Here is a 144,179-nt window from a genome sequence, read left to right as displayed (position 1 = left end):
AAAAGTACCAATTTTATTAAGAATTCTTATTACATTTTAACATCCATTCTATGTATCGTTAATTTCCAAAATTTATCATCTAACAGTGCGCCAGCTTTACGCTAGCTTCGCGTGCATGGATATGCGGGCCCGGTACCATATCTCACTGTTCGATGGCTCAATCAGTCCCATCGTGGTCCCAAAAGAGATTCGCATCCTTGAAACTAAGAAGAGCTATTAATGACATGCAGTAGATCTTACTCTGCAGAGAAAGTGACATGCAGTACATCGAGGAGAAAAGTTAAAATTTACCCAAAAATAAGGAAAAAAAAGGGGGGACGCCAACACTGCTTCTACCGGTGTACAGCGAAGTAACTAATGGATACGTACCTATGTCCATGAGGCCATGACCCAGTCTAGTCTAAGAACATGTGTATGTCAGATCCAGCATTAATATCTGAAATTAAAAACCGAAGACCTATGCTCGTGGAGTGCACCCCTTGCATAGAACCCCGATGCAGCGAACCAGCTATCATCAACGAAACTCTACTATCCCTGTCACCTCCACTCACGGCATGATACGTGTACCACTTCTGATAATGGTGGTCCCACACCAAGCCGATAAATCAACAGAATAATAAATTATTTATCTATTTTGATAGGTCCAACGGCAGCTTATTCAAACGTTTAAAACCAATCAACAAAGAGTGAGAATTGTAGGGGAAAAAAAAGAAAAAAAAAGAAAGAAATGACAAAAGTAAAAACACAGACCATACCACGCATGAACACATCTGTGTCTATTCATTTCCCAAAAACATGAAAGAAAGAAAACGGGAAATGAACTACAGACGGAGAGGTTAGTCCTCATTGATCCATCCGTACCTCTCCATGAAGGGGTTCGCTAGGGTTTGAGGAGGGTAGCTCTGGATGCAGTCCTCCCACACGCCCCCACCCTCCAGGTCTCTCAGCACCTCCCACAAGCAACTGTTGCACTTGAACCCCGCCCCGAAGCTTATCATCAGCACCCTGTCCCTCCTCCGCAACCTCTTCTTGGCTTCCATGTAACCCAGCACGTACCACACGCTGCTCGCCGACGTGTTCCCCCACCGGTGCAGCGTCATCCTCGCTGGCTCCAGGTCATACTTGCTGAGCCCCAGACTCCTCCCCACGCCCTCGATCACCGCCGACCCCCCGGTGTGGAGGCAGAAGTGCTCCACCCCGGCCTTGAAGTTCACTCGCGCCGCCGCCGTCGGATCTTTGCTGCCGCCGTTCAGCATCCGGCGCCGGACACCCCGAGCGATGTAAAGGAGGAGCTCCCTAACGGGGAGCACCTGCGGAGCTAGCGTTTGGAGGTTCTCCGAGAAGGCGCGCACCGCGGCCTTGGGGAGGCTCTTGCTGAGGTAGAAGCCGATGCGTCCGACGTCGTCCTCCTTCTGCATGGCGCAGCTGTGGGCGTCGTCGCTGGCACCGATGTGGGTGCGGAGGAGGCACCTGAGGCTCATCTTGGCGCGGTGCTTCAGCGCGGGATCGTTGGTGAGGAGCATGGAACAGCCGCCGGAGCGGAAGAGGCAGTTCCCCAGCATCATGGACTTGTCGTTCCCCGAGTACCAGTTTGGACTGATGGACTCGGATGTCACCACGACGGCCAACATCTTGTTGCGCGTCTTGAAGACGTCCCTGACGAGGTGGACTGCGATGAGGCTCGCGCTGCACCCCATCCCGGAGAGGTTGAAGACCTTGATGTCTTCCCGCATCCCGTAGCGGTGCACGATCCGCGACGAGAGGGAAGGGGCGGGGGAGAACATGGAGACGTTGACGACGAGCATGTCGATGTCCGAGGGGGCGAAGCCGGACTTGCGGAAGAGCTCGTCGAGCGTGGCGTTGAAGCAGTCATCCATCTCGGAGATGGCGTCTTCGTAGGTCGGGGAATTCTCACGCCCGTCGATTATATTCTTTGGGCCATATGTCTGCTCGCCGATGCCCGAGTTGACGATGACCTTGAGGAGGAACTTGTATTCGGGGAAGCCCAAGTTCTCGTTGCGTCGGATGATGTCGCCGCTCAGCTCCGTGGAGATCATGCGCTCGTTGGATGCCTTGAAGCAGATGTAGTCGAGAAGGTAGCAGTTCTGGTTCCTCCTCCTCTCGAAGAACCTCCATGCAAGGAAGAAAGAGTAGAGAAGAAGGATGGCACATGTGATCGCTGACAAAAGCTCCATGAGAGTAATGAGAGGGGATTAGATCGAGCGCCCTCTCTTTTTTCTTTTTCTTTTTCTTTTTTTTTTTTTTAAATTTTATGGTTGTTAGTTCAATGGAGTGGCTCGTATGAGAGCAAGGGGAGTGTTTTTGTAGGCATCGGGCTGGCTCCGCGGGCATTTTAATGCACTCGTATCGCTGCCAACTTTCCAACTAAATCCGTTGGTCGTGCGAGATTGCGGTGCGGCATCAAGTGATCTCACGAGAATTTATATGACCGACCGCTCGGTCATGTTGAAGTGATGCGGTCCGTCCAAAATAAAAGGAAAATATTACGTGTCACACAAGCGACTCGAACAGGCCAGTTGTCTGGATAGGAGTCCGAAACGAGCTGTAGGGTCGTCCCATTGGCCCAACAACCAACTACTAACCGCAAAATTAGGGCCATCTCGCTGTCCCAAGTTGGCTTCCATCTCTACTGAAGTATCATGGGATGGGACCATACCGATATTAAAGCAGCCAAGTTGACGCCCAATCTTCTTTTTTCATTAAGGAAGAGAGAAAATAATAACGGAAAACACACGTCTAGAGCACGAGGTTAAACGGTTCCGCCCACAAGCTTGGTAGGGTATGCATGATCCATGCCGTGTGGGCCCCGGAGCAGATTCACTGATCTCCACTAAAAACATTACCTCGTCTTACAAGCAATAGCTAAGACGAATGGTCTGACCATTAGATCCCAATGGAAGGCCTACGCGCGATTCATTGTGAGGGTGTTTCGCAAGTAACTGCAATGTAAATTATTTTTGGACATCTATCAGCTTAGATCGACCCATTTTTGGAATTAGACCCAGTGTCGGTCCTAGAAAATTCGTTTCGCTGATCAATCAAAGAAAAACTGACACTGACGTGCACGCATCTAACTGACACCTAACTGGACTAGCTACGCTTTCAAGTGTGTCGGCTTCCTTTCTATGGTCCGGTAATTTGGAGACATTTATTAGTGTGTGTGAAATTTAGGTGCAACTGCAATGGTCGTGCGATGCTTTTAGCCCCACTCCTAGCTGTGCAAAAGTCAAATACGATCACTGATGTGCCCCGAATTTTAAATGAAAATTTATAATAGACTTGGCTGCTTGAAATGTTGAAGGATGCATGTCCATCGTAATTAGAATCGGTGTAGCGGTAGATATAATGTAGTCTATTTTTATCAATCAGATGAGTTCCCTGATGCAATTCTCTTCACGGTTACATCAATTCTTCTTATCCATTGGTCGTAATTGTAGATTCTAGCTGGATGGCCTCCAGAGCGGGTTGATGTCTCCAAACGCTCATCAGATTATGTGATGGTCTGATGCAGTGTTGGCCGTGTACGATCTAGAGATGCATGCTTGTGCGGATACCATGTGCCGCATCTCACATGCACTTTCACAAACTTCTCTATGCATGATTCAGCGGCCGATGCTGCATCAGACCATAGAATTGTCCGACAAGCCTCAGACCTACTTTAATTTCCTAGGGTCTGTAGGCCACCTGATCTCCGAGAACAGTCCTTTCCAGCTTTATCTGTGGCCCCAGAACACCGGATGGAGGCGTGCTCAGTCTCGTCGGGCAGCACATGGCTACCCCGGCAGATGCATGCACCCTCAGGGGTTAGATTCATGGTCGATCAACCCCCATCGCCCCCTCAAGGGTTAGAATTGTGGCCCGTCAGCCTCCACTGCCATCGTCAAGGGTTGGTCAGGATGGGAAGATTGGCATCGGAAAGCTTATGTTCTTGTAGAGTCAAAATACAAAAATGATGAGCCAAATGGACCGCTAATCACCAAAACTTTCAAAATACATTCACAAACTGGTTTCGTTCCCATAAAGAGCTGTAGCCAGTCGCAAAGCAAAAGCAGATGAGTGAGAAGACCGAGTTGGTAGATACCATGGCTTCATCCCTCGAGTTCTATGAAGCTGGATCCCCCGGCATGAATTCCACAACAGCCCCGATGGTGTTCTATTACCAAACAGAACAACAATCCTTCTAGCCTTGTCGAACACCATTAAGAGAAGAAATGCTGTTCCAACTAATATTGAAACCATACATCAAGATTCAACACTCACATGAAGTCATGGCATGAACAGGTGCGTCCTCGTGTGTGCGTGTTCGCAAATCGCAACTAATTTTTTTAATGAAGCTGTAGATTAATCCTGCAACTTTGTAATGCATGACCTTAAACTTCTTGACAAATATATCTCAAAATGAAACTGGCAGGATCAGCAAAAATGGGGTCTAAAAAACAGACCGCAGGTAAAGTTGTTTTTGTATGACAAGTAAAATAGAAGGTGTAACTCTTCTGGAGGTGAAAATTCACCCTTACAAGTTCGCCTTTGGTTTACCTCCAGCAGCAACACGCCTTGTCAGAGACCTCATTGTTACAAGTTCTTCAGCAGCTGAGGGGTGGATTCCCACCTGCCATGGATAGCAGAGTTCAGAATGTAACAGCAAATGAAATCATACAACAATCCATGTACAAAATAATTGGACCTTGAGTACACTGGTAAGAAAGTCTTAATTCCCATCCATTTATATAACTCACTCAAGAATCAGGGAAAAGAGCATGGCTGAATTCTAAACAAACTGAACATGCAAGTCAAGTGTTATCATATAGAAATCATTGTCTACCAGAGGCAAAACTTGGTGTTAGGCAGGCCTATATTAGAATATGAACCAGCCCCGAAGTTTTAATTTTAAGATGAATTCAACTATCAGAATGGCCACCTGGAGCAATATACCAGGTGAAAAGCTCCATGGTAGGTCGAAGGAAGGATGTTATGGCATGACTCTTTTAAATGGCTCGTCCTTTTCCTTAGATGTCTAATGTAGGAAATTTGAGTAGAAGAAATTGGCTTACTGTGCTGTCGAATTGTGATTTAGTGGCTCCACACTTGGGTGCAACAGCAATACCCTGAGTATAACAAATAAAACAATGTCGCACAGTTAATGAAATCAGTGATCATGATGACAAACGGAAAGGAGACCACTTATTATGTGTTACCACATACTACTATAGGAAGAAACTAAAGCCATGATGTTTGGAAGAAGATCCATCTTTAGAAGAAAAGTTGATTTGGAAAATATCAAAATGCTGAAAGTCTGGAACCAACGAAGACATACGTTATAGTCATGAAAAGTTACCTGCATAATCTCAGGTGCATCTGGACCACACATGGATGCACCCAGTACTTTATCGGTCTCCGAATCAACAACCAGCTTCATAACTGTTTGCTCTTGCCTTCTGAGAACATGACAAATCAGACCAAAACAATGAGATGCTCTGTTAATATCAATAGACATCGGATAGAGAAATAACTGACAATGGTTAAAACTTCAGGTACTTTTTGTAGAAGACTGCAAGAAAATGGATGCGTGATGCCTTAACATATGCTGTGCCAAGATGCCATAACCACAAACATAGGTAGGAGTGGAGGCCATGCATGTACAATGCGCTAAATTCACAACAAATTGAGATCAGTGCATTCCTTTACATATGCTACACTGTTAAACATGGTTATACCACATGTTCATGCAATTCATTATTATTTATGATAGACTTCAATTCCTTAGGTAATTTCAGGAGTGAACATCTGATATTCAATAAGAAAAGCTAAAAAGACCAGAAACTAAAACATAATGTAAAATATTTTAAAAATGTATGTCTTTCTTCTCTTTTTTCTTCATAAGCAGTAGTCTTTTGATCCATGATACTTACCCAGAGATCGTGTTCTTCATTGGATTGAACATTGATGTATAAACCAGAACATCACTCTTGGTTTGCTCTATAGCCTGCTGTTCGCTGAGGCCTACCGCAGAGAGTGGAGGTATGCTAACAAACAAATAGAACATTTCATGTCACAACCACATCGACAAACATTGAGAAAAGAAATCATATGCAACTACATGACCTTGAAAGTGTAATATGGTTTCAAGGATAAGGCATCTCCGGAACATAGGTTCAACAATCTGACATGAAGTTTTATTCTGAAGTGAAATACAACCTGAAAGGCATTCTAATGTATTCAGCAATGCATCTTGTTTAGACTGAATCTGACGGTAGTCAGATAAAAATGCATTGCTAACACCACATAAATAAGGCTTGATGGCTGTTGGCTGTAGGTGAAAATGCAAGCTCATGTTGCACAACTAACTTGCACGCTCAAGGAATTCATTTTGTCCATTCTTGATAAAAGAGTTGTGTGACACTTTGCGAACAAAAAGAAAATGAGAAAATCAGAGAATAATTGGTAAACAATACAAGTCCACCGAACATCTGTCCTCCAAAAGTTACATATATTAACTACACTGCTAAAAAGGGATTTACACCAAACATCCCCCACAATCCACATTGATATGAATCAAAAGGATTTAGATCATGTCTATAATTCAGAATGCACATAGCCCCGCATTTTTTTCTTTTTTTTGTTTGAGGGGTTGGGGTGGGGGTGGGGGTTGGGGGGGAGGGCTGTTCAAACATAGTCCCACTGGTTAACCAAAACATAATGCATCTTATAGTGGGAATTATCCATAGAGAGGGAAATAGATGCAAGAAATTGCAGGAGACAAAAGCTTAAAATGAATCATCTGAGAACATATGCTTTCAGTAGTGTTACTATTAATTTCCATGACTTTGGACATGGAAAGTTCCAACTATTAAATGAAAATCCAAGCAAGGTCGACTGATTTGGCAAACTATGCTGAATCCATAGGATTGGGATGTACTGAACCAGACCAGTAAATAAATAGCACAGTTCGTTACCTCGGTTTGAAATGGAGCGAAAGGGAGAAGGAGAGCAAGGGAGGGAGGGAGGGAGGGAGGCAGGGAGAAAGAGAGGGCTCGAAAGAGGAGGTCTTTTTTTTTATTTTTCTAATTTCAAAACTGAAGTGAAGTTGGCAAACCATTTGCTGATTTTAGTTTGAAATTAGTAAAATCAAAAAGAGATCCCCTATCTGAAATGAAATAGGGGATCTTTGTTTCAATGAGGGCTTTCGAGCCCCCTCTCTCTCCCTCGGACCCCCCCCCCCCCGCCCTACCCTCTCTTTCCCTCATTTCCTCCCTCCTCCCTCTCTCTTCCTGCCTCTCTCCCTCCCTCTCGATTCCATACCGTGCCAGACTGGTCGTGGCCAATACAGCCTCCAATTCCAGTTCAGCAACCTTGAATCCAAGTCTTCATGCGAGCATGATACAAAAGAGGAATCCATGCAACATAGAAGACATTAAAAGAAAAGATGGAATATGGTAACAATGAAGTGGATATATTTGGGACAAGCATTTAAAATCCACTCATGATTAAGAAGGAACAAGCATTGCTTATGATAATGGACGTTTGAAAATAAAAGAAAATCTGATTCAAATGACTACCCTAATATCCCATGGTACTACAATTTAAACTGAAAAAAAAAAAAAAAAATCTGTAGTACGTATGAAAAAGGTGATAATTATCTTTTAAGCAATACCCAAGATTTGAACACTCGACCTCCTCCTAGGGAAAGCCCTTAGGGGAGAGATGCCAACCAAGCTAACAGGAGTTAACAACTATCGCAAGATATACAAATAGGTAAAATTATATTTGGGAAACCATTCCTCTGCTATGAAGGAAATGAAAATGTCCCTTTAAACAAATCAACGCACTGTCTCCCATCCCAATCTCCATTTAGTCCTGGCATGTTTGGCTACTTTTGAAAAAGAGTGGCACATGTTTACCCTATTTTTCCTAAGTTATCTAGCTACAGTATGCAACGGTTACATGGTGAAGGTATTAGCCACAGCAGTAGCGAAGCTGATAAAGGCATAGAATTATAACCAAGTAAAATAAAATAAAAAGGATGGATTTTCATGTGAAAGAGTGAGAATAGGAAGAGAACAGTTACCAGAACACAGCACAAGGTACAAAATTGTAATCAGGTTTGGTCGGCTGTCCACCAAATGCAGTTTTCTGCAACTCAAAGAACACAATTCAATTATTTTAAGGTTAATATCATGAAGAAGCAAATCCCCTTCAAGTTCAATTATGGTAATTTATAAAGCCTCAGACAGTCCACATACAGCAAAGCAAGTTCCTTCCATTAATGCTACAGAAGTGAGGTTCATACGGTTTGTAACATCACCAACAGCCCATATGCTGGGAACAGGAGCGAGAATACTCATCAACCTACAAATGCAAGAAAAGACTACAATTAGTTCAAAAGGTTTATCATCTTGTTAAGAACTCATGAACCTTAACAACACAATCTGATAACATCCATTATCATATTATTGGTGTATTAAAAATAAAAAAATAAAAACTCATGTTAACTACTCTGTTTGAATCCAATACTTTTCGTTATAGACTAACAGAACAGATATACAAATATTGAAGTATTATGGAGAAGCAACTAACCTTTATAGCTCCAGTTTTATCAACCTCAACACCAACAGCCTCCAAGTTCAACCTCTTTGCGTTTGGACTCCTACCTGCAATTCCTAAACATGAGTATGGCATAGGCAAAATGTTGCATGAATTATTATAGTCTTTGATCTTTGATAACACCAGAGCAAAGGGAACACCCAGAATTAATAAGATTCCCAATATTTATAGTAAATACATAAGCAGGCTTACATTTCACAATTCAACATTGTCAGAACTTAGAAAATACAAGTGGGATGAGCACAAAGGAAACGTCATGAAAGGAGCATAAACATTCAGTTCAGCACACTTCAAAGTGGCATGAGAAATAAGAGTGAAAGTGCAAGCTGGCAACAAGTTGTATACCATACTTATCGAACCCTGATTCTGAGTATCAAAAATCATCAACAATTCTCAAGGAGCCACAGCTAGTACAGTTGTTATAATTTTGGACATATCATTGATTCCTATATTTCTTAGTTCAGATATTGCTGCCTGACAGAGTGTGTTTGATATCCATCACAGGGATTTAGTTAAACAAAAGCCAGATTGATGGGGAAGGTGAAAGGGTGAAGTTTGAAAAAGATCGGGTTTGCTAAGTGATGGGTACCCGACCCATAAAACCAAACCTGCTAAATACCCTACCCAAGTGCCCACTCAAAGAGCGTGCTTTTTGAGTGCACTTTAAGCATGGACACACCCAGGCACCCGCCTTCTGGCAGGATATTTCTTGGGGTAACTAGGCCCAGTAGGAGTGCTAGAGGGCCCTACGTGCTTAAAGCGGCCACCTAAGTGGCCGCCTGGCCCGTTTTCTAAAAGCAATGCACAGAAGAGACAGCCCATTGATATTCAAGTATTTTTATGCTTGGAAGAGGCATATTCGATATTGTCTTAATCTCTTATCAGCGCTTAACAACACAGCAAATGACTCTTAACACTATTTATTCCTTAAATGACAGCCTTTGGTAGTTATCCTCTTGTCAATGTTCAACTGACCTCGCATGAAAAATTCTACTCTCCTCTATATCTCATAAATTTGAAAAACAGATGCACAGAAATTTAATTGAACTGCCTAAGGATTACTGTAAATGTTAAACCTTATTAGTTACAGGACATGCATAAAGTTTTAAGGAAGTAGCACTCAGAATTGCAATTGGTCACAATTGCGTGATCAACCTTATTTTGAATGTCGTAGTATTATTGCATCAGATCACATCACCTGAACATGGAGACTGTTGCCGCTGAAATCTGGACCATAGTCGGAAACTGCTGGAGCGGTGGCACATCCTCCTGAAAGGAAAACCTGCAAGCAAATCCTAACCGGAGTGGGCTCCGACAGAGACCCTCTGACGCTCAAGTCAGATCACAGGAAAACAGAAAAGGAGTGAAGTAGATTATGGTCGCGTACCTTGGGAGGTCCCCTATAAGTTTTTTTATAGGTCAAAGTTGTGTAACCGTCTAGAGAGATCATGGGGCGATTCAGACGCGACGTGGCTAAACTCGCGATCGAGATTGATGGGATGGTTACTGCACCTATCCTTTTCGTTTCAGGATCAACTAAAAGTCGTAAGTGCTTTTGAATTTTGAAATAGGACGCAGGTGGGATCGGTCCTGTCTCTTTAATTGAGAGTTCGGTCTAATTTGATGGAAGCGGATGTTGAGGAGGAGAAACGGCTAAGTTGGAACTTATCCGATGAGATGAAATCTAATGGGGGCTGATATATGCTTATGGTCGAAGTCAGAACTCGACATACTCAGGTACTCCACCATCTACCGTCTATGTTAAAGGCCAGTCATCATGGGGATAGGAGTAAATAGTTTGATACCGAAGTCATAAATGGTCGATCCTAAGAATTCTGCTCGGGATGGTGGTTAGGATCTCAGGATCATCACAGGCCGAAGCTAAGATTGGATTACATCACCATGCTTAACAGCCCATATCTAACCATTGGCTCATATCTTCAGCTCAAGGAGAAAATATCCCCTCAACACATGCCCCCTACTCCCGAGTTCAATTTGAACGAAGGGAGTACCAGAATTCTGATTGGCTGAAGACGCATTGTCCTTTCCGCGAGAGTGGTGCATATGCTTCTTGAGTGGACCGAAGAGCCATTTCAAACTGCAATCATAATTAAAGGGCAATTGGCAGAATCAAGGGAATGGTGCACGTTGTTTCCCGCACAATCATTAATTGATCGACTAACTCCTCTTTGCCATCCATAGATTACGCTACGTGTCAATTATCGGACGGCTGAACAAAATTCAGTATCCGGATAGTTTCAATTTTTTGTGTTTAAAAAAGAGATGATCTCTGACCTTTCCCGTACATTCTCAAACTTTCTTTCCTCCAAGTTTTCTTCACATATCGAGGGTTTTCGGTCGTCGGCGGTTTGCTTTCAGGTAGTCATTTTCTTCTCCTGAAGAATCGCCATCTTTTTTTTATTATGCCACAGCAGGTTGGTTTTTCTTCTCTCCTCTTTTTATCTCTTTTTTATCTTTCTAGTTCGGTTGTTTCCTGTGTTTCCAATGGCAGATTCTAAAAGCCATAGCGAAAATTGCTCTTTCGAATCACTCCCTTCCTCTTCTGGAGATATTCCTATTAGTGGGGATGAGGAACATAGCGCCACATCTTTTGCTCCAGATCAGATTGAATCTAAATTGGGAGTTAGGGATTTGAATCGTATTCGTGGTTGATACAAGATCCCAATTGTCTTTGAATTAGAGTATCCTGATCCCAGTGGTAAAGTAAGCACTCCTCTTGATAGGATAAGTTTGTATGAAGAGGCCTTTAAGACCGGACATAGGCTTCCTATTCACCCTTTTGTTGTCGAGATTTTTCACTTTTTTGACCTTTTTTTGTGTTCTATCATTTCGATCTCTTTCCATTTTATCATCGATTTTTTGGTTCTCCATTCTAGAACCAAGGTCCAACCCTCTTTATCCCTTTTTTGCTTTTTTGCACCGTGAAGAGATGCACCAGAGATTGGTACTGCAATCATGATTAAAGGGTGATCGGTAGAATCAGGGGAATGGCGCGCCTCTCTCGCAAAAAGGACAATGCATCTTTGGCCAATCAAAATTCTGGTACTCCCTTCGCTCCAATTGAACTCGGGAGTAGGGGATCTGTGTTGGAAGGATATTTCCTCTTTGGGCTGAAGACATGAGCTAGTGGCTAGATATGGACTATTAGGCGTGGTGATGTAATCTAATCTTAGCTTCGACCTATGATGATTCTGGGATTCGGACCACTGTCCTGAGCAAAATTCTTAGGATCAGCCATTTATGACTTTGGCATCACATGATTTACTCCTGTCTCCATGACGACTGGCCTCTAACACAGACGGCAGATGGTGAAGTACCTGAGCATGCCAAGTTCTGACTTCGGCCATAAGCATACACCAACCCCCATCAGACCTCATCTCATCGGGTAAGATCTAACTTAGCTGTTTCTTCTCCTCAACATCTGCTTTCATTAAATAAGACCGAACTCTCAATTAAAGAGACAGGGTCGATCTCACCTGCGTCCTATTTCAAAATTCAAAAGCACCCACGACTTTCAGTTGATCTCGAAACGAAAAGGGTAGGTGCAATAACTACCCCATTAATCTCGATCGGAAGTTTAGCCACGTCGCGCCTGAATCGCACCATGATCTCTCTAGACGGTTACACAATTTTGACTTATAAAAGAACCTACAAAGAATCTCCCAAGGTACGCGACCATAATCTAGTTCACTCCTTCTCTTTTGTTTTTCTGTGATCTGATTTGAGCGTCGGAGGGTCCCCACTGAAGTCCACTCCGATCAAGACTTGCTTGCCGGTTTTTCTTTAAGGAGGACGCGCCACCGCTCAGCAGTTTCCGATCGTGGTCCAGATTTCAGCGGTAACAGAGACTATTTGAACTTTTAGGTTCACATACTGCAGCCTTTAAGTGATTGTACAAAATGTATATGCAAATGGTAATACAATCCAGGTATGCAGGATGCAAGAATTCCATGTCAAATGAGAAAACAACAAAACCAATAACTTCCTAAACCAGGACACTCTAGGTAACTGTTAACAGGAAACTAGTTGCATGGTAACTTGAAGAGCAAAAACTGAAAAGATGGACACAGCTCGTTACATGTTTAATTAATATGACTGAAGCCATTTATGATCACCAGCTGTACACATGAACTAAATGAACTAACATCACCGAGGATGGGCTCATTTATGACCACATATAGCTCAAAAATGACTAGAAAGTTGATATTAATGCAAAATGCCAGGACTTCGTAGTCAAACAAAAAATATCAAAAAATGAAGAAAGAAATTCTTAGCATCAAGATGATACAACAATTGTCAACAAGTCAGCAGCAAGAGGAGTAAGAAGGTGGAGCTTAGTTGTTCAAAAAAATAGGAATTTAATTGTATCTCATGATTTGGTATTTTCTCTGGGCATAGATTTAAGAACCTAAAGCATGGCTTTACTCTGCATATTCCACCTATATTCTTCCATTGATATCAATTCATTTACAAAGTCCACTAGAAAAGATGTGATATATAAAGTTCAAAATAACTGTCCTCAGAACAAGTTGGCTAATGATATACAAATCATGAGCCCTGTTATGTGAAGTACGGGCAGATAGGATATACATTTTTATAGACCAACATTTGAGTTGAAAGACTCTATGACTTCTTTTAGAGATTTAAGGAAAAGTTTTGAAAATCTGTGAATTGCTAACAACAAATATGTGCAAGCATGTCAAAAAGAGGACTTGGAGAAATGGCATGTTCGAGTAAAATATACAAATTAGAAGTTGCAAATCGTATTTCCTCCATGTATAGATACTACAGGGTTTCGATAAAACAATACTAAAGAATTTTTGCTGAATACGAAAAAGAATTCTAGATATTGTGCATGCCATTAAGAATGAAAAAGAAATGATGTAAGATCAGTTTGCCCAGTCAGTTCCAGCCCATACTATTCAGATACATGCCATAATACATCTTTCAGAAGAAAATCTAGTTTATACAAAATAATACAATTTAAAAGCATAGATCATTAGCTTCTGATGCTAGCATACTAATTCTTAAAAAGTAAATAACAGTTTTAGGTATTTTTTTTATTTAAATTTTAGTAATATAGTATTGGCACTAGTTTATGCCTTTATGTGCTTGTGTGCGCTTAACTTCTGGGTTTTAAAATGGACTTCTTGATGAGAATAACAATTGAAAAAGTTCGAATTGTTATTCTGAAAACCTCCAAGGATGATTACCATGTCTAAATTTCATATTTAACCGTTTAAAATTTTCCAGGAGAAAAATTGGGGGAGGGGGAGGGGTTGTTACTTTACATATTACACATTCTGCACTCTAGCTGTAAGGATCCTTTTTAATTTTGGACATAGTCAATGTCTGTTTTCTTGTTGTGTCCCTCCAAAATAATCTTCAGAACATTTATATAACAAGAGTGGAACAGAAGAATACCTGTTGCAAATAAAACAACATCAGCCATAATTCCATCTCCATGGTCAGTCAGAACTCTTATGCCATCTTCTGTTTTACTCAACTAACATTATTAAAAAAAAAAAGGGAGGGTTTCATTTTAGATTGGTAAAAACAAAAATAGAAGATGCAAAAAAAGGGGGAAATTGGTGAGCTAACTCAATCCTCTTGGGGGCAAATGTACCTCAGACAAATTTGTCCCAGGGTGTAATTTAATTCCCCTGCCTTCAAGGTTTCTTGCAACAACAGCCCTCATTTCATCATCAAAACCTCTGTATCCAGAAATTCACATATTGAATGTTACAGCTAGTAATACAACAAAGTCTTTTGACCAACTCAATCTAGGTAAACTGAATGAAAAATAATATGCTCAATCAAATATTGCATTATAAAGTGACTACAATCATGGTAGGGTTAATAATCCTGTTTTCTTCAGGTTTATCCATCCATTTGAAGGGGTAACAGGGTAGTTAGGCCTAGTATGTAACACATTTAACACATAAATTGGCACCCTATGTGAGACTCAAATATCATGGACAGATAATGGGCTAGTTGATTGATTTCATGATTAGAAGGGACCTCTATATTTGGTCATTAGCAGATGGATATTTCTACCAAGGGTATTCTACCTGCTTCTGAAACTCATCCCCTCACCTGCTTTCTTAGCACTTTCATATTCAATTTTTTTCTGATAGAGTGCTTCTCTGTACCCACATCCAAATCCACCCTAGCATTTGTTCCCACCTCTGGCAACTTTGATTTGTTGTAATAGGTCTATGAGGAGCCTTTGTTGTTGTCCTTTTTCAGAATCGCTGTATTGTCTAGTTCTGGCCCTTCTATTATTCAACTTTCGACAAGACATCTTCCCCTATGATAAAGCTTGTGGTATAAAATTGATAAAGAAATGCAAGTTCTTTTTTTTACCCATCAGCTCAATAAAATTCCCCTAGATCAATTCAATACTTGGGTACCTATGGTTCTCTACCCTTGGATAAGCAACTTGCATTCAAACTGATATACAATGCAATATGATTAAAAAGTCAGAAGAATCTTTATTTTTCATTAATTAATACCTGGTCCAAAAGTTTAATGAGAAAAAGGGACGGGCCTACAGCTGACAGTTCATAATCAAATAACCGCAAATTTCACAAGTGAAATCCCAAGTTTAAGCATATAGCTGCTACTTACTACATAATGAAAAAAAAAAGTTCATATAAACTAGAATGACCCTCACTGCTCTCAGCCCAAAGGGTTTCATAAAAAGACTAAGACCAAGGATGCACCAATACTTAGCTTAGGGTCTTCACCCTTTTTACAAGCTTTGAACAAGCTTAGAGCCTTAAGGAGCTATTACATGGGCCAATTATTACTTCAGTTATAACATTGTCTGGCAAAATGCACTCAACAATTAATATCAGATGCTTCTATGATAATGCACACATGGAAATCTGAACCAAGCACATATGGAAATTACACGCTAAGGTACAAACCTTAATGGAGGTTCCTTTCGGTAAAATAAATCCACTATAACACCCATCCCTCGCCATATTGATGCAAATTCAACAGCAATGTATCTGTATGCATAAGGTTGCATAGACAATAATATCACAACAACAAAAACCAAGGGGGAAGAATTATTTTAATGTCCAAAACAAAAGTATTGAATAAAACATGACAATACCCTCCACCAAGTATCACTGCTCGCTTGGGTAGTTCATCCAAGCTCAAGGCCTCATCAGAAGTGATTGCCAACTCCTGATACATCAAATTAAAATTAATGTTTTGTGGCAAATTACAATATCAACAAATGAATAAAGTCAAACTAATCATACGCTTGTTTTTAGACAACAACCTTGATCTCAAAGACAAATTCTGAGGTCTAAGAAGCTTTGATAATGTTAGCATTGATTTTTGTATGCCATAGAAATAACTTCACATAACAAGCAGGGATTACGGCATTTCAAACTCAGATATTGAGCTAGATAGCTTTGTAAGAAGTATTTGCGGGAGAAGATTCAGAAGCAACAGCAGGAAAAGTTAAATTCATGACACAGTAGGAGGACCTGATTATCATACAAGATGAGTATAAAGAGAACAAGTTTGAATGGAAGGGCAGAACAAAGGCTTCAAGAAGCAAGTGAAGGTCCAGAAACATGAAGCAGGCAATATACAACAAATTGATATCTACAATAATCTATTTTAGTAATTCAATCGAGAAATTAGCTTCCTATTATTGTTAACCACGGTTGCTAAATGAAACTTAGAACATATTACCTATCATAATCTATTTTATTAATTCAATTGAGAGAGTTAGCTTCTTATCATTGATAAATACAGTTTCTAGATGACACTTAGCACAGACTCAATCATGCAAAAAAAAAAAAAACCTCAAGTGTACACACACACAAGCACATGTGTCTTCACGCATAAAAATTTTGTTAACTACTGCAAATCAAAAGAATCACCATTAGCATTCTTGATACAACAAAGCTATAGGTTGTCATTTATGGTAAGAATTTGTTGTCCCATATTGAATAAAAGTCTGACAATTTTAGCATAATTTGTAGATCTTATTTAAGCTAGATTTTGCACCAGTAACTAGCACCATATTGATACATAAGTCAATCAATATCTTAGTGACCACCTACCATTGAACGAACAAAGTGATATGCTGATTTCAAACCAATGAAGACCAACATGTCAGCTACTAACGAGGATATTATCCAAGTAACTTTCTTGGTTCAACCATCTAATTGAGCAAGAATAACACAAACCTTTCCTGGAATATTTACACGCTGAGCCGGACCACCAGTTGCAATCAAGATATGTCTTGCCAAATACTGCTGCTTTGAACCATCAGGTTTTGTCACTTCTACTGCATGAGCACCAATTATCTTGCCCTCCCCTTCAAGCATTGTGACACCAGCACTGGACAATAATCTCTTGTATACACCATTTAACCTAATTATTTCCTGAGTCTGCACATTAGTGAACATAAGCTCAATGAGTCCCCATTTTAGAAAAAAACATTCAAAATGTTGTTACCTACATCCACAAGATTTCTTCAATAGAATATTGTCACAATGCAATCATAAAGCAAGCCATTGGCATTAAAAATATTACTTGGTAAACTAGTTAGATGTGCAGCTGAACACCGTGGGATGTAGAGTGAATCATCAATTTCAGCCCCATACCGACCTAATGAACAACAACCTGAAGTCACCTAGTCTATGTAACTCTCACGGTGAATAGTTAGTAAAGCATATTGTGTACATTTGGATATGACCCGTGAGCTAAAGCATCTCAAAGCAAGTCTATGTACCAGCAATAGATTGCCTAATCACAACTTGATTACCATCTTTTTTCTTAGATGAGGATCATGCTAGACTCATGTAAAAAGTCCCCTCATGAACATTAGGGAACTTGAACATTCCTCTATATCATAATTAAGTAAAAGTGATATTTATTTCTAATATGAGTTCTGGTGATAGATAGAAGAAATCATGCCCTTTGAGATGAGAAGAATATAGCATAAATAAAAAAAAATAAATAGTTTTTAGCCTTACCTTGTTGTGCAAAAGCTTTTTCCAGTTGAAGTCAATTTGCTCATTAAGTTCCCATCCAAAATTTCTTGCATCCTGTTAAGCAAAGAAAACCTTATATTGTCTAACTGTATATCCCAAATCATACACCAGATATAAAAACGTAAAATTGACTTAGATGGATCTCAAAAAGAAAAGAAAGCATTCTCATAGTCTTCCTCTCAAAAACCTCACAGAGCTTTTCTGATAATAATTATTTTCAATATGGACAATCGGTTCCATATGCCAGCTAAAATCTTACCTCAAATTCACCTCGAAATGAGGCCGCATAGACCAATATCTTTTTAGGAACACAGCCACGTATAACACACCTACAGCATCATATGTTCTAAAAATGTTCAGCAAATGCTAGGTGAATATCAATAACCCTATTTATCAGGAGAAGATTTGGACATCAGAAGATCTTGTTTTATTCATAGGACTTTATGATAGTACCAACCAAACATGGATAAGGAAAAATTACTAGTTCCTAAACATGTAATTATCTTCAAAACAACAAATTTATACAGAAGATTCTGGCCATGGAAAGCATAAGATTCCTTCTCACCATTATTGCGACATAACATCAAATACAATACAAACTAAATCATGGATAATAAATAGAAGCTTCTTCCATCAGCAAACTTACGTTCCACCTACTCCTCCAATGACTTCCGAGCTGATTGGATGGAATGGAAGCCCACAAATTGCCACCTGCATCACATATTATAGTTGATCAGTCCCAAAGTTCATTGCTGAGAACTCAGATTTTATTTAGAAAAAGAATAAGAAATATTGTAAGAAAGAAGAAAAACATTGAAATCTATGAAGATGTCAGAATTGCAAAGCACCATGAATTCTAGACAAGCCATGCAACACAAGATCTAGAAGCTAGTGGATGTGCATACAAAATTAATTATCTAACTGGTAAAGTCAAAGATTCCACCAATGCCAGAGAACATTTACCAGGCAAGTCCTAAAATGAGAAACAGTAATGTGCTTACCGAAGCATTAAACCCAATCAGCTTCACATATCAGGGTAAACCAACCAAGGTTTTCTTCTTAGACGAGACATCAATTTGTATCAATATCATGCACTCGATGTTACGGTATCTATAAAACATCCTTTACAAACTTATATGCCCCAGAATGTCGGTTGATAAGATATCAAAATATTTTATATTAGCCAAGATTTTTCTCCCTCTATTACCGTCTTAGATGGGCTTTTAAATTATTAAAAATATAATTAATATCTGAAAATGATAGTTATCCCCGTTTTTACTATCTTGGCTCATGTTTTGATTCGTGGAACAACTCAGTTCTTTTACATCTTTCTGGCCTCCATCTCAGATATGACAAGCCAAGATCTCGTGGTTCCTCGATGGCTGATACCTGTCAGCTCGTGGCAACCTTGCCGTTAGTTTGGTATACTACCCACCCCTTGCAACCATCCAAACATTTCGCATGCAGATACTAAACACCCCAAAAAACGATCATTAAAAATAGTAATCCATTTCACATAGAGAATTCTTTTCGGTGGCACCGTCAAAAACAAAACCAACTTGCTCCAGGGGAAACAAAAAGTAAACGATATCTTAAAAACACCGTTTCATTCGTCATCATCTAAACCCTATCCTTAGCTCCGAAGCCAGCAGAACTGCGGGACGCACGAACACCACCACTGCCGGCTCCGATAACAAAAAGGTCGAAATCGTAGTTTTGCTCCCCTTCGACAGCGGCGGAGCTGCTCAGCTCTCCATCGATGAGCATCTTGTTAGGATTTGATGTCTCGAGATTCAGTCCACATTGAGCCTACAGTAAGGTCGCAACGAAAAATGAAGTCCAACAAGCCCAAAATCACCTCAAATGGAATCCGGATGATGGAGATACGTCTGATTGAAATCAATACGAAACTCAAAACGGCGGAGGACTCCCGACGGCCGGCGGCGGGCCGATGGAGCGGCGGCCGCGCGTGGCGGGGCGCAGGGCACGGCCCAGCATGACGGATGTGGCCCAGGCGCGGCAGCACGCGGCCTAGGCATGCAGAGCCTGTCCTGGCATGCAGGGCGCAGCCAAGGCCCAGGCATCCGCGACCTAGGCCCACACGCACACAGGAGCAGCCCATGGGTATCCCAATCCACTGTAGATCAGGTGGTCCACGGACTGGCTTGTGGATCGAGGGAGCATTTCTCCTCGATTTCTCACGATCCATCGTAGACCGCATGACGTTTCGGGATCATTTTTCACAGTCCACAGATTATTCCGTGAATCGATGCGTGATCTAACGACGTGGGGAGCTCCTGGTGTTGATCCGACGATCCGGAGAAACTCTTTAAGTGCTCTTAAAAGTTCTAATCCTATTGTTATTGGGTTTTAAGACTATAAAAACCCTGTTTTTGTTAACATAACGTGGTGTGGCATGGTTTGTGTCACGTGGCTTCGTCAGTCGTGGAAAACCAGAATCCAACAAAAAAGTAGATGCCGTACCGAGAGGAGAAAGAGTAGGGAGGCTCTTGGATAGCGGACAGTGATCGCTAAGAGGTTCAAGGGGGTCTTTCTAAAAAGAGCTTTTGTGAGAGAAAACTTCCTGTGAGGGAGAGATTAGGTGTACGAAGGTTGAGAATGAGATCTCCTCTTGTAATATTTCTTTTTCTCATAGTGAAGTTTGCATGCCCCATGGAGACGAGCTCTTTTTTGACTGATCCATGTATTTCATTGTTTTCTGCTTTATTTCTTCTTTCTTCCTGCTGTATCGCACGGTATCGAAAAAGTCTTGGGAGGTGGTATCTTGGCCAAACATCCACCCAACAAGTGGTATCAGAACAAGACGGTATAAGAACACAGATTGCAGCGGTGATGAGTAAAATTGAAGATGGAAAAGACATGATCAATCAAGATGGAGATCAACAAATTTGATAAAAAGAATAATTTCTCCTTGTGGCAGGCAAGGGTAAAGAATGTACTCATCCAGCAAGGGTTGATCGATGCTCTCTTGTGCGAGGAGAAACCGACCACTATAGAGGTACAGGATTAGAGGCGGCTCCAGATGCAGGAAATGAGTACCATCCGCTTGCACCTAACAGATTAGGTGATGATTCATGTGCTTAGCGAGACTTCTCCGACGGTGCTGTGATCGAAGTTCGAGAAGTTGTACATGATGAAATTTCTCACCAACACTCTCTTTCTCTGAAGATAGTTCTACCAACTGCAGATGACTGAGGGACAGAGCATGCAAAAGCATCTAAACCACTTTCAGAAAATCCTCACCGACCTCCTAAGCATTGGCGAGAATGTTGAAGAGAAGACCAAGGTGCTAGTTTTGCTAGCATCGCTTCCTTCTTCGTATGAGTCCTTAGTGGCTGCTCTTCTACTCTTCTAGTGGGGAAGAGCACAATCAAGATGGACGAGGTCACCACGACGATTCTTCAAAACGAAGTTCTCAGGAGGGAGAACCCAGCTTCGAGCTCAGGTGGCGGTAGCTCAGTTTTGATGATTTCTGGAGGAGCGAGAGGTGGTAGACAGGGCGATAGGAGATCGCAACGAGAGCGGTCCAAGTCTAGGATGAGGGACTTGAGCAAGACCATGTATTACCGATGTAACAAGTTAGAACATCTAGCAAGAGATTGCTCTCAACTTAGGGATCGGATAATGGCTGCTGTAGCGATGATCAGTAGTGATTCAAAAAGAAATATCCTTGAGATATCTGACGATGTATCTATTTCTTTCCAGCAGTGGCTTTTAGATTCTGTATGTATCTATCATATATGTTATAGAAAAGAGCAGTTTGACTCTCTAGAGAACAGTGAGGATATTGTTTATCTGTCGGATGGATTGAGCTGTGCGATCAGAGACATCGGGACGGTTAGTTGGAGGATACATGATGGTGCAGTGAGGAGATTGGGGGAGGTCCGATACATATCCGATTTCAAGCAGAATCTTATCTCACTGAGTAGACTAGATTCGAGAGGCTATAGGACGGTAGCTGGTGGAGGAATCCTGAAGGTGTTATGCGATGATAGGATTGTTTTAGAAGGGAAGAAGAAGAAGAGAGAATATTATTACCTAACAGGGAGCCCAGTGCGAGGTGAAGCTTCAGGAGCCAGGAGGAATTCAAAGCAAGGTAGAGCTCCAGGTGGAGGTGGATCAGACAGAAAGGATGAAAGGCAATATCGCAAGGTAAGATTTCTATTACCGCAGGATGATACCCCGAGCAAATCTCAGGTCAGGAAGAGCACAGCATACAATGAAGATGGGATCGAGCGGCTTGGCTCAACTCCCATGTTTGTCCATCCATGATCAACAGGTGATTGCCCTAGGGAATGAGAGCGAGGGATCCAGAAGCTCTCAGAGTCAGGAGAAGGTTAAATATCGAGTCGAGATGGAGATAGTTAAGATTTGATACATCAAGATTCGATTCATATTAAGCCCACAATAAGATCCACGATGAAAAATGGAGTCCAACGAGCGCAAGATCACCTCAAATAGAGTCCGGATGGTGGAGATACATCCGATTGAAGTCGGCACAAAACTCAGAGCGGTGGAGGACCGCCGGTGGAGCGACGGCGGCGGGGCCGCGTGCGGCGGTGCACGGCAGCGTGTGGCTCGAGCGTGCAGGGCGCGGCCTGGCACAACGGGCGCAGCCCAAGCGCGGCAGCGCGTGGCCTGGATGCGCAGAGCTCGGCCCAACGCAAAAGGCCCGGCCCAAGCCCAGCCGCGCGTGCGCGGGGGTGCGGCCCAGGCCCAGGCGCGTGGGCGCGGACCGGCCCCGGCCTGTCGGCTTGTGCAGGAGCAATCCGTGGGTATCCCGATCCATCGTGGATCGGGCGGTCCACGGACGGGCCTGTAAACCGAGGAGGCGTTTCCCCTCGGTTTCTCGTGGTCCACCGTGGATTGCGTGATGTCTCTGGATCGTTTCTCATGGTCTACGGACTATTTCATGAATCAGTGCACGATCTGATGGCGTGGAGAGCTTCTGGTGTTGATCCGACGGTTCAAGAGAGATTTTTGGATGTTGTTAGGAGTTTTAATCATGTTCTAATTTGTTTTTAAGCCTTTAAAAGGCCTGATCAAGCAACAGAATGTAGTGTGGCTTGGTTTGTGTCACGTGGCTTCATCAGCCATGGAAAACTCGAACCCAGTGAGAAAGCAAATGCCATATCAAGAGAAAAAAAAGCAGAGAGGCTCCTGGATAGTGGACAGCGGACAGCGGTCGCTTCAGAGATTCAGGAGGGTTTTTTTTGAGAAAGAGCTTTTGTGAGGAAGAACTTCTTATAAAGGAAAAATTGGTTGTACGAGGGTTGAGGATGAGATCTTCTCTTGTAATTTTTTTTTTTCTCATAGTGAAGTTTGCATGTTCTGTGGAGACATCTTTTTTTGACTGATCCACGTATTTGATTATTTTTTATTTTATTTCTTTTTTTATCCTACCGTATCGTGCGGTATCAAAAAATTTATGTCCCAACCAAACATCCACCTAACACATCTTTGTCGCCAAGATTGTCCCTGCAACCACCCTCAAAATTCAATGAAGACAGAGAAGGAAGCAATCCAAGAATCGCTCCCGTCTCGTTGCTTTTTTTCTCTTCGTTTGATGAACTTACGAGACTTAATAAAAATTGAGTTAAAAAAATATTAAAAAAAAAAGAAGAAGAAGAAGAAAAAGAAGTAAACCTTCTCACCTCTTCGGCTCTTCCGAGCGAACCACTGCAGAGTGAGAGAGGAGACAAAGCGGTCGCCTACTCGCCTACAGCGAACTGGCGTATTCCAAGTCAACGCATATAATATCATTCGTCCAGGCCGCCGGTGGAACACGTGTCATTCGTGTCCGCAATGGTGCTACCAATAGATGGGTTTGGCTTTCCGTCTAGATTCGTCGTTGAGACGTTCGCGAGAGAGTGCTCCGTCACGTCCGTCTGATATAAGACCGTTCGATTAATCTATATTGATAATTACAGTAATCACCATCTTGGACGGGTCACACGAAGGGCTGTGATGATCGATAAATACGTGATCCGATGTAGCTGAGGTAGCTTTAATTGCACGGCCAAGAGACGGGCTAGCAAGTTTGGCATGCAACGAGGTTTGCTCCTACCCTTGTCCTACAGTCAATATAGCAGTTTTTATATTTATATATAGGCCACATATCAAGAGGCATTCGTTGGCACTGATCTCATCATTAGAATTTCCAAAGGTCCTCTCTTCCCTGGGAGGTCCAACAATAAGCTGCTTCCTCATTTTGCTATTTTATCAAGTCAATTATTTTTTTTCTCTTAAAAAAGAACAGCACTAAGCTAGACTGTTGTCCTTTCAACTCATGGTGTGTACATATATATTATGCATGCCCGCATACACGCATGCATAATAACAAAATACATCAATTTGTCTGTTTTACGTATATCTGAGTTAGCTCGGCAACATCTACCGCTTCGGACAAGTCTTTGCAGAGCACAGACTAGAAGCTAATTTTTGTATGGCAAAAGATCTGATTGAAACAGAAGTCCTGGAGGTCCAAAGAAATTTCTCCAAAAAAGGGTAACCACATGGAATGCTTGGCAAGAGTTTACGAGCATTCTTGCTGAAAAGGACAAGCACATTGCTTCCTCCATATTGGATAAACATACAGAGTCCACCTTCGATTATTTTTCCCCCTCCCATTCAAAATGGATATAAGCATAAGAAATGTGTCGGAAATTTAGTTGGTGGTTTTTGTTTTTTTATTTTTTTCTCCTTTGTTTCTTTTTTGTTCTTCTTTTTTTTTTTTTTGTGAGTTATTTAAACAAAAGACTGTTCATATCTATCCCATGAATCAAAACCAAAATTTATAGAGAATGGTCGACTGGTTTAGATACTGCCATGTATCATGAAAAATTACACCCATGCTACTGCATCAACACAGTAAATAATGTTATAATTTATATCAAAAGACGATCTAATTATTCTGGACAAACTAAACATTCTGTAAGATAAATTACAATATTTCCCAGAGGACTCTTGATCACCCTTAACTAATTACAGGTTTTACTTTGATGAAAATCTTCCAGCCTAGTACTAAATTATGGGCTGCCTATTCTGATTCTCATGGAAGCAAAAGCTAGAATCCAATTAGGGCTCTAAGAAGTCAAGTTACCATCCTGGAGCTGTGGAGCAGCAATACCATGTAACTGTCTCACATTTAAAATATCTTGGCTACGATGAATAGGTCCTGAATGCACTGCCTAAATGCTACCAAGAATAATGGCAGCAATTCCTCTAAATCATTGGCTAGCAGATCTCCACAACCAATGTTCTTAATTGGCACAGTGAAAAACAGTTCTAGGAAAACACCTGCTTTTAGATGTCCTCTTCCTCAAACCGTCATCATCTAGCGTTCTTGCATAAAGCGGGGATGTGTAGATTCTGTCTGTACTAAATTTAGGAGACTCAAGAATTGCTTTCGGTGGTGACAAGGCCCATTGCATGGCCCAAATAGCCAGTGGACGCATGTACACAAGGGATCGGTAGTGTCCATCAACTGTCCATGCTTCTGGGGTCTGGAACCCGTACCTACATGTACCCAAAAAAAACAAAAAGGCAAAAAAACCTCCATGAATGCACTTAGAAAATGGGAGAACAAAATATGGGGCATCGATCTGTTGACTATCTCGTTAACACAATCTTGGAGTTAAACAGAGTTAATACAAAAGAGGAAACAAGAAAGCCACCTAAAGGAAGACAGAAACCTATGGGAAGGCTTGGCAGCTGGACTGCAAGTGTTCCTTTTTTTTAACCCCTTCCTTTGGGCTTGGTTGTGAACTTCAGTCTGGACTCCTTGTAATTGATTAGAGTCCAGATGAAAGGAAGAAGAGTGATCTGTCTCTATAATTTTCACAAATACAAACAAAATCTCCATGCCATGGATGGCCTACTTTACACCTGTTTACATTATCCATAGATTAATCAATATTCCCATCATTGCAAAATATGACCTCAGTTGAGTTTTCGCTCTCTTAAAGCTAGAGAAACAAGAGAAGTGCACGGGCCAAAATTCAAAGCATGGGTTAACATGATTAACAGAAAGTTTTCATCAGGATCATAGACATCATGCTTCCTCTCGCATGCATCTGACATAAACAACACCGGTCATATAAAATGGCAAAAAATATGATGGGTGGACAAGCCAACATCATTGCTGGCATGCAGAACAAGTGCCACATGACTAAATGGTTCCTTATATCTGATCATGATAAGCTAAAGCCTAACTAAGACAGTTATTTTACCCAAAAAATTGATAATATATGTTAGCTTTTCTTTTTTTATATATAACTTAAAGAAAAACCCCGATGCAAATGCCATAGCAACTTTTTGAGATTAACCTGAATAGACTGTAATAAAACCTAATGAATGAAAGAAAACTAATTTTAATCAAACAAATTAAAGATGACTAATGACTCGAGAATGGGCCATAAGGGCAAAGGATGCAAAGGAATTAGATGATAACAACGTACCCGAATCCTTCTTCTGACCAACCTGCCGTAAAAATGCCTTGTGCAGTAGTAAATGCCTGATGCTCCATTCCAGCAAGAAGCATGGTGGCTGCAACACTGTATGTTACCCCAGTCCATATTTCACGTGATTGCATGCAATAGTCATTGACCCTTCCATTAGGATACATTCCATTGACTGCTCCTATACGCCCTCCTCTGACCTTCATCACATTGAAATCATATATCTTCTGAAGAGTGCTTCTAATTTTTGTGTCATCAAACAGCGAGGGCAATCCCGAGGAAGCAGTGTACCATTGGCCTGCCAGTTGATCTGCCTGTATGGATCGGCTGTTTCTGCTCATCCCACTGTCATAATTAAAATATGATCCATTCCACAGTTTTGCTTCAAACACAGGTTTAGCTTTCAAAAATTTAATATGGAATTTTTCAGCAGAGGTAGTGTCTCCAAGATGATAAGCCATTGCTGCTGTGGCTTGGAGAGATGCTAGCCAGAGGCACCCACAGTAAGCACTGACACCATGAGTTGTCCAAGTATCATATGTTTGATCTGGGAACCCATCGTTCTCAATAAGACCATCACCATCACGATCAAACTGCTCCATGTACTCCATCGCAGCACAAACTGCTGGCCAGACATCCCTCCCAAAGGACATGTCACCAGTTGCTGCGAAATCCCTGTAAACTTGAAGGACAAATTTAGAATTAAGGTCCTTCCATCTACTAGTGTCATGAATATTATAAGCATTCATTTCATGCCAAGGATCATGCATTCCTAGATCATGAGGAACAGCTCCCTTGACTTTACGGATTCCCCATGTACCGCTTGCTAGGAACTTCACTTTTCTTCTGTCCTCAAACAAGACAGCCCTGGCGAAATCTCGCTGAATGCTCAATTCAATTTTGGGAAAGAGACACAGAAGTGCATAAGAGGCATAGAAGTGGACATCATATGTACACCACATGACATATTCTACTCCCTCAAGATACAAAAATTTCCCAACATCATAAGAGTTGTCCTGCGAAATTAAAGATCTTGGAACCCCATTAGCATCAGCATTTTCCATCCCAGTACATGCAGCACTATCCTCAGCTACCAGGTCCATGCTGCTATTTTCTGTGGACATAATTCTTGCATCCTTGTTCATTATCATTGTGGAATTGTTCTGATTGGTATTCTCTTCGGCAATGGAACCACCATCTGCAATAAAGAAAGTGACCAGGCTACTCGGCTACTTGAAGAAACTACTCAGACAGTTATCTGAGGAAGATAAATGGTGATGAAAGTGTGGAACAAAGGCCAATTAAGATGACATCAAGATTTTAAAGACTTGACATGTTCTTGCTTCAGAAGTGACAAATAATTAAACCTCAAGGCTTACATTAACTGGGATGGTCCAAAAAGCAAATAACAAGCATGAATGCCAAAAATGCCAGGTATCACATCAGAGAACACTATAAAAGAAAGAAAAACACAAACAGGATTCAGTAAAATGCCAAAAAGTAAACAATCATGCTAAAAAAATTACCTATCCAAACTGTTCCCCCAGCAACCAGAAAGTACAGTTCATTAAATAGAGTGAATTTGTACCTGCAATCGTTGGAGGAATATATTCAGGTATCACATCAGGGAAAAATATTGAAGACCAAAGTGCAAATTTTAAACTGTAAAAGAAAAGCGGTCACTCAAACAATGCACGTTTCTGTGAATCACAATAATTTGTGGAGAAGTTTTCTCACAAAAAAAAAAAAAAAAGATTTGCTAAGAAGAATTTGTGAAGATCCGAGTTGAGTCGTGGAGGCCCATTATTAGGTCATGGAAACCTCCTTTTATGCATACTAGTACATCTACACTTTTTTGGGAGCATATATTATCAGGTCTAGAAGAGTCAAAATTACCATTCTGGAAGCCTTTCATCCTTCAGGATGGGACTCTGCCATTTCTCAATCTCCTCCTCCCACCACTTATACTCTATGTAGTTAATGAAAATTGTATCAGATTTGTGTTATCAAATGGTTTAGTGTAGTTCAACAAACTGCATTCAAAAGACTGCAAAAAATCTTATAATTTACCAAAAGCAAAAGAGAAGATCTGATTACAGCATGTCAGCATATGAGTGATTTTGAATTTTCACCATGATAAGGAAGTTGCAAGGCATTGATATAAGAAAACTATGACCATGGATATACGTACTTGTCAATGCATCATGCACCAAATTGACAGCTGATCTTTCAGAAGTTCCATAAAACTTTGTGCATCTCCTGCAGTACAAAAAAGCAAGAACATAATAAAGCCTTCAAAATTGAATATTTATTAGCATGTCAGATGGATTGAAATTCAATAATCATTTCCACGTTTGAATTTTTCTATTGTGCTTTGAGATTACCGCTGCGGCTAGTCTTCCCTTGATCGCCAGCGATCTAGCCGGCCGGAGCGTTCGTGGTCGCCGGAGGTAAATGGCCGACTCCCCTGCGAATCATTGGGGGGCCTCGAGGATGGGTGTTATGCGAGATTTGAGCTGGAGAAGGGCGGTGGATGGTTACTCGGTATGAATCTCGTCAGAGCTGTCACCGGAGGAGGTGGAGGACCTCATCAAATGGTTCCCAAAGATGGTCCAGTTCCCAGAGGAGGAGCTGAGGGAGGAAGCGTCGAGCTGGGCAGCTTCGGCTATGGTGGCTAGGTGTTTTGGCCGGAGGGTGGCGACGGAGGCAATAGCGAGGGAGTTCCGACTGCATGCAGGGCTGAAAGGAGAGGTCATAAGGCATAGGCTTCGGAGGGGTTTCTATCTCTTTAAGTTCAAGGAGACCGTGGAGCGTGATCGGGTCCTTAACCGGCCATGGACGGTGGCCAAGAAGGTGGTGGCGGTGGAGCCCTGGCGTCCTGGTTTCTTCCCATCGGAGGGGGCGATCAATGCGACGTTTGAGTGGATCCGACTGTTGAAACTCCCAATGGAGTTTTGGGGCGAGGCAACGTTGCGGAGACTCTTGTATCTGGCCAGTGAGTTCTCCTCAATGGACGAATGTACAGCGGAAAGGAGAGTCAGGTTCGCCCAGGCTTGCATCAAGATTGATCTCTTCCGGCTGCTGCGATCGGGAGCTCTAATCATGGGACTGAAGGGGCCCTTCTAGCAACGATTTGTATATGAAAGCCTTGATGGCCTCTGCCTCCACTGCGACCAGCTGCACGGGCCGATGGAGGTGTGCCAGGCTAGTGGGGAAGGGGTCACTTTGACAGAGTCGGGCCCGAAGATGGGTGCATCGATCGAAGTGGAGCTGAGTGCAGCATCGATTGGCCCACGCTTGGGGCCATGGATAGTGGTGGTTCATCGATGGCAACCCGGGCCAAAGAAGTCGGATGACCCAAGGAAGAAGAAAGCTGAGTCATCCCGGCCATCTGAGCCCGATCCATAGGCGACTCAAATGGAATCGGGCTGGGTGGACTCGGAGAAGGAAATGGAGGGTTGGATCAAACCCTCTAAGATCGCACGGCGGCGATTGTCCATCCATTCCAAGCTTGATCCAACAACTGATGTGGACGGGACTGCAGCCTTCCCAGGCCTTAGCCTGTGCACGACTAGGCCCACGAACCATTTTGGCATGCTGGGCCATGATGTGGATGAGGGCCAATCGGGGCCCATTGGAGGTGCACGGGTGGGAAGCCTTGGAGCGGGCCCTTCCTAGCCTAAGAGAGCTCGGCCCTCTAATTTTGATGCTGGCTGGGTCTCTACAAAACCTAGTGGGCGGAATTTCGAGCCTATGAGGCTTAAGAAAGGCCCTATCACGTCTGGCAAGGCGAAAGGCAAGGCTCTGGTCTTTCTAGGCACTAGAGGCTCTAGGAGCTTTGTTTTCTCAACCACTATCTTGGGAAAGGAGGACAGAGCCTTGGTCCAGCCGGAGGTGGTGGTGTATGACCTGAGGGCTCCAGTTGAGGGGCATTCAGATCAGGGGCCTGGGCCCTTGATGGAGCATGACCCGACACTCTCCACATGGAGCATGACCCGACACTCTCCATGGAAGACATTCCAGTGCACATGGATCTGGCAAGGGGAAGCCTGGTCTATGACCACAAGGAGGCTGTTGTCTGATTGAGACAGGCCATTCAGGGGGAAAGAACGAGCTGGCCTGCAATGGACTTAGCGGTCTCTGGATCGGAGACTTCTCAGACTGAGGGGGGTCCTGGTGCAAACACTCTTCCCCACTAGATTTTGATGTAGATGCTGATATGGAACACTCAAAAGATGGAAAAATCCTCCTTCTGATCGACCTTCGATAGATTAATTCAACGGTATGGTCCGAATGTGTGTTCTGCTCGAGACCCAGCTCTCAGGGGCAAGTCTTGTTTGGACCAAACAGCGGATTTCGAGAACGTGGAGTACTTACGCTGTGGAGTCTAGAGGCCTATCTGGAGGGATCCTGATGATGTGGAGGCATGCTTCGGTTAGGATGGATGCCTTACGCTGTGGAGTCCAGAGGCCTATCTGGAGGGATCCTGATGATGTGGAGGCATGCTTCGGTTAAGATGGATGCCTTCCATAGTTGAGAGCAGTAGGTGGCCATGGTCATCTTTGAGCCGATCGGAGGGTCGTGGCTTCTATCTGGGGTGTATGTGAGCACCGAGTACAGTAAGCAGAGGAAGCTATGGTCCAAAATTTCTAAAATGATGTGGCAGGATCTGCCTCTCCTTATCGCTAGAAACTTTAACTGCATTGTGGGGCACCACGAGAAGATGGATGGCAGGCGGTATGCGGACAGTATTGATTCTAGAGAATTCAGGAAGTTCATCGATAATTTGGGCTTGATTGATGTTGGCTTCTCTGGACCCAGATTTACCTAGTGCAACAACCGGGAGGGGACTGCTAGGGTTTGGGAGAGGATTAATCGAACTCTTGCCACTGCTGACTAGCTCCAGTGCTTTTCGAATCATCAGGTATAGTACCTTCTGAGGATTACTTCAGATCACTGTCTAATTCTCATCACCACTGATGATCCACTCTTGCCTAGGGCCCATTCAAGTTTGAGAAGTTCTGGACCCTCTATTCGAGGTTGTGGGATCTGATTAGAGAGGTTTGAAAGATGCCAATCCATGGGGATGCTCGATATCGGATGTTTCAAAGGTTAGAGCTTGCCAAATGCAAACTCCTCCGATGGAACAGACTTGAGGTGGGTGACATCTTCAGATGGATTGAGAGGGTGGAAGTGGACATTGCATAATTACAAAAAAGAGAGAATCAGGAGGGGAGTCTCCAGAAGCCTTGAGGGAGCTTCGTCATAAGCTCTCAGAGCATCATTCTTTGCTAAGACAATAAGAGACTTTGTAGAGGCAAAAATTCAGGGTGCAGTGGATCAGGAAGGATGACAAAAATACCAGATTTTTTCATCAGTCCATCTTGATTCAGAGGTCTGCCAACCACATCAAGCAGCTGAGGGAGAGCGATGGAAGATGAGTGGATGATAGGGAGGAGGTCAGGGAGCATATCTTTCAGTTCTTTAGATCATGGTGGATAGCGCCTTTGGACGAGGATTCACCCTTCTACAAGTCCCAGCCTATGATCCGTATCTCCGATCAAGAGAATGAGACCTTGGCTCACCCTGTGTCTGTCGAGGAGGTTCGAGCCATCCTTTGGTCTCTTAGAGAGGATAAGGCCCCTGAACCGGATGGCTTCCCCCCCTTTTTTCTTCCATCGGTACTGGTCCATCATCCGTGGTGAGGTGGTGGAGATTGTGCAGATGGTCTTCGATTCCAGAGACATTCCGATGGAGTAGAAGAAGACATTGATTACTTTCATCCTAAAATGCCCCAATGCTTCCACTCCAACAAACTTCAGACCGATCAGCCTTTGCACCCTCTCTACAAAGTGTGTGCTAGAGTTTTAGTCGGGAGGCTGAAGCCGATTATCCCCCATCTGATTAATCCTGAGCAGAGAGCCTTTGTCAGTGGCCGGTGCATCTCTAACAATATCTTGCTGGCCCACGAGTTCATACATAATCTGCAGTATGCCCCTGGCCATCGGGGTCATATGACGATCAAGCTGGACATGGAGCGGACGTATGATCAGATGAGCTGACGTTTCGTACGGCAGACCCTTCAGGAGCTTAGTTTCCACGATAAGTGGATTCGCTGGATCATGGATTGTGTGGAGCATATGAGTTTTGCCATTCTGATCAATGGTGCTCCGACGAAGTTCTTTCATTCCATAGTTGGGCTATGCCAAGATTGCCCTCTTTTCTCTTATCTATTCATATTATGTGCTGATGTTTTGTCCCGAGCATTGAGGACGATGATTCAGGGGTCGAAGCTGGAGCCCTACTGGCCCATCCTTAGGGCTTAGCCTCTATCGCACCTTCTCTTTGCAAATGACTGTTTTTTGATTGGTCGCGCCTCAGTCCGAAATGGAAGGTATTTTGCTTCTATCGTCAAGACCTACTGTCGAACTTCGAGACAGCTTATGAATCTACAAAAGTCCACAGTCATCTTTAGTCCCAAGATGAAAGTCCATTGAAACAAGCGATTCAGGAGACTTTACAGATCCAGGAGTAGGTCGGGGCCTTGACCTACCTAGGGATTCCTCTTACTAATGAGCATCTTTGGAGGGCTGATTGCAGGCCTATGGAGCAGCAGATCCAGGATCGTCTTAAGGGCTGGCACACCAACACTCTCTCCATGATGGGTAGACTAACGCTTGTGAGATCGGTGCTATGTTCCATGCCTGTGTACCTCTTGACGAACACGTTTGTGCCAAGCTCTTGTCTCATGTGGCAAGAGCGACTCTTTCGACAGTTCTTATGGAGCTCCAGGCATGATGGTCGTGGTCTCCACTTGCTATCCTCGAAGGTGGTCTGCCAGTCGGTGGAGAAGGATGGTCTTGGGATTCAATCTCTGATAGTCAGGAGGATATGTAGAGCAAGATGATGAAGGCTCAATATGAAAAATGGAGTCAAAGCTCTGAGGTCCGGCCTGCTCATGACTGCTCTTTTATCTGGAAGGAGATTTATGCCACGCCCCAGAAGTCTTGGCCCAGATCAAATAGCTAATTGGAAATGAGAGGTCGATGGATGTGAGTCAAGATGCATGGATATCCAGTTTGCCCCTTATCCGAAGGCCGACTTTCGTCAACACAGAAATAGATGACCAGCTTCGTGTCTGTGATCTGATCACTACTAATGGTATGGGGTGGAGAGTATTTGATATCACCCATTTGTTCGGTGGCCCGCTCGTCGATCGGATCTTTAGCATCCCGATTCCTATCCACGACAGCCATGATCTGAGAGTGTGTGGCCACTCTTGCTGCCCAAGAGCCCCCATGAGAGACTTATCTAAGACTTGCAGGCCTGCGGTGAGAACCAGGATTGAGGCGGTCTAGATTTGGAGGTTTGCTGCCCACCTCAAGATGAGGCTCTTTCTCTTGAAGGTTGCTTGAGACCTACTTCCAATCCACACTTTACTCAGAGACAAGGGCATGGAACTTGCAGTGGCCTGCCGAATTTGCGGGTTGGAGGATGAGTTAATGAAGCATGCCCTCCTACGGTGCCCGAGAGCGAGGATCATTTGGAGGGTAGGTGGTCAATCGTGGGAGGTGAGCAGTGGTCCTTGGCTGGGCCACTTCCTCGATATGATCCGTCGGAGTAGTGTTGAGAGATCTACCTATGCTTAGGAGGGCAGGATGGCATATCTCGCCTACCAAATCTGGCTCTCCAAGAACAGTCTGATCTTTGATACTAAGGTGGTTCCTATCCACCACATGTTGAAGAGGGCCTCCTGCTTGGTCGATGAGTACAACTGTTTCGACGCTGCCAGCCCACACCTTGATGCTTCCAATTTCTGGAGCCCCCATGCTGCTCTCACAGCGACTGGAAGAGTTATCTTCAATTCTTGAGGCCCCCTCCTTTGGAGCATATCAAGGTAAACTTTGATGGCAGTGTGAGAGATGGAAGGGGTGTTGCTAGCTTCGTCATCCGAGGACCTGATGCTAGATTGCTAGCGGCAGGGGGATCACATCTTTTTTAGCCGTCTATCCCTGATACTAAGCTCCATGCTGCCTGGACTGGCATTGTTTGTGCCCGACAAGAGCTGCGAGCGAAGAGAATCATTATCGAGGGAGACTCCGCTACCGTGATAAGCTGGATTCGGAGTGACACGACATAGTCGGAGGCGCACCCGCTCATCCAAGACATTCGGATCTGCCTTCGTGACTTCACTGCGGTCTCTATTCAGCATGTCTTTCAAGAGACGAACAGCACCGCTGACTGGATTGCCTCCTATATGGCTCAGCACACTTATGATTAGACCTAGCGTCAGGGTTAGACTTGCCCACGTCCACTATAGGATATTTTATTTTTGGATCTTTTGGAGTGTACTCACATTAAATCGGTGTGAGCACCCGCTTGTATCAAAAAAAAGAAAAAAAGAAGGCAATGTTAAAGACTAGTGCATCCCTCACTTTCATCCATGCGTGAATGTGTGCACATATAAAGCGACTTCAAGGACATGGAAGTTAGAATGTAAATCATTGCAGCCATAGCAACGAAATAAAACTAATACAAGTTTGAACTATAATAATCACTTGTATATTTAATTATAGTCAGACATCGAACAAGGATGACAGCAAAGTACCTGAGATAAGTACGTCCCTTCTGAAACTTCACTTTAGGAGATGACCATGCCAAAGCAAATGCAACAGTGCATTTTCCATGAGGTTCGACCCAGGTGGAAGCTGAAACTGCTGCACAAAGAGTCTCTCCAGGCAAAGATGGCATACAAGGACCAGCATTGAAATTCTCCCAATCAAAACATCCATCCTTGAGATATTAAAAGCACATCAGTTCAAATAATCATAAAGCAAATGACATCATGCCTACATATGCAGGAAATATGTCAAATTCTATAATATGCACCAACAATTGTTTGTGACCTGTATGCAACAAATCTCAGCAAATGAAAAGGAAAAAGGACAACAGAATACAAGCCAAGAAATAAGATAAACAAAATCTAGAAGATTTTGATATTTTTGTTGGTCCTCGAAAATCTAATAGAAAAACACTGACATGCGCGCGCGCGCGCACATGCATGCACACAACATACTGATAACAAATTAGAAAATTAATTAGAGCATACAGCAAACTTCATTCTTCCAGAATATATGAGATCTTCAAGTAGCCAGAAAAGACATTCTAGAGCAACCACATGAGTCAGTTTTCAAAAAAATTATCAAACACCACAGGAGCATTTACCTGAACCATAGTACCCCACATGCGCCTAGCTGTAACACAACTTTCTCCAGAAAGCCCAAAACTTGGAAGAACAGTCACACTGACATTTTGAGTTTCACATGCAGCAATAGCAAAAGTAACATGCGGGTTATCATTTGCAGTCCTGCAATTTTTCCAATCACATTAAGAAATCTTTCTACTATGCCAGATTCAGTTAGGATTAAAACAGATCTCAGCAATATGACACAAGAAAGGGTGTAACTGAAGGAATCTATCCATATGATATACAACCATCTAGCATACAAATGAGAACATGAAATGGTGAAAAGTGAAGATCTCCGTAAAGGGGGAAAATAACTGTTGTGGACAAGATGAAGCAAGGTCTGAAGTCACAAGGGCTACAAGCAATGCAATAAGATAAAACAAAGGAATCAAAGATTGACAACTTGCTTGTGATGTAAAAGCACACCAGAGACTCCATCTCTTCCTCTGCATAGGAAAATGAAGTAAAGACATAATTAGTGCAAAAGACACTTGGTGAAGAGAAGTAACTAAGAAAGCCATTAGGCATCACTCACATAAAGGGCTCATTGATGTGGCCTCCAGATTGATGAGAAATTCCACCAATAGAATTCTGTGAAAATTAGAAGTACATATAAATTAAAAATAATATATTTAAAAAATAACAATGATGTATGTAACATGATGTGGGAATAGATGGAAAGGGAAAAATCACCAACCCCCCAGGTCATGAGCAAGCTGACTTTTGCTCTTTCTCTCCCAGAATTCACTAGCTACAAAGAGAAGCAGTAAATCGATACAGACATGACTTAGGAAAAAAGAAAGTATGCTCGATTATTCACATAAGATGACATAAACATACACTTAGTAATTCACTTCATGATTACCCCGAATCACCAAATCAACACACAATGGTAATTTCATGGTCGAGAACTTCTCAGCAAACCCCATATTATGATATCATTTACAACATGAGTGGAAATTTATCTAAAATGATATATCATTTAGAAAGACTCTCCACCAATGTCGGCCATAAGAATGTGAAATGAATTCTTTTAAGTATACAAAATGATGAATTTTCTGTTCAAATGTACTGAATGGCCATGTTGAGAATACATAGCCACAGTATCAAGTCAATAATACATACAGTGTAAACAAACACTGATGCAGGAAGGCTGCTTTCCCGATAATTATGAGGTATGAATGGTGATATTTGACGGCATGAAATTTTGAGATCTGGATCAGGTTCACCTAGTAAAAGAAAACTAGAAAAATTACTATAGATTAGATATGACGATAACATGTCCATGAAACTATATGCGAACGCTACGGTAAAGGTAAAATCAAGCAACTAGAAAACAGATAAGTTAACAGTACCATCATAGATAGTCCATGCTCTAGGAAATAAAGCATGGTATGTGGAATGCTGACCACTCAAGTTCCAATCCCATGATGATATACCCTGATCACCAGATTTCCTAAAAGTGAAAGGACAAACATGAAAATGTATACCATGCAATAAAACAAAAATTGTACATAAGAAGTTAAATCTGACAGTCGGTTGAGTGTTCAATGCACCTCTCTTGCTATTCCAATGGAAATAAATCCATATGTCGGCCCTATCAAATGTGATGGTTCAGAGATACCATATTGTTATTATTGTGTTGCTTAAGTCTAGTAAAGATAGGATGAAGAGGAAGGGACACACAGACTGATATGACAGAGGACAACATTTTCTAAATGTTAATAATGGGGTTCTCTGCTCAAACCAGTCAGCACATGCCTCTGCTTTTAAAAGGGTCCTCCCAACTGACACTTCAATGCAGGAAATGGAACTTTAGTACATGAACATTTTGAATGCTAGACCATATTAACCTCAAGTTTATGTGCACTCCTAGTCTATGGTCAAAAGGTCAGACATTCTTTTTGCATTCTCATTTATATTATCTGGCACTAGTTATGAACTTTTAACAGAAAGTATCAATCGTCAACTGGGTCTACTAGTTGACATGTTTCGACATGTGTATTTATTTCTTTATTTTTATATTTAATGTCATAGCGTTTGGACCTTTAGATGGTGAAGCTTGTCAAACACTTTGTGATACTCAATACATGCCACTAGTGCAAGAAGTCTATGTAACACTAGAAAATGTCCACAAAGTTGTATGTTTCAGGATAGTGGACAATCAACCAAAAAAGAAAAGAAAAAGAAAAAGAGAAAAGGAAGGAAAAGAAATCCAAGCATACAATGTAAGAGTGACAAACATATAGATGCTAAGGTGGACATTAATATACTTTAGGAATGAGAAAATTAGGCTTCAGTACCTCAAAGTAAGCAGAGGAAGAGCATTAACTGAATACAAATAGCATGGTTTGAGCATGTAGTGACAATAAGACTAATCTTCCACAACATTAAATTAATTCAAGTCTAATTCTAATACATTTTTTTAAAAAATGTAGTCACAAAATAAACAAACGGCAGCTGATTAAAAGAAAGTACAAGGATGATATTCTTACTTAATCCCCTCATGTTGACCAGGGGCTAAGACAGATGAGTACTTTTTGTTTCCTCCATTTCGAGATATAAAAATCTGCAGCACAGAAGAGCAATAAATTGCCGAATTGGGAGAAAAGCATCGGAGAAGTTATGATCTACAAACCTAAATATATATGTCATGTCAGTCACAATTGTATCATGGCTAGAAGTAGCTCCACCAAAAAAAGCAAGAGTCTAAAACCAGATTCCTCCACGGAGAACTCTAGGTGGGAGAAAAAAGAGTTGTGCAAGTAGTTTCCAATTCAATAGTTTTCTTTGATAGTAACTACAGGTATATTGTATATATCAAATACAGAAGGTTTTGGTAGTAGATTTTTCAAGAGTTGGCAAAAGTTAAATATGAAATTCAAGTATCAAAAACAACCATTACAAGCAAATTTCCTTTCATGAACTTCACTATCCATACTTTATATAATCGGTGGATCAAGTGGACTTCTCCATATAAAAGCTAGATATTAAGACCTCTGTCCCTAATCATCCTCTTAACTTTGTTTCCTACATTTATGAATGTTAGAGAGAAAGCCAGCACATCACCATTTTTAAATAGAGCAAGCAGCTAGACCATGGAATGCTTATGTTGATAAATTTTGCCTACTGCTGGAGTATTCGGTGTTCTAATAGAAACGAACAACAGAGAAGATATCAGAAAACCAACTCAAATAATAAGACATAAGTTTTTCCGGTTATGATCATAGTTATCATTGTTAAATTAATCCGATTATTAAAATGCCCATTGAACATACAGAACATCGAAACATGTAATGAGATGACCCGCAACAAAATATTAGTACTGGAAATCAAACCAAAGATCAACATTACAGAGAACTGATTTGCCATGACAGGTGACCATTCACATGAACCAGGAATAATTTGCCAATTCTTAAACTCCCCTCTGAAACCCCTTGATATGCTACCACTTCTGCAAAATAGAGATCAACTTTTAAAATGGAGTCTTGTCAATACTGTGCTCTTGTCACCTTTAATCCAAAATTGAACATACCCCATTCCTCCAAGGGGAACTCCCAGAGAAGCTGAGGGCTTATATCTTTCTCGTGTGAATGGATCAATAGGTGCTTTCTGCATATATAAAAATTGAAAAGAAAGGGTTCATCAGTTCAGCTATGGAAGTCTGAAAAAAAATAAATAAATGAAATTAGAAACATGATCAATCACTGTAGTCAAATGTTGGGGAAAATGATTAGCTGATAGCTACCCTTCCTTGAGAAGCTTCTTTGCGAACATAAGACCACAAACGAATGCCAAGATGCATCTGAAATTTAATACCTCAAACATATGTCAAAAAGTTCAAAATTATCATCAAAGCGCACCGATATTTCTGTAAAAAATTGTAGCATCAATTAGATATTTAAGAGAGATTGTTATACCATCTTGATTGCCTCCATAAATGTCACACTAAATTCTTTTAGTATATTAGCATGACTATTGAGTCTCCTCCTCCATGCCTGTTCTGGTGGAGCACCACCATCAAAGTCCAACTACAAGAATGTACCAACATAAAAAATCAGCGTTATTGCAGCAGTCATTGGAACAAATTCAACCAGTGCATCCATGCTACCACCTTGCCCTTTACAAGGAATAACAGAATTCTGAAAGCCGATTCAAACTGTAAATACGTTTAACCATGTCTCAGAATGCAAGCTTAAACACAGAATTACATAAGGTTCATGTTGATGAAGCTATCAAACTGGTGAACCCAGGGGATTATGATGTCTACATGAGAAAATCTCGATCCCCCAATTAAATTTAAATGAACAAATACTATCAATAGCAAAATGCAACATTTAGATTCACTGGTGAAGAAAAGGTCGTATGAATTATTAAAGTGATGTGGTACCCTAGAAAGAAGGAAAACAACAAAATATAAAATCCTGCTGATTTTATAAAATCATGCGCACCATAGGTCCAATTCTTGATCTACTCATACTCTAATCATCTCATTCATAGAATCAATCAAGCATACAATAATGAAACAGAATGACATACTGCTGGTGAAAATTAAAACTTCAAAACGACCAGAGAACAAAGCTCACCAGCTGCAACGTAGCCCTGTTGACATACTCATCTGGAGGCCAGGAGTGCTTTCTAAAATTAAAAAGTTGTGTGCTCATCATATCTGCTATTATCCCAAAAGCGACCTTTGCTAACAGACAAAACCCGAGCTTCCCTTTTTCCCAGTTCAAAGTTGACTATATCACAAACCATCCAATCCCCCAAAAACCGCATCCTTTCCTTCGAACTCTTCTCATCATCCCTTTTTCTTAGGCAACTATCAAATCACTGAGTCAGGAAATGTTCTAAACTCTATAACATCAAACCATGCAATCTAGAAATCAAGCAAAGCTGCTTCTCTAGTTACCATGCATCTCCAGAGAGAGATGATTATAAATATGCAAAGAAAGCACGAGAAATTCAGATGTGGAAGCGTCTCCAGATATGCAAACCGTCGGATAACTGCAAAACCCCTAATAATTCATTCAATTTTTCAAGAAGGATAGCAAGGTTTTCCCGGAAACTCACGGGCTTTGGATTTCCATTAGCAAAACTTACAAATTAGCAGTTGAAGCGCCTCAATTATAGCTTATAAAATATCAGAGAGTCGCCGAAGTTTCAAGAACTGGGGGATCTCGAAACTGCTCCAAGAAATTGGAATCGCGTTCAGAGCGAAGACCCTAAAAGTCTGGCGCTCGTCCCAGTTGTTCCACGAGGAGGCGTGGAAAGGCTTCGATTTCTGCCACGTCGTCTCTTGACGAGAGACACAAGCCCACCGCCCTTTCCATGACTCACTATTCTTTTGCTATCAGGGCGCCTGAAGAAATCGGCGCTCAGTCTCTGGCGTCAGACACGTGATATGCACGCAGTTCGGAGGGAGAGATGCCCGTGCATGGGATTTCACGCAATCCTTCCTCGTGCCATGCACGTGTCCTAATTGTTTGGTAGCCAGGGAAGATTGGAGATGGACTCAGATCGGCCATCTTTGGATTGGGCTACGGGTTAAACTCAAATAAAATCAGATCAAATTTGGACTCAAATATATAGTTCATTCTTCTTTCAAGCCAGCTTCGGATATATTATTGGCCCAACCTGAGATCGAGCTTGGTTCCTCAGCCTGCTCGGATTCAGCCCATGGAAATCGCACTTTGTTTGGGAGGTTGGGGGTGGGGGGAATAGGGAGGGCTAGAGTTCGGTTCTTCTCTTCCTCATCTTCCTCCTCTTCCTCTCTCACCTCTTCGATGTTGCCTTCTTCGCCTCCTTCACCCAGCTCGACTGAAATAGAAAGAGATTGAGATGGATTGGGTAAACCAAAAGAGAGTGGTCACGGCATAGATTCTGAGGGGCCGACGAATATCTGGAGAGCCCGACGAGGCAACGATGGTGGCTGCAGGGACAGAAGAGATTGAGGGTTATGGGCTGGCCCGAACGAGTTCAACTTCACCATATGCTCAAGGTCTTCTCCTAGGTGGCGGTAGGCAGCAATTTCAGTGACCTGATGGCGCCATTGTCGCCACTTCACCGATGGCCTTAGGGTTCGACTTCTACAATCTCCAACCGATCCGTATCGGATCTTAGCAATCATTACCCAAGGCGGTAGCGACATTAGAGGAGGAGATTAGGATGCCAAGAATCATGAATCAGATGGCCCTCGTAGATTTGCTACCCTTTCATGGGTCGAAAGGGAGGGCAAGGAGGCTGCCAATGGAGAGGGCATGGAGAAGGGGGTCGGCGTGGTGGTGATCATAGAGAGGGACTTGAGGAGGTGGAGGAGGGCCAAGTATTTATGGACGGAGCTGAGGCCGACACGAGTAGCATGTTTAGAGTGGAGGTCAATAAAGATGAGGTCGTCGAAAGATAGTCCAAAGATGGTGAGTTGGCACTTGATTATTTTAGGAGTTAATTTTTATTTCATGGATTATCTATATAATATATGAAAGGAGTTTTCAGAGCTCCCCAAGTATGTGACATGTCGGAACTTTCCTTTTTTTCCTCTCTTACCTCATGCTGGTCTCCACCATCAGCATCCTCTCCCTCAGGTGTTTTCTTTCCCATATATCTCCAAAAAAAGAGAGATGCCGACCTTCTCTCTGCTCTCCATGCTGCCACCTCCCATCGATCTCCGCTGTCGCCTTCCTCTCCATCGTCACGGGCGTCGGCTTTCTCTTCCGATCTCCCTCAGGTACTTTCTTTCTCTCCCTCAGGTATCGAGGTATGAATTCTCCAATGGGTCCTTTTTTTTATTATCATGAGAATAGAACTTGACAAATTGAAAATTTTGTAGCCAAAGAAGAATCCTTTAGATCAAAAATCCCACAAAAAACCCACAAAATATCATGCTTCTACCAAGATTAAGCTCTTAAAAGCTCAAGGGACTAATTAACTCGCACAAAATCCCATATGCTTAAGGAAAAAACCCCAATCATAACCTAATAAACCTTTCTGATCTCCCTCAGGTTGTCTCCTTCCCCATGGATCTTGGAAAAAAAAAGACAAAAAGATCAATGTATGTGGGAAGAGGTCTTGCCTTTCAATTTTTTTTATTTTTCCTTTTGCTTTCCTTGATTTTTCCTTGGTTTTCTCCGATTTTTCCTCTATTCTTTTCCTTCCCCAGGAGTCTCAATCGGGTGGAGACTGGGAGAGGCTGAATAGGAAGAACAAAAATCATATAGGGTGGGCCCTATAAAAAATCATATGGGGCGGGCTTTACAATATGCCTTGTGTCCCTTAATTCTAATCTTAAAATATGAGTCTAAAAGTTAAAGATTTTTTCTACTGATGGAGTTATTAGTCCCATAATTAAAGCATTCTCTTTTTTTCTCATTTTCAGCACATAGGAATGCATACTACATGATCATATGACACACACTAAATATATAACCAGATGATACATACTGTAAGCTTTTTTGATACACATCTAGCAATGATTTAATATACACTTACAGCTAAATTGATGCATGATTTACCGACTTAGTATTCATCAATACGCAATATATAACTAGTTGATACACATCTAATAAAATATTTATTCAATATCCCAACACACACCTTTAGATAAAGCAATATATAATTTTTAAAATATAGCATTTATCAGTATGTGGTATCTGAACAAATGATACACGCTAGATAGCTTATTGATACATATCGTAAGCTTTTTTGATACAAATCTAGTAATGACTTAATACACATCTCGAGGCCCTTTTTTTCTTTTTCAATTTTTTTTTCTTTTCTAAGATCTTTGCATCTAAAAATTTATGAAAACTATATATTATTTCATCTACAGATATGTATTGAGACGTCAGATGAATATTTTACTAAGTATATATCCATTGATCATATATTATGTATTGATAAATACTAAGTTCGGTAAACTACGTATCAATTTATCTGTAGGTATATATTAGATTGTTATTGGGTATGTATCAAAAAAGCTTCCAATATATATCAATAAGCCATCTAGTGTATATCATTTACTGATATACTGTATATTGATAAATACTGTATTTTAAAAATTATGTATTACTTTATCTAGAGGTGTATATTAGGATGTTGGATGAATATTTTATTAGATGTATATTAATTAGTTATATACTCTATATTGATGAAACTAAATTTGATTAACTATGTATCAATTTAGCTATAACTGTATATTAGATTGTTACTAGATGTATATCAAAAAAATTAATAGTATGTATCATCTGATTATATATTTATTGTATATTATATGATCATATAGTATGTATCGCTATATGCTGAAAATGAGGAAGAAAGAGAATTTTTTAATCATAGAACTAATGACTCCATTAATAGCAAAAGTCTTTAACTTTTAGACTCATGCTTTGAGATTAGTATTAAGGAACACATGACACATTATGAAGCCCACCCCATATGATCTTTTATAGTGCCCGCTCCATATGATGTTTGTTCGAATAGGAAAGCTTAGATAGTTGCCTGGGTTTTGTGTTGGCTATTTAGATATAAGATTTTAAAGGATGTAAATATATTATCAAGCAATTTAAATATATATGTGAATTATAGCTTATGGGTTAAGGTAGTAGTTAGTTCTAGAGATATTAATACATATTATATAGATGATCAGATTTGGTACCGTGGGAGATGAACCCAAATATGGGGCCACATCACCATTCATCTCCTCCTATATCCATCCCGAATCCTAGCCAGTTTCTTTCTCTTAGATGTAAAAAATCTCAAGATTTGGATGTTCCATGATTTTTTTTTTCTAATTTCCTCAATTTTGTCAGCTATACAACGAATTATAGAATATAATGGGTGCCCAATATCACTACCATTTTTTTTATTGAAAGACCCCTAAAAATTTATTATGGAAATAAATCACTTTCTAAAACTACAACAAGCCTTACAAAGGGTCAAAACATCTTTACAATACATTAAAGTTGAATTTGTAGCTCTCCTAGACTGCCAAATGTTAAATATTGATCGCCACATGTCAGTAACCTCCCCAGTCCCAACTTGGTTGAATTTCCTTCTTCCCTTCATTTTTTTTAGGTTACGTCTATTGCATGGCGAGAGGACATATCTCTGATTCTTTCCGTAGCTTCCCCATCTCCCCCCTCGATGGGGAGCATATCGGGTCCATGGGTGGTGGAAAGTGAAGATCATGAACATGTGGACAAATGAGGCATCAATGCCCTTGACCATATTGAGCATGGCAAGAACCGAATAGCTATCGAGTAGCCCCCCTCATCGTTATCACCCCATAAATTAGAAATTTTGTAGCCAAAGAAGAATCCTTTCCTTTACCCAAAAAAAAGAAGAATTCTTCCATCAAAAATCCCCAACCCATCAAAATATCATGCTTCTACCAAGATTAAGCTCTCAAAACCTCAAGGAACTAATTCACATCGCCACAACTTGCACAAAATCCCATATATTTGAAAAAAAAATCCAATTAAAACTTGAGAAACCCCTATAATCTCTCTCAAATGCTCTCCTTTCTCATGGATCTCTAAAAAAGACAATAGAATAAAAAGAAAAAGAAGCGAAAAGAAAACAAATAATCATCTAACTGGGAAAAGGTCTTATCCTTAATTTTTTCCGTCTTTCCTTTGTTTTTATTGATTTTTCCTATGTTTTCCCCTATTTTTTCTATCCTCGAGAGTCCCGACCAGGTGGGAGGCTTGGAGCGGCTGAATAGGGAAGCTTAGATAATGGCTGGGGTTTTGCGTTGGGTATTTCCTTTCCTTTTTTCATTCTCGGGTGTCTCAATTGGTGGAAGGCTTGGAGCAATCGGATATTATTCAAAGATTTAAGGGTCAAATCCTCTCATCCTCTTAATAATCAAGTACTAATTTGAGAGATAAATTTTAAATCTAAATAAATTTTAATTTTAAATTTTAAATAAATCTCAAATCTTATAGGATATCGTTTAATGGATTTTATTAGGATTTGAAATAGATAGAATATTTAGAAAAAAATGTTGCTAGCACTGGCCCATTGTAGTATTAGATGTAAGATTGGCCAATTATATTTTTAGATCTATGTGTTGTATTTTAATATAATTTTAGATAAAATTTAAAAATTTATGTGCAAATATGTAAAATATCTTGATTTATTATATATGAATAAAAAATATTAAAAAATTAATAAAATAAAATAGTTGTATTAATTAGATGACCCTAATTCATTAAAAAAAAAATTAGTTTTTAAGATTAAATTTAGGATTCTATATTGAAATGTATAGAAATGTTTAAATTTATTATCTGTGGTCCAAAAAATATCCAAAGATCAATATAAATAAGATTGGTCATTTTGGTTGCATAAAATTAAAACACACACACACACACATATTTGGTTTAAAAAATTAATAATTAAAAAAATAAATTTAAAATTATGGATTATATTTGCTGATTGATTTTAATATTTAATAATAAATAATCTGTTTAAGAGCTTGGATCTAGTCAAGACATATTAAGCTAGGATCAGTTTAATGTTATCCTACAAATTGGGCTTGAAAAATCCATAACCAGGATTGGATTAAAATATTGAGTTCATTTATTTTTTTTTCAAATCTAGTTTGGATATATTATTGGTTTAACTAGGGATTGGTTAAGGATTAGATTGATATTGAAAAAATTAAACTAAAATGATTTTGTATATCATATTCATATAAAAAAAGATTATTGCAAGTATTTCATTTTATTTTTATCCTTATTGAATGCTTTTTTATAGCATTGATGCATTTATGTTGTTCTTATATTTGTATACTACAATGGAGACTATTATATATTTTATGCTCAGGATTTTTGTTTTAACTTTGATTCGAAAAGAATGTCATTGGATTTTATTTAAAACATGGATTCAAAATAATGGAATAAGAATAAAAAGATTACATTGGAGATAATTTAATTTTAAATATTATCACTTATTTTTTCCATCATTTTTTAGGATATCTTCTTAATTCAATAATACTCTATGAAATTTTTTGATGATCATATTTTCAGTTTAAATAAAGAGATTATTGAAGATAAAGATTAGTATGGTTTTAAATTCATTAGTTAATGAAAATACTATATATTATATTATATAAAAAATCTATATATTGATAAAATATTTTAATTTTTTGATTCAGTTAAATTCCGCCGCGAAGCATGGGTCACATACTAGTTTTATCAAGAAAGGAGGGAAAAAAAGAAGAATGAGAGATGGCGCAACAAACTATGAGGAGACAGGGAGATTCCCTTTTAAGTTTCTGATCTCCTTTTACTTTAGTTAGATCTAGAGGTTAATAGTTATTTTTTTAGTTTTAATAATTTTTTATCATAATTTGATTAAGAAGCACTAGTAAAAGAATTGATTAATCTTATAAAAAGTTCTAAACTTTTTTTTTCTTTTGAATGAATGGAGGTTTAATTTTTTTAAAATTTTAATTTAATACAATTGAATCATGTAACTTTCAAATTTATTTAATTTGAATGTCAGCTATAAATTCTATTTAGATAATACAATAGAATTATAAAATAATATCATACGAGTTATGTATATGGTAGAAGAGAATGATGCAAAAAATAATATCACGTGATAATTTTATCAAAGCAAATAGGTTAGGTTGGATCAATTTGGATGAATTTAGAAATTGGATAATTTTATCGTACTAAATTAAACGTCACAGTGGAATCGGAAACTGCCAAATAAATTTAATTTTTTACGTAATTGATTATAAAAAATTTAATAAAATATAATAAAAGCAAATTGCAAGCTATGGTTATTTCAATGGATCCCTGATTTACGGTACAGCAGTCCCTCGCAACATATTTCCCGGGAAAATTATCCCCTTTTGTCTGTTATAAAGGCTTGCCAGTCTTCTCCGAAATTTTTTATGGCCTCCAACATATTTAGACAAACTAATCGGCCGGTGGACGGATTGGCTAGTTTTCTTGTCTCCGGCGATTTCTCATTTGCGGATCGGGCGTCGTTATCCTCCCCTAGGTTATCGAGCCTCAAGTCCCTCTCGCCTCGCCCCACCTACCCCTTGTGGGAAAGAGAGTCAATTACCCTTTTTTTCTTCTCTAAAACTCGCGTAATCCATTCGCTTCATAGGATGCCCGTCGATGAATCGGTCGCCGGGCCGGCGGAGTTCAGATCCGCCTCTCCTGGATCCTATGGGTCGGTCGTGCTCGGTGGGACCTTCGACCGCCTCCACGATGGCCACCGCCGCCTTCTCAAGGTCGCCCCTTTTTAATTTTCCTACAATTTCAAAATTATTCTTGGTAATGAGAATTTTCCCGTTCGATTTCGACAAATTTCTCTCCAGGCTTCGGCAGAGTTGGCGAGAGATCGCATCGTGGTCGGGGTCTGTGCAGGTCCGATGTTGGCCAAGAAAGAGGTGACTTGCTCTCCAATCCGTCGTCTTTTCTCCTTTCTTTTCTTCCTCGTCGAGTCCTGTTGAAGTGGAATTTATGTTCTTGGTGCAGCTAGCTCATCTGATCGAACCAGTTGACACGAGGATGAAGGCTGTCGAGGATTACATCAAGGTGAATTCGTCAGACCTTTTACAACTTGTAGCGTTATCGGTGCATCTTCTGGAAATAGATAGTCAATTTTTCAAACATAGAGATTATTTTCTCACTAAATCTCCTGAAAATAACTAGACTGGACTGGTTAGAAACGATAGATTTCAAGGAACATATGGTTTTCCGCTGTTTTCAGATGGTAATCTTGTGAACCAAAGATACACCACTTCAATTTATGGCATGGTGAATGCTTGCCTAGAGAAACATGGAAAAGATCCTTGATCATTGTAGTAGTTATATTTACTTTATGAGGCAGCAAAATAGTTTACAACCCAACTACAGTCCTCCGCTCTATCAAAATAGTTTACAGCAAAACAGTTCAAGCTGTTGTAATACTTCAAATAAGTGTTGTTTTAATTAGTTTTAACATAATAATTATCTGCTTCTGAGGGAAAAAAAGGAAAATTCCATGAGAGGCTGCATGCTATTCCTCTGAATGAGTTTTTACAGATGAAAACTTAAACCAATGGTTACTATAATGGGGTCGTGTTGAACTGGGAGTTCTTTGCCATCAAGAGCGTCCTCGAGTTATTCTTTTGCAGCTTGCATCATGGTTTTCTGGTATCCCTCGCTTTATATTGCAAATTCATCAGCACAAATTTGTTCTGTCCTTTTTGGCAAGCAATTTTTGCACTCCCCACCTCAAAAAAAAAAAAAAAGAAAAAGAAAATTCCCATGATGACCCCGAAATAGCAGCAACCATGATCTGGGACCTTAGTAATCAACCGATAATCTTTTCCATGGGCCTAGTTAATTAATTTTATATATGCCATGCATTTTGAGTGTTCTGCTCATTATTACTATCTATCTGCCAGTATGCTGAGTCTTTGTGAAGGTTTTGAAGAAGATCTCTATTCCCATGCAATCCACTGCTGACTGTCATGATAGTGCAGATTCTCACTATGGATTGGCTAAGACCGCAAGATAAGATGGTTTAATAATGTTTAATAGTTCAACTACTTTCTTCAGGATGGTTCTTTGGCCTTTTTCTTACCTGTTCAACGATCTAACAAATATGCCATCTTTTATCAAGTACACTGGTGGATTTAAATAACCATATCCATTCTATCTAAGTGCTATTTATAGAGCCTTTCTTGGCATCAGATTGTGTATGCTCACTTCCCTCAAAGGATTCTCCAGTTTCTGTTTTACTGGCATGTATCAGCATAACAAGGCATCTTTGGCAAGTAATACAACTTGTTCTGGATCATGGATATTGATTGTCAGTTAGCGTTCAACTTATAATCTGTTCTTGGAAACACAGAGACAAAACTACAGTATTGTCTCAAAGTCAATATGTAATAATCAAGTGTCATTAGTTACTTGCCATAGAAATGTTGGAAGTTTTTGTAGAAGTAGGACCTGTAATCCAAGTTTAGTACTTGTCATGCTGCGCATCATGTTTTGCATTTGTGGAATGTGTTATTCCTACTGCAGTTTCCACTAAATAAAAGTAGATCCTGGAAGCAATCTGTCCTGTGGAGTGGGAATTATTAGCTAGGAAGAGTTCCAAAAAGTAGGAAATAGGGAATGGCTATCTTAAGCATGGTGGAATTTTGTGAGAAATACTTTAGAAAACATTGAGAAACTATTCTGTAATGATTTTGCATTAGTTTTTCTATATTTTACCTAATATTTGAGTAGTTTTCTTATATGTTTGAAGTACATTCCTTTTTTAAGGGAAAAAGCACATTACTTTTAGTTTGCTCATTTAGGGGAAACCAAAACAATCTGTTTCCCAAATACATTTTCTGGGAGTTGTATGGGACAATTTGTTTCCTAGGTCATATATTCTATATCTTCAGATAGTAAGTTTTCTTCCATTTGATTAATTGGCTATTTGCTTATGGGCTTTGTTGGATGGTTGTGAATTTGAACATAGGAACAAATCATGTTATTGATGTATTCTCCTGGGTATGATCCAACACTTTGTTACTTGAATGAGTTAATTTGTCAGTGCCAACAACAAAAAGTATGACCAATCTTTATTTATGCCCATAATAACTATGTTTCTTATCAGTGTTTTATCTCTCTCTCTCTCTCTCTCTCTCTCTTCTATTCAAATAAATGCAGACTATTAAACCAGAATTGGTAGTGCAAGTGGAACCTATTGTGGATCCATATGGCCCATCTATTGTGGATGACAAGTTGGATGCTATTATTGTCAGGTATAACTTGAATGCACATTCGACACTGATCACAGCGATCTCTTTTACTAGCAATTCATTGTTGTATTTAAACATTCATCATTTGTCAATACTAAATGAGAATGCATATGGTCTATCTAGTTGTAGAATCAGTGTGATTATATCGTATACGTTCTTTTTTGTTGGGAACTTAATAGTAAACTGAGCTTAAATTTTTTGTTTGGTATATTGCTATATCATCATCGTGATGTTGATGTCTAGCAAGGAGACTTTGGGTGGTGGGCTCTCTGTGAACAGGAAGAGAGCTGAGAAAGGTCTACCACAGTTAAAGGTGTGTAATTCCTGGCTTTAAAGCCCTTATTTTTCTCATGTTTCCCTTTGATGAAGTTCATCTCTGAGCCCCCATGATCCTGATAATAGTGATGCTTCTCTGGCTTTTGTTCTATTTCTTTTTATTATGAAGCTGAATAGCTTGATTGCTGATCAACTAATGCACAGCTGGATCTTTTATAGGTTGAAGTTGTTGATCTCGTATCTGGAGGAACAGGTGGGGAGAAGCTAAGTTCATCCGCACTAAGGAGGCTTGAGGCCAATAGATTAAAGCAACAGGAAGTGCCAGCAGCGAGGCATGAATGCAGTCAGGAAGGAAAAGATTGGAAGCCAGCTTCATTCACGTGATGGTCCGACAAGCTTTCCACATTTAAGGTGGCTAACAAAACCCAGTTGTGGCACCAGCACCAATTTAATTTTTTGTGTATCTTGTCAACCTATGAGCCAGAATTGTCCTTTCCTGATACAGGCTAGAGCTGTTTGTACTTGGACTTTCTGTGTGTCAATTGAGTCTCTGCTTTGATTTTGTCTTCTTCGAATAATGCAATCGACACTCCTACTTGCTAGGGACATGGCAGATGTTTCTTGGGTTGGAAATGTGAAGTATGAGAGGGAGGTAATTGAATGTGTCTTAGCTTCTGGGGTCACCGATCGGATGAATGTATCTCCACTAAAATTTATTTGCTGATTTCTTTTCTTGAATTAGATCATTTTTGTTTCTCTTCTGATTGGAGCTAATTAAGGATGTTTTATATCTTGTGAAATATGTTTATCAGTTAAATAATACATCGGATGCTACTTTCTCTAAAAAGATGCCTTGGGGTGATAATAGGTTACCGCATACGCTGGTAGAGTAATGATCCAGACCAGCATTGCGGAGCATGTCCGGGTTTTCATCAAGTCCATGATTTTGCTGCCCCATGTTTTCTTCTACTGACTTCGTAAGGCGCGTTTCAAGTTTGCGTTGCTTACATAACATCACAAATCAGATCTGATGTACAATGAAGGAACATTGATTCAATGCCACCCAAAGAAAAAAAAAAAAAAAGGTGACCGTAATATATGAGGCTTTATAATGGGTGTTTATGTTGTCTTTTTTTTTGGTTGAGAGAGAGAGAGAGGTATTTGTGTTGTCTTCAGTGCTGCTAGGATGTGCTTAGCTAGCCATCTCTGGAAACATGGTACTCATGAGCGGTAGATTTTACTAAAAAAAAAAAAAGAGATAACAAATATTATGGACACATTTAGTTGGTGGAAATTTTTTTTTAAAAAAAATAATTTTTAAAAATAAAATTGTGGCATGTTTGGTTAACTATGAGAAAATGAGTTATTGTAGAGCAGTTTATATTTGGTTGAACATCTATTTTTTTAAAAAAATTATGTAAAATATCTATTATATCCTCAATAAATATGAGGTCATATCTTTTTTTTTTACTCATAAATTTTATATAAATATAAATATTATATTTATATTAATATAAATATAATATAAATATATTATAATATAATATTAGACTATAATGATTTATTTGTGTTAATATAATACTAATATATATTAATATAATAAATTTATTAATATAGATATAAATATAATATTAAATAGAATATTATATTGATATAAATATTATGTTAATATTAATAAAAATATTATATTAGTACAAATATTGAAATATAATATATATTATAATATTAATATTATATTTATATAAATATTAAGATAATGTTTATATAATATTATATCATTATTCAGTATTTTATCTTAACCATTTATTGATATTTTGTAAAATCGTCGTGGATCTAAAAAGATATTTGAAAAAAAAATAGTACTACTTCTCATCCCATGGGAAGTGTCCAAACCCATCTCTCCTATAAGTTTTCATTTTTCATGAAATATGGGAAGTGACTTCTTATAAATTTTTTTTTTCATTCTTTCTTCTCTTAAAACTCCCACCAAACAAGATATTCTTCATTTTTCAAGAAGTATCTCTTTCCTTCTTTACTTCTTGTCAACCAAATAAGTCCCACAGATAGCCAAACCATCTCCATATATACACAGGCCAACGGGCTACTTCCCGTAGGAGGGGAAGACATGATTTCGCTGCACTAAAAAATATCGAGTAAATCGTTGGTTGAGTCGAATTTTTTCATATATATATAGAGAAATTCTTTGTGCATCACGGGCGGTGCAGAAAATCTGACATGGAGCACACCGTCTTGTCACGCCCCCGACCCGAGATTTGAATCGAGGGTCATGGCAACCGCCGCATACTTATAGAATACTTTTTCCATAAGCATGCAAGGCATTTCATCATGATATCTTCACAAATAGTTAAATAAATTTTTCAATATTTAATAATCAAACCTTAATTCAAATAACAAATCAAAACTTAGTGTTCAAAAGAAAGTAACTGTCTGACAAAGTCAATACTAAAAACAAAACTAAAGGTCTTGAATCAATTCTGAGAAAAAATCCTAAATCAATGAGTTAACTCCATCTCTAATCGCTCTCCCAACCGAAATCCCGCATCATGCTAATTTTCTGGATCTGTAAGAAAAAACATAAAACTTATCATGAGCTAAATAGCCCAGTAAGCAGTGTATACCTTTAACTGAATAATCAGGCAAATAATACTATGCATAACAAATCAATATGTAATTTCATGAAATCATATTCATACTGTCAATCATATATAAAAGTCAATTCATCATAAATTCCAATTATGCTTTTCTTCTTAAATTCATCAATTTCTTAAATTTTTCTTACCAACCATGACTATGACCACATTATCTCTGTGGCAGGGTCATAATACCACATATCTGCTTGCGGTGGGCTGCGAATCATCTGGCAGCCAAGTCCTTTGGAACCGCTGGTCTAGCTGGCGGTTTTGTCGCTGGTCTATCTGGCGACATGTCGCTGGTCTCACTGGCGACATAAATCCTTATGACAGTCAATTGCCAACGTATATGCCCCCATTGGTGGGGTCCTCAACACAGTCAGGTTGTCAATTTCATATTGTCTTCCAATTCATATATTAATTTCAAAAATAATAAAATTAATTGATATTCGAGTCAAATCAATTATAACATTCTTTGAAATCATATATCATCATAATAATTGCTCCACAAATAACTTCAATCATAAATAATTTTCTACAATTAACTTTCATCATAAATAATTTTCAACAATTATTTCAATAAACAATTACAATCACAAGTATGCATAAATTTATTTAATTCATAATTTATCAGATAAATTCAGTAAAAGTAAACACTACTTACCTCAAAAGAAAATCCAAACTAGAAATTTTAAGGGTCTCGAAAATCCTTCTCTGAACCTGATATGTCAAATATCATATTTTAAATCAAAATTTCATCGGATTAAAAATAACTAAATTATTAAAATCTAATATCCCCACGATGATCAATTCGTCGACAACATCCAGAGTTTTCGAACTAATCCATGGATACCCTAATTATATTTATTTATATTATTATTTATATTATTATTATTTTTATTAATTAATTTCATAAATCCTAAAATCTAAAGAGAGAGAGAGATAGTTTCTCTCTCTCTGCCCCTTCTCTTTCTTTTTCTTTCTTTTCTTTTTTTTTTTTCTTTTCTTCTTTTTTCTTTTCCTTTTCTTCTTTTTCTTCTTTTTTTTTTTTTCTTCTTTTTCTTTTCCTTTCTTTTCCTTTTCTTCTTTTTCTTCTTCTTCTTCTTCTCAGCCCTTCCCGCGCCGGAACAGAGGACGGGGTCCTCCGGCCTTGATCGACCGTTCGGGCTGCGGCCGCCACGGCGAAGGCCGGCGTTCGACGGGGGCCACTCCCCCGGTCACGAAGGAAACATGGCCGGCGGTCAATTTTGATCGCCGGCATCGGAAATTCACGAAAAAGGGGCCCAAAACAAAGTCTTTTTCTCCGACCAAAAATCGGCGACGCTCATCGCCGGCCACCGCGCACAAACGCACGGGGGAAGGAGGAAGGAAGGGAGGAAAAGGAGGGAAGCTTACCTTGACCTTTGGTGACTTCGTCGGAGAGCAATCACGGCGAAGACAAGGTGGTGTCCGCGGCTCTATTTCGAGAAAAACGGAGAGAAGGAGAGAGGGAAGAGGCCGATGGATCGATTCTAAGGAGAGGGGAGACCTTCTTATAGAGGGTCCTAGGATTTCGAGGGGTCCTAGGACTCCTAATAGGCTTGGGTCTCGCCGGAGAAGAAGACTCCTACCGGGAGTCTTCTTCCCGGTTTTACTCTGTTTTTTTTTTTTTTTCGTTTTGGGCTTTTGTGGGCTGAAATAGGTTTTGGGCTATAACACGTCTTGTCCGATTGATCCACGTAGTTACCACTTTTCAATACATATTTAATATCTACACATCGATTTTTTTTTGTTTAAAAATTTTGTATGATGAAAATATCTTTATTCTTTGAAAAAATTATGACATCCTGCGTCCAATAAGTCATAATTTTTATCCACGGAATGTCATAATATAATGCAAGATGTCATAATATACACGGGATGTCATAATTTTTTATAAGAAATATAGGTATTTTCGTTATTCAAAATTTTTAAATAAAAAAATAAAACTGCAGATATTAGATGTGTATTAAAAAATGATTGGACAAAAATATTCGTTCTATATTATGATATATTAAGCCATATTATGATATCCTAGATCATAATATGCTACGGGATATCATAATTTTTTCTAAAAAATAAAAATATATTTTTTATATAAAATTTTTAAATAAAAAAATTGATTTATTAAAAAATAATAATTATATAGATCAACTAGGTAAGATGATGCATTTCATATCAGATTATTTACATCACCAATGGTGCAAAGAATTTCTCGAGACATGCTTGTGGGCCAAAACGTAAATAAAAAGAATGAGGGTCCACACTCTAATGCAAGCATCGTGAATCACAATAAGTTTAAGCTTCTTTATATTTATTCTTGTGGCAAGGGCGAGGATGAACGTACCACATACGAATGGCGGCCAATCAGAGAGAAACTCCTACATTTCTGGTAACCATTCTTTACTATTGGTTAAGTTGATTTCATTTTCTCAAGGAAAGTGGATTGGACCATGCCCAACTCTTTTGTGGACTTGTTGAAATAGAGTTTATAAGAACTGCCTTCCTGTCAGCCGGTGGTATTAGATGTCAAGGTTGTTGCGGTCCTTTTGACAACATCATCCTTGCTGCCCTATTTTTCAAGTGGAGACATTGGGGATCTATTTAGTTGGGATATATCAGATTAGATGATGATCTAATAATTTTTAAAAATTATTTATTTAAAATAATAATTTTTAAATTTTTTTTTATTATATTTGATTGATAAAAAAATTATTTCAAAAAATGATATTGAAAAAAGATTACTACGTTTAGTGAGAGATCTATATAGAAATATGATAAAATTTATAAATATATTTTTTAATATAAAATAATTTTTTAATATTATGATAGTATTATCATCTCCATCAATTTTAATATAATGACTATAGTAATATAGCCTTTTGCATAATGCTATATTCATCTTAATTTTTTTTACAAAAATTTTTTATTGAATGAATTTAGAAAGATATCAGAATAAATTTAATGATTATATATGTAGCTTTACTGAAGATATTTTTGTCACGTATGAATTATCACCATTCGAAAATTTATCAAATATCAATTCTCTATAGTATTTGTTTTATCTTTTCTTTTCGAAAAATAAACATGGATCCATCAATTTTTTTACCATCCCTCTTTTCTATTTTTCATACCTAATATGATAATCTGATATGGAATTTATTTTTTCATACCAGATTATCTCTAACCAAATGATGCTGAAGTTAATCTCAATGAACATTTAGGTATAAAATTTATCATCAATTATTTCAAAGTGCACCACGAACTTTTTAGATGTTAGCATGGCCAGCAAAGCTTACTGAGGCAGTTGGCAAATTACTCGCACAAAATAATTTCTACAAATAGATTCCATCAAGATAAGTTTGAACTAAGGTTGCTATACGAACTCGATCCAAGAATAAGACGATCAATTCCAAACTCAGATGATATGAATCGGCCTTACGCGTAGAAATCAAAGGTCTTTCTTTGAAATTAGAAAATTGCATGCCTCTATATATATATACACGATAACGATAGTAAATCAAAATAATCTGATTCGAATAGCTAATGCTGGAAACAAGAATGGAATGAAAACTTGATAGATGGGAGTCCTACAATGCAACCATCAGGCTTCCCAAACATGATAAATTCATACACGGTTCACCATCTTATATCTCACCGAGCATAGTTAATCACACAATTATTACAACAATATTCTATATTAACTAATCAGATCATCATTGGCCGAGATGGCCCCGTCTTATCGATTTGAATCATCATCAGGCGTCCGGTTGAAATGTTGTTGCCTGATGGTACTCCGAATTTTTTTCGGATCACAACCCGGTGAATCAACCACTCTGAATCCCAGAGATCTCGAAGCGACCATTGCGCGATCCAACGGTTGAATCGCTCCAAGGAAGGGGAATCCTTCTTTCGCGCGAAGAATGCAACCCCGTGGGGCCTGGTCGGATGCACTCTGAATAGCCTGGAGATTCGCGCTAGTCCTTGGATGCAGCGATTGCGAGCAGAATTCCTATTAACGGGTTGGGAGTCGGGATGGAGCAAGAACCCTAGCAATCTTCTGGTCTTATCGAAGGCCGGCTTGATCGAGATAGAGCTCGAGTAGGGTGGTCATGGCGAGCAAGGCCGCGGCGGCGGCGAAGGCCGTGGCCAAAGGGGCGGCGGAGGGGTACCAGTACCCGTGGAGGGAGAAGCTGGCCAAGTACAAGAACGAGCTCGCCAAGGGGGTCTGGGGCTATTGGGAGCTCGGCGCCTGGAAGCCCCTCGCCCTCAGCGCCCGCAAACGTGCGCGCCTCCGCAAGGAGGTCCTCCTCGCTGGAGAGTAATCCCTCCAACCTCCCTTCTTTCCTCTTCTCCTTCTCTTTTCCCCTTATTTGATTTTTTTTTTTTTTAAATTGTTGATTTTTTTAAATAGTTTTTTAGTTTCTTGCGATCCTCAAAGAAGGATCTTTCAAAAAGATTCAATTTTATGGTTTTTTTTATTTTCTATTTTTTAACGAGTTGGGGCTTCAGGGATTGGCCCTACGATCCGCCGAAGAAGGAGATGAGGAACAAGAGGAAAGGCCACAAGTGCGACCGCGTGGCTGCGGAGAAGTGCGATTCCATCTCCTTATATCTTCTTTTTCTTTTTTAGGGTTTTTTTTCCTTTTTTTCTTCTTACTTTTCTTCGGGGGTTTTAGCTTTAAATTTTGATTTATTCTCGATGCCTCGTAATTTTCAGGCGGGCAAATACTGCGGAGTTGATGAAGAAGATGCCAGAAATGCTGTTGGATTATAAGGTTGGTACTCGAACATTCTCTCCATCTTCATTTCCCAATCAACTTTTTATCTCTATCCCTCTCTCTCATCATGTTGTCCACTATTGTTATAATCTTCTTGTCTCTAACTTAATTTGAGAGTAACCCAGGGATGTTTTAGAGAAAGATTGTTCCATATGCAATTCTATTACCATGCAATCGCAAAACCTTTATTAGGGTGTAATGGAACATTTAGGAATGCGGTTGCAGCCTCTTCAAAATGTCATGCCCGCAAACTATTCGAGAAAAGGTTTTCAGAAATAGCAAAGACCTAAGTAAAATTCTAAAAGGAGAATGCTGTTGTGGTGGTTCAGTGACCAAGAAACTACCTGTTACTTGCTCTGGTCACACCCTTTACTTGGAACGACGTCAACCTTTTTTATTTTCACGAATTTATCAGTTTGATTGTGGGTTCACACGCCAAAAAGTAGGAGGTTCCTAAGGATATCTATGACAAAGTTAGATCAAAATCAATCTTTTTGCTCAAAGGAGAAAACAACATGGAGAAAAATAAATAACTACTGATATGAAGCTCAAAATGCACTAATATATCATATTATTTAGGTATATTAGTAGGTAACTATGCGTTTTATCTCTTTGAAATAATTTGATAATAAGAAAAGATGGTTGTTGTTGCTGCTCTTAGGGAAAAGTAGTTGAGAAAATTATGAATGCAGAGACGTAAAAAGAACATGTTCATTCATAAATATACATGCTGGTGTAAGTAGGATGAATTTTTTTATACAGTGTTGGGGGAATGATCATGTACCTTAAGCTCCAGTAAAAAGCTTTATTATGATTGATGTATTGTGGTGGATCATTTACTCAAGTTTAAGTTTGCAAATTTGGGGGTTTGCTAGTATCTTCAGTATTTGATGCATATAACATGTTGGCATGAATAAATACTTCATAAGTAGCTTCTAGGACACAAGTGAGATAGCTGCACAATCTGAATCCTTTGCTGAAGCTAGTAACATGACCTCTTAAATCTTGTTGTGTTCAGATTGCCTTGATCTCTCTCTCTCTCTTTTTTTTTTTTTGCTTAAATTTTTTTTTATGGAAAAAAAATAACATGGTCACAAAGTTTCCTTGTGGCTGCATGGTAGATTTTGAGTTATCAAAAAAAAAAAAAAAAGGCATAATATGTTTAGGTGGATACTGTAAGACATCGATTGCAGACATACATGTAACTCAAACTTGAGTTCTGATATGTATGGAGGGGGTTATGCCCACCCAGGTCATTCGGTACCCCAGCCCAATGGCTTTACCAGCTAGTCTAGTTGCCGCCCGCAAACTGAGACATCATTGTCAGCCACATTGTTGTGTGGTAAAATGTCTGTCATCTTTGCGGAAGTATGGAGGCAACAGAACGGGTAACACACCCTTTGGGTGAGCATAAAGGGAAATAGAGCCTACCCACAAAATTTTGTATTCGGACATATTGAATCTATTATGGCAAGCAAAGGAAAATGGTTGACAACCATTCCATTGTATCTAGGCGTGGTTCTTAGTGTGTTCTTGAAGCTGCTGCTTTCGATGCTAGATGATGCATTATAATACAAGTTAAGATAATGATGGCACTGCTATCTGGAACTAGATAAATAAGACGGTTCAAGTGTGCAAAACGAGAGTGCTATAGATGAGAACAAGGAGTTGGACTTGTAAATCGAGGGAAGACTGTGATAAGAATGCATCAGGGTGAAGGGGCGGGATAGTTCTTGTCCCAGCCAAATGCTTTCCCGCTAAAAATGGGTTCTGGGATTTTTTTTTTTTTCAATTTTAATTTTTTTCTTAAAGCTTGTAGCAGTGCAACTTTGTGATTTAAAGTTGTCTCCCATTTCTCTTTTTCAGCTGGTTGCGTTATGGTTAGGGGTGGCAACGGATCGGGTATGGATCGGGTCGATCAATATCCGTATTTATCTTGCTATTAAAAAATTCATATCAGTACCCACTCCATATCTGTCTCGGATCGGATCGGATAAAATGAACGGCTTGGATTAGGTCGGGTTGAGTTGGGTATACATGCTTTTTTCGGATCAGATCGGATTGGGTCGAATGGGATCGGGATCGGCTGGGCTGGTTGGGTTGGGCTAGATTTATATTTGTTGAGTTTAAAGGAATGATCTTTCTATTAAATAAAAAAAATATACAATTATTTCAATTATTTCTCAAATAGTATCATATATTTGACTATCTATAATTATTACAGATATTAAAAAAAATAGAAGATAAGTTCAAGTTGACATTAAAACACTGACATCCAAAAAGCACTAAAACAAGCATCTAGCATCCAAAAAGCATCCAAACAAGCATCTAGTATGGAACAATTAAAGACAATCTACTATTTTACTTAAAAAGCAAGTCCCATAATAAAACATAAAAAACACATAATAGGAACAATAATAGAAATAAAAAAATAAATATATTATTTTCTAAGAAGTCATCTCCCTCTTAAAATAAGAAAGACAATTAACTAAAAAGAGAACAACCAAGTGCTTGCACAAAACTTTCTCCACTTCATCAATCTTTCTCATATCAAATTTTCTTCTTTGTTATCATCATAATCATCAAGGATTGTCTGAATTATGCTACCTCGTGGTGGTACAGATGAATCTAAAAAAAATAGAAAAAACAAACTCCATTATTCAATAATGTATAGAGTATAATATATAACTTAATGAATAAAAAATATATTTTACTTATCTTTAAGTTCAATCCATAATCAATTTTGAGCATACATCAATACCTCTAATGTTTTAGAATGAAGTATGCTATGGTGTGGGTTCAGCAATCTATCACTTATGCTAAAAGCCGACTCTGAAGCAACTGTTGATATAGGAATGGCAGGAATATCCCTAGCAATCAACTGCAGAGTAGGATACTTGAGTTCTTGATTTTTTCACCATGCTAAAATATCAAAATCTACAGTTCTTGGAAGCACACCATTCTCAATGTAGTGATCCAACTCTACTTTCACATTCTTGATCTTATTCTCACTACTAACAAATAAATCAAAATCAGAAAGAAAATCATTTTCTATTGATTGAGTAGCTTTTACTATAGTAGATGAAGTATCAGAAGAACGAGTATTAGGAGCCATCCCATTATACTCATTAAGTAGCTCATAGCAAATATTTTTGATCTTTGCAATTTCATCGAAAGCTTTATTCCCATAGATTTGGGTAAACATCCACTCCAATAATTTTATTTTGAATCTTGGATCTAAGATAGCTGCCACTCCCATAATACCATAAATTACATACCAATAACTATTAAACTTGTCTAACATACTTAATGCCATATTTCTAATTAGCTCATTTGAAGACTTAAGCCATCAAGATAATGTTATTTTTACCTCACATATCTTTGTAAAAGAAGTATTAACTGTCGGATAAATAGTCTCAGAAAATATCTCTATTACATTATAAAATAATTCCAACTTCTCACAAATCTCCGGTGCTACCTCCCACTCTTCTTGACTTGACATGCAAGTATAACATGAATTACGTTGTTTCAAATGAAAAAAATATATTTTTATACAATAATGCAGTAGAAAGCATCAAATATGTAGAGTTTCACCATGTTTTGCAAACAAGAACCAACTCTTTGCTACATGAAATACACAATTGCCTTATTGTTTCTACAAATTTCTATCTTTTTTCATTGATCCAGTCCAAAACACTACACTATCACATATCTTCTCAATACATTCTTCAATAATTCTCAAACCATCTTGAATAATCAAATTTAAAATGTGTACGGTATAACACATATGTATAAGTGAACCATGCAATATAAGTGAATTATTTTGAAGTTTTTTCAAGAGAATTTTGATCATGGTATCATTGATACTACAATTATCAATGGTCAAAGTAGACAACTTCCTATCAATATTTCATTCTAACAAGCAATCTAGAAGAACATCAGAAAGAACTTTTGTGTGTGGGGAAGGAACATAGATAAACTTATAAGAAAAAAATAAACAAAATGTAAACATATCGCTTAAATGAAATTGCATATATAAAAATGCAAATTGCATTTTGAAAGGAGAATGTATCTTAAAATTTGATTTTGTAATATTCAACAATCATGAATGAAGTGTGCCGTGACAACTATGAAATCTCTCTTTCTGTTGCTTGAAGTCCATATATCAGTTGTGATGGCAATTTTACTTTGAATCTTCTCTAATGATGCTAATATCTTTGATTTTTCCTAATTATAAATTTTAAAAATATCCCTCATTGTGTTTCTAGAAACCATTTTAAATAATGGTTGAAGAGAATATGAATATTTTCTAAACTCAATATAATCAACTACATTGGGAGGGGGGGGGGACTCATGCAAGATAATCATGTTTGCAAGCTCCTTTCTAGTTGCATCTTGGTCAAAATGACTACTGCTTAAGGCTTATTTACTATCTATCTTATTTTGCTCATTCACCAAAAGTTTTTGCCTGGTATCCTTAAAATTCTTATATTTTAGCCTTGAACATCTTTTTAAGTGTTCATGCATATGAGATGTTCCATTTCTGCTCTCTTCTAGAAAATATTTTTTACAATGACTGCATTATGCTTTGTCTTTCCCATCAATTTTCATCTTCTTAAAATGATTCCATACATCATATGCCAACTTTCTTTTTTCGCTTTCATCAATATCAATAATCTCACAAACAGGTTCGTTATTAGTCGGCATAGAACTGCTATTTGCTTATGATGTTGATATCAGAGCTATCTTTTTTGGAGATTGTTTACTCCCAAATGGTGATGGGATGGAGCAACTGGTTTTTTGTGAAGACATTTTGAATCTAAAAAGTATGAAAGAAATATAGATAAAAAATTTAGATTATCATAGAAATTGTCAAGCAAATAAAATTAATAAATAAAAAAATTATGTTGGCATGATCACTAACTCATACCAAATTGATAGAAGATTAAAATGACTAAAGAATAAATAAATAAATATACAAAACAAGCAAATGAAACTAATGGACTATTTTTAGAGCTGTCAATTTGGGTTAGACCTGTCGGGTTAGCCCATCCCACCATGTAAATAGGGTGGGTTAGATTCATGTTTTAACAATCTATTTAAAAGCGGATCAAATGACTCATCCTATTTGGGTTGGCAGATCGGGGTGGGTTGGTCTACCTCTTTTTTCATTAAAAAAAAAAATCAAATTCCCTTATCTAGTTATCCCCTTTCAAGTTTCAACAGTGTGAGAACTGAGAAAGAGAGGAGAGATCGAGAGAGCTCCTCGACCTCAACGCCCGCATCGCGGCCCCCAGCCCTCTCCTCTGGCGACCTCCCGACCCCATCCCTGTCCACCTCCCCATTGCTGCCCTCAACGCCGTCGCTGTCAAGATCCAATCGGCCTTTCGCGGCCAGTTGGTCCGATCCTTGATTAGTAAGATCTGGGCCGTCGATGTGGAGGTCGGGCGGATGGAGTGGTTAATCCAGTGGCAGGAGATAGTGGACACCATCTGGCTGGACAAGCGGGAGCGGCTCTGGGTGAGCGAGGGCCTCTTGGCGCTCCTCCTCCAGCTGGACTTAGTGCCCGGCTACTATCCGACCGTGAGGGAGCTGCGGAGATCCGTCAGTCGCAAGATCGTGGGACTCCAGAAGGTCTTGGACCTGATCCTAGGGGCGTCGGCCATCGGCAGGGAAGGGTTTCCAGCGAGCTTGGAAGAGATCGTGGAGGGGATGTGGAGAGGAGAGAGAAGGGTTTCTTCCCCGACGCCGCACTCCCATCTGACCATCCCCTTGCACTCCCCCCTTCCCTTGCTCCCTGGCGAGCTCCTCCGCCCCGACGCCCGCACTTTGGTCCCCGTGACTTCTCCTGCGGTCGTACACACCCCTTCCCCCACCTTGGCGCTCGCACCCCAACCCACCCTCTGCGGCATCCTCATTCCTTCCCCATGACACTCAGTTTTTTTTTTCTTTTTTTTTTGAAAATTTTGACGGGTTGGTCCATTTAACTTGTAGCCTCTGATGGGTCGGGTTGGGTTGAGGTTTTCCTAATCCGCTAGTTAAACGAGCTAGTCTGCCCCACCTAATCTCATTTAGAGGCGGTCGGGGTAGGCCGGCCCGTCTTGTTAGTTCTAACTATTCTTAATCACTATTCTCATTGTAAGTAATCAGTTTGATTTCATAGTTTAAAATATTTCATCAAATAAAGATATATGGACTATTATTATAACTTAAAATATGATTGAACAAAATATTCTAACAGAATAGATAATAAAATAGAAAAAAAAAATAACTTTTAATAGCCGATGCATAAAAAGAATTCATTATAATTTTTTTTTTTTTTAAAGTGACATGTTTTTAGAAAAGCTAATAATATATCAATTGCATGGTGACATATCTATCTAATTATACCAAAATTATTTTATGGATTGCCTATAGACTATTATAATGAAATTTCCCACTGACTTTTCACACATTTTATTTTTTGATTCATGTAGATGTATTTTTCTCTAGATTGATATAAATAAAATCTGATTTTATCCAAAAAAAAGAAGGAAAAAAAAAAAAAAAGAAGATAACTAGTACTACCTACAGATTTATCATCCCTTGTTCAAGGTGAAGCTCCATGGAATAATACGTGATAATCATATGAATAGTGAAGGGCAGTACCAGCGGTCCCTTTTTGTAGCTTTGGAGAGAGAAGAATATATATTATAAAATTCTATAAAGTTGAGCCTCTTTAGCAGGGCTTTTGTTTCCCTGATAAACTTTGTATGGCCTTCACTGTCGTTCTTTTTCTGTTTGTAGGAGTTAAAAAAAAAAAACTGAACTTTGATCTCCATATGGAATATTTTTTGATTAAACATCCTGAGGGATGCCGTGCAGCACAAGAAAGACAATTACTCCGCATTCATGAACGATCATTTAGATTCCACAAGCAAAGCTTAGTTTTGGATTGATGACACAACACAAAGCAAAACAATAAAGGCTGTTGATCCGCTGGGCTCACGCCATAGGAAAGCCAACAAAGACCAAAAAAATATAAACCTTACCCTAACCTTAACTCTAGAAAACATAAATCTTAATCCTAGATTGAGGAAGGAAGAATCATTAGGATGAGAAGTGGCTAGCGATGAGCAGATGAAAGAGTGCGGCTTAGGCTTAGGAAGGGATGATTAGATGGAGGAGTAGAAGCTTGCACATGAAGGGATCGATTAGTGCATTGTCAAACAGAAGCATGGCGTTGGTCGAAGTGATGATCCTTTTTCCTCAAGGCATCACTATGTCGGATGGATGGGAGATGGGGAGGAATGAAGAGGGAGGGAGGTGAAGAGGCATGGGGGTGGCTGGGATGGTGTGGTTGGCCGGGTGGGTTGGGAAATAATTGAAATTGAAAAATGGCCTATGGCCGTGGGGATTATTGGGTTAGGGCCTTAGGGGGCAGTGGGCTTCAGCCTTTTATATCGGGTTGGGTTCGAGGCGGATATATCATTATCTGTATTCGATCTGAATTCATTTCAGATATTTTTTTAAAAATTCATATCTGTCTCGTCTTTTAATCGGGTCGGGTAAAACTCGTCCCATTGGAAGGTATCCATCGGATCGAAAAAAATTGCTATCCTAATTATAGTCTATCTGTTGGGCTGGGTTTCGTGGTGGGCCTGATCTTGTTGGGCTGGGTTTCATGGTGGGCCTGATCTTGCTGGGCTGATTGGGTTCTGTTACCTCTTTCCCTTTCTCTTTCTGTACTCATTCATCACTTTAATGAAATGCGCTGTTTGTCTTTTCCACTGTTTCGCTCAAAAAAAAAAAAAAAAAGAATAATCTTAATTGCTTAAACATCGTGCTGTTTGTGTCTGGTTGCTCACGTGATATCATAGTTTTAAAACTTGTTCTTTTTTAGCTGCAGCATCTTTTTGTTAAATCTCAAATTTGATTGAGTCAACTTTTTTTTTTTTTGAGTGAATATCTTAAATTTGATTAAGTCTTCGTGAATATCTATTAAACTCTTCTTCATGTATCTTATGCAGAAGCGGAGGTGGGAGAAAAAGATGAAAGAGGAAGAAGGAAAGAGCTGATCATCATGTAATAGAATGTCTTTTTGTATTTCTTGTTTGTGCTGAATAATTGGTGCAACATTTTCGGTTATAGAAGCTCATCGTAGTTTCAGTTTTGAGAGGAGCATTCGTGTGGATTCAATTTTATCGAGGAGCGCTTGTAAACATTGTCATTTTCTCGGTCTACAAAATCTGAGCACTTCTATAATCTTAATGATGGCTCGCATTTGTATTGGTTTGCACAGGATTGTGGATTTTGGAGATTGAATCATGTAGATATGATGCCTACGTTGTGTGTAGCCCTGCAGGTCTAGCGGATGATCCCTGGGCAACTGCCGTATTGAAATTGAAATTGAAACTGCTTGAAGTCGAACATCGCTGTATTGAAACGCCGTATATGAAGAGAAAATATAACAAGAAAAATGCTTTAGTAAATCAAAAATATCACTGAAAAAGTCACCGAGCTCATCAGCTGGCGTCGGTCCCCTGCAATTGTCCTAAAATAGGCTACGAAATGAAGAGCGATCGGTGAAAGACATCCTAGAGACCTTTTTGAGTGATCTTTCTAACTTAGCATCGCGTTGATGCAATAAGAATCATTCACTTTAACTCTCATGTAAAGAGGTTCATGTCAAGTGTCAACCTTCCAAGCCACTTATTTTCTATTTGAAGAAAATGCGAACTACAATTACCAAAAAAAAAAAAAAACAAAAAAGGGAAACCAAAAACTATGATTTTGCAATGTTAACCAAGCAAATACAACAGTAAAATCCACAATTCCTAACTATTAAGGCCGAACGAGGTGTCCAAATTTGATTGGTGGAACTCCAGTTCACATGCAAAAATAAAAACAGAATATCTCTGACGTTTAAAATATCATTATTTATCTTCCTACATTTAGCATAAAAAGAAGCTCAAAACCCTGAAAATAATTCACATTAATTGAAATAAGATAACATCTTGAACAGTAAATATTTAAATTATGCAAAACTGTTTGCAATATTTGGTATTCAGCATTAGCCTCCTGTATCAAGCGCTCATGACCTGGGCAAGTAACATTAGGGATGCAAGCCCTGTATCTCTCATTTATCTGTGATTTTACCAGACATATCTGGAAGAGCATGGAAGCAGTTCAAGTGGAACGAGAATTCTCAAAGAGCTTTCTGCATGCTTTTTTTTCCCCCTTCCGAAGTGGGGAGAAAGATGCCAATCTTGTCCGCATAGCAGGATGGCCTTACAACCTTTTGACATTTATTATACATATAATTCTTCATACCACTCCAATCTGGCCAATTTCCTGCTCTTATTCCAGAACTTGTGATCAGTCCATTTTTTGCGGTTGGTTGCCATTTTACCGCTTTTGCTCATTAGCCAAACAAACGAAAAGGAAATTTAACTTTTTCGCTCCACAACCACATGGATTCAAACCACTTTAATTTGATTGGCTACCAAAATTGACAACCCAGTTACATCCAACTAGCAGCTTCTGAGGAGCCCAAAGACGAGAGTTTTTGGGAAATAGAGATGATTCCCAAGCATATCTGTAGTGATAACCAAATGATTGAAAGAGTAAGGGGAACAAATAACTCGTGAAACCACAAACCAGGTGAACAAATAACTAGTGAAACTATATAGGGGGAGCACAAAGCAAAGCACAGAGCACCCGGAACAGCTATACCAAAAGAAGAAATCAAACCAGCAGGGCTAGGTATGAACCGCACTACCTTGCACTCACACCACATCCTCCACAAAATTCTAGGTTCTTCACCATCGTGGTCCCTGTCTGAAGAGAATGACGAAATAAATAGCCAGGACTTCCAAGGAGGTTATTTCATGCACAAAGAAGAGATCAAACACATGTCCACACACACATTCATGTCTAGGATGTACAATAAGAAAAATCAACAGAATCCATCATAAAATCAACAAATTTCAGCAATTAAAGCATAAAATATATTTAGTTTCTAGCACTAGACGGTAAATCCTAATGCTATGTCTATAATACTTACAATCAAGAAAAACTGTAAGTTATCTTAATCAACAAAATCAAATGAAACAATCTTAACCATTAAAATCTGCTTTAAATCATGCTAATACATTTTCTTGCACTATCTACTTTGTTTACATTTACCCCATCCATATAAGACAGTAAGGTTATGGAATCCCAAGTTTTCTACAGTAAATTCTTCCATGGATGCTAGAGCAGCATAAAGATATTACCTCTTTAACGATATCAGGTGGGTTCTTAAGCAGGTTGAAGGCAGTTGAGAGGGAAGAAGAGAACCTCTCGAAGGAGAGACTAACCCTCCCCCTATATCATTATTGTCTATATCATCCTGAAAAAACTATTTGGAACTTATATTTATCCTTACCGTTTCAATTAAGTTGTTCATCAAAATCATGACAAACTCTTGCTTCCTGGTTTTATCTCACTCCCAAGTTGGGGGGAGCCTTTTTGCTTTGATGCTAGACTGACATGTTGCACCAATCTTCTTGCACCACCATAATTACTTCAAATGAACTAAGTTCACAAGAAGGATGATGAAAAAAAAAATTCATTCTATATATTTTAACACCAAGGGTAGTACTAAGTCCATCTCTTTTATTATATTGACCATGGAAGAAGCAATTTATAGTATCAGGATGGTGCACCACAGTGCATGCTATTTGCAAACAACGTCATTTTTTATTAATGAGAAGAGGATTAGGTCAATGCTGGATCAGATTTATGAAGAAAAGATTTATAAGATAAAGTTTAAAATCAGGGTACATAGAATGCAGTTTAATAAAAACAGAGATGAAAATGGGTTCCCAACCAAGATTGGTGGACGAGAAATGTAGAGAGATCAGCTTTGTCATCTATGATCTATTTACCCAAGAATAGAGAGAGAGAGAGAGAGAGAGAGAGAGAGAGAGAGAGGTGTACAAAGATCAGAGCTAGATGATTTAAGAGGTTCTTTTCAGGTGTCACTGGAATGACATACACCTTGGCATTTGAAGGGAAAATACTGCAAAATGACAATACAACCTGCAAGAGATAGACAAGGTCCAAGAAACAAGATAAATTAAGTGGAATGAGAATGCTTGGTAAGACAATGAATCATAAAGCAAAAATTGATTGTACAGGAGGAATTGCAAAAATTATACTAATTAAGGATGAAGTAGTGAAAAATTGATTGAAATGGCATAGGCTTTTAAATAAAGATTCAAGAAGGATCCAATGAAGAGAGCTACTTGAATATTTGTAAAAGAATTTTGGACAAGAAAGGAGGATGCACAGTAAATGGATAGAAGTTATGAGAATGATTTAGAAAGCTCTAGATAAAGCCTCCTCCATAGGAATAATTGATGAATGAGAATTCATGGAGAGAATCCCAACAAAGAGGATAAGGATCGATACTTTTGGTTATAGAAATTCTGTCAGTGCCATGAGATTCATCAAGATAGATAAGGTAGATGAGGAGGGAGAAGGGGAAAAAAAAGTACGCAATATATAATTACTTATTTGAATTAAATCACAAAATATTAGTTTCTTAATACTTTCAAATTAGGGCAATGGTGTTATCATGCATTGTGTGTCTCAGTTTGACTCTGCGGACACATTTTGTGCCCTATTTAAGAACAGAGTTGCTTTCATGAAACATTATCATTAGTTCATCACCCCTCTTTGTCGTGAGTGAATGTTTCTAACAAATTTTGGAGGACTACGATGTCGTTACATGAGCCTAAACTGCATTGCATGAGATGGCTCCCTTTATGACCATGTTGCTTTCAAGATTACACGTCATGCCCTTTATTGCCTTAACATTGCATCAATCAGGATCTCAACAATGATTAAAAGGTACATATTAAGGAAATAATGTTGCAAGAATAAAAATTGGATCTACATGAGAAAATTAATACCTTATGGGAAGAGATGGCTAATTAAGAAAGTGGCTATAGAAGTATTAGGAAAATCAAAAGGAAAAGGACAATCTGATAAGAAAATTTGGTGGTGGAATGAGAAAGTACAATTGATGGTTGTGGCCAAAAGATAGTACTATAGAAGACTACTTAAATGTAGGGATTAAGAAGCGTATGAAAGCTATAGGCTACCTAAGAAGTAAAAAGACGATACGAAAGACTAGATTCAAAACATATGAAGAGTTATATTGCAAGTTAGAAACTAAGGATAGGGAGAAGAATATTTATAAGACTGCAAGACTAAGAGAGGAAAATTAGAGATTTGACTTCGAATAAATGCTTCAAAAATGAAAATCAAAAGTTTTGGTTAAGGAGATCAAAGAAAGAGGGAAAAGTTATTTAATAAACTATTTAATGAAAGTCATGTAAACGACCTTGGGTGCCTTATTACCATTGAGGATAGAAATGTTAGTACATATGTAGAATTAGAAATAAAGAATGCTATGAAAAAGACGAAAATAGGAAAAATTGGTGAGACCTGATGGAATCTCTATTGAGGTTTAGAAGTATTTAGATGATGTAGGAGTAATTTGGTGGACTACTTTGTTTAATAAGATTTTAAAAACAAAGAAGATGCCTGATGAATGGAGGAAGAGCATTAGAGTACCGATTTATATGAATAAAACTGATATTCAAAATCATTCTAGTTATCATGGTATCAAACTCATCAGTGTTGAAAAGGATGATGGAGCACAGATTAAAATGTGACATAAACATATTAGAGAACCAAGTTGCATTTATGCCAAGACGGTCAACTATGGAAACTATTTTTCTCCTAAGGTTAATAAAGAAATATATAGGAAAGAGACAAGATCTTTATATGGTTTTTATTAATTTAGAGAAATTAGAGTTCTTGGAGAAGTTTTATGGTGGGTGTTAGAAAGGAAAAAACTTTCCATTAGGTATATTAATATGATTAAGGATATATACAATGGAGTGGTTACTAGTGTAAGAACTATTGATAATAATACTAGTGAATTCCCAATTACAATAGATTTTCACCAAGTGTCTAAAATAGATCCTTATCTTTTAGTGCTAGTTATGGATGAGCTTACTAGGCACGTTCAGAAAGATATTTATGGTGCATACGATTTGTGAATGTTATAGTCTTGGTTGATGAAACTAAGATTAGAATAAACTACATGTTGGAATTATGAAGGAGCATATTAGAATCTAATAATTTTAAATTAAATAGGACCAAGACATAATACATGAAACATTAGTTTTAGTAACAATAAGATATATAGATGAAGGTGGAGTGAAAATTGAGGATCACAGATCTAATAGTGATCATTCGATGTATCTAGGATTGATTATTCATAAAGAAAGAAAAATTGAAGAGAATGCGATCCATAGGATTTAAGCAAGTTGGATAAAATGGAGAAGTGGAATTGGAATATTTTATGATCGTAGAACACCTGCCAAGTTGTTTAAAAAATTTTTATAAGACAGTCATATGACCAACTATACTTTACGATATAAAATGTTGGATAGTTAGAAAACAACATGTGCATAAGATGAGCATCGTTTTAATAAGACCATCGAGATGGATGTGTGGTAATACAAGAAAAAATAGAATAAGAAATAAAGCGTTCCTAAAAACAGAGGTAGCATCGTGTCAATTAAGGATAAAGTGAGAGAAAGATGACTTAAATGGTTTAGACATGTACAACATAAGCTGAGAGATCCACCAAATGGAGTAAGTTGCTATATATAGATTGAAAGAGGGATTGAGGTGGATCAGAAATCATATAAGATGAAGTAGTAAGGAAGGACTTGATAGGGCTACATCATTCAAAAAGTGTGACCCTAAACAGAGCTGAATGGAAGAAAAGGATTCACATAGCCGATCCTAACTAGTTTGGGATTGGGGCTTAGCAGAGTTAAATATTATGTTTGACAATTGGTTGGAATTAAATCAATCTGTTTAAAAAAACTTTTCAATTGAGAGTTTCTGCTCCATAATCAACCATATATTAATGAGAAAATAATACTTGGATGATGAAGATATAACAACAACAACAATAACTACTACTACTACTACTAAACCATACTATAGAAGCACAAACCCTCTTTTTCAATACCCATACATAATTTGCTTATATTGCTTTATGTTAGATGCTTATATAGTGAAATTAATACTCACAGGCCCATCTAAATGACATGTCAGTGTGACCCAACCTACACGTGTCAAACGTTATTAGCCAAATATAGTTACTCCCCTCCACGAGTTCTCCAAATAAAGCCACTTTGGTTATTTTTGATAGCTAATACATGTCTTCCTTCTATCTGAAGGAATCGCTTCCCGACAAAGGGGTTAAAAAACATTAAATGCACCCCATCCCCCTCTTTTCCCAAGCTATCCATTTAAAGGGCAAAGAGAAGGTTACTCTCATTCCCATCAAGTTTGCTTCCAGGTCTCTTGGTATAGCCTATAGACCTTGCACCTCTCATTGCCAGGGTCAGGTACGATATCCATCTCCATATCCACATATATTTCTTTTCCTTATGAGAATCGCCGTTCTTTTTGTTGTATTACTTGATATCTATCTCCATATATAGCTACATTTCTTTTCCTTATTTGAGTATCACCATTCTCTTTGTTATATCATGATCGTTAAATCAAATTAGTTTTAGATTTCCATGTCATTATGGATTGTGTTAATTTTTTTGAAACTATTTATGCCTATCTAATAACTATTGCCTTTTTATTACCTTATTTCTTTTGAATGAAAAATAATAATAATAATATCATGGATTAACAAGCTGATCACTTCCAATCTATGATGGCATCTTAGATTGTACCGATGATCGACCAAGTCAGGGAAGAGATCTAGGATCCCCATCCTTTTTAAACTAATAGGCCTCAACTAGTATTGCTAGGTACAGGTACCAAGCAAGACAAGGACTAGAACATATTCTCATGATGAGACCATGCCAAAAGGCCCCCAAATGCCCTCTTTTGTTGCATTCAAAAGTGGAGAGGGAAAGGGAAAAACATAGGAAGAAGAGGATGAGAGCAAAGGTCCAGTTGGGAGAGCTTAGATCCAACCTCATTCAAGCCCTAAATAAACATAAAAAATGCTAAATAAATATATAAAAAAATCTTAACTAAAAAATAAGAGACTCAAAAAGTAAAAAAAGTATGAAAACAAATAACAAAAAAAAAAAAAAGGCTCTAGTATTTATTGGGACACCAACATATTCCAAGTATTGGTGCAAGGGCATCTTGATACCATATTGACTTGCAACCCGACCGATACTGGCACCAAGATTAGGACTTTAAACTTGGTATTTTGAAATTCTACAACATTGGCCTAGATTAACTTCCACATGTTTTAGATAAGAAATATTGTGATTTGCATCAGGTGAATATACTACAGATATCAAGGTTTTAGTTACCAATGCAACAAGTCTCTATTGGGAGTAGCATTCTGTTAAGGAATTGGTACGTGGCATAGGCGCAGGATACTGGCATTTTTATGAGACAAGATGTCCCATCTGTCCTGATCAAAATTGGTTGGGGCTGGCCGATACTAGCGCCAATTCGGCTAGTACCAAGGTGAAACCCCACTAGGTCACCAAGTTTTCAAGAAAAGAGAAAGAAAGAAGTGGGCATGAGGGTCATGCTCGCTTATCTTGTTGGTTTAGTCATGGAGGTGGGCATGTGCAATAGAAATAGAGGGAGGGAGAGAGAAAGAGAGAGCTGGGAAGGGAGATAAGGGGAGGAGAAAGTAGAAAAAATAGAGCAACTCTCTGCCTTCAAAATGTTCTAGCTTCCTTGATGCCAAAAATTTTATCTAAGGATATTAAAACATATCAATACTCATTACAATTTCATTAAAAATTAAAAAAATTGAAAATTAACAATTATGTTCCGATATGGTATCAATATGCAGTCTTAAGAGTTGTGTACCACAACATTCCAAGACAAAACAAACATTGGGCTTGGTATTGCTATTTAAACCCTTGGTGGATACCAAAGTGATAATTACAACTTATATTGGGTTACAATATCCATTCTAGATTACATGATTCCATGAAGCTTCAGACTTGTTGATGATCATGTAATCAATTTGTAATCTTTTCAAATGTTCAACTTTACGAGTCTCAAAATTAATTACAAATAATTGCTATAATTATAATGTCTAATTCTTCTTTATTATCTTGTAACCCACCATTTTAACCAAAAATGTTCTTTGTCATGCATAAGTAGCACATGCTAGACTTCTACCTTTCCCAATTTTGATTTGGTAAATACTTTTCTTTTCATATTGTTAAATCAAATGGTTATTATAATTTTTTCTCTTCATTTATGGTATAACCCTACAATCAACTAATTAACATTTTGAACTGCAATAATCACATGATACTATAAATATCATTGCATGTGTCATATACAAGACCAGGGCACCAAAATGGACCTGAAAGGGAAAGGTCTCTTTTATGGAGATGACAAATTCCCTACTGAGTATGACGATGGGACTGTCAATTGTGCATTGAGGTTGGGATCTACTCCCACCTTGAAATTGCAATCAGCAGGGGAAGCAACACTTCGCCAACCACAGGTAATTAATATTTTTTATCCTTTGTTGTATATGGATATTTTTAAGTCATCAATTAAATGCATGTTCTTACATTCTGATTTCTTTTTGATATAGTCAAGAAATTAATACATGCCTAAAAAGGTAGAATTATTGGTATGATAGTAATCAGTGGGAGCAATAAAAGGAGAAAGAGAAAGGGCAATGACTTAAATGCTACAGAATGGATTTTATGGACAGACCATCATGCGCAACCTTTTGGTTTTTGGCTTAATTAGTGCAATTACATGATAAGTATGAACATGTTGCTATGTTTCGTATAACATGACAGGTCCTGCATCGGGCAACAAAATATCCAGAAGAGTCTTCTGACATAGATTGTACACTGAGGTTGGGCTATAAAGTTGAGACACCACTGCAGCCATCAAAAACTGAACAACATCGAGAGCCCAGAATGAAGGGACCACCAGCCACTTACCAGGTCCCCAGGGTAATGTAATTTTTTTTTTCTTGGCTTCATGTGAAACAATTTATTGGTCATTCCATCTATCTATGGGTCTTTCTAAGGGGCGGTAGAGATTCCCAACTATTCGAACCATATAATATCTTCAAAATCAGAGGTAATTGCGAAAGAAGAGAAGACATGAGAAGCCATCAGCTACATCCCCAATCTCTCCTATTTCCTTCCCTAGCCTCCTCTCTTTAGTCAATTCCCACCACTATATGAGATAACACACAGATTCAGCAGGTGGGAATTCATACGGTCCCTTAAGAATCAGCATATAGACTCAAGAATATGACATATTGCTTATTACTTTTTTAGTGAAATAACAGAAAAAGGGACGGTTAGAAAAGGAATGACCTTAATTGATCATAAGAAGTAAGTCTTTTAATAAAAAACATAAAAATAACGATTCGTATGATCTAAGTATAACAATAATGACTACCTGTTCTCTTGAGAAAGAAAGTAGCTATTATCAAATCTCCGAGTTGCCATGGATAATCTTTTTTTATAGTTTTGCCATATAGGTTTAGTAAAATATGCATTAGTTTTTAAGAAACAATTTTTTTGTTTTTTATATGTCTTATTAATTAAAGTTCTATTTAAAGGTGCTTTGTTCTTTTATGTCAGATATTATGCAATGATTGTCGGATTCTCTTAAGAAAGGAGCTGGAGAAACGTGCTGAGGCTTACAATCTCCTTGCCCAGAGGAAGAATAATGAAGAGGCTGGAAATAGGTCCATGACTTAGTTTCTTCTGCAGTATATTTGGGATGAAAACAATTTGAAATAAATAAAGACCTGTATGGATGTAATAAGTATGCTTACTTTAAAAAAATCTAGTTTTGTTTTCGATCTATTGTTAAGATGCATATCACTAAATTGATCTGATGGACCAAACCAAGTTAATAGCACATCTTAGTACTTATCATGCAAATCACTCATCTAGTGAACTAGCTCCTCCAATCAAAACACTCCCATTAATTGGTTGGGGAGGGGGTAGAGAGTATACAACAAGTGGCCCATTGTTGACCTTTGATATCAATATCATATCAACAAGTGATAGGAGGATATAGTTTAATGTTTGCAGTCATTTCTTGTTGATAAAGGATTAGTGTTCCCCAAAATTTTAGATGCATAAAACTCAATTGCAGCCTTTAGATATCGTGACCTGCTAAAACATGTATAACAATGTCATTCTTCGAGCAGCTGTTGACATATACATACAGATTTCTTGCTTTAAAATAGCTTAGTTTGATGAATGACATTACTTAGACTGTATATGTACAACAGAACAATATAGAATTTGATCAAAAGAATAATGCATTGACTTTTTGTGAGCTGAATATGTTGTATGTAAGCATATAATTTTGGCTAATATAAGAGAGCCTAGAGTCATATTCTTGGTCTTTCACATGTGAGACAACAACATGTGTATATAAACTAAGAAATTATAGGGTACTTCCTAATCCTCGAGAACTATAAAACCACTTCAAGGTTCCAAAATATTATGCTACATCCTGAATAAACATTTTGGTTCTAGTAAAAATACAAAAGTTTCATTATCTTGAACTCCTTATAATGCATATGAGAAAGATGTACTTCTCCACTTTCTGCAACATGATAACAATCAGTATAAATTGCAAATCTTATGCACCAGTTCAAATATAAAATCCTAGACAGAATTAAGATTTTAAAAAATAATTAATTTTACAACATATCATTGGCAAGTGATATATATGGATTTGCTGCTCACCTAGTTCATCTTTAACTTTCAAGTAGAGCTGGCAAAGATACTACCTTCAGCTCCAATCTTAGTGTGTGCACAAGGTATCACAAATTGCATCCTCCTGTAACATAAGTCATTATACATGCTAGTTAAAGGAAGAAAAATTCTTTAACAAAGAAAGAAAAAAATCCCACCAAATCTATGCACTTAAGTTGAATAAAAAAAAATATAGGAAAAGAAATGCCATCAGAAGAATAGAGACATCAATAAATGCAAAAATAAAAAGAACTCAAATACAGGTCAGCCTTACAATTCCATTGTTATAGAGGAGGAAACAAAAAGTTCAGTTGATTGGACAAGATACAGACCCAATAAATCAAAGACAACCCAGGAATACAACAATACTTCATCTTTTTTGACACAAATGAAAAGAACTTATTGATGAAAAAAAACAATTGACAACTCAATCCCTGTAGAGCTCTCTCTCTCTCTCTCTCTCTCTGTGTGTGTGTATGTGTGTGTGTGTAACTCAGATTTGTCCTGGTCATATTTGAAGTTGGCAAATTAATCCCGACCAATCTTATAGTGGCATTTACATAGTTTAAGTGAATGACAATCATGACCTTATCTCCAGTAACTCTCTCACTTCTTTTCTCCATAATGCTACCACCCAATTAGCTGCTTGTGTCAGCTAACCAGATACCCTGATTGCCCACAATCCAGCAGAGTGGGTACCATTAAAACAAGGACGGGAGAATATCTACTTAGCTTGCATAAGTGTCCCAGTGTGTGTAGGTTGGGTCGAGTTTTGCCATAGGAGGGGAATAGAAAGTAAGACGATAAGGACATTGATGATAGTATCATGGTCATTAGATTTGCCATATGGATCACTCGGCTATGAATTGGCAATAGTGTCTCTCTGCAAGTTTCAAACATCCAAGATCTCTTGCTTGATCACTAAAAAATGATCTGACGTGACTATATTATCATCCTGACCAGCTAAATGGTGGCCAAACACGAAACCAGTATAAGGGACGGCCAGGACTGGTGTTTTGTTACATCCAAATTATAAAACAAAAACAGACATATAAATACCACTACGAAAATTAAACTATAGCAGCAACTTCGTGAAAGAAGACTCGATCTCCAATCAGCAGAACTAAATCCAACGAAGCTTCCAAATTCCTTTTAGCTGAAACCATCTCGTCCATGGTTCTCTCATCCGTGAGCGCATAATGAAACAAGAGAACAAAAGTGATCAAATAGACATGCCAAAAAAATAAACACCAAGAATTAGGGTTCACTAGGTGGGGGAAAAAGAAAAAAAAAAAGAAATTCTAACTTTATCTAGCTTGAGATCACAGTTTCCATCTTGCTGCCAAGAAACATATCTAATCCAACTTAAACATCGAGTCGGAAATTTCAAAAGACAATTCATATACCCTAAGCAAGAACCAGCATCAGCACCCACAAACAAGAAATCGAAATCCTATAGCATTTCCAAGAAAAACGGATCAAAGAATTCGGAGCAAACGCTAACAACGAGAAGGGGAAACGGAAAGAGACATACTGATCGATCGTAGAAGGGCACCCGAGAGAAGAACGAGCAAGAACTGATCGGTGAACCCAAAGAAACGAAACCCTAGAAACAACCGAATTTTTCCCCGAAAATCTTCCAACGCCCGCGTCCTTGTTCCTCGGATCACAAAGTTGGGAGACCAAGAATTTGCGGAAAACATTTGCCGAAACAAAGACGCCACGGCCGTTATTTCGGCGTTTGTCCCTCAAGTGGTAGAGTCGGCAGTTAAGCCCGGTGGAACATATTTCTAACAAAGTCCCTAGGTTCATCTTAACTTTTAATAAGCCTCAAAATCACCAGCTTCGTATGAAACATTTCCTTGAAAGCTTATATGTAGGTTCTTAATTGAGCTCAAATTTATAATTAAGAGTTTTTTCACAACCTTCACGTGGGATTTCTTTTACACCCTTCAAGAAATATGAAAATTTATATACAAGTCATTTCGGATTGTTGATCGAACCTAAAATTACTCATAAGTGCTTTAGTAAAGTAGGTCCGGCTTCATCTTTACATATGAACCGCATCAACAAAAAATCACCTTCCTAACTAAATCTTGAATTATTTATATGTTTTTAATTAGAAACATTTTATTGGGATGTATATTGAGAAAAACTGTTTTTAAGACATTGGATAAATATTAAATAACTTACAAATCGATGGGCCACCCTGTTTTTAGATGAATATTAAATAACTAATAAATCCCTAATTTCTTAGCATTATATAATCTAAATTGGCTTCATATGAATCTGTTGAGAAACTATCAGGTATTAAGTTCATAATAGGTCGTGTGGTTGCTAAGTTTGATAAAACATTCTAGTAAAAGAAATTCTTAAACAAACAATCAACAATTTAACAATGTTTCTATTGCTAATATCATACAAAGCATAGGAGATTAGTTAATGTTAAAATCCTATCCTAATGGGGTACCATGCATCAACGCCATCTTTTATATCCAGAGTTCGAGGGTGCCATGTGCTCCGTGGATTAATAAGGAGCGTGGAGATATTGATAGGTGGGAAGGATCATGGACTCCAATATCATATTTAAATTCAACCTAAAAATATAAGCTAGCAGGTGGACGGGCCATGAATATATAAGCACCAACCACCAGAGTCCTTAACCTATCTAATGTGGGACTATTTCTCAACAGTTGAGACCCACACCTTTGAGAGTATTGCTTGGCTCATAGCATATGCTAAATGCATACACATCCAGGACACCTCTCAGAACTATCCTAACAATTTCTAATTTAATTTGGGCTCTTGCTAACCAGAAAAAAAAGAAGGAAAGAGCCAGAGACATGGGAGAGGAAAGAAGGAAACTACCTCCTCTTGTATATATAAAGAAGAAGGGTGATAATTAAATCATTTCAAGCTTGATCAAGTTGCAAGCAAGCCTAGCTCCAGCACATGCTAATTGTATGATATTTGAGTTAAATTTTGAGCCAAAAGTAAGTTAGGCGCAAGGACACATTTCACATACACTTGCTCGGAAAGAATATGAAAATTTATTTTACATTATAAATAATATTCCAAGATAATAATATAATTTAAAAGCATTATCTAGAACAAGAGGTCACTAGCTCTTCGTGCTTGTGCTCACACTATCTAGATGGTGGCGGCCTCAAATGCACTTGGGGAGTGGCAAGAACAAGATCCCAACACTAATGCAACAAACGATAACCGACTAATGCATTGATTGAGACAGAAGCGGATTATGGCTGTGGGACGGTGTGTTTCTTGGGTAGTCGGGTATGCATTTGCCAATCGGCACATTGGAGGAGGCAAGGAGAGAAGGATTGAGAAAGAGATGAAGAGGTGATGGTAGGGCATTAATTCAAATGGATCATGGACTGTGAGCTATAATTATAATGAGAGATAAAGTGGAATTAGAGAGGGAATGGAGTCCGATCTGGAAATTTTATGAAAAGACCATATCAATTGAAAAATAATGGAGAAAATATGTATAAAGTAGTTACGGCAAGCGAGAAAGTTAGTGGAGTAACTAATGTATTTTTTTAAGATAAACAAGAGGATATTTTCTGCATAAAAAGTGACAAAGAAAGTCAAGAAAGAATATTTCTTAATTTCAAAACTGTAGTTTTGTACCTATGTCACATGTTAATGTGGTGTATTTTTTTATTTTTATCTATTTTATTTATTTATTTATTTGTGTGTGTCTTTACCACCAACCATGCATGTGCAATATATTTAGAGAGAATAGAGTAGTGATCTGGTAAATGAGTAAGTTATTCATGAGCTAGCTAATATTCAGCTCAAAATTTGGTTCGAGCCATTCAAATAGTAAGCTAATCAAATTAGAGCCACATTCAGGTTGCTCGTATTTTACTCGACTTAGCTTGAAATATATGAGTTACTTTTATGTATACTTATTATAAATTAATATAATTTATTCGGAGTGAAATATCTTTAAGTATAGGGTTAAATATAATAAAAAATCATTTCAATTATATAAATGAAAGCTTTGGAAATATCGGGCACTCATCAAATATTTCAAATAAATTATTCCCGGGCAGCCCAAATTTAGCTTAAACTATGATCCCAACAAATATTATAAAACAAACCCAATTGGAGTTAGGCTTAACTCACTAATGTTCAGCTTGTTTACGCCCATAAAGTTAGCAAAACAGCTAATATATATTGTACGGATAATAGGAAGATATTATCCCGTATAAAATATGACAAATGAAATCTAGAATAAAACATTTTCGGATTTCAAACCTCTCATTTTAATATACTATAATAGTGTATTTGATTGGCGATCAAAATAGAAATCGAAATTTAAATCAGAATAGGTTAGAATGGAAATTGGAATGCTTATGTCCTCCAAAATATTTAGTTCATGACCAAAATAGAAATCGAAATTAAAATAGAGATTTCAATACTTAGAGAAAAGTTGGGACTGAATTTTGGAGGGATTGAACCAATTCTTATTCCGTGCTGAAATCGAAATCCGAATGGAAACACACCCTCCCCCGTCCCCCCTCCCCCAATCAAATTGTTGGAATGAAAATTATCTATTGCCATTCTCATTTTAGACCTCAATTCTCTCCGACCAAACATCCCCTAATTTATTTGAGAGAATGATTCTTAAAGTTTCATCAATCGTACCGAAAGAAATGATGTTAAGATCATCTCTATGTCAAAACACTCAAGAAGTACCTCACAAGACTTGAACACAGAACACAACCCCTTTGGATGGAGAATAGTTGTGCATCTAAAGCTTGATGTCACAATTGCTTGAATATCTAGATGCATACATCAATGATAAACAGCATGGATCCTAGCAGTTTAACATACGTTCAATTAGAATCTTTCAAGTTCTCCGACCCGCTGAAATCCGAATTTCAACCAACTTGTAATTGGCCTTACTATGCATTTTCTTGGTAATAAACAGACTAAAATAGAAATATTAGACCTTGCTGGACAGGGTTCAGGTGGTAGCTTTCATGCAAAAGAATGATTGATCACGTTGGATTGCACTCCTCACAAATATCAAAGCACTCAAAATACCTTCATGCATCCATCTGCACAGAACTCAAAGTGGCCATCGTGCGGTCCAATGATGATTCACAAAAGAGAAGGTCAATCTTTCTTTCCGATGGAAGATACAACTCCTGTCCTGCTAGACAAAGGTTAATATAGTGATGTCTTCATATAAAGAGAAATTTAAGAAAGAAAACAGAAACCATGACTTCTATGCTGCAAGGAACAAAAGAAAGCTAATGAGACACAGAGGAACTTAAAGTTTCCATTAGTTGTTTGAGAACGTACAAAGCTGCAAAGCATGCAACGTTTCTTGTTCATTTATAATTACTAATCTACTTACAGCTGCCAAGACAATCCAAACGCCCATACATAAAAAGCTCTTATCTTATGCCTACTTCTTAGGCCTTATCTCAATGCCCTGGATGATGAGCCCAGACTTCCAATGCCCTCCTTGCATCCCCATGAAACTCATTTCCACTTCCCCATCCTCACCCTCATCATTATAGAATTCCCCCATCTCCATCTCCATCCAACCATCAGCCCTCATCACATTCCGGAAATGATGACGACCGCTCCCTCTGGGTTGTACATTCACGGCACGTCTGGACACGTGGGCTCCCAGTCTCACTATTGTTTCCTGATTCGGCGAGCCAAGACCTCGTGAATTCTGATCTAATTTGAATATGAGATAGGCGGCATAGGTTGTTTTAGGCGTAAGCGCCTTGCTTCGAATCGTGCCTCGAAACTCCAACCAGCAAACATCTATGAGCCGAGCAACCTCTGAAAACCTTTTGGTGGAGAAGGTTGCTTTCTTGTTAGGAATGCAACATGATAACAACCATAACAGTAAAAGATAATTTGAACATTTTCAACAGCAAAAAGAAATAGTTCATTTATTCTTAGTACCACTAAGCTAGAGCGGGAAAATCTACATGTCGTCAAAAAAAAAAAAAAAAAAAGAAACAACGTTGACAGTTCGGCCACAAAAAACAACTCCGAAATTAAGTACTGATTCTTTTGAGTCAAAACAAGAGAGACAGAATCAAATTACATGATTTACCAGCATGTTGTGATTTTTTTGAATAAAAATCAGTTGTAAATCTGTTCCACAATCCATACTCTATTTGCTCCAATCTCTAATCAATTGACAAATTGCTTAATTCCTGATGCTCAGAAGGTGACTGTTGCAGCACTTACATGTTAAGTTTTGAAGAAAGACCATGTTATTCCATGAAAATAATAAAAATTGATTATATGGCTAATAGAACAACATATAAATTAGCTTACCATGTTGCACATTACGTTCTAAGAAAAATAAAATACGGAAAGTAGAGCAACGATAACTTGTTTTAACATCTGAAAGAGTTCTGATGCTGAATTTGTTTGAAGCGGCAGCACATGTGCCAACTGTACAGATTTTAGGGGATTTCAATTGCATCTATGTAATTGGAATAAGATGCAAGCTCAAGTTGAATTGGGAGAGCGAGTGGTTTAAAATGACTGGTAGTAAAGGCCTAAATAGGTCAAGGGCAATTATAAATTACCAACCAAGCCAAATTGCTTGCATGTGAACTAACCAGTTGTGATTTTTAAGGCAGAAAGCCTTGCTAAGACAGTGGTTGTATGGCAAAACGTGTTCCTTTGCTGGCCTGATAATTCCTTTCACATGGAAAAAAATCTACGAGCTTTGCTGGTATACTGGCCCAGCGAACCTTTAACGTAAGCCAATTTACTTGGATATCCTCTAGCTGTTCTATCCAGCTCGTACAACTGGACTTGAGATTCATCCCCATCCTCAGTCGTACATAGTAAAATTATCTCCCCCCATACGCCAGTTTTTGCATAATTATGAGATGGATTTGGATTATAATTACCTGAATGACCCCAGCATATTGAGTTACTGGACATCATGAACATTAGTCCATATCAAGTTGAGTCAGATCTAGGACTCCAATAAAAAAGAGGACTGTCCTACCAATCACACCGCGTTAACATGGACACACTGCTGGTAATTCTATAACAAAAGAGAAAGGTGGTTTATAATTTCTTCTTTGTCGCATATTATATACATCACAAAAATAATTCCAACCGATCTTCGATTCTCACTAGATTTTATTTATCAACATAAGATATGTAACAAAAAAGGGGAATCAAGCTACTAACTGTTTATGTGTAAAGGTTCAAAATAAAACTGAGAGGGTGAGTCGTTATTATTAACATCTCACACTTGTTAGTTTGGCTTCATGCTCTACCAACTTATAATTCTCTATATGTGATTGAGCAAATATGGTGACAACAAGGGAAAAATTCAACTATCACATCAAGTAAACGAGCAACTAGGAGAAAGAAAAAGGAAAAAAATCCAATAAATACAACAAGTAGCTACAAGTGGCAGGAATAATCAATCAACTAAGCAACCAATCAAGAGGATTAAGGAAAGAAAGCAAAAACCTGGAATCAGGTAGAGGATGCCACCTCCAATACTTGGGGGTATCCCCCCATACAATACCCATCTGTCTGGCAGACAGCATGTAGCACTTTGCACCGCTCGATTTCTCCAGTGAGAAACTCTGCAAATCATAAAACAATTTTAGCGTCCGGCATACCACCGAAGTCATCGCCCGGGACAGAAACCAAATAAATTTTTTTTCGAAAAAAAAGAAATAAAAATCCTTCGATATAACGATTCACAACCGCTGAAGCCCATCAAATCCATGGCGTAGATCCAAGGACATCTAGGCTAAACCAAATCCGCGAGAAACCAACCCCAAACATACGTCCGGAATATCGACCACAGATTTCATTAATGTTAAAGAATAGCTCTTTTATGCATGTTTGCTTCGACTCGCGACGGAATCGGAATACAAAAGATTGGAATGGGAACCGGAATGGCCATATTTCTATTCCCTGAATCGGAATGGGATTTGAATGCTAGAGGAAAATAGGAATTGGGTTTTAGGAGGTCCAGGCATTCCTAAGTCTCCCCCCAACCAAATGAAGGAAATAGGACTCACTTATTCCCCTTCATATTTCAGAGCCCAACTCCGCCCAACCAAACATGCCCCAGGAGAAAAAACCAACTAAAAAAAAAAAAAATCCAGATTTGGGTATAAATTACGATTAAAATTAGAAAATGCGGAAAGAGGAAGAGGGAAGAGCAGCAATAATGGTGAAGTACCATCTTGCCGTCGTCGATGAGGATGGGTTCGCAGAGGCGGAAGAAGAGCTCCTTCTTGGACGAGTACTCCACCGGACGGACGGCCCGCTCCAGGATCGACCGGTAATCGGGCGGCAGGAAGCGTTCCCACACGGTGTCGGACACGGCGGCGGAGCGGAAGGTGGTGCAGACCGCCGCCGACCGGCAAGAATCGACCGGCGACGTCAGAGAGATCACGTGGGAGATGCAACCCTCCGGCAGAGTGCAGATATCACCGCAGCCCGTTCCCATCACGATCGATCGCTCCCTCTCTCTCCGATGTAAACAAAGGCTGGCTCCGTTTTATATGCTATCTTTTGATTTTCGCTTTGGATGCAGAGAAAAGGGGAATCTATATAGGAGACGGTTTGGCAGGACTTCCTTTTCCTCGAAGCATTCCGTTTTTGATGGCAACAAAGTCTGGCTCCACCTGCTCCGGCTTCCCACAGAAGGAAAATAAAAGAAAAAGGACTGTTTGTTTCGCAGGAAGCGGAGGGGAAGCGGCAGTTTCTGAGATGCAGAAAAGGGCCCCCTTGGTCGAAGTTTCGAGAGGAGATAGCATAAAAAATAAGGTGAATTATGTCCGTATTTTTTAAACTAAATTAATTTTTTAAAATAAATTTTAAATTATAACATTTTAATTTTTAATTTTTCAACTATCTGAATTTTTTTAATATTATTTTCATGTACGATTCCAACCGTTCTGTCTTATCAAAAGTTTGATCTGGCAAAATCCAATGCTTATGTGGAGTAAATTTTATTTGTATGGTTCAAATCAGAATTAGTGTGGCTTATATTGTTTAAAAATATTTGATGATATGATAAAAAAAAAAAAATTATATCCTCTATTGCTCTTGCTTCTTCTTCCCTTTCGTCCATCCCTTTATGGCCACCTTCCCCCTCGGCTCTGCCATCTTTCCCAACTTCAATCGTCAGGTCCACCTCGACCATGGCCCCTTCTGACTCTCCGACTTTGGGTCCTTTACCTCCGCCACTACAGCCATGGCCGTCTGCTCCGCCGCCATCAGTGTCTCCTTGCCCACCTCCACCTTCAACCTCAACAGCTGTCATCAATGTCCCCTCACCACCTGCTCACCCTTCGCTGTCCCCATCGCTGCTCGAAGCCCATAGAGAGCAACCCACTTTGCCGTCCCCATTACTGCTCGAAGCCTACGAAGAGCGACCCACTTTGCCGTCTTCATTGCTACTCGAAGCCCATGGAGAGCGACCCCTTTCGTTGTCGCCGTTGTTGATCGTCGAATCCTCAGTGTAGGGTGGTCCGCCGCATAGGATGGTTCGCCACGAAGATCTAGGACACCTAGAAGAAGGCTCACATCTGGCTCGTGCCTACGACGCCACTGCCTACACCCTCCATGGCCTCAAGGCCAAGATCCACTTCCCCCTCTGCCTTGGCTCTCCCTGCCCTTCCTTTCTTCTCCTCCATCGCTGCCGTCGACATCGGATTTTCCTTCCACCACCACCATAATCCTGACTTCCCTCAGCTCTTGGTGTCACCCTTCAAGGTCGGCGAGCTATGCATACTAATGGTAAAAAAGTGAGAAAAGGGGGTTGACGAAGCCCTAGAGGCTATGGATCATGATTTGGCCATTGTTGAAGAGGTCCAGTTGGGTGACGTCGACACCGTCGGTGAAGATCTTGAAGGCGATGGGGGAGGAGTTGGATCCTGGGTGGGAGGCTATGGTGGTGATGATGAGGCAGCGGTCAGGGCTAGCGGTCTCGAGTTTGGTGTCGAAGGCGAGGTTCAAACAACAGAGAAGATGAGGGCGGGGACCGCCATGGTGGAGGGGGCTACGGTGAAGGCGGAGGGGGCTATGGCGATGATGGGGTCGGAGGGGGTTGAGGAGGCTACGATGGAGGCGGAGGGGGCTACAGTGAAGGCGGTGGAGATGAGGGTGGGGACCGCCATGATGAGCTTTTGAAAGTCAAAATTGGCAACAATTGCACCAAGGAGGGTCGCTTGGTGCAGTTCTTGAGGTGACAGAAAATCATATCTGATAGGTGTGACGGAGGGAGAAGGTGGCTGGAAGTGCTTTTATCCATGTCATCATGTTTTTTAAATATTTAAATTCAATTCAGTAAAGTACTCCACATAAGCATCGGATTTTATCAGATCAGACTTTTAGTGAGAGAAAACGGTCGTAATCGTACCTAAAGACAACATTAAAGGGGTTCAGATAGTTGGAGGGTTAAAATTTAGGATTTTATAGTTTAGAGACCACTTAAAAAAATTTGACTTAGTTTAGGAACTACGAACATAATTTGTCCTAATAAAATTTAGATTTTTAAGCTTCTCATGAGATAGAAATTAATTTTTTTCAAAAATAATTTTTTAAGATTGTAAATCAAAAATGATGATGACGATGATTTAATAAATATATGATTATGGAGCATATAAATTTTTAAAAATATCATGTAAGTATTATTCTTATAAATATTAATATTATATTATATTAATATTAATATATATTATAATACTTATAATATACTAATATTATTTTAATATTTATACTAATATAATATTTTTATTAATCAATATAGTATTTATATGAATACATTAATATTTATATCAGTAAAATATTATATGTAATATTATAGTTATATCTTTAGCAATAAATTTATTTTATTAAAATATTAATATTAATATAATGTTAATATGTTAGTATTATATTGATATAATAGATTACTATTAATATAGTATTTATATGAATATATCAATATTTATATCAATATTATATTTTATTTATATATTTACTAGTAAATTTATTATATTAAATATTAATATTATACTAATATAATATTGATACATATTATTAGTCTTATATTTATATTTATAAAAATATAAAATTATATAAAGTTTATGAGTAAAAAGATCTGATCTTGTACCTATCAAAGATATAATAGATATTTTATATAATTTTTTTGAAAAAATAATTATTTAATCAAATATAAATCACTTCTTATGGTTAATCAGATGTACTAAAATTATATTTTTTAAAAAATAATTTTTTATTTTTTTTAAAAAAAAATCTTTCTACAAACGAAACAAACCTAGGAGAATAGTTGACAAAATTGCTATTCGCGCACCCCAATAGATACTGTGATACGCAGCACGTTGGTTGATGTGTGCAACAGGCCCGTTAGGAATTCGGATAGAGACTAGTAGGAAAACAAGCTCATCCGTCGTGGCACACAAGAACTCGATGGAAAGAAAAGAGCATCCGAAGCACTTCCAGAACGAGCATTCGAACTGGTCAAGTTGATTTGGGTTCGGGCCAAGAACAAACCTACAAACATTTGTTTTTTTTTTTTTGGTAGCAACGTTCGTTCTCTCTCTGAGGACTACATCTTCCGACTACGAAAATTTGTTCCCTCTCGTGTTACACAAGCATCAATCGAGAAAGAAAGAAGTGGACAAAGAACGATAGATTTATGTGCTTGCAAATAGTAACTTGCATGTGCACGCAGCATCGTCCATAGTCCCTTTCTTTCTCTTTAGTTTACTGACTGCCGATTAGCATGATCACTGACAGTGGATCACAGTATAATTGGACTTAGCTTCAATAATGAGATACAATTTCCATCTTCCGTGATTTTTCTTTGGGAAGAGAGAGCTTGGTTTCTGAGAATAAACATTCAACAATAAAATAACCTCTCATCAATAATCTACTCTCAAAATGGCTATCATCCAAGGCATCCACCATGGCATAACGCTAAGCGGCCATTAATTTTATTTGCATCGCTCCCGCCATCTTCTGAAATCGTAACAAAGCTTCCAACATGAGACACCTATTAGAAAATTAGGTAGGCAGTATGTGTAGATTTCAAAATTTTGAAAACAGACAGCGAAAAATAAATCGGATGAAACTCTTTAACCCCACATGCAAGATAATAGATCTAAACTTACCCAAGCCCAAAGAAAGCACATATTATTAATCTGAAATTTAGAAAAAAATTATGAGATTAGATCTCATTACTTTTGTACGGGTAGAAATTCACCGCTATTGATGATCTCGGATTCGTAGAAGGTTGAGCCGCACACGTGTCCGACCTCTATGGATATCTATCGGGATCGATTTAAAACTTTTTCTTCTCGTACGAGACTCTTCTTCTCAAGAAGAATCTTGACCTCGAAGATTTTGATCAACTCCTTTGATCTTAATTGCGAGATCAACTCTTTGATCTGCAGCCTTCTTCTTCTTCTCCTCGATCCTTGATCTCTAAGTCACCAGAACTTCTTTTAGGCATGTGGAAGAGAGAGCACCCAACTTTTGGGTGTGAAAAGGAAGAAAATAATGAGAGGAGGCATGGAGATGGAGAGAGGGAAAGTTTTGTTGATAAAAAATTCATTCTGTGAAATCCTAGAGACCATCCTATATATATAGACACTGTCCTGACACATTTTAGGAACCCAATCAACTTAAAAAGATAGATTCTTATCTCATAAGAATCCTCTACCTTTTAAATCTGATTTATGCCAAATAAAATTAGATATAAATGATAATTAATCAGTCCTTTTAAGTATGTACAACAGGCATCCATGGAATACATGTCAGACGGTTGGGGCGCCAACTCTTGACACCCCACAAAGGGATCTCTAGCCAAAAGAGATAGGGCGTGGACCCCACTCTCTCTCCTCCACACCATGACACATAAAAGGGGTGGGTCCCTCTAGAATATGGCGCCAATAATTTTCAAAAAGAAAAAGATGCGCCACATATTCTTCCATCTATTCCACATGCATACTTAGAGATAATTAGGAGATAAAGAAGAGATAATGTTAGGATAATTATGCCAACTAATTGACTTAATCAAATCTTCTTGAGCTCACAATTGAGAGCTCAATTAAATCCAAATAAATTTAGGTTAGATTCAAGGCTATGGACTTGATCAAATCAAAGTCTTGAGAAGAATTAAGTTTAACCGTGTGCTAGTATGGTTCTCATCAACCTAATAGGATTTCAATAAACCCTAATTCAATTGAAATTTCATAAGTCCAATTGGTAAATTCGAGATTAAATCTCTTAATGTGTGACCCCATAGGTTTCATTCTATCTGGTAGTGAGATATATTGTGATCTCTATCACAATATCACCGTAACTCTTTTCGATGGAGATCACAATATCACCGAAACTCTTTTCGATGGATTGAAATATTTTTAATTCTACCCTTCGAGGACCATCGATCATCAAGATGACGCCCAATGAATCTCACAATCCACCAGTGATACCTAGCATTATATAGTAGCAACCCAATAGAATGAAAGTACGAATCTCTAGGTATAGTTATCGTATGATTCAATCCTTCTATCGTGAGTTCCGACTTGATGGAGGTCATTGAGAGCTTGTCAGACCCCATCGTCAGTCATATACTAAATTGACTCAACTCGAGTTCATTTGTGAATCTCGTGAAAATTCTTTGTCAGTATTCACACTTGCTTTGGCCAAAGACTTTCTGAACTCAATTTCACAAATTGCATAGGACTTCTCCTTTTCTACTAAGGTCGATAGATCCCATCTAGATGCATCCTACTCCAAATAGCGAATCTGAACCTACTGAAGTCAATATACACAGTAAAGACCCAAATGGCTAGGGACCAATAAAACGTGTAGTCAAACCCAGTAGTCTCGCTGCGAATAGCCAATGACACCGTAGGTCAAAGAACCACTCACACCACTACAGCATCGAGAAGACCACTGACGAGTGAGTAGACATCCATGTGGTTCTCGTATTGATCACGCTCAGTGCAAGTTATTCTTTAACAACCACCTGCACCTTCATCTCAGTATCTCTACACCGCAGATCTGAGACTCATCTGCCCACAAGGGAGGTAAACTGTGCACCGATCTCAAATGGATTAATCACTGTCCTCCGTGACGATCCTTTGATCGGGAGTATTTAGAAATTAATCACTAATTAATGTATGTCTCAAATTTTTAACTTTTTAAGAATATACAAAAATCATCTTTATTAATTTCTAGAACAAATCATGGACACATAAACATGATTGGAAAGAAAAAAATTTTTATTGATAAAAAATTACAAGTTCAAATATAAGTCCTAGAATTACATAATGTGTCAGCCAATAATTGACTTCTAGGACACAAATCCAACAACACCATCTTTGGATTCATCTCCATTGTTCACACAAAATACACAAAATTTGTACTAAGCTACTCTTACGAAATTTCCCACCTTAAAACACAATTGAAAATATTGATAGCAACTTCAGAATGAAGTCAATGCATCAGGTAGCAACAATAACAACAGCTTTAAATAACAAAATTTATGTCTTCACTCAGCTTTGGAAATCTTGTGCACTCATCAAATCTTTCAAATAAATGGTTCGTGGGCAGCTCAAACTTATCTTAAAATTTAAGTAAGTTGGATCAAGCTCGAGAAATATTATAAAACAAGCTGAGCTGGAGTTAGGCTTAGCTCCATTGTGTTCAGCTTGTTTACATCCATAAAGTTAGCAAATCAGCAAACATATGTTGAAAGAAAAATAGGTGGATATTATCCCGTATAAAATATGACAAATGGAGTAGAGAATAAAACATTTCTAGATTTCAAACCTCTTATTTTAATATACTATCAGAGGGTGCCTGATTCACGATCGAAATAAAAATTGAAACTGAAATCGAAATGGATTAGAATAGAAATCAGAATGCTGATATCCCCTAAAGCATTTGATTCATAATCAAAATAGAAATCAGAATCAGAACGAAGATTTGAATCCTTAACAAAAAGTCGGGATGGAATTTTGGAGGGATTGGACCAATTCTTATTCCATCATAGAATCGGAATTTGAATGAAACTCCCCTCAACTAAATAGTTGAAATGAAAATTATCTATCCACATTCTTATTCCGGATCCCAATTTTTCTCAACCAAACACCCCCTAAATTTATTTGGGAGAATGATTCTTGGAGTTTCACGAATAATAACGAAAGAAATGGTGTTAAGATCATCTTTATATCAAAACACTCAAGAAAGTATCTGTTGCGGACAAGGGCTCGGTCCGTCATATGAAGTATTGTCCGTTCAGGCCTATGGGCCTCACGGTTTTGTCCTTTAAAAGATGCTTCACGTGAGAAAGATTTTTTTCTTCTTATAAGCACGAGCGCGAGTCCCCTTTGACTCACAACTGATATTGGACTATTAGTGCCTTCCACATTATCAGAATCACAACAGAGTTCCCCAGTCAAGGGGGACTACAATATGTATAGTCCGAGGAGCTCCACAGTTAGCCGAGACGGACCTCGATCCCTACCTAGCATGCCATTGTTGCGGACAAGGGCTCGGCCCGTCACGTGAGGTATTGTTCGCTCTAGCCCATAAGCCTCACGATTTTGCCCTTTAAAATGCATCTCACACGGAAAAAATTTTTCCCTCCTTATAAGTGCGAGCGTGAGTCCCCCTTGACTCACAACTGATGTGGGACTATTGGTGCCCTCCATATTATTAGAACCATAATTCTAGGTCGAGATTCTATCATTTTAAATATTCTTATCTGCTGTTTACTACTTCTCACTGATTTAAAAATTGGAGGGTCTCCGTCGGATATAATTCTGATATATGAGGACTTCATTTTACAGGTACTCTTCACCGATAATAGGCGATAGGAGATTGGCCACAACAGTATCTCACAAGATTTGATACAGAACACATAACCTCGGAGGATGGAAGTTGCGCATCTAAAGCTTGATGTCACAATTGCTTGAATATCTAGACGCATACATCAACGATAAACAGCATGGATTCTAACAGTTTAACATAGGTTCAGTTAGAATCCTTCAAGTTCTCCGACCTGTTGAAATCCCAATTTCAACGAACTTGAAATTGGCCTTAGTAAACAGAATAGATACATTTTCTTGGTAATAAACAGACTAAACTAGATATATTAGACCTTGTTAGAGAGGGTTCAGGTTGTATCCTTCATATAAAAGAGTGACTGTTGGATTGCACTCCTCACATCACTCAATTAATTTATTTCAATAATAAATAATATAATATAATAAATTTTAATAAAATAAATAAGATAACACTATTTGATCTAATAGAATTTAGTGACCGTCCATCATGTCCATGAAAATAAAAAAAATCACAAACAAAAATTAATGTTAATATTATTCTTATCAGTCTGTATTAAATATGTCTTAAATTTTACTTGCTAAGAGATTTATAATTAAATACCAACAACATAGAATAAATAATAAAATAAATACAGCTATAAAATATAAAAAGATAATTATAATAAGAATCAATATAAAATAAGATGATACTATAAGTTAAATTTAGAAAATATCTTAACAAATATACCAACAATAAGACAATGAAATTATTCATTATGCTATAAAATACAAAAAGATAATTACAATAATAATCAATATAAAATAAAACAATATTATTTGATCTGATCCGATGGATCAATTCAGATCTCAAAACATACTATTTTTAAAAAATAATAAAAATATTATTTTTAAAAAATAAATTAGTATGTTATTATTTTTAAAATTAAAAAAAATAATATATTATTATTTTTAAATAATAATAAATTAATATTTTAAAATACAATACGTTATTATTTCACCTAAAAAAATGAAAAAAAAACACTCAATTTACTTACTCTAATAATAAATAATATAATGAAATAAATTTTAATAAAATAAAAATTAAATATTTTATAATTTTTTAAATTATTAATAAACTAATATGGAGTAAAATATAATGACTACCTTCTTAAAGATATCTAATTAATAGATAAATTTGAAACTACAAAATCATCCAAAAGAAGATAGTTATAACTCACTTTTTTTTTAATGAAAAAAATATATCTATACCATAAATATTATTTTCATTGTTGAAAAATCTGTTGAGATAGTAAGAAAATTTATAATTTTAAAATTAAATTTATACTAATAAATTTTTCTATCATCATTTAATTACCTTCAAGTTATTCAATTTGGAAATTGAATTAACACCAAGACAATAATAAATTTTTTAATTACTAAACAATAGTAAAAATAATTTATAAAAAATAATAGATTTCAATAAATTTTATTGAGAGGGAGAAAGAAAGCTACCTCATTTGCTCCAAGGCCCCCATCTGATTGAGATGGATCTATACTTTTCTACTCGGTCACTCAGAGCCTCCTATCCGATTGAGACTTTTACGAATGAAAAAAGTAAAAAAAAATATAAAAAATATAAAAAATTAACAAAAATAAAGAAAAGATAGAAAAATTAAAAGGTAAGATATTTTTCTATATAGATTTAAAATTTAATTTTTTTACAAACTAAAAACTATAAAAATAATAACATATTCTTAAAATATAATAAAAAAAATTAATAATAAAAAAATACCAATGAGATTCACAGTCTTACTTGCTAAATGCAGCCAATAACTTCGTTATGTTGTATTGAACTTCAAGTTCGTATATTAAATCTCAACTTCATTATGCTGCATTGAACTCTCCTTTCAGAATCTAGAAGCTGTCAAATTCGCACCGACATCATTTTATTAAGTTAATAAGATAATACAAAGCATAATGAATAATCAAATAACCTAACAAAAAAGAAAAAAATATGTAACTCATCTTCCATAGCTCAATTCTCTAAATTTTTTCTCGAGCAAATTGATGAAACAACAAAAAAATAATAATTAAAAAAAAACAATCACTAAGAAATAATATTACTAACCATTCCTTACTTTGAGCGAGAGAGTTTGTAGCTAGAACATGATTAGATAATTTGTTTTATTCCTCATCAGTATCATGTAGTTTTTAGCATCATATGAGAAACTTAATTCGATTTCTTATCAGCTATATAGGAGGATTACTTTTTCAGTAATAACAGCCTTCCACTCCTAGTTTTAAAACATCATTTGAGGGAGGGTCAGTCGGAGGATCCGGACATAGCTGCTGGCGTGATGCAGTAGCCTTAATATCCCGAAAAAAAATTTCGAAGCACAGTTGTCGCTGTGGTGCAGCAGCCTTCTAGTGCCCATGAACTTGGACAGAGACTGCAACTAGAATTTAGCGGCCATCCATCATGTCCATGAAAATAAAAAAATTTCAAACAAAAATTAATACTAATATTATTTTTATTAGTCTGTATTAAACATATCTTAAATCTTACTGACCATGAGATTTCTAATTAAATAGCAGCAACATGGATTAAATAACAAAATAAGTATAACTATAAAATATAAAAACAATAACAATCAATACAAAATAAGACAATACTATAAGTTAAATTTAGAAAATATCATAACAAAGATATCAATAATAAGATAAAAAAATTATTCATTATACTATAAAATATAAAAAGATAATTACAATAATAGTCAATATAAAATAAGACAACACTGTTTGATTTGATCCAGTGGATCGATTCAGATCTCAAAACATATTATTTTTAAAAAAAATAATAAAAATATTATTTTTAAGAAAATAAATTAGTATGTTATTATTTTCAAAATTAAAAAATAATATATTATTATTTTTAAATAATAATAATTAGTATTTTAAAACATATTATTATTGCTTTTATAATATTTTATTTTTTAAAAATAATATTTTTTTAAAAATATTATTTTCATCTCTTATCCCTCCCCCACTTTTTTAAAATATTATTTTTTTCTAAAATTTTAATATACTACTTTATTATTACTTAAAAATAATATTTAAATTATTATAAATAATAAAGTAATAATATTATTTTAAATATTTTTTAAAAAAATTTGGTTTTGTCTCTTATCCCTCCCCTACTTTTATTTTTTAAAATATTATTTTTTTAATTTTTAAAATACTACTTTATTATTATTTAAAATTAATATTTAAAATTATTATTAATAATAAAATAATAATATTTTTTTTTCTTTTTTCTCCCCTCTCCAAATATTTTTTCTTTTTTTCTCTTTTCCCCCTTCCCTTCCCTTCCTCCCATCGGCTCCCCTCACCCCCCGCCCCCATCGCATGAGGCTCAGGTCGCTGCCGTGCCACCCTCGCTGCAACCCCAGCCCACCACCATCCATGCCACACCCAGCTCTACATGACTACCAAACCTCCTGCCCCCTCCTCCTCCGGCTCCGACACCACCAACCTCCCTCCCCTCCCCTCTCCTCTCCTGACTCTGGCACCATCAACCCCCCTCGCCTACCCTCCCCGACCCCAGGCACCTCCCACGCCTCCCCCACCCCCTCCAATCTCCTTTAGGTGCTTTCTTTTTCATAGATCTCTTTTTTTTTCTTTTTTTGCTTCCTCCCCTTCCTGAATCCTGATGAAATTTTTATCGCTAAAATTTTGTCATAAATAATCACGTTGTTGATAATATTTTACGATAAAAATTTTTTTTATCGTGAATAATCAATTATTTATGATAAAAAATTTTCATCGTTAAAAAATTTATTTTTTCGAAAACTATTTACGATGAAAAATTTTAGTCATAAAAAAATATTTATGAAGAAATTTAACATCGCTAATAAATAATAGATTAATAGTGATGAAAATATTTTCATCGCTATTAATTTAATTAAAAATTTTTATAAAAATTAAATTTTTAAAAATTTTTAGCGATAAAAATTTTCATCATAAATACGATTTTTTGTCACGAAATTTTTTTATCATAATTAATTAATCAAATTTATAAAAATATTAGCGATGAAAATTTTTCATCGCAAATGTAATTATTAATGATGAAAATATTTTCATTGCTATTAATTTAATAATAATTTTTTTTAAAATCAAATTTAAACAATATTAACGATGTAAATATTACGTCATAAATATAATAATTTCTAACATAAATTTTCATCACTAATAAATATCAATTATTTATAACAAAAATATTTTCATCGCTATTAATTTTATATAAAATTTTAATATTTTTAAATTTATTAAAAATTTTATTTACGATCAATTTTTTATCATAGTAAAATATTTTTGACGACCAATATTTCATCGAGAATAATTCTGTCACTAATAATTTACACATATATTTTTTAAAAATAATTTATAAATATATATTTTTAATTTATATTTATAATATTTTTTATAAATTAAAAATAAAAAATAAAAATAAAAAGTTTACATAATAAATCTATAAATAAATTTTATTATTTTATTATTTTATTATATTAAATTAAAATTACAAGAGGTTTGAAATAAAAATAAAAAATTACATAAAGAGATCGTCAAGTGTCCGCATCTGCAAAAGGAGAACAAGTTGGAGAAGAAGAGCGTTCGAAAGAGCACGGATCGACTTGCTGCTGCCTCATCAGCTGTATCGTCTGTTCCATCTGTACCATCCGCTCCATCATTTAGATTTGGAGCCGTTGATACTCGTCGATGCGTACAGTCAACTCATGAGCTTGTTGTCGATCCTCAGTAGCCTATCTCTACATCTCCATCAGTCAAAACTCGCAGGCAGCATGGATGTCAGCCTTAGACGAAAGTGAGGATGAAAGAGCAGTGATCCCATACCCTAGACCTCTAACATAAAAGGGTCTTGTACCAAATACCTGATCATAGATCTCATCATCTATGGATGCGGTCGAGCCCTCAGGAGTAGACTGAGATCTCATGTCTATCATACGATCTTGAAAATTAAAATTATAGCTATTTTAATTTTATAATAAAAATCAGACTGCGAATGAAAAAATAATTGAAAAAATTTATAAAGAGCTTCTGGCTCCCCATCGTCCACTCTTCTGACCGTCGCTGGTGGGTCCACTGGTATATATCGATCCTATTAGGAAGCTCACCACTTTCAGCATCTCTCTGCAATTTGAGAATAATTAATTAAAAAAATTTTAAATAGCTAAAAAAATTTATACTAATTAAAAATTACTTACCATTTGCACCATGTGACGAGCGAACGATCTCGAATCCCCACAATGCGATACGATCTGTCTCATCCGATTCGCAGCATTTTGGACACATTTTCTCTATACAGTTACCAGTCAAATTAATAGATAACAAATTTAATTTAAGAATAAATGATTCAATCATTAAACTCTAAAAAAAAAAATTTGGATGTATAACCTAATATGTCGGATTCTTATAATGCCAGCATATGACAGTCCAATCATCCATAGTGATGCTGTCATAGGGCTGCTGCCGTGCTGCCTCCTCCACATGATGTTGCATCATATGGTATCAATGTAGATGGATGCGGTGGCGATAATCTTTGAAACACAGAGATAAATGAGCATCCACGGCTCGCCGCACACGATCCTCCTCAAAATCAATAATATCAAAAACACCCTGTCAATAACAAATATTAAAAGAATATCATATTAATTAAATATTCATAGTATAATTTATTTTACCTGTAAGTGGGTATAGAAAATCTCTTTCTAAGCCGGTACAACATGACGCCAATCGAAAAATATCATAGGGGCATAGCTGTGCATATGATGCCCAGCTCGGTCTACCACGGCTCGCACCATCCTCTAATGGGCCTAATGTAGTCGGATGGTATCTTGATACGGAGATGCTGTCCTGGGTGCTCGCGTCTCCAACACTCTAGAGCAAGGTTCTTCGATGGACCACGTCCTTGTCTCACTACCAGTGGAGACTGACCTAAAACAACAATAAATAAATCATTAATATGATAGCTATCTAAATAAAAAAATTAAATTTTATTATATAAAAAGAATAATAATACCAATCGGATTCGTCTTATTCGAACCCGTCTTATTGGGACCTACCAGTGCAGGACCCTCTGATGATGGAACTAGTGCGGCAGTAGAAATCGGTGAAGGCACGTCAGCCTTCGAGGTCGATAGCGAATGTGAACGTCGTCGTCTGTCTACTAATGCCATACCTGCAATTCTTGATATATAAATAAATATAATATTAAATAATAATAATAAAAACTATAAGTAGTTGAGCATGCAATAAATATAAAATAAATTTATACAATAAATATAAAATAAACTATAAGCAGTTGAACATGCAAAATAATATTAATGTAAAATAATAACACGAAACCTGATCTCGAAGACTTGATGATTTTTTATTTTTTCTAAAATATTTTTTTATCTAAATTTTATTTTATAATTTTTTTAAAAAATATTTTTTATCTAAAAATATTTTTTTTCTAAATATTTTTTTTCTAAACGAGTTTCGGACTCGACCTCCCATGGCCCCTACTCTCACGATGCCGGTGCCGTCACACACCCCGTGCCACCTGGATTCGGCCCCTGCGAACCCCGCTCCCACGGCATCGGCGTCAATGCCATCACACACCCTACGCCGTCCGAACTCGGCCTTCCATGGCCTCCGCTCCCACGGTACCGGCACTATCACAGACCCTGCGCCGTCCAGATCAGATCCCGATTTGGATCCCAATCCGAATCGAGATCTCGACCCAGATCCCGACCTCGATCCAATTCGGATCATGATTCATATTTTATTTTTATTAATCAAATAATAAAATATTTGATTAATATTTTATTTTTTTTATTTTTTTCTTTATTTTTTCCTTTTTTCTTTATTTTTTTTTTCTTTTCCTTTTTTTCTTTCTTTTTTTCCCTCCCCTTTCTCTTTCCTTCCTCCCTCCCCGTCATCACCCACCCCTCCCCAACCGACCCCCTCCCCGTTTCACCGCCGGCTGCCCCCTCCCCAGCACTGTCTCCCTCGACCGACCCCTCCTCGACCCGGTGGCACCGACGGTCGCCCACGGACCCCTCCCCGCCCCAGTCTCACCCCCAGTTGCCCATGGACCCCATCCTGCCTCCGTTTTGCCCCCGACCATCGGTCGCCCCCTCTTGGCCCCCGTCTCCGACCCCCGACCCCCTCCCCAACCCTGTGGCACCGTCGATCGGGTCTCCACCCCCCGATCCCCTCCCTGGCCCCGTGGCGCCGTCGACTACCCCCCTCCCCTCCCCTCCCCCATCTCGCCCCCGGCTGCCCCCCGACCACCTCCCTACCGACTGACCCCTTCCCCGGCCTTGTGGCGCAGCTGCCCCCCAACCCCCTCCGCCCCCTGGTGGCCCGATCAACACAAAAAAAAGGAGGTTCGAAGAACCTTACCTCCAGCGGACGTCGACGGCAATGGCAATGGCAACGGTGGTGCGGACGATGGATGGTAGCGGCGATGGGCTCGCCGACGGGAAGAGAGGGGGGAGAGCACGAAGAGGGAGAGGGAGAGAAGAGAGGAGAGATGGGAGAGTTCAGGGAGAGCACAGAGAGGGAGAGGGGAGAGGGAAAGAAGAGAGGAGAGAGGAGAGAGGGGAGGGGGGAAGTGGGTTTGGCATGATGGGACGTTGTGTTGATGGAAACTATTAGCGATAAAAATTTTCATCGCTAATACAATTATTAGCGATGAAAATTTTTTTTCATCGTCAATAATTTCGATAAAAAAAAATTTTCTAAAAAAAAATTTACAATGAAAATATAATTTTTGTCGCTAATAATTTTTGTCAAAAAATAATATCCCCATTAAAATTTTTTTTCTAAAAATTACTAGCAACGAAATTTTCATCATTAATAACTTTATTAGCAATAAAAAAATTATATTCGTTGCCAATATTTTCTGCCAAAAAAATACCCACAATAAAAATTAAAAAAAATTATTGGTGACGAAAAGCATTTTCGTTGTTAATAAGTTTATTAGCAATGAAAATTTTATTTTCATTGCTAATAATTCAAAAAAAAAAGTTCTCCACTAAAATAATTTTCTCTCTAAAAAAAGTTTACTAAAAAAATTATTGATGACGAAATATTTCATCGTTAATAATTTTATTAGCAATGTAAATTTAAATTTCATCACAAATAATTTTTACAAAAAAATATTTTTCCACTAAAAGTACTTTCTTAGGTATATTCACAAATTTTAGTAGCCTTGGGATATGTTCATGCCAATCAAGATTTATGAAGATTGCAGATGTGTGCAGAAGAATGAGATGAATATGAGACAACCATGATATGGATCAATTTGATTCTCTTTGATCATAAAAATAAGATAAGTTCTCTGATATTCTGCTCTAATCAAATATAATTTATAATTAAAAAATCTAACTAATTAGATTTACTTCTTTGGTGGTAATACTGCCATGAGTTGATCGAAAGATTTGAATGGACATCCGAACTCATTTAATCTGCGAGCAGCTAAGACCCTTGAGATTCGATGCAAAAGGAGGATCTTTAGGTGACCTGTTGGTCTTAGCTTCTATATAGAGTTTGATCTTTTTGATGGAGGATCAACATCAATTGGTGGTTCTAGGGATCAGACTGCTGTGGTGCATTATCTACCGCAGATTAAGGACAGCGTTCAAGAAATTATATTTTTCTCTTAAAGATGTTATAGAATTTTGTTTCCACAAGTGATTATTGGCCTAATTTTTTTGGGATGGTTTAGAAGTAAATAACACAATTTAGTCTATCAAACAGTTGATAAAGTTTTATTATTTATACAGTTGGAAGTTGATATTTTTTTTAAATTAAATTTTTTGTATTTAATTTTCTGAAATGATTTTCTCTTAGATTTTAAAGACGGTTGTAGGTGAAGAATTTTGTTGCATCATCCAATAAATTCTGGATACTGAGAGAATGATTCTTTTCAGTATTGAAAGTTATTTTTTTTTTATTTTTAATTTTTTAATTATTAAAGATAAAATTATTTCATCGTAAATAATGAAGTATTTACGTTGAAAATTATTTTTGATCGTAAATAATCAATCATTTACAATAAAAAATAAATTTTCATCGCAAACACTAAGTTATTTACGACATAAAATTTTTATCACAAATAATCTATAATTTTTATATTTTTTAATTTTTTTTAAAAATATTGATAATGAAAATATTTTTCATGCAAATAACTGACTATTTACGATGGAAAAATAATTTTTTGTTGTAAATAATCTGTAATTTTTGAATTTTTAAATTTTTTTTATTTTTTTTAAATATTAGCGGTGAAATTTTTTTATCATAAATAATTAAGTATTTACGATGGATAAGGATTTTCATCGTAAGTACTAAATTATTTTTGATATAATATTTTCATCATAAATAATCTATAATTTTTAATTTTTTTATTTTTTATAATATTCATGATGAAAACTTTTTATCATAAATAATAGAGTATTTACGATGGAAAGATATTTTTATTACAAATACTCGATTATTTATGATGAAAATTTTTTATCGTAAATAATCTATAATTTTTAAATTTTTTATTTTTTCAAATATTCACAATGAAAATTTTTATCATCAATAATGGAGTATTTGCAACTAAAAGAATTTTCTGTCGTAAATACTCAATTATTTATGATGAAAATTTTTTATCACAAATAATTTATAATTTTTAAATTTTTAATTTTTTTTTCAAATATTAGCGACGAAAATTTTTCATCATCAATAATGGAGTATTTGCTATGAAAAAAATTTTTCATCGTAAATACTTAATTATTTACGATGTATATTCTCATCATAAATAATCCATAATTTTTAAATTTTTTAAATTTTTTATTTTTTTAAAAATTAGCGATGAAAATTTTCGTCGTAAATAATTGAGTATTTGTGACGAAAAGAACTTTGGGATATGTTGTAAATTTGGGATATGTTTATGCCAATCAAGATTTATGAAGATTGTAGATCTGTGCAGAAGAATGTGATGAATATGAGATAACCATGATATAGATCAATTTGATTCTCCTTGATCACAAAAATAAGGTAAGTTCCCTGATATTTTGCTCCAATCAAATATAATTTATAATTAAAAAATCTAACTAATTAGATTTATTTTTTTGATGGCAACACTGCCATGAGTTAATCGAAAGATTTGAATGGATATTCGAACTCAAATTTAATCTACAAGTAGCTAAGACCCTTGAGATTCGATGCAAAAGAAGGATCTTTAGGTAATCTATTGGTCTTAATTTCTATATAGAGTCTGATTTTTTTGATAGAGGATCGATATCAATTGGTGGTTCCAAAGATCAGACTGCTGTGGTGCATCATCTATCGCAGATTAAAGACAGCGTTCAAGAAATTATATTTTTCTCTTAAAGATGTTATAGGATTTTGTTGTCACAAGAGATTATTGACCAAACTTTTTTGAGATGGTTAAGAAGTAAATAACATAATTTAGTCCATCGAACGGTTGATAAAATTTTGTTCTTTATACAGTTGGAAGTTGATATTTTTTCTTAATCAAAATTTTTGTATTTAATTTTTTGAGGTGGTTTGCTCTTGGATCTTAAAGACGGTTGAAGGTGAAGAATTTTGTTGCATCATCCAACGAAGTCTGGATACTGAGAGAATAATTCTTTTCAATATAAGAAGTTATTTTTTTAAATTTTTAAAATTTTAATTATTAATGATAAAATTATTTATTATTTACGATAAAAATTATTTTTCATCGTAAATAGTCAATCACTTACGATAGAAATCAATTTTCATCATAAACACTAAGTTATTTATGATACAAAATTTTTATCATAAATAATGTATAATTTTTATATTTTTTAAATTTTTTTAGAAATATTGATGATTAAAATATTTTTATTGTAAATAACTTACTATTTATAATGAAAAAAATAATATTTCATCGTAAATAATCTATACTTTTTAAATTTTTTTATTTTTTTAAATATTAGCAATTAAAACTTTTCATCATAAATAATTAAGTATTTGTAATAGATAAAGATTTTCATCATAAATATTAAATTATTTTTGATATAATATTTTCATCATAAATAATCTATGATTTTTAAATTTTTTAAATTTTTTTAATATTCATGATGAAAATTTTTCATCATAAATAATAGAGTATTTGAGATGAAAAGATATTTTCATCATAAATACTCAATTATTTATGATAAATTTTTTTATCATAAATAATCTATAATTTTTGAATTTTTGAATTTTTTATTTTTTTTTCAAATATTAGCGATGAAAATTTTTTATCATAAATAATAGAGTATTTACGATGGAAAGAATTTTTCATCATAAATACTCAATTATTTATGACGTATATTTTTATCATAAATAATCTATAATTTTAAATTTTTAAAATTTTTATTTTTTTTAAAGTATTAGTGATGAAAATTTTTATCGTAAATAATTGAGTATTTATGATAAAAAAAACTTTTCATCATAAATAATTGATTATTTATGATGAAAAATTTTTGTTGCAAATAATCTGTAATTTTAAAATTTTTAATTTTTTTTAAATATTAGCAATGAAAATTTTTCATCGTCAATAATTGAGTATGTACGATGAAAAAAAATTTCTATCGTAAATACTCGATTATTTACAATGAACAATTTTCATCATAAATAATCTATAAATTTTAAATTTTTTAAATTTTTTATTTTTTTTTAAATATTAGTGACAAAAATTTTTCGTTGGGAATAATATTATTTCTGATGAAAAAATATTTTTTGTTATTATTTACGATGAAAATATTTTCATCATGAATATTTAAAAAATTAAAATTAAAATAAATATTTTATTATTTATGATGAAAATAAATATCGTAAATAATAATTATTTATGATGAAATTCTTTTTTCATCACTAATATAAAAGTATTTACGATAAAAAATTTTACATCATAAATATTTTATTATTTACGATAAATTTTACTTTTCATCATAAATACTCATTATTTACGATGAAAATATTTTCGTCATAAATAATTTCATCGTCAAAACTCTCTTTCCTTGTAGTTTCGCTAATTTTTCCTATGCTTTTATTTTTACTTCCTCTATTTTTTTTTTTATTCTTTGGTGTCTAAGAAACCCCAATCTCCCTTAGCTGCCATCTCCTTCCCATAGATCTCTGAAAAACCCCCTAATCGGAACCTAAGAAACCCCGATCTCCCTAGGTGTTGTCCTTTCCATAGATCTCCGAAAAAAAGACCTCTAGAAGGATTTGAAGGAAGAGAGAGAGAGAGAGAGAGAGAAAACAGAGATCTAGGGGAAGGAAAGCACCTGTGGGAGATTTGGAGGGGGACCCGATGCCAGTGAGGATTGGGAGGAAAAAGCTCTTAATCGGAACCTAAGAAACCCTGATCTCCCTTAGGTGCTGTCCTTTTCATAGATCTCCAAAAAAAAGGGCCTTTGAAAGGATTCGAAGCAAAAAAAAAGGTTGGGGGGGGGATATGGAAAGGAAAGCACCTGAGAGAGATGAGGGCAAAGTCGATATCGGTGATGATGGAGATGAAGACAACGATAGACATCGATGGGAGGTGGCGGCGAGGAGAACAGACGGTGATGGGGAGGGGAGGGGGTTGGGGAGGACAGCGACGGCAAAGACCTATTGAGAGGGAAAAAAAAAGCCTTCAAAAAAGTTCAGAGGAAGTCCATAGCTCGTCGAGCAAAAAGAAAAAAAATATATGGGGAGAAGGCCTGGGAAAAGAGATCCTAGGACCCCTCTCGGATTTACGACATGTGGCAAGCTAGAAAATTGATGCGTGTCATGCTGGGAGAGTTCAGGACTCTCTTTTCATATATTATATAGATATGAGCCATACCAACAAAAATCACCTATCCTAACTGAATCTTGACTTATTTATATATTTTTAATTAAAAATAATTTTATGAGAATGTATATTAAGGAAAAATTGTTTTTAAGATGCTAGATAAATATTAAATAACCCACAAATCGATGGGCCACCCTGTTGAATATTAAATAACTTATAAATCTCTAATCTAAATTGGTTTCATATGAATATGTTTAGAAAATACCATGTATTAAGTTTATAAATAGTGGGTAAATTATTTAGTAGTCACCAAGTTAGATAAAAAATTCAAGTAAAACAAATATATTATAGATTCTTAAACAAACATTCAACTGTTTAACAATGTTTCAGCTGCTAATGTTATACAAAGCATCAAATGATTAGTTAATGTTAAAATCCAATCCCAATGGAGGACTATTTCTCAATACCATCTCTTATATATAAAGTTTGAGGGGCAGAAGCTGAAGTAAGGAGTGACATGTGGATCAATTAATAGGACCACGAAAATATTCATAGATAAGAAGGATTATGAACTCCGATTACCATATTCAAATTCAACCTAAAAAATATCATCTAGTAGGTGGATGGGCCATGAGTAAATAGGCACCATTAGAATCACTAACCTATCCAATGTAGGACTATTTCTCATCAATTAGGACTCACACTTTTGAGAATATTGCTTGGATCATAGTATAAGCTAGATGCATGCATGTCCGAGACACCTCTTTAAACAATCTTAACAATTTCTAATTTAATTTGGGCTGTTGCTAACCCAAAAAAGAGGGAAAGAACAGGTGACATGAGAGAGGAAAGAGGGAAACTCCCTTCTCTTGTATATATAAAGAAAAAATAGTAATAGTTAAATCATTTCAAGCTTAATCAAGTTGCAAATAAGCCTAGCTCCAGCCTATATTAATTGTATGATTTTTGAGTTGAATTTCGAGCCAAAAGTTGGGCATAAGCACACATTTCCCATAAATGAAAACTTTGGAACTCTCAAGTCCGCATCAAATCTTTCAAATAAATTGCTCGTGGGCAGCTCAAATTCATCTTAAAATTTAAACAAGTTGGATCAAGCTCGACATATATTATAAAACAAGCCAAGTTAGAGTTAGGCTTAAGCTTGCTCATGTTCAGCTTGTTGACACCCATAAAGTTAGCAAAACAACAAACATATGTTGTAAGGAAAGTAGGAAGATATTGGCCCGTATAAAATGTGACAAATGAAATCCAGAGTAAAACATTTGTAGATTTCAAATCTCTCACTTTAATATACCATAGATTTATTTGGGAGAATGATTCTTGGAGTTTCACCAATCATATCAAAAGAAATGATGTTAAGACAAATCCCTATGTCAAAACACTCAAGAAAGTACCTCACAAGTTTTGAACACATAACCGCTTTGAACGGAGAATGGAGAATGTGAATCTGAAGCTTGATGTCACAATTACTTCAATATCTAGATGCATCCATCAATGATAAACAGCATGAATCCTAGCAGTTTAACAAAGGTTTGGTGAGAATCTTTAAGTTCTCCAACCTGCTGAAATCCCATTTACAACCACTTGTAATTTGGCCTTATTAAACACAATAAATAAATAGTTTACCACCAAAAAAAAAATAATAATAAAAAAAAAAACAGAATAAATACATTTTCTTGGAAATAAACAGAATAAAATAGAAATATTAAGACTTTACCGGACAAAGGTTAATATAGTGCCGTCTTCAGTCTTCGCTCAAGGAGAAATTGAAGAAAGAAAACAGAAACCATGTCTTCTATTACTGCAATGAACAAAAGAAAGTTGTCGAGCCGTAGAGGCACTAAAAAAATTGAATTAGTTGTCTGATAATGCCCAAAGTTGCAAAGCAATGTTTCTTGTTTATTTATAATTACCATCTACTTGAACGCCCATACATGAAAAGCTCTTATCTCATGCCTACTTCTTAGGCCTTATCTCAATGCCTTGGATGATGAGTCCGGACTTCCAATTCAGTCGTTTCACCTCCATCAAACTCATTTCCACTTCCCCATCCTCACCCTCATCATTGTAGAATTCCCCCATCTCCATCTCCATCCAACCATCAGCCCTTTCCTGAGGGGCTCTAGCTGCAATCTCGTTTTGCTCCGCATCGGCATGCCCCTCCAGTATGGCATTCCAACTCGAATTCAGGAAATGCCAACGATGTCCGTTCCTCTGTCTCTCAGCAACAATGGGTTGTACGTTCACAGTATGTGTGGACACCTGGGCTCCCAGTTTCACTGTTGTTTCCTGATTCAGAAAGCCCAGACCATGTGAATTCTGATCGACTTTGAAGATGAGATAGGCGGCATAGGTTGTTTTAGGAGTAAGTATGCTGCTTTCAATTTTGCCTCGAATCTCCAACCAGCAAACGTCTACGAGCTCAGCAACCTCTGAAAACCTTTTGGGAGGAGAAGGTTGCTTTCTTGTTAGGAATGCAACATGATAACATCCATAACGGTAAATGATAATTTGAACAATTTTAACAGTAAAAAAGAAAAGTTCATTTGTTCTCAGTACCACTAAGCTAGAGCAGGAAAGTCTACATGTCGTCATAAAAGAACAACGTCAACAATTCAGGCACCAAAAACAATGCTGAAATTAAGTATATAATTCCTTTGGCCTCCAAACAAAACAGGCAGAGTCAAATTACATGATTTACCAGCATGTTGTGAGATTTTTGAATAAAACTCAGTTGTAAATCTGTTCCATAATCAGTACTCTATTCGCTCCAATCTCTAATACCAACCAATTCACAAATTGCTTAATCCCTGATGCTCAGAAGGTGAATGTTGCACTACTCACGTGTTAATTTTTCAACACAGACCATCTTATTCCATGAAAATACTCAAAATGGATTATATGGCTCATGGAACAAAATATAAACAAGACCATTAGCTTATCATGTTGCACATTATGTTCTAAGAAAAATAAGATATGGATAGTATAGCAACGATAACTTGCTTTGACATCTGAAAAAGTTCAGATGCTGAATTTGTTTGAAGCAGCAGCATATGTGCGAACTGTACAGATTTTAGCGCATCTCAATTGCATCTCTGCAATTGGAGTTAGATGCATGCTCAAGTTGAATTGGAGAGCGAGTGGTTTAAAATGACTGGTGGTATAGGCCTAAATAGGTCGAGGGCAATTATAAATTACTAACCAAGCCAGATTGCTTGCATGGGAACTAACCAGTTATGATTTTTAAGGCAGCAAGCCTTACGAAGACGGTGGTTGTATGGCAAAACGTGTTCCTTTGCTGGCCTGATCATTCCTTTCACATGGAAAAAAAAAACCTACCAGCTTTGCTGGTGTGCAGGCCCAGGGAATCTTTAAAGGAGCACGTCCAGGGCGCCTAATTTACTTGGATATCCTCTAGTTGTTCTATCCAGCTCATACAACTGGACTTGAGATTCATCCCCATCCTCAGTCAGCCGCACATAGTAAAATTATCTCCCCTCATGCGTCAGTTTTTACATATTTATGAGATGAATTTAGATTATAATTACCTGCATGACTCCAGTATATTGAGTTACTGACCATCATGAAGATTAGTCCATGTCTAGTTGAGTCAGATCTAGGAATCCAATAGAAAAGAAGACTGTCCTAGCAATGACATGGCGTTAACATGGAGCCGCCGGTTGTAATTCTATAACTAAAGAAAGAGGTGGTTTATAATTTCTTCTTGGTCGCATACCATGTACAGCATTGCAAAAATCTAAATCCAACAATCTTCAACTCTCACTAGATTTTATTTATCAATACAAGATATCTAACAAAAAGGGGGAATGAAGCTGCTAACTGTTTGTGTGTAAAGGTTCGAAATAAAACTGAGAGGGTGAGTAGTTATTATTAACATCTCACACTTGTTATTTTGGCTTCATGCTCTACCAACTTATAACGCACTACATGATTGGGCAAATATGGCAACGAGGGAAAAATTCAGCTATCATATCAAGTAAACGAACAGCTTGGAGAAAGAAAAAAGGAAAAAAAAAAATCCAATAACCACTCAACCAATCAAGAGTGTTAAGGAAAGAAGGCATAAACCTGGAATCGGGTAGAGGATGCCACGTCCAATAATGGGGAGTGTTGGGGAATACCCACCGACCGACTTACGGTCGAAGGGGCCGACCGACCGACTGGCCGACCCCGACGGACGACTGGCCGACTCCGACTGGCCGACTCTGACTGGCCGACCGACCGACTGGCCGACCCCGACGGACGACTGGCCGACTCCGACTGGCCGACTCTGACTGGCCGACCAACTGACTGGCCGACCCCGACGGACGACTGGCCGACTCCGACTCCGACTCCGACCGACCGACTGGCCGACTTCGGCCAGGAAGTCTGATGGCCGACCCCGCTGGCCGACCCCGACGGACGACTGGCCGACTCCGACTGGCCGACTCTGACTGGCCGACCGACTGACTGGCCGACCCCGACGGACGACTGGCCGACTCCGACTGGCCGACTCCGACTGGCCGACTCTGACTGGCCGACCCCGACGGCCGACTCCGACTGGCCGACCGACCGACCGACTGGCCGACTCCGGCCAGGAAGTCTGATGGCCGACTCTCGCAACATGATGCTCGCCGACCAATGGAGGGGCCTGACACCACTCAGCTGGCTACCGACTTTGGGTCGGTCGGCTCCTCCAACCACCGTACAGCCGCCAGACGTCGTCAGCTCTGACACGGACATGCGGCGCAGTTACCTAGGGACATGGTCCCGCCGAGAGCCGGGTCAACCCTGGTGATTGGACGGCCACACGGCGACATGACGTTTTTACGGCGGCTCTGACAGTCCACAGTGAGTTGACAGTTCCTCACTTGTCCGCGCCATTAATGACGGCGCCATACCTAGCTCCACTATATATACCGGGGAAGGCAACAGTGCAAGGGATCGATCCGTCCGTCTCCCCCACATACGCAGGCTCGCTCCTCCCCCTCACTCTCTCTTTCTCAGAGCTCTCTGTCTGCATTTCACTGTTGCCCAGTCACCTCTCTGACTTGACCGTCGGAGGGTCCCCGACCGGAGCCGCCTCCGGTCAGTGCGGACTTCCTTTTGCAGGTGCGCGCTCCCCGGCGATCGGGCGACGAGGCGATTGGCCGCAACAGATTGGCGCGCCAGGAAGGGGGACAGCATGACAAAGACAAGAGCTCAACGATCGAGAGTCACTGGTTCGGCCAGGCGCTCTTCCCGCCGGGAAGATGCCTCCCCACCCCCACCGGCGGCGGAGCCTAGCTCTCCGCGCCCCGCGGTGACCACGGAGGCGCAGATTGCTGCCATCGTACGGCAGATGACCGTACTGACCGACGCAGTCAAAAGCCTCCAGCAGCAACCGGCGGCCCGACCTATGCCTTCCAAGAGCAGCCGCCGACGACCGCGCCGATCCCTGTCGCCTCCATGCGAGTGCCCCCAAAAGCGCTCCCACGGAGAAGAGGAGGGACGACCGACGGTCCCAGCGGCCCTCCCCTTCCCCGTTGGAACGGGCATGGAAGGAGAAACGGCCGCGCACGCCGTCGGCCTCTCTCTCAGAATCTTCCGGAGACTCCACTCCTGGGGTCTCCCAGCATCGACGAGCGGACGACTACGAGCGCCGGTTCGAGGAAATCGACCGCCGACTCGCTCAGTTGCAGATGGACGGTCAGAAGTCTTCAAACGACGTCGACTTCCAGACCGCCCAACCTCTCTCCCGACTCATCCTCGACGAACCGATCCCCAGTCGGTTCAAGATGCCGCACGTGGAGTCTTACGACGGCTCCACCGACCCAATCGACCATCTGGAAAGCTACAAAGCTCTCATGACGATCCATGGGGCAACCGACGCTCTTTTTTGCATCGGCTTCCCCGCCACACTTCGCAAGGCTGCCAGGGCTTGGTACTCCGGTCTTCGATCGGGCAGTATCCATTCCTTCGCGCAGCTCGAGCACTCGTTCGTGGCCCATTTCAGCACCAGCCGAAAGCCGCCGCGAACGTCGGATAGCCTTTTCTCCCTCAAGCAGGGGGAAAACGAGACGCTCCGACACTTCGTGGCGCGATTCAACGCGGCTACGCTCGAGGTCCGGGACCTCAACGAAGACATGGCGGTTTCAGCCATGAAGCGGGGCCTGAGGTCGTCCCGGTTTACTTACTCTCTGGACAAGACCCTCCCCCGAACTTATGCCGAGCTACTGGAGCGCGCATATAAGTATATGCGCGCGGATGAAGGGGCATCCGACCGACGTTTGGCCGAACCCAGAGGCCCGAAGGAGAAGCGGAGGAAAGGTCGGGAACCCGCCGAACCAAGCAAGCTCCCGACAGATAGTCGGGTCTCGCCACCCCGACGAATCCAAAAGTCACCCTGACGATGGAGTCCGAGACTGACGCATCGCAGGTATGACTCCTACACTCCCCTCTCCACTCCTCGTGCGCAGATCCTGATAGAGATCGAAGGAGCGGAGAATCTACGACGGCCTCGGCCTCTGAAGGCAAAAGGCTCCGACCAACATGGCCGATCGTCGATCGCCGAATCAACGGCTCGATCATCGATCGCCGAAATCGACGGCCTCGGCCTCTGAAGGCAAAAGGCTCCGACCAACATGGCCGATCGTCGATCGCCGAATCAACGGCTCGATCATCGATCGTCGAAATCGACGGCCTCGGCCTCTGAAGGCAAAAGGCTCCGACCAACATGGCCGATCGTCGATCGCCGAATCAACGGCTCGATCATCGATCGTCGAAATCGACGGCCTCGGCCTCTGAAGGCAAAAGGCTCCGACCAACATGGCCGATCGTCGATCGCCGAATCAACGGCTCGATCATCGATCGCCGAAATCGACGACCTCGGCCTCTGAAGGCAAAAGGCTCCGACCAACATGGCCGATCGTCGATCGCCGAATCAACGGCTCGATCATCGATCGCCGAAATCGACGGCCTCGGCCTCTGAAGGCAAAAGGCTCCGACCAACATGGCTGATCGTCGATCACCGAATCAACGGCTCGATCATCGATCGCCGAAACCGACGCCTCGGCCTTTGAAGGCAAAAGGCTTCGACCAACATGGCCGATCGTCGATCGTCGAATCAACGGCTCGATCATCGATCGTCGAAACCGACGGCCTCGGCCTTTGAAGGCAAAAGGCTTCGACCAACATGGCCGATCGTCGATCGCCGAATCAACGGCTCGATCATCGATCGCCGAAACCGACGGCCTCGGCCTTTGAAGGCAAAAGGCTTCGACCAACATGGCCGATCGTCGATCGCCGACTCAACGGCTCGATCATCGATCGCCGAAACCGACGGCCTCGACCTTTGAAGGCAAAAGGCTTCGACCAACATGGCCGATCGTCGATCGCCGACTCAACGGCTCGATCATCGATCGCTGAAACCGACGGCCTCGGCCTTTGAAGGCAAAAGGCTTCGACCAACATGGCCGATCGTCGATCGCCGAATCAACCGCTCGATCATCGATCGCCGAAACCGACGGCCTCGGCCTTTGAAGGCAAAAGGCTTCGACCAACACGGTCGATCGTCGATCGCCGAATCAACGGCTGGATCATCGATCGCCGAAATCGACGGCCTCGGCCTCTGAAGGCAAAAGGCTCCGACCAACATGGCTGATCGTCGATCACCGAATCAACGGCTCGATCATCGATCGCCGAAACCGACGGCCTCGGCCTTTGAAGGCAAAAGGCTTCGACCAACATGGCCGATCGTCGATCGCCGACTCAACGGCTCGATCATCGATCGCTGAAACCGACGGCCTCGGCCTTTGAAGGCAAAAGGCTTCGACCAACATGGCCGATCGTCGATCGCCGAATCAACCGCTCGATCATCGATCGCCGAAACCGACGGCCTCGGCCTTTGAAGGCAAAAGGCTTCGACCAACATGGCCGATCGTCGATCGCCGAATCAACGGCTCGATCATTGATCGCCGAAACTGACGGCCTCGGCCTCTGAAGGCAAAGGGCTTCGACTAATGCGACTGGCTAACTTGCCGACTTAGCTTCGACTAAGAAGGGCAAAACGCCAAGACGACCGCAGTCGCATTCGCGACATACCGATCTGGTCACGACCGATCGAAGGATATTCGGCTTGCCGCCGTTTATCATACATCTCGACGCATACGTCCGACCAAGGGCTGGACAATGGATATTCGACTTACCATCGTTATCCTATCCGAATACGTCGGATGCTACTCGACTATCAGATTCTGCGGAATGATCGTGTCGACGAGCAACGTTCGGAGGTTGGCCGACCTCCGATCCGACGTGCATGCTCGACCTACAGTCGGGACGACCGATATTGGATCGTTCGTTGATGTGATCGCCAGAGTCGGGGCAGGAAAAGACGGAACACCACTCCTTTCGTCCGAAGCCGTCGCCCACGTGTTCATGCGAGCCAACACGACATCGGGCTCAGGAGTGGAGGGGGGCAACTGTTGGAGAATACCCACCGACCGACTTACGGTCGAAGGGGCCGACCGACCGACTGGCCGACCCCGACGGACGACTGGCCGACTCCGACTGGCCGACTCTGACTGGCCGACCGACCGACTGGCCGACCCCGACGGACGACTCCGACTGGCCGACTCCGACTGGCCGACCGACTGACTGGCCGACCCCGACGGACGACTGGCCGACTCCGACTCCGACCGACTGGCCGACTCCGGCCAGGAAGTCTGATGGCCGACCCCGACTGGCCGACCCCGACGGACGACTGGCCGACTCCGACTGGCCGACTCCGACTGGCCGACCAACTGACTGGCCGACCCCGACGGACGACTGGCCGACTCCGACTGGCCGACTCTGACTGGCCGACCCCGACGGCCGACTCCGACTGGCCGACCGACCGACCGACCGACCGACCGACTGGCCGACTCCGGCCAGGAAGTCTGATGGCCGACTCTCGCAACATGATGCTCGCCGACCAATGGAGGGGCCTGACACCACTCAGCTGGCTACCGACTTTGGGTCGGTCGGCTCCTCCAACCACCGTACAGCCGCCAGACGTCGTCAGCTCTGACACGGACATGCGGCGCAGTTACCTAGGGACATGGTCCCGCCGAGAGCCGGGTCAACCCTGGTGATTGGACGGCCACACAGCGACATGACGTTTTTACGGCGGCTCTGACAGTCCACAGTGAGTTGACAGTTCCTCACTTGTCCGCGCCATTAATGACGGCGCCATACCTAGCTCCACTATATATACCGGGGAAGGCAACAGTGCAAGGGGTCGATCCGCCCGTCTCTCCCACATACGCAGGCTCGCTCCTCTCTCACTCTCCCTCTCTCTTTCTCAGAGCTCTCTGTCTGCATTTCACTGTTGCCCAGTCACCTCTCTGACTTGACCGTCGGAGGGTCCCCGCCGGAGCCGCCTCCGGTCAGTGCGGACTTCCTTTTGCAGGTGCACGCTCCCCGACGATCGGGCGATGAGGCGATTGGCCGCAACAGGGAGTATCTCCCCATACAATAAACAGCTGTCTGCCAGACAGCATGTAGCACTTTGCACCGCTCGATTTATCCAATGAGAAACTCTGCAAATCAAAATCAAGTTTAGTGTCTGGCATTGGCAAAGCTGTTGCAAAGAAGATTATCTTGCCCGGAAAAAACAACAAAAAGGAGAGAACCAACAAAAAAAAAAAAAAATATGGCCCACCGAAGTCGTCGCCCAGGACAAAAATCGAATAATTTTTTTCCAAAAAAAAGGAAAATACTATCCTTCGATCTAACGGTTCACGACCGCTGAAGCCCATCAAATCCATGGCGTAGATCTAACGATATCTAGGCCAAACCAAATCCGAGAGACACCAACCCCCAACATACGTCCGGAATATCGACAACAGATTTCATTGATGTTAAAGAATTGCTCTTTTTTTTTTGATAAGAAAAGAATTGCTCTTTCATAAGATTAAGAGGTTAAAGTAACAAAGAAAAAAAAAAAAAAAACCCAAGATTTGGATATAAATTACGATTAAAAATTCGAAAACGAGGGAGAGGAAGGAAGAGCAGTAATAGTGGTAGAGTACCATGTTGCCGTCGTCGATGAGGATGGTTTCGCAGAGGCGGAAGAAGAGCTGTTTCTTGGACAAGTACTCCACCGGATGGACCGCCCGCGACAGGATAGAAGGGTAATCGGGCGGCAGGAAGCGCTCCCACACGATGTCGGACTCGGCGGCCGAGCGGAAGGTTGTGCAGACCGCTGCCGACCGGCAAGAATCGACCGGCGACGTCAGAGAGATAACGTGGGAGATGCAACCCTCCGGCAGAGTGCAGATATCACCGCAGCTCGTTCCCATCTCGATCGATCGCTCTCTCTGTCTATATATATATATATACACACACACATATGGATATGCTCTTTTCTGGTTTTCGCACAAAGAAGAGGGGGAGTAATATGTGTGACTGTTTCCTTAGCCTCGAAGCATGCCATTATTATGTAGCAAAAAAAGAAAAAAAAAAAGAAGCATGCCATTATTATGATTATTATTTTTTGGTGGACAGCATTCCATTATTTATTGTAAAAAGCCGTACGAGTACCGCCTCTCTGATTTAATTGACAAATGTCACTCGGCGAGGACATGCCCGCTCCGGATCCCCGGAGGAGGGAAATAAAAAAGAAAAGAGAATGGTGACAAAACTGCTATACGCACTCTCCTGGTACTTAGCCGGGTGGATGTCTCAGAGAAATGGGGTGCAAGAAGTCCGTCGGAAATCCGGCCATCAGGACCGTGCAAATATTAATCGAAAATCGAATGGAATTAATTAATTATTTTATTATTTAATTTTTATTTAAAATTAAATTAATTTTTTTAACCGATTGAATATTTAATATTTTATTTGATAACTCTAATTAATCAAAAATTAAAAAAATTTATTTTTTTTTTAATTAATAATTAAATTTGATTTAACTACCGTTTGGAGCAGATACAATTAGCCCACACCAAATCTCACAATAGGTAACACGTTGCGTTACCCTTTGTATTTCACTAACTCTCAATTACGTGCCATTCACTATGCATGTACTTAAAGATTTATTTATACTAAAATAAAAAATCCAACACAGAAAAATTTAGAATCAAATTATCAAATCAAATCGAATTGAATTTATTTTGATTTAATTTATTTGATTTTAAACTACTTCAATCTAATTTTTGATTCTATAAAATATAAATTTAAAAATTTAATTTTTTATAATTTTAATTTAATTTAAATCGAAAAAAAATAAATGCATATCTCTATCATGTGTAGCGTATAGAAAAACAACTCATTTGCTGTGGCACCCATTCCACAAGTCGAAGGAAAAGAAAAAGAGCACTGATCTCCCACGGTGCGGTGTCTCCATCCATCGGAGGATGATCATCAAACCATACTATAGGTCAAGTTGATTGGATCCAACCAAAGACCTACTAACTAGGCTACTACCTACCTACAGAGATTTGTTCTCTCCTTGAGGACTACATTTTCGACTAAGAATATCTTTGTTTTCTCTTTTGAATCCAAATGCTCAAGATCGGTGTCACCCATGCTTCACTCGAGATAGGCATGACTCCAAGCAAGAAGAGGACGGTGAACCACAGATTTAAGTGCTTGCAAATAGTTAGCTGCATTTGGAGCCAAAAGTTAGGCACAAGCACACACTTCAAGTACGCTTGCTCGTAGACAATGTGGAAATTTTATTTTATATTATAAAAAATATTCTAAGATGATAATATAATTTTAAAACATCATCTGGAATAAGAGGTCACTAGCTCTTTGTGCTCGTGCTGACCCCATGGTTGTTCTAGATTGCGGTGGCTGCAGATGCACTTGAGGAGTGGCAAGATCAAGATCCCAACAATAATGCAACAAATGATAGTTGACTGATGCATTGATCGAGAAAGAGGTGGATCATGGCTATGGGATGGCGAGGGTGGTGTGTTTGTGGGATAGTCAGCTACGTAAACTACCAATGGGCACATTGGAGGAGGCAAGGAGAGCAGGGTTGAGAAAGTAAGTGAGAAGGCGATGGTAGGGTTTTAATTAAAATAGATCATGGACTTTGAGCTAATTACAATGAGACATGAAATTGAATTAGAGAAGGAATGGAGCCCAATTTGGAAATTTTATGAAAAGTCCAAATCAATTGAAAAATAATAGAGAGAATATGTATAAAGTAGTTAAGGTAAGAGAGCAAGTCAGTGGAATAAACAATGTTTTTTTTAAGATAAACAAGTGGATATTTTCTGCATGAAAAATGATCAAAAATCAAGAAAGTATGTTTTTTGATTTCAAAACTGTGATTTTTTATATAAAGAATTAGTCCTCCCATGTCACACGTTGATATGCCTTTTTGTTTTTGCGTGTGTTTTTACCACCAACCGTGCATGTGCAATGTATTTAGAAAGAAGAGAGTAGTGATAGATGGGTTTGGCAAATGAGCGAATTGTTCATAAGTGAGCTAAAATTTGGCTAAAGTCCGAATCATCCAAATAGCAAGCTAGTTTTAAATTAGAGCCCTGTTCAGCTTGCACGAACTTTACTCGGTTTAGCTTGAAATATAAAAAAATATTATATATTTAAAAATATTATCAATATTGGGGTCACTTTTTATGTATACTCATTATAAGTTAAACTAATTTATTAGGAGTGGAATATTTTTGAGTGTAGGGTTAAATATAATAAAAAATTATTCTAATTATATAAATGAAAGCTTTGAAAATCTCGAGCACTCATCAAATCTTTCAAAAAAAATATTCACGAGCAGCTCAAATTCATCTTAAAATTTAAATAAGTTGAATCAAACTCGATAAATATTATAAAACAAGTCGAGTTAGAGCTAGGCTGAACCCCCACTTATGTTTAGCTTGTTTACATCCATAAAATAAGCAAAACAACTAACATACGCCATAAGGAAAATAAGAAGATACTGTCCCATATAAAATATGACAACTGGAATCAAGAATAAAATATTTCCAGATTTCAAATCTCCCGCTTTAATATACTACTAGATTTATTTAGGAGAATGATTCTTAGAGTTTTACCAATCTTTTTTTGATGTGAATACAGGTGGTCGCAGAGCTGGGTCTGTCATCTGGGCCCGCCTTTGGGGATTTTCGTTCGTCTATTTGGGTCTACTTTTGCATTTTAGGAAGCTTTTCAAGTAATGTCGATTATCTTTGATTAAAAAAATGAGTACGAGACTTGCATATTAAAAAAAAAAATTACTTCTATAGAGAGACATTATGATGTCTGTTAGATGTATGTCCTAGAAGCCAATATGACTGACACATTATAATAAATTTAGGATACAATTTAATACTTAATATATTGATTTGATAAATAAAAAGATAAATTTATTTTTCATTCAAGTATGACGTATTCTTGAATCGTCCATGAAATTAACTTTCGATACATATTCTCAAAGTATTGAGAATTAGAGATATATATTTAATTCCTAAATGATTTCGATCATGGAATCATCATGAGGATGGTGATCGATCCGAATAGACCGACGCACAGAGTACTTCCTTTGGGATAGATAACTCTCTAGTTTATAGTGTAAAGACACTGGATGATGAGTGCAGGTAATTATTAGAGAACAACTAGTACTGAGCGTGATCATACGAGAGATCACTTGAATTTCTATTCAATCGTCAGTGATTGTCTCGATGTTGTAGTTGTGTGAATGGTCCTTTGATCTGAGATGGTATGACTGCTCGTAGTGAGACTGTTGGAGTTTGACTGACACATAAATATGGATCTCAATGAGTTATTGTAGTGGATATTCGCGATAGTTAATCCACTGTAGAAGTAGGATACGCATCAAGATGAGATCTATCGATCTTGATAGAAAGGAGTAGTTCTATAAAATTTAAGAGGCTAAGTCCAAAAGTCTGTGGTCACAGCAGTGTGATTGATAGAAAAGAATTTTCATAGAAATCATAATTGAACTTGAGCTGATCGAATTTATCATATGACCGATGATGAGGTTTGACGATTTATCCATTATCAGCCATCTAGTCGGAACTCATGATAGAGGAACTGAATTACACGTTAATTACATCTTGAGGTTCTTTTTGGTTCTACTGGGTTATACTACATACTGCTAGGTGTCACTGGTAGATTATGAGAGTTCACTAGGATTGTTCTGAATCGACAATCTTTGATGAGTTAAAGTGAAATTATTTCGATCCATTGAAAAGAGTTTCAATGATACTTTGATAGAGATCATTATATATCTCACTACCAGATAGAATTGAACCTATAGGGTTACACAACAAAGGGATTAGATCTGAAATAAGCAATTGGACTTATGAAGTGTCAATTGGATTTAGAGAAATCCGATTGGGTTCAAGGTAGCCTTGCTAGCACATGGTTGGACCCAATTTCTTCTTTATATTTGATTTTTTTATTTGATAAGATAATTTAAATTTAATTATCTACTAATAATCTAAATGAATTAGATTCATTGAACTTCAATTGTTGGGTATCTAAGATTTTGGATCAATTGAATTAAGGGTGCAAGTCTCTAATTTATTTTCTTGATAGTTAAGTTGGGGTGCCACTTGATTTGATCAAATTGGGCATGTCCCACCTTTAGAGGGCTTATGGATCTTTATTGGGGCATCTCTTGGGTGTATTTTGGGGTGTGATTTTGTAGGTGCAAGGGCTCCAAGAGTTGGTGCCTAATAGGTTTTCTAAAGAAAATTGTATAACTTAAGTTATAAGGAAACCTAATACAAGTAGGACTTGTATTATGAGATTGAATAAGATTCAATCTTTATGTCTATTTAAAAAGATCTCCTCTTAAGATCCCTAAGGCATCACAACCAACAGCCCATGCACCCTCTTAAAGTGCCCCACGCCCTCTCTTCTCCTCCCCTTCTCCTCCCCTTAGACATCCACACGCCCCACCCTCGGGCGTCCCACTTCTTCACGCCCATAAGGGCTTTGAGCATCCCCTATGGGTGCTAATTCCTGGTGCTTGGTAACAGCATATTCAAAAGAAGAAAGGCAAGAGAAGAAAAGAAGAAGATCAAGAAAAGGATCAAAGAGTTGATCGCGATCCAAACTTCATTCAGATTCGCAGACTGAATTTTCTTAGAGAAAAAATTCAATCTTAAGAGGACTGTTCCAAGTTGATTCTTAGTGGATATCCGTAGAGGTCGGATATTTGCATGGCTAAGAAAAAATCTCTTCTCTTTTAGATCCAGATTTGAAGAAAGAAATTGTGAAACAAATATGTGATTCAATCATATGTTAAATTTCAGCATATATTCAATTTCAATATATGAAGTAGATCCTTGTGGTTTGTATTTTATGCATGCATGATATAGATTAAAAAGAGTTTTAATCTTCTATTCCACTGCGGTATTTAGAAAAAAAATTTGAAACACACATGCATGCTCCAACATATGAATTTCAATAGTGATATCAGAGCCACGAGTTTCATATGCATGAAATTGACAAACATGTTTTAAAAAGAATTTCAAAATCTGATTTTTTCTTGATACATGAGATATATAGATGAATTTTTTAATCTAAAATTTAATTTTAGATTTGATTTTAGAATATATAGTTAATATGTCTAAACATGCATAGATCTGAATTTTAATTTAGAACAATTTCTAGTTCATGTTCATGTGATATGTAAATGCATGCATAAATCTAAAATTTTATATGACCTGATTCATGATTCATATATGAGATATTTGATTACATATTTAGGTTATAAAATTACTTTCAATATGATTCATAATTAGTATATGAGATATATGATAGCATGTGTTGATCTGAATTTTATTTAGATCTAAATTTTACATGTATATATGAAATATATGTTTGTATGTTAAATCTGAAAATTATTTTTATGATTTAAAACTTACTTTTATGCAAAGAATTTAGATCTAAAATTTGATTTTGGAATCTAAAATTTATTTTTATGCATGAGGGTTTTAGTTATAAAACAATCAAAAATTAGATCATATAATCAGATTGCATCTAAAAATTTTGATTTGAATGATATGGATCTAATTCAATTAAGTAATTGATCAAATCGAGTCAAGTATTGATTAGAATTAGATCAATTAAATTTAATGATCATATAATTATTGTTGATCAAATCAATTAAATCTCATATGTACAATCGATTAACCTAAGGACCTAATTTGATTCGATAGTTTGAGCATGATTCACTTGAGTTAATCTTTTTGGACCAATTGACCTATTGGTGTCTAAGGTAAGTAATTATGAGGTAGTTATTTAATTGATTTCATTAGCTTATCTGACTAATTTATTGATATCTAAGGAAAACAATGGGAGGACCCCCATCGATCTTCATTTATCTGATCAATTTGAAAGATCGGATCTTCAATAAGGTTACTTAGCATTTTGGTTTAGCCCATGCCAATTAGATCGGTCATATGATAACTGATTAGATGAGATCTAAATCTAAATCTCTTCATAAATATTAAGTTCATAGGTCTTTCATCGTTGTAGATGTGCGGACGTGCTACTGGTGTTGATTATTCTCGGCTGGTTACAGTGGTTTAGTTGCATCAAAAATATGCAACCACTCTGTTAGCAAAGAGTTGCTCCAAGGTAAGGATGGGATTGGGCCCAATAACTGTTAGGTGAGGGATCCAATGATGGTCTTGCAACTGCTTGTGAACAGTGGGTCGGACTTAACTAAGGAGTGTGGTCAATAACTGTTAGGTGAGCCCACATCACTTAGAGATCAAGTCGCTGCAATATGCTTAGAGAAGCATCTGGATAAAGAGTTGTCCATGCATCGATGTACATATTACTAATAACTATTAGGTGAGGTGCATGGCATCAATGAGACCGCAGCACCTACTAAGAATCTTTTGTCGCAGTAGGATTTTCGTTTCTCATCCAAAGAGTTGAGGGATTCAAAAAATTAGTGAAAGTCATTGTTTGCATCTGAAAGTCTTTAGAAGCAAATATAACATTAAGTATAAAAGTCTAACTTGAATCTCTACTCTTACAGTTAAACAATATCAGCCTCAAATCTTCTAGTCCACATCTTTGAAACCAATCGTTTGATCGGAACTAATTACAAAGACTGGCTCAAAAATCTCAGGATTATCCTGATCTTAGAAAAACTAGATCATGTATTCGATCATGAACCATTAATGTTACCAAACCGTCCTACTACTGAGCAAAGAGCTGCTTTTGAAAAATAAATGGATGAAGACAGTCGAATCAAGTGCTATATGTTGGCACTATGTCAAACGAGTTGCAAAGTCAGTATGAGCATATGCCCACTGTCAGGACCATGATCACTCACCTGCAAGAGTTGTATGGTGAGCAGAGCCGTACAACGTGCTCGAAGTGTCCAAAAGACTCTTCAATTTGAAGATGCGTGAAGGACAGTCAGTCTATGAGTACTGTATGACAGTGATCAAGGACATCGAGGAGCTTAGGAAGCTCGGGCTTGAAATGCAAAAGGAATTGCAGATGGATTTGATCCTTCAATCCCTTACGAGTTCATATAGTCAATTTTTATATGAACAAACTCGATTGCACTATACCCGAACTAATCAACATGTTGGTCACTACAGAATAAGAAACCTTGAAGAGTTCAAGGGGCACTATTCTTACTGTGGAGTGGACTTCTTTTAAGAGAAAGTCTACGGACTTCTTCTAAGAGAAAGTCTATTAGGAAGAAGAAGATAAAATCCGCTAAGAAGCAGAACAAAGAGAGCAAACCAAAGAAGAAAGTTTCAAAGAAGGCCGAAGCAAAGAGAAAGTATTTTCACTGTGATGTTGAAGGCCACTGGAGAAGAAACTGTCCACTCTACCTGGAGAGTCTAAAGATCAAAAAAGGTAATAAACCTTCAGAAGGTATGCTCGTAATTGAATCTAACCTTATGATTTCTTCTACTTCTAATTGGGTATTAGACTTTGGTTTGAGTGCTCATATATGCACCTTAATACAGGATCAAATAGAAAGTAGGAGGTTAAGGAAAAGTGACATGATCCTTCAGATTGGCAATGGAGCAAAAATTGCTGCAGAAGCTATTGGCATTTATCTTCTTCGATTACCGTCTGATTTTAGATTAGATTTAAAAAATTATTATTTTATTTCTGTAGCTAGTCGAAATTTGATTTCTGTGTCTGTACTAACACAGAAAGGTTTTGAAATTAGTTTCAATAAAGATTTTTGTTCTATTTATTTATGAAATAAATTAGTTGCACGAGATCTTTTAATTAACAGTTTATATCACTTGCATGTTGATGCGAATGTGAATCTAAACGAGCAAATAGTGAGTGCCGAAGGTCAAAAGATATCCTAAAATGAAATTAATCAGAAGTATCTGTGGCATCATAGATTAGGTCATATTGGAGAGGATAAAATAAACAAACTGGAGAAGGATGGGATCCTTGGCTCTCTTAATCCAGAGTTGTATCCAACTTGCAAATCTTGCCTTCGAAAAAAAATGGTCAAGTTATCCTTTGTAGGATATGGAGAATGGGCCACTGAGTTACTTATCCTGATTCACACCGATGTGTGTGGGCCATTTGATGTGCAAGTCAGGGGTAGTTACAGCTACTTCATTATCTTTACCAATGATCTATCCATGTATGAGTATGTGAATCTGATGAAATATAAGTCTGAAGTCTTTGAAAAATTTAAAAAATTTAGACATGAAGTAAAAAAATAAATTGGTAAATCCATTAAGATTTTTCGATCTGATCGAGGAGGTGAATATCTTAGTCAAAAATTTTTTGGATATCTTAAGGACAATAGCGTAGCCTCTCAATGGATTCTTTCCGGAATACCTCAACTCAATGGAGTATCCGAAAGGAAGAATAGGATCCTATTGGATATGGTCAGGTTCATGATAAGCTTCACTGATCTACCCTTATATCTTTGAGGACATGTCTTATTAACCGCCCTTCACCTGTTGAATAGGATTCCATCAAAATCTGTTCCTACCACACCGTATGAGATATGGTACGGTAAGAAGCCAAGTCTAGATTATCTTAAGACTTGAAGATGTCCGACCTATGTCAAGAGACAGATGGCTGATAAACTAGAGGATAGATCTGTAATAGCTCATTTTATAGGGTATCCAAAAGAATCCATGGGATACTACTTCTACTTTCCACAAGATCACAATGCGATTGTGAGTCGAAACGCCATATTCCTAGAAAAATAATTTATCTAGGATGGTGGCAATGGGAGATTAGTTGAACTCGAAGATAAGATTTCTGAAAAGCAAAGAGCTATAGATTCTCAGGAACCCATTATTCATGAGCCAGTAGTTGATATTCCTCTACCACCTTGTAGATCTAACAGGATCTTTCGATCTTTTGAAAGGTACATAGGTATGCTTACGGAGGAAGTAAAATAAATGTTCCGTATGAGAGATAGGGGTCATGATGACAATCCTAATACCTTTGACGAGATGATGGCTGACATCGATTTTGAGAAATGATTAGATGTGATGAAGTCAGAAATTGACTTGATGCACTCGAACCAAATTTGGATCTTAGTGGATCCACTTAAGGGTATCATACCCATTGGGTGTAAATGAATCTACAAAAAAAAAATAAGTACCGATGATAAGGTAGAGATCTATAAAGCTAGGCTTGTGATAAAAAGTTATAGTCAGCACGAGGGTATTGACTATCAAGAAATCTTCTCATCCGTAGTTATGCTGAAATCCATCCATACTCTACTTGCTGTTGCAGCTTACTATGATTATGAAATCTGGCAGATAGGTGTGAAAACTGCTTTTCTGAATGAATATATTGAGGAAGATATCTATATGGAGCAGCCTTTGAGTTTCACATCTAGTGATGGTGATCATAAAGTCTGCAAGCTGCAAAGATCTATATATGGATTAAAGTAAACTTTTCAGAGTTAAAATCATCATTTTGATAATGCGATCAAATCATTTGATTTTATCAAAAATGAAAAAGAACCATGTGTATACAAAAGGGTCAGTGGGAGAGCAATAATATTTCTCATATTGTACGTGGATGATATTCCCATGTTGACCACGATCAAAAGATTGTTGTCTAAAAAATTCTCTATGAAAGACCTAGGGGAAGCATCCTACATTCTTGAAATAAAGGTTTATAGAGATAGATCTAAAAGGATGCTAGGCCTGTCACAAAAGCTGTACATAAAGAAGGTGCTGAAGAGGTTCAGTATGAAAAACTTTAAAAGAGAACTTTTGCCTCTTAGGCATGGTATTAATCTTTTCAAGATGATGTATCCGACCACATCTGAAAAAATTCAGCATATGAGTCGGATTCTTTATGCCTCAACCATAGGGAGCCTCATGTATGCCATGCTGTATACTTGATCTGATATTGCCCTTGCTGTGAGTGTCACGAGCAGGTATCAGTCGAATTCAGGCGATGAGCACTGAATAGCTGTGAAGAATATCTTTAAATACTTAAGAAGGACTAAGGATTTGTTCTTAGTCTTTGGAGGAGATTCTGAGTTACGTGTCGAGGGATATACTAACTCAGACTTCATATCTGATCCTGATGATAGAAGGTCTACGTCAGGATATGTGTTCATTTGCAATGGTGGTGCGGTCAGCTGGAAGAGTTTCAAACAACCTATCATAGAATATTCGACCACAGAGATTGAGTATGTCGTTGTTTCGGATGTTGCAAAGGAAGGCTTCTGGTTCAAAAAGTTTATTGCAGAATTTGAGATTATGACATCGGATGCCATACCACTTTACTGCGACAACAATGGAGCCATAGCACTTGCTAAGGAGCCGAGGTCTCATCAAAAATCAAAGCACATCGAGCACGATATCATATCATACGCAACTACCTCGAAAAGAAACATGTCAAGGTGCAGAGAGTAGACTCCACAGACAACGTGGCAGATCCGCTAACAAAGCAATTGAGCCAACCAAAAATAAAAGTCTATCTTGAGAAGATGAGATTTAGATTAATGGCCAATTGGCTTTAGTCCAAGTGGAAGATTGTTAGATGTATGTTCTAGAAGCAATATGGCTGACACATTGTAATAAATCTAAGACATAATTTTATATTTAATATATTGATTTGATCAATAAAAAGATAAATTTATTTTTCATTCAAGTATGATGTATCGTTGAATTGTCTATGAAATTAACTTTCGATACATATTCTCAAAGTGTTAAAAATTAGAAACATGTATTTAATTTCTAAATACTTTCGATTATAGAATCATCATAAGGATGGTGATCGATCTGGATAGACCAGCACAAAAATTACTTCCTTCGAGATAGATGAGTCTCTAATCTAGAGTGTAGAGATACTAGATAACGAGTGTAAGTAGTTGTTAGAGAACAACTAGTACTGAGCATGATCATACGAGAGATCACTTGAATTTCTATTCAATCATCAGTGATTGTCTCGATGCTGTAATTGTGTGAATGATCTTTTGATCTGAGATGGTATGATTGCTCACAGTGAGGCTGCTGAAGTTTGACTGACACATAAACATGGATCTCAATGAGCCTTTGTAGTGGATGTTGACGATAGTTGGTCCACTGTAGAAGTAAGGTATGCATCAAGATGAGATCTATCGATCTTGATAGAAAGGAGTAGTCTTATGAGATTTGAGAGGCTAAGTTCGAGAGTTTGTAGCCACAGCAGTGTGATTGATGGAAAAGAGTTTTCATAGAAATCACAATTGGACTTGAGCTGATCGAATCTATTATATGACTGATGATGAGGTTTGACGATTTATCCATGATCTGCCATCTAGTCAGGACTCACGATAGAAGGACTGAATCACACGTTAACTATACCTTGAGGTTCTTTTCGGTTCTACTATATTGTCACTATATACTGCTAGATATCACTAGTAGATTGTGAGAGCTCACTAGGGTTGTTCTGGATCGACAATCTTTGATGAGTTAGAGTGAAATTGTTCTGATCCATTGAAAAGAGTTTCAATGATACTTTGATAGAGATTATTGTATATTTCACTACCAGATAGAATTAAATCTATGGGGTCACACAACAAAAAGATTAGACCTAAAATAAGCAATTGGACTTATGAAGTGTCAATTGGATTTAGAGAAATTCGATTGGGTTCAAGATAACCTTACTAGCATATGGTTGGATCCAATTTTCTCTTTATGTTTGATTTTCTTATTTGATAAGATAATTCAAACTTAATTACCTGCTAATAATCTAAATAAATTAGATTTATTGGACTCCAATTGTCGGGTGTCTGAAGTTTTGGATCAATTGAATCAAGGGTGCAAGTTCCTAATTAATTTCTTTGATAGTTAAGTTGGAGCGCCACTTGATTTGATCAAGTTGGGTGTGTCCCACCTTTAGAGAGCTTATGGATCCTTATTGGGGCATCCCTTGGATGCATTTTCAGGTGTGATTTTATGGATACAAGGGATCCAAGAGTTGGCGCCTAATAGGTTTCCTAAAAGAATTATAAAGAAACCTAATACAAGTAGGACTTGTATTATGAGATTGAATATGATTTAATCTTTATGTCTATTTAAAGGGGCCTCCCCCTAAAGTCCCTAAGGCATCACAACTAGCAGCCCACACCCCCTCTTAAAGTGCCCCACGCCCTCTCTTCTCCTCCCCTTAGACGTCCACACGCCCCACCCTTGGGCGTCCCACTTCTTCATGCCTATAAGGGCTTTGAGCGTCCCCTTTAAGTGCTGGTTCCTGGTGCTTGGTAGCAACATATTAAAGGGAAGAAAAGCAATAGAAGAAGAGAAAAAAAAGATCAAGAAAAGGATCAAAGAGTTGATCACGATCCAGATTTTGTTCAGATTCGCAGACTGAATTTTCTTAGAGAAGAAAATTCAATCTTAAGAGAATTATTCCAGACTGATCCTGAATAGATATCCGTAAAGACGGAATACTTACGCAGCTAAGAGAAAACTTCTTCTCTTCTAGATCCAGATATGTAGAAAAGAATTACGAAACAAGTATGTGATTCAATCACATTAAATTTCAGCAAATGTTCAATTTCAACATATGAAGTAGATCCTTATAGTTTGTGTTTTATGCATGTATGATATAAATTAAAAGGAGTTTTAATCTTTTATTCCGCTGTAATGTTTAGAAAAAAAAAATTTGAAACATACATATATGCCCTAATATACGAATTTCAACAATATCGGCCCTGCCTTCATATTATATGTTCATCTTCAGACTGCCAGTTTGGATTATTAGTAAAATTGACAAGATAAAAAAAGTTTTTTTATGAAAAAAATTTGATGAAATCAATGGGTTTCACTACCTGATAAGTTGGGAAGTTGTTTGTAAATTCAAAGAACAATAGGGTCTAAGAGTTTCACCAATCATATCAAAAGAAATGACGTTAAGACCATCCCTATGTCAAAACACTCAAGAACACACAACCCCTTTGAATGGAGAATGTGAATCTAAAGCTTGATGTCACAATTACTTCAATATCTCGATGCATCCATCAATGATAAACAGCGTGAATCCCAGCAGTTTACAAAGGTTTGGTTCAAATCTTTCAAGTCCTCCAACCTGCTGAAATCCCATTTGCAACCACCTTGTAATTCGCGGCCTTATTAAACAGAATAAATACATTTTCTTGAAATAAACAGAATAAAATAGGAATATTAGACGTTCCTAGACAAAGGTTAATATAGTGACGTGTTCAGTCTTCGTAATTGAGGAGAATTTAAGAAAGAAAACAGAAACCATGTCTTCCATACTGCAGTGAACAAAAGAAAGCTAATGAGAAAGGAAGGAACTAAAACTTTCAATTAGTTGTTTGAGAATGTCCAAAGCTGCAAAGCAACCTTTGTCTATCTATAATTACCAATCTACTTACAGCTGCCAAAACAATCCAAACGCCAACACATAAAAGCTCTTGTGACTACTTCTTAGGCCTTATCTCAATGCCTTGGATGATGAGTCCGGACTTCCAATGCCCTCCTTTCACCTCCATCAAATTCATTTCCACTTCCCCATCCTCACCCTCATCATTGTAGAATTCCCCCATCTCCATCTCCATCCAACCATCAGCCCTTGACTGAGGGGCTCTAGCTGCAATCTTGTTTTCCTCCGCATCAGCATGCTCCTCCAGCATGGCATCCCAAATCTGATTCAGGAAATACAGACGATGTCTGTACCTCGGTCTCCCAGAGACAATGGGTTGTACATTTACAGTATGTGCGGACACCTGGGCACCCAGTTTCACCGTTGTTTCCTGATTCACAAAGCCCAGACCTCCTGAATCCGGATCTGCTTTGAAGATGAGATAGGCAGCATAGGTTGTTTTAGGAGTAAGTATGCTGCTTTCAATTTTGCCTCGAATCTCCAACCAGCAAACATCTACGAGCTCAGCAACCTCTGAAAACCTTTTGGAGGAGAAGGATGCGTTCTTGTTAGGAATGCCATGACAACATCCATAGCAGTAAAAGATAATTTGAACAATTTTATCAGTAAAAAAGAAAAGCTCATTTGTTCTCAGTACCGCTAAGCTAGAGCAGGAAAGTCTACATTGTCGTCATAAAAGAACAACGTCAACAATTCAGGCACAAAAAACAATGCTGAAATTTAAGTATAGAATTCCTTTGAGGCCAAACAAAAGAGGCAGAGTCAAATTACATGATTTACCAGCATATTTTGAGTTTTTTAAATAAAACTCAGTTGTGAATCTGTTCCAACATCAGTTCTCTAGTTGTTCCACTCTCTAATGTCAACCAATTAACAAACTGCTTAATTCTTGATGCTCCGAATGTGACTGTTGCAGTACTTACGTGTTAATTTTTGAAGAAAGACCATCTTATTCCATGAAAATAATCAAAATGGATTATATGGCTCATGGAACAAAATATGAACAAGACCATTAACTTGCCATGTTGCACACTATGTTCGAAGATAAATAAAATATGGATAGTATAGCAACGATGACTTGTTTTAACATCTGCATGCTGAATTTGTTTGAAGCAGTTCCAACATGTACAAACTGTACAGATTTTGGGGGATTTCAACTGCATCTCTGTAACTGGAGCTAGATGCAAGCTCAAGTTGAATCGGAGAGCTAGTGGTTTAAAAGGCCAGGTGGTAAAGGCCTAAATAGGACAAGGGCAATTATGAATTAGTAACCAAGCCAAATTGCCAGATCTTCAATTCTTACTCGATTTTATATATGAACATCCGATAAATGCAATAAGTAGCAACAAGTGGCAGGAATAATCCATCAACTAATCCCACCAATCAAGAGGATTAAGGAAAGAAGGCACAAACCTGGATTCGGGTAGTGGATGCCAGATCCAATACTCGGGAGTATCCCCCCATACGATAAAAATCTGTCTGGCAGACAGCATGTAGCACTTTGCACCGCTCGATTTCTCCAGTGAGAAACTCTGCAAATCAAAATCAAGTTTAACGTTTGGCATTGGCAAAGCTGTTGCAAAGAAGACATCCTGGGGATAAAAAAGGAGAATAAAAAATAATAATAATAATACCACGCGAGAAACAGATCATCGGCGACAACTCTCTAATTGCTCCGATTGAATACTAGAGGATGATACCTGCATAAAGTCAGCAATAGCTTGCCAACCAACGCCGGCTTTACCTATTTAAACAAGTAGACGGCATGCACGGCTCACCATCAAAACTTCAGGGTTTCATGGATAACGCGTAGAATGTAGGCCACCGAAGTCATCGCCCGGGACAGAAACCAAATAATTTTTTTTTCGAAAAAAAAAAATCCTTCGGAATCCAAATGATTGGAATGGAAACTGGAATGGCCATATTTCTATTCCCTGAATCGAAAATGGGATCTGAATACCAGAGGAAAATAGGAGTTGGGTTTTAAGAGATCGCGGCATTCCTAAGACTCCCCCCAACTGAACGGAGGAAATAGGACTCCCTTATGCCTATTCATATTTTAGGTAGCGTTTGGATGTTCCAATTTTGGATGAAATAAGAGTGTATCCCACTTTATTCCTCTGAACGGGTGAAAAAGATACGATAGGCCACTCTGATTTAGCAATTTCAATCGATCTTTTCTTATTTCTATCTACTCTGATTTAACTATTCTACGTTGAACCATAAAATAATTTATTTTAAATTTTTAATAAATATTAATTATATTTTATTAAAATAATAAAGCATTAATTACATCTTATTTTCGATGAAATAAAAAAAATTCTAATCAAATAAAAATCTATGAATAGTTATTTTCTGAAAATTCATATTCCTATTTCAGGTCTAAAAATTCATATTTTTATTTTAAAAATAAAAAAAATATATCCGGATAGTATCCAACTCCCTCCAACCAAACATGTAGTAGGAGAAAAAAAACCAACAAAAAGAAATCCTAGATTTGAGTATAAATTATGATTAAAATTCGAAAATGGGAAAGAGGAAGAGCGAAGAGCAACAGTAATGATGAAGTACCATCTTGCCGTCGTCGATGAGGATGGATTCGCAGAGGCGGAAAAAGAGCTCCTTCTTGGATGAGTACTCCACCGGCTGGACAGCCCGCGATAGGATCGATCGGTAATCGGGCGGCAAGAACCGCTCCCACACGGTGTCGGACACGGCGGCAGAGCGAAAGGTGGTGCAGACCGCCGCCGACCGGCAAGCATCGACCGGTGACGTCAGAGAGATAACGTCGGAGATGCAACCCTCTGGCAGAGCGCAGATATCACCGCAGCCCGTTCCCATGGCGATTGATCGATCGATCGTGCTCTCTCTCTCTCTCTCTATATATATATATAGATGTGAATATGCTCTTTCCCGCTTTTCGCTTTGGGCACAGAAAAGAGAAGAGGGGGATTTATATCACAAATGTGAATGTTTCCTTAGCCTCGAAGCATTCGATTATTTATAGCAACAAAGCCGTACGAGCGACGCCGCTCTGAACTAATTGACAAATGTCATTTGCGAGGTGGCACACGACATGCCCGCTTCGGATTCCCAGAGAAGGAAAATAAAAGAAAAGAGAATGGTTGACAAAATTGCTATTCGCACACCCCAGGGTGGGTAATCGGGGTGGATGTTTTGGAGAAATGGGGTGCATGCAAGAAGACCGTCGGGAAACCGGGTATACCTAAGGAAAACAACTCATCCGCCGTGCGACTCCATAACTTACAGCAAAAGTAAATGAGCACCGATCTCCTGCGGTGCGGTGTGTCCGTCCATCGCAGGACGACCATCCAACAACATACGTGTCGGGGAATACCCTCGACCGACCGACCGACCAACGATCGAATGGGTCGATCAACTGACGGTCGGATTGACCGACTGACGGCCGGACCGACCGACTGACGGACGCCATCACCGGTTAGTTATCGGCTCACGACCGACTGAAGATATGTCGGGCGCACCTTTTCCAACCGACTGAACCCAGAGGTCTGATGGCCGACTCACGTAAAACCCACCGACCAGCAGAGGAGTCCGACGCCACTCGGCTGGCCACCGACTTAGGGTCGGTCGACTCCTCCAATCGCCGTACAGCCGCCAGACCTTGTCAGTTCTGACAGCAACATGCGGCACGACTACCTAGAGGCATTGTCCCGTCGGGGGCATTGTCAACCCTAATGATTTGACGGCCACACGGCGACATGACTCTTTCACGGCGACTCTGACAGTCTACAGTGAGTTGACAGTTCCTCACTTGTCTGCGCCATTAATGACGGCGCCATACCGTGCTCCACTATATAAATCGGAGAAGGCAACAGTGCAAGGGATCCGCTCCATCTCTCCCACTGCTCGACTTCGAAACTACAGGCTCGCTCCTCTTTCTCCCTCTTTCCCTCGATCGAGCTCTCTGTCTTCATTTCACTGTTGCCCAGTCACCTCTCTGACTTGACCGTCGGAGGGTCCCCGCCGGAGCCGACTCCGGTCAGTGCGGACTTCTCATTTTTGCAGGTGCACGCTTCCCGGCGATCGGGCGATGAGGCGATTGGCCGCAACAGATTGGCGCGTCAGGTAGGGGACAGCATGACAAAGACAAGAGCTCAACGATCAAGAATCACTGGATCGGCGAGGCGCTCTTCCCGCCGGGAAGAGGCCTCCCCGCCACCACCGACGGTGGAGCCCAGCTCTCCGCGCCCTGCAGTGACCACGGAGGCGCAGATTGCGGCCATCGTACGGCAGATGACCGTGCTGACGGACGCAGTCAAAAGCCTCCAGCAGCAACCGGCGGCCCGACCGATGCCCTCCAGGAGCAGCCGCCGACGACCGCGCCGATCCCTGTCGCCTCCAGGCGAGCGCCCCCAACAGCGCTCCAACGGAGAAGAGGAGGGACGACCATGGCGCGACGACCGACGGTCCCGGCGGCCCTCCCCTTCCCCGTTGCAACGGGCAAGGAAGGAGAAACGACCGCGCACGCCGTCGGTCTCCCTCTCAGAATCTTCCGGAGACTCCACTCCTGGGATCTCCCAGCATCGACGAGCGGACGACTACGAGCGTCGGTTCGAGGAAATCGACCGCCGACTCGTCCAGCTGCAGATGGACGGCCAGAAGTCTTCGAACGACGTCGACTTCCAGACCGCCCAACCTCTCTCCCGACTGGTCCTCGACGAGCCGATTCCCAGTCGGTTCAAAATGCCGCACGTGGAGCCATACGACGGCTCCACCGACCCAGTCGACCACCTCGAGAGCTATAAAGCTCTCATGACGATTCAAGGGGCAACCGACGCTCTTTTTTGCATCGGCTTCCCCGCTACGCTCCGTAAGGCTGCCAGGGCCTGGTACTCCGGTCTCCGATCGGGAAGTATCCACTCCTTCGGACAGCTCGAGCACTCGTTCGTGGCCCATTTCAGCACCAGCCGAAAGCCGCCGCGAACATCGAACAGCCTTTTCTCCCTCAAGCAAGGGGAGAACGAGACGCTCCGACACTTCGTGGCGCAATTCAACACGGCCACGCTTGAGGTTCGGGACCTCAACGAAGACATGGCTGTTTCAGCCATGAAGCGGGGCCTGAGGGCGTCCCGATTCACCTACTCTCTGGACAAGACCCACCCCCGGACATACGCCGAGCTGCTGCAGCGCGCATACAAGTATATGCGCGCGGACGAAGGAGCGTCCGACCGACGCTTGGCCGAGCCCAGAGGCCCGAAAGAGAAGCGGAGGAAAGGTCGGGAGCCCGCCGAACCCAGCAGGCCCCCGACCGATAGTCGGGTCTCGCCACCCCGACGGATCCAAAAATCACCCCGGCAACAGACTCCGAGGCCGGCACGCCCCAGGTATGACTCCTACACTCCTCTCTTCGCTCCTCGTGCGCAGATCCTAATGGAGATCGAGGGGGAGGAATACCTACGACGGCCTCCGCCTCTGAAGGCAAAAGGCCTCGACCGTCGGAAGTACTGCCGATTTCACCGAAGCCACGGCCATGACACCGAGCGGTGCATCCAGCTGAAGGATGAGATCGAAGCTCTCATCCGCCGGGGGTATCTCGATAAATTTTGGAAGGGTCCGCCGACCCAACCAGTTGCCGATCGATGACCCCAGCCGACTGAAGAAGCGACGAACAATCAGCCGACGGCCGGAGTCATCAACATGATCTCCAAGCGGCTGGGCCCGGGGACGTCTGCAGGAGGGGAGCCGACGAAAAAGCCGCGCCCGGACGACGTAATCACCTTTACAGAGGACGACGTTCGGGGCATCCAAACTCCCCACGACGACGCTGTTGTTGTGTCGGCAACAATAGCCAATTATGATGTAAAACGAATTTTTGTTGATAATGGAAGTTCAACGAATGTTTTGTTTTACTCGACCTTCTTCCGAATGCAACTGTCAACTGACCGACTTAGGAGGGTCCCCATGCCCCTGATCGGCTTTGCCGGAGACGCCGTCACAACAGAGAGAGAAATCACCCTGCCCGTGACGGTCGGCACCGAACCACGGCAAAGCACGATCCACTTGACTTTTGCGGTCGTCCAAGTTCCTTCAACCTACAACGCCATACTCGGACGACCCGGATTGAATGCCCTCAAAGCGATCGTCTCGACGTACCATCTCCTTGTTCGGTTCCCGACCAAAAATGAAATCGGGGAGATGCGCGGAGATCAACAGCTCGCCCGACGATGCTTCCAAATCTCCGCTCAAAGCGACGAGTCGAGGGGTTCTCTGACGATCGACAAGCTGGACCAACGGGAGGAGGAAGAACGAGGTTCGCCGGCCGAGCAGCTCGCGGCGATCCTGATAGGAGAAAATTCCGGCAGAAAAGTTTGGGTCGGGTCTCAATTGCCCGACACCGAACGACACCGACTGACGGAGCTGCTGACGGCCAACGCCGACATATTTGCTTGGTCGGCAACAGATATGTCGGGCATCCCCCCAGAAACAATAACCCACTGACTCAACATCGACCCGACGATGAGACCGGTGAGGCAGAAGAAAAAGTCCTTCGCTCCAGAAAGGCAGAGGGCCATCGATGAAGAAGTGGACAAGCTACTCGAAGCAGGCTTCATTCGAGAATTCACGTATCCCGATTGGCTCGCCAACGTCGTCATGGTCAAAAAAGCCAACGAAAAGTGGAGGATCTGCATCGACTATACCGACCTCAACCGAGCCTGCCCAAAAGATAGCTTCCCGCTTCCCAAGATCGACTAGCTGGTGGATGCGACGTCCGGATTTCGACTGCTCAGCTTCATGGATGCCTTCGCCGGGTAAAACCAGATCCGGATGGCGCCTGAAGACGAGGAGCACACCGCGTTCGTGACTCCCAAGGGCCTCTACTGTTATCGGGTGATGCCCTTCGGACTGAAGAACGCCGGCGCCACCTACCAGCGACTCGTCAATAAGGTCTTCAAAGACCAGATCGGGCGCAACATTGAGGTATACGTGGACGACATGCTGGTGAAAAGCACGCAGATCCCAGACCATGTTCAGGATCTCGAGGAGACCTTTCGCACCCTTCGACGACACCGAATGAAGCTCAACCCGACCAAGTGTGCTTTTGGGATGACCTCAGGGAAGTTCCTCGGATTCTTCGTCTCTCAGAGAGGGATTGAGGCCAACCCTGAGAAAATAAAGGCAATCCTCGACATGCGTCATCCGAACACCAAGAAGGAGGTCCAATAGCTGAACGGAAGAATTGTCGCTCTTAGCCGATTCATCTCTCGATCAGCTGAAAGGTGCCTCCCGTTCTTCAAAACTCTGCGCCACGCGAATGGTTTTTCTTGGTCGGATGAGTGCCAACAGGCCTTCGAAGACCTGAAAAAGTACTTGGCTTCCCCGCCGCTGCTCGTAAAGCCGCAGGTCGGGGAAACCTTGTATCTCTACTTGGCCACATCTCCTGAGGCGATCAGTTCGGTACTCGTCCGAGAAAATGAGTGCCGAACCCATCAGCCTATCTACTACACCAGCAAGGTGCTCCACGGGGCCGAAGCAAAGTACTCGGAGACGGAAAAGATGATTTTCGCCCTGACCGTCTCCGCGCAACGACTCCGTCCATACTTTCAGGCCCACGCCATAGTGGTGCTCACCAACCAGCCCCTGAGGGCGATACTGCGCCGACCCGACACATCTGGACGACTCGCGAAGTGGGCGATGAAGCTTAGCGAGTTCGACATTCAGTACCGACCAAGGCCTGCCCTGAAAGCTCAGGTCTTGGCCGACTTCGTCGCCGAATGCCCGACAACCGACCAAGGGTCGGGAGCTGAAAACCCAGGACGAGATGCGGTCTCTGAGCCAGACCCGATCTCCACCTGGGTACTCCACATCGACGGAGCCTCAAACGCTCAGGGAAGCGGGGCCGGGCTCCTGCTCACGAATTCGGATGGGGTGGTCACCGAGTACGCCTTCCGGTTCGACTTCAAGGCCTCCAACAATCAAGCCGAATACGAGGCACTCCTCGCTGTCTTGAGGATGGCGAAGGAGCTGGGCATCGACAGCCTTCGGGCATTCTCCGACTCTCAGCTGATCGTAGGGCAGGTCAAGGGCGAATTCGAGGCGCGAGATCCGACCATGATCAAGTACCTTCAGAGAGTGAAGGACCTCGTGGCGCGTCTCGAGTATTTTGAAATTTCTCACATCCCTAGGTCGGAGAACGCCCGTGCCGACGCACTCTCCAGATTGGCAACGTCGGCCTACGACTCTTTGGGTCAGACGTTAGTGGAGAACCTCCAGCAGCCGAGCATCGATCGGGTCGAAGAAGTACAGCAGCTAACATCCGAACCAAGTTGGATGGACCCGATCGTCCGATACCTGACTGACGGGATCAGTCCCGAAGATCCTGCGGAGGCTAAGCGACTCCGATGGTCGGCCTCGCAATATGTCATCATGGACGGCCGACTCTACAAAAGGTCGTTCTCCCTTCCCCTGCTTAGGTGTTTGGGACCGACCGACGCCGACTACGCTCTCCGAGAGGTTCACGAAGGAATTTGCGGGAACCACTTGGGGGGCAAGTCCCTGGCCTACAAGGTCCTGCGACAAGGTTATTACTGGCCAACCATGAAGAGGGATGCGGCGGAGTTGGTCCGGAGGTGCGAGCCATGTCAAAAGTACGCCAACATTCAACACCAACCGGCCAGCCAAATTGCTCCTATTGTCGCTCCGTGGCCCTTCGCCCAGTGGGGAGTCGACATCCTCGGTCCTTTCCCACCAGCGTCGGGCCAGAGGAAGTTCATCGTTGTCGCCATCGACTACTTCACCAAGTGGGTGGAGGCCGAACCATTGGCGCAGATCACCGAGCGGAAGATGGAGGACTTTATCCATAAGTCCATCATCTTCAGGTTCGGGTTGCCGCACACCATCATTACCGACAACGGACGGCAATTCGACAACCAGGACTTCAGAGACTTCTGCGCCAGGTTCCACATTAGGCATCGACTGACTTCAGTCGGGCACCCCCAGTCCAATGGCGAGGTCGAGGTGACCAACCGAACCTTGCTCCACGGACTCAAGACCCGACTAAACGAAGCCAAAGGTCTTTGGGTCGACGAGCTGGGCTCCGTTCTGTGGGCTTACCGAACGACACCCCACGTTTCGACCGGGGAATCGCCTTTCAGTTTGGCCTATGGAACGGAGGCTATGATCCCGCTCGAGATTGGCCTGCCATCTTCAAGAGTCGAGCGGTACCAAGAGCCGGACAACTCCGAGAGTCGGAGGGCCGACCTAGACCTCCTCCCCGAACTACGGGGCGAGGCCCAAATTCGCATGGCTTCGTACCGACAGAGGGTCGCTCGGTATTACAACGCCAAGGTCAGACCGAAGCTTTTCAGGCCTGGCGATTTGATCTTGAGGAAGGCAGAAGTGTCGAAGCCCTTGGACCAAGGAAAGCTGGCCCCCAATTGGGAAGGACCCTACAAGATAGCAGACACCTACGGTCCGAGAGCCTACCGACTGGAGACCCTTGAGGGGAAACCCATTCCCCGAACTTGGAATGCCGACAACTTGAAGCTGTATTACCAGTGAATTTTGTAATTCAATAGTCGGAATACAAATTCAGTCTGAAAGTTCGGAGTTTTAACTCTTCGACTAATGATCGGTGCTCATCAAGGTCAAGCCCCGACATGACGATGTGGGCTTAGTGTCCTCCTGGAACCAACGGCCTTATCGTCGGTGATCCATCGGACTCCTGCGAGGACCGACTCATCTACATGGTCGGGAGTTGACACTCCTTCGACGATCGACGATGCATCGGGCCCTTACAAGGACCGATGCACCCTTACGGACGGGAGTTAGCACTCCTTCTACGGTCGAACTTTCGGGCCGAACCATCGGCTGACAAGCCGATCGGGCCCCGACCAAAGATAGGCGAAAAGCCTACGCGACTGACGTCGTGACTTCCGACCAGGCTACGGCCGGTCGAGGGATATTCGGCTTACCCCCGTCTATCGCACGGTGCGACTTTAGTCGCATCTACTACTTACCGATCGAGCTACGGCCGGCGGGACGATATTCGGCTTACCCCCGTATATCGAAAGGCGCAGCATGAGCACCCGACATAAGGGTATTGGGATCCGACTTATCGTCGTTTCCCCGACTGGATGCGCCGAATGACATTCGACTGAACGCGTCGATGGAGACCCGACTGTCGAGACTTTGCCAAGTTCGGTCGGCTCCCGACTCAACGGATGCGCCCGACTGACGACTTTGACTATCGAAAGCCGATCCGAAGTCGGGACGTACTCTACGTCCGTGGCGGCACGAGTTGCCGAACGTCGTCACCAACCTATGTGTGTTAATGACTTACGAAGATATTCTACAACGAACGAAGAAAAATAAACGGAGAAAAAGCTAAGTCCAAAAGCTTTCATTTCATTGAAGAATCAAAATAAGGTTTACAAAGGAAGGCCGGAGCCCGATTACAAGTCGAAGCAAAAACATAAAACAAAACAAAACCGACTAATCGTCGGAATCAACGTCCTCCACTGGACGATGATGGGAGTTGGTCGGCGGATCAGCTCCGACTTCTGCAGTCGGGGCCGACTGATCTTCGGCAATCGGCTCTGCGACATCTTCGACTTCTGCCCTGGTGGAGAGACCTTCCGACGCTGGTCCGGCCGTCTCCTCCGCAGCTGGGGCCTCCGACTCCGGCAGAACTACGCCGCTGAGATCTAGTTCCGGGTACAAGCCTCGAACGGCTTCCCGAGCATCCTCGTACCCGACTTGGTACGAGAGGTAGCCGCTCTCTAGAAGTTCTTCACGGTACTCCTCCGAGTCCCGGAAGACTTCAATGGCCCGACTCAGAGCCTCCTTCGCCGACTCGGCCTCGCCCTTCGCGATGTCCGCATCGGCCTGAGCAACGGACAGACCTTCTTCGGCCTTGGTGAGATTCCCGAGACTCGCTCGGAGTTGCTCGCGGTCCGCCTCCAGCTCTTTGGCGATGTCGTCTCGCTCGTGTCGGAGTCGACGGATGGTCCGGGACTTCTTCCTTGCGTCATCCTTAGCCGACTGGAGCTCCGACTCCGACGACGCCAAAGCCCCCTTGAGTCGGGAGTTCTCCTCGGAAAGTCGGGAGACCTCCCCCTCGAGTCGGTTCTCCCGGTCCACCGACTGCTGCAGCTGATCGACGAGGATGGCTTTGTCGGCTTCGAGGGCTCCGACTTTGTCCCTCCACGCCGCACGCATCTCGCCGAACTTCCGATATCCGGCCTCCAGCTCTGAGATATTGAAGACCAGCTGCACAAGATTAAACCGACCGATGAGAAAGCAAATTTATGAGAAACTGTATTTAAAGTCGGAGGGAAGAGGAACTTACCCGGATCAGCATCGGATAGAACGAAGATAGCATGTCTGACACATGCTGATTCTTCATCGCGTTGATGTCGGCGGGAAGGAGGAGCGCCTGGCACAACTTCCTGGCCAAGTCGTGGTTGGCCAGACCCGATGCACCTTCGGGAAGAGGAAAGTCGGCCGACCCTCCGTCAGCCGACCGACCTTCGTCGCCCGACGCCATGGGGGCCTTGCCTCGGCTAGATGCCCAGGCCCTGGTGTCGAAAATCGACGGCAAGCTCGACCCCGACCGGGTCTCGACCGACGGTGCGGCGGCAGCGTGCGTCGGTCGTTCGGGTTCGCGGACCTCCTCCCGAACCTCCGAAGCCTGCTGGGCGGTCGGCGCACCATCTGCAGACTCGGCAACCCGTCTGCCTGGTGAGGCCATGCCCTCAGCCGACGGTCCCTCAGGCGGGACATCGACGAGCACTGTCGGCGCAGACAGTGCGATCACCGGTTCTGCCTCCGACCCGGCCGGTTCGCTCGGCGGAGGCGCACGGGGCCTCTTGGGAGGCTGCGACGGCCCGGCGCCTTGCGCCGGCCTCTTCCTCACGGCGTGCTGGCGTATGTCGGCCGCCGTCAGGCGTGTCCTCGACGGCATATCTGAAAAAGACAATAAATGGTCAGTGCCGGAGAGGAAGAGAAAAAAAAAAAAAGAGAAAAAGAGCGGTCGGGAAAATAAAAAAATCGACCTAAACGGGGGACCGGACTAAGGCCGGCGTCGTACAAGGCCTGCTCGGTGACGAGTTCGCTCTGCTTCGGCACCGAGATGTCCTTTAACCGGTAGAAGTCCTTCCGATCATCGGCCTCCACTCGACTGTTCTCATTTGGCTCGGTTCGGGGATTCCCCCAACGGACGGGAAACCCCCAGGAAGCAGAAGACGATGCGAAGAAGAACTGATTCTTCCATCCGTGAATGGACGTTGGAAGACCAGTAATGAAAGAGAGCCCTTTCCGAGGGATGAAGTACCACCACCCTCGGGCTTTAGGGTGGGGTCGGAGGATGAAGAATACTCGGAAAAGAGAGATCCGAGGTTCGGTCGGCAAAAGCCGACACAAAAGGGCAAAACTGACTATCAGCCGAACCGAGTTCGGCGCAAGTTGTGCCGGGCATAGCCCGTAATAGTCAAAAATGTTCCGGACGAACTCCGGAACTGGGAATCGAAGACCGGCCCGGAGATCCTCCAGATAGAAGGCCACCTGACCCTCGGGCGGGCTATTGACCCGGCCATCGGCGCCAGGGGCGAACAGCCGAAACTGCTCCGGGATGCGGTACTGCTCCCGGAGCCGATCGACGTTCGGCCCCGAAAGTGAAGAAACCTCCACCTCCGGGGACGACCGAGTGTCTTCGGTCGGCTCTCCCGACCGACTACCTCGTGGGGACGTCCTGGCCATGGATTCAGAACAAATGGCCAGGAGGAAGAAGAAGAAGGTGGGGAAGACAGTGGCAGCCCTTGGAAGGAGAAGAAGGAGCTGCAAACAAGGAGCGGAGCGAGAGAGTACCTGGAAGGAAAACTCACGCGGGCAGAGTCTCGACTGTAAAAATGAGGAGGGTGAAAAACCATGTGGGGGTAACTTTGTATATATAGTGCCCCCCAACGGTCGAGATGAAGGCACGGCCAACGAAGGCTCCCCAGATTTTGCCGCGTGGCATCATCAGGGCCGTCCGACGGTCCGACGGTCCGACGGTTCGGCACACCCTCCTTCAGATTACGCCACGTCGCCTCCATCCGCTCCACCGAACATGAACCAATGGCCGCACGCCACGTGGCGCGGGGGACGCGATGTTTGGTGTTCCCGAAGGGACGGTGGGAATGACGGTTTCCCTTCCCGATGGGACGGGACACCTGGCGCCGGTTTTATCGCTGACACCAGCGGGACATCCGACACTCGGGGCGTCCGACACCGACATGACACCTGACGCCGATGGGACGAGACGTCTGACACCGACTAGACATCGGACGCCAGCAAATCGCTCGGCATTTATGAGACGCCTGACACCGTATCAACCGGCGGTACGGTCGGATCTTTGCATACGACGAATCCACTCCTAGTCGCCAGCTCACCGTCCGACTCAGGAGTGGAGGGAGGCAACTGTTGGGGAATACCCCCGACCGACCGACCGACCAACGGTCGAGCAGGCCGACCAACTGACGGCCGGACCGACCGACTGACGGTCGGACCGACCGACTAGTTATCGGCTCACGACCGACTGAGGATATGTCGGACGCACCTTTTCCAACCGACTGAACCCAGGGGTCTGATGGCCGACTCACGTAAAACCCGCCGACCAGCGGAGGAGCCCGACGCCACTCGACTGGCCACCGACTTAGAGTCGGTCGACTCCTCCAATCGCCGTACAGCCGTCAGACCTTGTCAGTTCTGACAGCAACATGCGGCACGACTACCTAGGGGCATTGTCAACCCTAGTGATTTGACGGCCACACGGCGACATGACTCTTTCACGGCGACTCTGACAGTCTACAGTGAGTTGACAGTTCCTCACTTGTCTGCGCCATTAATGACGGCGCCATACCGTGCTCCACTATATAAACCGGAGAAGGCAACAGTGCAAGGGATCCGCTCCATCTCTCCCACTGCTCGACTTCGAAACTACAGGCTCGCTCCTCTTTCCTCCTCTTTCCCTCGATCGAGCTCTCTGTCTTCATTTCACTGTTGCCCAGTCACCTCTCTGACTTGACCGTCGGAGGGTCCCCACCGGAGCCGACTCCGGTCAGTGCGGACTTCTCGTTTTTGCAGGTGCATGCTTCCCGACGATCGGACGATGAGGCGATTGACCGCAACAATATGATATGTATCGTACGACTCGCGTTCATGCGCGGCGGCATCTATGAGTGCGCTGTATCCTGCGATGTAGCGTGCGAACCGCAAAGGATCCACACTCGAAAAGAGGAGCATCCAAAGCATTTCCGGAAGGAGCATCGAAACCATACGGCAGGTCAACCATAAAAAAAAAAAAAAAACATACTACAGGTCAAGTTGATTGGGGTCCAACCAAGGACCTACTAACCAAGCTACCACCCACCAGATTTCTTCTCTCTCTCTCTCTCTCTCTTTTTTTTCTTTTTTTTGGTAAAAGATTTGTTCTCTCTTTGAGGACTACATTTTTTACTAGGAATATTTTTGTTCCCTCTCCTGAATCCAAATGCCCAAGAACGGTGTCACCCATGCATCACTCGACATAGGCATGACCCCAAGCAAGAAGAGGACGGGGAACCTTGCAAATAGTTAGTTGCATTTGCACGCCGCACCATCCCTCATCTCTTTTTTTTTTTTTTATCTTTCTTCTCCTTTTCTCTCTTTAGTTTACTGGCCGTCAATTGATGGGCAAATACTGTTATTTAAGTGTTTTTTTTTTTCTTTCTTTTTTTTTTTTCTTCTTTAACGGGCATGAACAATGTATGCTAGAGAAGAGAGAAGTTATAGAGAGAGTTGGCAAACGAGCAAGTTATTTATTGGCTCAAAATTTGAATCAAGTTCGATTTAAAATTTGGGTGGCTAAACCTCGTATTCCAAAAAAAAAAGACTTCAAAATTTACAAGCAAATTCATAGTAAAAAT

At 39.7% G+C, this 144,179-nt stretch overlaps 9 protein-coding genes and 1 long non-coding RNA gene across 16 annotated transcripts; 3 read left to right on the top strand and 7 right to left on the bottom strand.

Moving 5' to 3' along the window:
• Window positions 1-605: 605 nt before the first annotated feature.
• On the bottom strand, window positions 606-2,408 carry LOC105055737 (3-ketoacyl-CoA synthase 12). Its single transcript, XM_010937695.4, has one exon. The coding sequence runs from the start codon at window positions 2,193-2,195 to the stop codon at window positions 837-839; it is 1,359 nt and encodes a 452-aa protein (XP_010935997.1). The 5' UTR covers window positions 2,196-2,408; the 3' UTR covers window positions 606-836.
• Window positions 2,409-4,362: 1,954 nt separating this feature from the next.
• On the bottom strand, window positions 4,363-19,259 carry LOC105055818 (glutathione reductase, cytosolic-like). Its single transcript, XM_019854156.3, is given in 16 exon segments — window positions 4,363-4,630; window positions 5,073-5,126; window positions 5,357-5,456; window positions 5,931-6,044; window positions 8,087-8,151; window positions 8,262-8,346; window positions 8,348-8,367; window positions 8,596-8,669; window positions 14,068-14,149; window positions 14,270-14,357; window positions 15,576-15,659; window positions 15,767-15,840; window positions 16,860-17,063; window positions 17,652-17,723; window positions 17,929-17,998; window positions 18,316-19,259. Coding segments are annotated over 16 exon segments (1,353 nt in total). The 5' UTR covers window positions 18,387-19,259; the 3' UTR covers window positions 4,363-4,534.
• Window positions 19,260-24,554: 5,295 nt separating this feature from the next.
• Window positions 24,555-40,778, bottom strand: LOC105055735 (uncharacterized). Of its 6 annotated transcripts, none has more exons than XM_010937690.2 (20): window positions 40,500-40,775; window positions 40,309-40,414; window positions 39,983-40,218; window positions 39,317-39,427; window positions 39,145-39,201; window positions 38,932-39,008; window positions 38,751-38,850; window positions 37,892-37,965; window positions 36,752-36,852; window positions 36,522-36,625; window positions 36,094-36,147; window positions 35,932-35,987; window positions 35,804-35,842; window positions 35,375-35,516; window positions 34,758-34,942; window positions 28,341-28,408; window positions 28,046-28,118; window positions 27,676-27,737; window positions 26,150-27,347; window positions 24,555-25,208 (listed from the first exon to the last, which is right to left on the bottom strand). In XM_010937690.2, exons 3-20 carry the CDS (start codon window positions 40,061-40,063, stop codon window positions 24,953-24,955), a joined length of 2,838 nt encoding a protein of 945 aa, XP_010935992.1. In that variant the 5' UTR covers window positions 40,064-40,218; window positions 40,309-40,414; window positions 40,500-40,775; the 3' UTR covers window positions 24,555-24,952. The 6 variants fall into 6 exon arrangements, with proteins under 6 accessions (XP_010935992.1, XP_010935991.1, XP_010935995.1 ...); XM_010937689.2 differs by having other exon boundaries at window positions 40,309-40,403; XM_073246755.1 differs by lacking the exon at window positions 24,555-25,208 and adding an exon at window positions 25,418-25,577 and having other exon boundaries at window positions 40,309-40,403; window positions 40,500-40,778.
• A 6,466-nt stretch (window positions 40,779-47,244) lies between these two features.
• Window positions 47,245-51,194, top strand: LOC105055736 (phosphopantetheine adenylyltransferase 1). Its single transcript, XM_010937694.4, has 6 exons — window positions 47,245-47,646; window positions 47,734-47,805; window positions 47,894-47,953; window positions 50,066-50,160; window positions 50,401-50,470; window positions 50,653-51,194. Exons 1-6 carry the CDS (start codon window positions 47,299-47,301, stop codon window positions 50,815-50,817), a joined length of 810 nt encoding a protein of 269 aa, XP_010935996.1. The 5' UTR covers window positions 47,245-47,298; the 3' UTR covers window positions 50,818-51,194.
• A 5,918-nt stretch (window positions 51,195-57,112) lies between these two features.
• LOC105055734 (uncharacterized) lies at window positions 57,113-66,133 on the top strand. Its single transcript, XM_010937688.3, has 4 exons — window positions 57,113-57,423; window positions 57,615-57,695; window positions 57,823-57,880; window positions 65,893-66,133. Exons 1-4 carry the CDS (start codon window positions 57,215-57,217, stop codon window positions 65,938-65,940), a joined length of 396 nt encoding a protein of 131 aa, XP_010935990.1. The 5' UTR covers window positions 57,113-57,214; the 3' UTR covers window positions 65,941-66,133.
• Window positions 66,134-66,842: 709 nt separating this feature from the next.
• LOC140852871 (uncharacterized) lies at window positions 66,843-78,499 on the bottom strand. Its single transcript, XR_012135812.1, has 3 exons — window positions 78,227-78,499; window positions 76,684-76,777; window positions 66,843-67,702 (listed from the first exon to the last, which is right to left on the bottom strand). It is a non-coding gene; the product is annotated as an uncharacterized lncRNA (long non-coding RNA).
• On the top strand, window positions 72,263-75,780 carry LOC105055733 (uncharacterized). The gene is made up of 4 exons (XM_010937687.4): window positions 72,263-72,348; window positions 74,292-74,450; window positions 74,758-74,916; window positions 75,559-75,780. The coding sequence occupies exons 2-4, from the start codon at window positions 74,301-74,303 to the stop codon at window positions 75,676-75,678; spliced, it is 429 nt and encodes a 142-aa protein (XP_010935989.3). The 5' UTR covers window positions 72,263-72,348; window positions 74,292-74,300; the 3' UTR covers window positions 75,679-75,780.
• A 3,482-nt stretch (window positions 78,500-81,981) lies between the features above and the next one.
• On the bottom strand, window positions 81,982-85,470 carry LOC105055731 (F-box protein At2g02240). Its single transcript, XM_010937685.4, has 3 exons — window positions 84,923-85,470; window positions 84,196-84,314; window positions 81,982-82,532 (listed from the first exon to the last, which is right to left on the bottom strand). The coding sequence occupies exons 1-3, from the start codon at window positions 85,190-85,192 to the stop codon at window positions 82,136-82,138; spliced, it is 786 nt and encodes a 261-aa protein (XP_010935987.1). The 5' UTR covers window positions 85,193-85,470; the 3' UTR covers window positions 81,982-82,135.
• A 12,586-nt stretch (window positions 85,471-98,056) lies between these two features.
• On the bottom strand, window positions 98,057-115,847 carry LOC105055730 (putative F-box protein PP2-B12). Its single transcript, XM_073246409.1, has 8 exons — window positions 115,467-115,847; window positions 114,897-114,974; window positions 109,507-109,547; window positions 107,135-107,857; window positions 106,812-106,979; window positions 98,672-98,787; window positions 98,291-98,543; window positions 98,057-98,225 (listed from the first exon to the last, which is right to left on the bottom strand). The coding sequence occupies exons 1-4, from the start codon at window positions 115,734-115,736 to the stop codon at window positions 107,374-107,376; spliced, it is 873 nt and encodes a 290-aa protein (XP_073102510.1). The 5' UTR covers window positions 115,737-115,847; the 3' UTR covers window positions 98,057-98,225; window positions 98,291-98,543; window positions 98,672-98,787; window positions 106,812-106,979; window positions 107,135-107,373.
• A 12,973-nt stretch (window positions 115,848-128,820) lies between these two features.
• LOC105055728 (putative F-box protein PP2-B12) lies at window positions 128,821-132,208 on the bottom strand. 2 transcript variants are annotated; one of them, XM_010937682.4, is made up of 4 exons: window positions 131,827-132,208; window positions 130,669-130,787; window positions 129,248-129,776; window positions 128,821-129,127 (listed from the first exon to the last, which is right to left on the bottom strand). In XM_010937682.4, the coding sequence occupies exons 1-3, from the start codon at window positions 132,094-132,096 to the stop codon at window positions 129,293-129,295; spliced, it is 873 nt and encodes a 290-aa protein (XP_010935984.1). In that variant the 5' UTR covers window positions 132,097-132,208; the 3' UTR covers window positions 128,821-129,127; window positions 129,248-129,292. The 2 variants fall into 2 exon arrangements, with proteins under 2 accessions (XP_010935984.1, XP_010935983.1); XM_010937681.4 differs by lacking the exon at window positions 128,821-129,127 and having other exon boundaries at window positions 129,149-129,776.
• Between the last annotated feature and the right edge of the window lie 11,971 nt (window positions 132,209-144,179).

This window comes from Elaeis guineensis, chromosome 12 (assembly GCF_000442705.2).
Source record: "Elaeis guineensis isolate ETL-2024a chromosome 12, EG11, whole genome shotgun sequence".
In the NCBI taxonomy this organism is placed as follows: Eukaryota; Viridiplantae; Streptophyta; class Magnoliopsida; order Arecales; family Arecaceae; genus Elaeis; species Elaeis guineensis.
Note: the sequence above shows the minus strand (reverse complement) of the source record. Positions and strands in the feature narration are given on the sequence as shown.

Coding starts and splice junctions, on each gene's coding strand:
- LOC105055728 (XM_010937682.4), bottom strand. CDS start 132,096: ATGGGAACGGGCTGCGGTGATATCTGCGCTCTGCCAGAGGGTTGCATC. Junction 130,788..131,826: donor TCATCGACGACGGCAAGATG/GTACTTCATCAT, acceptor TTTGATTTGCAG/AGTTTCTCACTGGAGAAATC. Junction 129,777..130,668: donor CATCCACTACCCGAATCCAG/GTTTGTGCCTTC, acceptor CTCCTCCAAAAG/GTTTTCAGAGGTTGCTGAGC.
- LOC105055730 (XM_073246409.1), bottom strand. CDS start 115,736: ATGGGAACGAGCTGCGGTGATATCTGCACTCTGCCGGAGGGTTGCATC. Junction 109,548..114,896: donor TGTTTATTGTATGGGGAGAT/ACTCCCTGTTGC, acceptor GTATTCCCCAAC/ACTCCCCATTATTGGACGTG. Junction 107,858..109,506: donor CATCCTCTACCCGATTCCAG/GTTTATGCCTTC, acceptor TCCTCCCAAAAG/GTTTTCAGAGGTTGCTGAGC.
- LOC105055733 (XM_010937687.4), top strand. CDS start 74,301: ATGGACCTGAAAGGGAAAGGTCTCTTTTATGGAGATGACAAATTCCCT. Junction 74,451..74,757: donor CAACACTTCGCCAACCACAG/GTAATTAATATT, acceptor ATAACATGACAG/GTCCTGCATCGGGCAACAAA. Junction 74,917..75,558: donor CCACTTACCAGGTCCCCAGG/GTAATGTAATTT, acceptor CTTTTATGTCAG/ATATTATGCAATGATTGTCG.
- LOC105055734 (XM_010937688.3), top strand. CDS start 57,215: ATGGCGAGCAAGGCCGCGGCGGCGGCGAAGGCCGTGGCCAAAGGGGCG. Junction 57,424..57,614: donor GAGGTCCTCCTCGCTGGAGA/GTAATCCCTCCA, acceptor TTGGGGCTTCAG/GGATTGGCCCTACGATCCGC. Junction 57,696..57,822: donor GACCGCGTGGCTGCGGAGAA/GTGCGATTCCAT, acceptor CGTAATTTTCAG/GCGGGCAAATACTGCGGAGT.
- LOC105055735 (XM_010937690.2), bottom strand. CDS start 40,063: ATGATGAGCACACAACTTTTTAATTTTAGAAAGCACTCCTGGCCTCCA. Junction 38,851..38,931: donor GTTCCCCTTGGAGGAATGGG/GTATGTTCAATT, acceptor TCTATTTTGCAG/AAGTGGTAGCATATCAAGGG. Junction 36,626..36,751: donor AGCATGGACTATCTATGATG/GTACTGTTAACT, acceptor TTCTTTTACTAG/GTGAACCTGATCCAGATCTC.
- LOC105055737 (XM_010937695.4), bottom strand. CDS start 2,195: ATGGAGCTTTTGTCAGCGATCACATGTGCCATCCTTCTTCTCTACTCT.
- LOC105055731 (XM_010937685.4), bottom strand. CDS start 85,192: ATGGGAACGGGCTGCGGTGATATCTGCACTCTGCCGGAGGGTTGCATC. Junction 84,315..84,922: donor TCATCGACGACGGCAAGATG/GTACTTCACCAT, acceptor TATGATTTGCAG/AGTTTCTCACTGGAGAAATC. Junction 82,533..84,195: donor CATCCTCTACCTGATTCCAG/GTTTTTGCTTTC, acceptor CTCCACCAAAAG/GTTTTCAGAGGTTGCTCGGC.
- LOC105055736 (XM_010937694.4), top strand. CDS start 47,299: ATGGCCTCCAACATATTTAGACAAACTAATCGGCCGGTGGACGGATTG. Junction 47,806..47,893: donor CGATGTTGGCCAAGAAAGAG/GTGACTTGCTCT, acceptor TTCTTGGTGCAG/CTAGCTCATCTGATCGAACC. Junction 47,954..50,065: donor CTGTCGAGGATTACATCAAG/GTGAATTCGTCA, acceptor AAATAAATGCAG/ACTATTAAACCAGAATTGGT.